We start from the raw sequence: 112,745 nt of genomic DNA, 5'->3' as shown, positions 1-112,745 counted from the left end.
AGCATTTACAGTTGGAATGCTTTTAATATAGAGTTCATGTACCACTGAACCCTCAGATACTAATCCTCCATGTTGCCCTCCTGTTTCTCCTCAAGGCTTTAGAGGGAGAAGTGTGCCGTCTCTCACAGTCTCTGGAGTCTTCTCTACTAGAAAAAGGAGAGATTGCCTCTCGTCTTAACTCCACACAAGAAGAGGTCCAGCAGATGAAGACTGGCATTGAAAAGCTCCAGGTCCGCATCGAGTCGGATGAGAGGAAGAAAAAGAAGATGGGAGAGCTGCTCAAAGGTGATTCTTAACATCCTTTGAAATGACGTAACCTCTTGAGTTTTTTGAATTGGTGTTGGCCTAATTGTGACTCTTCTACCTCTCTAGCTGCCCAGAGGAAGTCTGACTCACTGCAAGATCGCATTGATGCCCTGGAGCGAGAGAAGGAGGAGGAAGAGCAAAGTCTAGAGGAAGCTGTACTACAGGTATTCTGTTGTAAACATGTATATGTCTAAAAAAAAATAACCACTATGTCTGTCTTACATTGTAATGGCTCATTTTTACCATTGCTAGGATAAAATTCACACGTATGGTTGGATTGATCAAGGGTCAACATTTGTTTGTAATAAATGCAAATGTTTTATGCTCTTACACAGGCAGAAACAGCCAAAGCTGAGCTGGAGGAGGAAAGGGAAAAGGTGCATTCATATGTCTCTGTGTTTGGCTATCTGATGTCCTTTGCTGTGTATATGGGATGGTTTCTTTATGTTCAAATAGTAAAATACGATAGTTGTAAACCAAGCAATATATTAATCAGATTTCTCCTTCCTTTTTCTATCATGTTTCCTTTCTATCCTGATTTTCTCCTCCACCCTTGGCTTGTCTCCTTTCACAAACTGCTGTCAACCCTCACCACCTCCTGATCCTCAGGTGGAGGAGGAGAAACGAGAGCTCAGAGAGAAATTATCCGAGCTCTCAGCCACGCTGGACAACCTGAGATCTGAGAAAGAACGCATGGAGAGAGAGCTGAAGACAAAAAACAGAGAGATAGAAGAACTGAAGGCCGCCAAGGAGGAGCTGGAGAGAGGGTTGGAGAAGGCAGAGGTAGATAGAAGAGAGGAAGGGGAAAGACAGAAATGCAGGGTAGAAGAGCTGGAGAACGAAATGAGAGAGGAAGCGGAGAAGCAAACGAGACAAGTGGATGACCTCCAGGCACAGCTGGAAGCCTCTCGGCAGAGAGAGATCTCCCTTGAACAAAAGGGTGCAGAAACAGAAGGGGCGAAAGAGAGGATGCAGTCTCTGCTGGTAGAGATGGAGAAAGAGAAAACGTGTCTGCAGTCTTCTCTGGAGGAGTGGCAGACAGAAGGAGAGAGGCTCCGCTCTCAGGTAGAGGATTGGGAGAAAGAGAGAAACAACCTGAGGACCAGTATTGAGGCTTTGGAAGACGAAATTAAGGAGCTTAAAACACTCCTAAAAGCTAAAGAGGAAGAGAGAGAGATGCTGGAGAAGGAGGCAGATCAGGGACGCGCCTCAGTAAAATCCGTTTTGTCTCTAATGGCGGAGAAAGAACAGATAGAAGAAGAAAATAGAAGGCTGGCAGAGGAAAAAGAGAAACTGCACTCTACCCTGTTTTCAGTGGAACAAGAGAGAGGTAACCTGCGTGGCACGCTCACATCTGTAGAAGAAGAGAAAGGAAAACTGGAGCAAGCGAGGGGGCTGTTAGCTGATGAGAGAGAGAAGCTCCAGTCTAGCCTCTCCTTGATCGAAACGGAGAAACGTGACATGCAGCAAACTCTTCATTCATTAAAGGAAGAGAAGGAAAGAATAGAGGCGGAGAAACAGAAGTTTGAGGTGGATAAACAAGAATTGCAGTCTTCCCTCTCTTCGATTGAAGTTGAAAGAAATAATCTGGCTTCAGCCCTTTCTTCACTGGAACAAGAGAAGCAAAGAGCAGAAGAAGAGAAAGAGAAACTCACAGAAGAACAAGAGACCCTTCAGTCTACAGTTGCCTCTATGGAGAAGGAGTTGGAAACATCCAAGTTGTCTGCTTCACAGCTTAATGAGCAGGTACACACATATGCACTCTGAAATAATCCATTTCACCATGCTTCACCAGCGTTAAAGGATAATCAGCAGTTTACTTTTACTTTGTGTCGCCTTTAATCCTATTTAAAAAAAAAAAAAAAAAGAAGCTTTAATCCAGCTATTTCTCTGCCACAGTCAGTCAGTCAGCAAAACGGGTTCAAAATGTCAGTGAAACCAAGCTGTTCTTAAATCATTCTATAAACAACGGCAGCCTTGAGTGAGATTATACATTCACAGGCGTTCATTTGGAAAGTAAAATAAAACTACACTGGCGTCCTTTAAGCAGGGCTTGTGTGGGCCTAGTTGACTGTCCAAATTGCCAACCACTCAGCATGTATCCAAAAAAACTAATGCATTTTAGAATTATCACATGACATACAGTATTTTCACATGGCTAAAAATCTTACCACTTTCTGTCTACCCATATCAGGTGTCGGAGCTAACATCTCAGGCTGCTCGTCTGTCTAAAGAGAGGGACTCTGCCCTGAGCAAGATGAGTCTTTGGATGAAGACCTGCAAACAGCTGGAGCACGAGAAGCAAGAGATGTTAAACCGCTCAGGTGTGGAAACACATTTACACATAATTCTAACCGACTAGAATTCTCAATGGATACAGACATCCGTGTGTGTTTTTAAATAAAAATCCAAATTAATCCAAGATCTGAATAATTCCAGATAAAGGCTAATACTATGAAAAGTATAGACAATGAGATAATTATGCTATATATATTTCATGCTACTTCTGATTTGAAATAGGAGAGCTATGAAAGAATTGGTCTCAGTGCTAACATGCAGTAATCATTCATCAAAATGACTTGAAAAGCATAATGAATAAAAACATGTCTGACAAAGTGGACACAGAACAAAGAGTCATTGGAGAGGAACTCGGGGCTGTCTGTTGTAAACGGTCAAACATGGCAATTAAATTAAAGAAGGAAGGTGCAGCTAAGTAATGTTACCATGGGCCACGTTTTTGTTACAGGTGACAGAAAGAGCAGCGAGGCAGTGCAGACTGAGGTGAACCAGCTGAAGGTGGAGGCAGAGAAGAGAAAGAAGGAAGTGGAAGACCTGGAGACTGCCTTGCAGCAGAAGAGGGTGGAGGCAGAGGAAAAAACTAAGGAGGTGGAAGAACTTGAGGCTGCCCTCGATGGAAGGAAGAAGGAGTTAGAAGAGAGAAACGGAGAGCTGGAGGCGATGAAGAGCGAGTTGGATGAACTAAACAAACTCCTGGAGGAGAAAAGCAGCGAGGCAGATGAGAGCATCGAGAAATACTGCAGCCTGATGGTTAAAGTCCACAAACTGGAAGAGACCAACGATGCACTGACGACCCGGCTGGAGCAGCTCACTGCTAGCCAACATGCTAACGAAACTAACATCCACTCTAGCAGCACTGACGGTACTCACCGTCGGCGCTCGGGAAGGAAGTCCTCTTCCAAACTTCAGGAAGAAAAACTGGATGACAACACTGAGAACATGGCTCCTTCAACACCACAGAGGTCACCTCAGGGGTCTTCTTCAGTGAAACGGGCTCACCGTGACATCAGTAATAAGGACAGTGCCCAGGAGGCCCTGCACAACCTGACAAAGAAGATCAAAGCCAGCACAGCGACTACACCCAAACCAAGAACTGAACAGGAAGAGGAGGAGTTCAGACCAGAAGGACTTCCTGAGCTGGTGCAGAGGGGTACGTGTTGGCTGGTAATCTAATGGAGCCACAATTGTAGTTCACCAACATTGAGGGGGGGGAAAAAAGCACCTGTAGTTTGTGTTCTGTGCCGATGTATTCGTGTGAGTCCTAGTTTAGCAGGCTGGCCTCTTACGTTAGTGGGATACTGTGTGATTAGCTTGTAACTTAGATGGAAAATGTAATGCAGTTGCACAGAAATGATAAATCACTGGATGGAATACTAGTTGGCAGAACAAAGCAATCATTTAAAAATGAGTTTCATTCTCCATAGCTTAAAAAAAAAAAAAAAAATGAAGTCATCGTTTTGTACTCTCATAGGTTTTGCTGATATACCTCTGGGGGAGGCCAGTCCGTTCATCGTGAGGAGAACGACAGTGAAGCGCTGCAGTCCTCGACTGGCTGCCAGACAGACTGTATCTGCATCTGACGCCAAGGTGAGCAGCACCGACCATCTCACACACACACACTAGAGTGCGGATCGGGCCACATTTTTCTGTCCGATCCTGGCCCGCGTCCGACAGAGCAGTAACCGAGCCCGTCACAATTAAAATCTCATTTTTTTTGACACATGACACATACGGTTGTTTGTGTGGAAATCCCGCTTTTATTAAGCAACTGTAGGAAGGCATTTGGAAATGTCAACAGATGAGCACATCCGCTCACTCGGGGCAACAAGTGCGCGTTAACACAGGCGCGCACCTACATAATAAGCTTTTTTAAATTTAAAATGTTGAATGCCTTATCGCGCTGATGTGGCTGAGCCTGACCCGAACAACATGTGCCATCAATCTCTGACAGCCAGGAAATGGGGAATCATGTTGCTGTGTTATACAATATACTCTTTGCACAGTATAAAGCAGAGTATTGTGAACAATGTCTGCCTCCAGGCGTAGTACAGAAAATGAGGACAGAGATGAATAGATCTGAATGCGAGCTGCCAGTATCGCTGTAGCAGGGTGTCTTCCTGACTCCCACATTTGCTTCAGTCGGCTTAACCGGTCAAAAAAAAAGTTTGTTTTTCTTCGTCACTGTTGTATGACTGTCTTTACATGTGTTTAATTCCCAAATTCACTTCCTACTTTGTTGTGTTTTTCTCTTTCATTTTGTCATCTGTCTTTTCTTGCTCTTCCTCCACAGGCTTTGGGCTCCATACCTTTCCAGAGTCCCTCTGCAGAGAGCTTCAACAGGAAGTGTCTCTCCCTGAGTAGTGAGGAGAAACCTATGCATGGTTCACCGAGTTCACACACGATTTCAGAGCAGAAAGAGAAACAACAAGAAGACAACTGTCACGTCCAGTAGATTGATGTGTGTGTACACACACACACACACACATGCAGTCTTGCACCTGTGATTTATTGGTAGAAATATGCACATGGACACTCATAGATACACAAAATATTAACACTCCACTTTATTTTTTCTTTTAAAGACACTTAACGTTAGAGTAAGGGAAAAAAGTAAACACTTAAGATGCACCCTTTCTTTTTGGTGGTTTGTGTGTGTGTGTGTGTGTGTGTGTGTGTGTCATTTTCTTCCAGGTAGCTTAAACTCATGAGAAATAAAATCAATCACTAACCCAAATAAGATGATGAGGCAGGTTAAAGACTTTTCTTTCATTGCACTATTTTTCATCATGCTCTTCTGTTTTGTAAGCGATTAATGATGAAACGTTCTCTTGTATCTGAATTTGTAGTAAACCACGATTGTTTCGTGAGGCCTCTGAATGTAAACCAGCTATGTTTTCTTCATGTATTCACTTTGTAACAGTATGTGTCTTCACCACTGACTCACTGGTTGTACTTATTTTCTTTTGTAGTGGTGTGTGTGTGTGTGTGTGTGTGTGTGTGTGTGTGTGTGTGTGTGTGTGTGTGTGTGTGTGTGTGTGTGTGTGTGTGTGTGTGTGTGTGTGTGTGTGTGTGTGTGTGTGTGTGTGTGTGTGTGTGGTGTGTGTGTGTGTGTGTGTGTGTGTGTGTGTGTGTGTGTGTGTGTGTGTGTGTGTGTGTGTGTGTGTGTGTGTGTGTGTGTGTGTGTGTGTGTGTGTGTGTGTGTGTGTGTGTGTGTGTGTGTGTGTGTGTGTGTGTGTGTGTGTGTGTGTGTGTGTGTGTGTGTGTGTGTGTGTGTGTGTGTGTTCTTCAACTTTGTACATAGACGATGATATATAACCGCTATGGGTCATCCATCTATTAGTCCTGTAACATGTCTAATGGCAGCTGAGATTTTGTAGATTTTTTGCTCTGCCTGTTTTGTATTTTCTAGATATTTTTCATGAAAACTTTTTTCTTTCCTACTAGTCTTTGCAGCAAATGTTGAAAGCAGATCTAAATTTTTTAAGTTTCTGTTTTTTATTTAGGTATAGTTAAATGTTATTGATCATTGTAAATAGTTAATGATGCCAAATAGTTCATTGCCCTTTTTATACTAAACCTTAACAGCTTCGTAGCTTGTGTGGTCTCTTTGTTGCATATACATGGGTGTCTTGTCTTTGCTATTATTTGATAACTTTTGATAATATATAGGAAATTACATGAAGCACGAGTATAGATAGACTTTTATTGATCCCAAAAAAAATGGGAAATTCCAGTGTTGCAGCAGCAAAAATATCAGACACACATCACACATACAGAATATACATGAAGTAAAAGGATACAATATACATGAAATAATAATAGGATAGAATATAAGAACAAATAGTTTAAAATATCTATAAGTTGGGAATAAAAACTGTACAACTGTTTAAATAGTATTTATAAAGCTGTAGGTAAACAAACCTACTGTGCAAGTTGCAATTAGTGCAGTTTTGTTGTCTATGAGTCTTATCTGTCACTCAGTGAAGAAGTGTTAAATAATTTGATTGCCTGCGGCAGGAATGATTTCTTGTATCGGTCCGTGCGACATCAAAGCTGTCGGAGCCTCTTAGAGAAGGTGCTCCTCTGTTGGACCAGTGTGGGGTGGAGAGGGTGGTCGGGGTTATCTATGATAAGATAACAGTTTGTTCAGTGACCTCCTCTCCACCACAGCTTCAAAAGTGTCCTGTTTGCAGCCAATAACGGAGCCAGCCTTCCTGATGAGTTTGTTAGTCTCTGTCGCTGGCTCCGATGCTATGTCCGATGTATGTATGCAGCTGTAATGCAAGTACACAGTACACTCTGCCACCACAGGGTGGAGAACCTGAGCCATATGGAGAAAAGATGTTGGGTATGAGTGTACAGTAGTGTGCAGCGCTAATATTTTTTATCAGTGTGACTGTCAGTGCAGGATACACTTCAGGCTGGTGGAGGAAAATATCTAATGAGGCAATTGTATATAATTCCTCTGATTAGAAACTAGAATATAGTTAGACACTGATTTAAAAGTGTAACGCATAAATTCAGCTCAAGCACCTGTATATAATGTATGAAACATTGGGGTTTATTAGTGTTTTAAGCCCCCAACGTCTCCTTCCAGACAGCGCTGCCTGGAAGGCACTAGGATTAGGCTAGGGTTAGGTGCCTAGAAGTCGTTGGGGGCTTAAAACACCATCGGGCGACATTGGGCCAAAATGAGCTTCCAGTTCACTAAATCACCAAAAGGTGGTGTTGGTGAGGATATACCAGCTGCTCTCAGCCCTTTATTTGTCAGACACCAAATTTCAAAACGCACCTTATTAGAATTTCCTTTTCAAATAGACCCACGTTTTCTCGCTGCACAGGACGGCCATCCATTGGTGAATGTAACATTTCTAATTCAGGATTACATTTCAAAGATAATGTTTCTATAGCACAAAAACAACGGAAGTGTCCCACAGCTTATGCCATTAAGTGTCCTTCATGCTGACTGGCTGTGACAATACAAACACATGGGAGCTGTGGTTGATGTGAAATGTCAGAAATGATGAGTGCGAGTTTCTCTGGGTAAACCTTTACGATGCGTCTGAGGGACACTGCTTTGGATCAATAACATTGATCTTCTCCTCTGGTGCATAGAGCATGGCATTAGAGTTATTAATGTGCCGACCTTTTGACCTCTTGTTTTACTGTGGCTGTGTAAGGACACATTAAGATGGGGACACAATAGATGCTAATCAGTTTCTTCTTGGAGCATCACTGAGGTTTTTACATTCACCTGGTTTGTTCATTTGCTCTCATATATTCCTCTTTCTTTACTGACTGGCAGTGAGTGAGGGGGCAGCAGGGCGAGCTGGGTTATGGGAACAGAGAGGAGACGACACAGTCACACACCTCAGAGCGGATACTGTCCTGCTCTGATGTCTCTGGCTGGAGCTGTTAGCGGAAGCTGCAGTGCCAGAACCAACTCTGGACGAGGACACGGGAAATGAGGGGATGGGTTCGCTGAGCTGTGTTATCACTGGCACTCGGACTAGAGAGTGTATGTTTGTGTATGCGTGTGGGTGTGTGTCTGTCTATAAAACTGACAGACTGACTGACCGTCGATCCCCCTGCTGTATGCATGATTTGTCCCATTCTTCACCCGGCAACACTGTGTAAGCAGCAGTTTTCAGGGCCAGAGGAGAGTCACTGACAGGAAGTGTCGACCAGTTTGTATGAACAGGACAGAGGGGAAGAAACAAAAAAGAGGAGTTTAACTGATGGTAGTGCATTTACAGGGGAAACTTTGGTATTTTTTAACCTGGACCCCATTTTTCCATGTTTATGTGATGTGATGACTAATGGGGTCAATAATTTGGGAAATTGGTCCAGTATTGAGCGAGAGCCCTGCAGTCAACAGCCACAAAACGGGCTGCAATTTAATCCTATGGGTTAATTACGCACCATCATTGTACACCCACTAAAAGTGCTGTGTTTGCCACTGATAGGTTCAGATTGTTATTATGTGTCTGACTACATTATAGAAAGGACACCACAGAGAGAAAATGTATTTCTTTCTTTTTCTAACTAAGTCTCCCTTACAGAGAAGTCTCTGTGCTGTCTTGCGGTGGTGACTTGACCCGCATTGTCGAAATCATCAAATATTCAGCCATGACATTGAACATCTTTTAGATAACACTGAGCTACACTTTCTGTACTCCAACACAACAAACTCTTCCCGAGACTCCTCAATCCAACTCTCATTCCTCTGTCTTACGGCAACAAGTCAGAACGAGCCTTCTCCACACACATTTGGTTAGACACAACTAGGGATGCACCGATCTGACTTTTTCTGTCCCGATACCGATGCCTGGGCTTTCTTTATCTGTCGATACCCGATACCGATCCGATGCCGTTGTTGAATTAATAATACACTGTATACCTTCCACCTTATACCTTCCTTCCACCATGTGGAAGAGACTAAAGGCACCACACTTTCCTAACTAAACATTACTTTCCTAACTAAGACAAAATAACATAGATGTAATGTATTGAATTCTTATTTATTTGTACACTCAACTCTTCCAGCATGCGACATACGTGCGAGAGGGAAAAAAACTAACAAAACTGGACAGGTATTTTGTCAATATCGGGACCGATACCCGATCTTAATATCGGATCGGTGCACCCCTAGACAAAACAACAAATGGACCGGATCAAGAGAAAGGTAAAGTAAAACATTTGTTTCTCTGTAGGGTCCTTTCCATAATCAGACATTTATAATAGAAATCTGAGCCTATCAGTGGAAAAAACAAGCTCTTTTAGTGGACCCACATTGACGGTGTGTAATTGCCCCATAGGATTTAATTGTAGCCCTATTCACGGCTGCAGGCCTGCTGGCCTCTTTAGGACAACCTGTGCCATCAGGATATGTATGCTGCAGGGATGTCACATGAATGTATAAATTGTTATATGACTATTAATACAAAAGAAAAAAACTTTTGGCTTTCGAAAATTGTTCTCCCAAGTCTTGGCAATTAGGGGAAACAAAAATAAACACAGTAACTAACACAAATAAAAAAACTATTTAGTTTTTTTTCTCCAGAAAAGTCCATAGGCTATCCAAAAAGTTAGTTGTGCCATCTCCAATGCATTTCCTGTCTGCTATTAGACATCAGGAGGCCAAATTACACTCATTTATACATCCAGGGCTGCCTGAATAACTTGCAGCTCTGCTCTGAGAATCTATTTATATCTAATGGTTACATTTACACTATTTTGGCTTGTTCGTTCCAGGTTGTAACAGCAAAGTAACGGCTGTGTAGCTGTGGCAGCAGCTGCCACATTGCGGATGAAAACACCAAAGAAGAAGAAGATAGTCAAGAAGACAGCCTTTGATTGGTCGACAACATTCTGGAGTCAAGATGGCCGAAATAACCATTCAGTTGTGGACTTATCCTTCTGGAATTATGTGCAAAGTTTCTGAAAAGACACTGCAGTTCCAGTTGACTTCTGGTCTTTTTGGCTTTGTTAGGTGTGCATGTGATGGGTCGGTATGCTTACAGCCAAACCAACACCTGGCATCTGTGGCAGGTTAAATGAAGCACATGTCCTGTTGAGGTGGTGAGAAAAGAAGACTGTGGGTCAGTTTGTGTTGTCTGGCTGCTGTCAGGGGGATGACCTGCCAACATGTCTGAGTCCTCTGTGAGAGGAGACAAAATGGCTGGAAACCAATGGAGAGAGGAAGAGAGAACAGAAAATGAGAAAGGATTGCAGATTGAAAAATAATTGATAAATTACTAGATTGAAGAATTCTTACATATGCATATTTTTAGATACAAATGAAGAGAAAACCTGCCTGACCATGTTGGCTTGACTTCACACTAAGCTACAGCATACAGGATTGCCTCCCTGCACACGCCTCCTCTTAGATGGAAATATAATGTTCAATTACATACAGAGTATAAGCTATTTTTAATAACCGGTGTCCCCAGGCTGCTTTTTTACAGCACCTCTCTAGCAAAGAATGGCCTCCATATGCACAGAGCTAAAAACAAAACCCATTAAAATAAAACCAACATAAAAGCCACTAGACGCTTCAGTTCATCTGACTTCTGTATTTAAAAATGTTTTCAAACATTAACTCACCCCAGGGAAATTACTTTCAAAAATGTGTGGTGAAAATATAAAGCTGCATGTGGCAAAAAGGCAAAAAAGCTAAATAGCAGTGCTCTCTACTCCACGAAGCTGCTTGTGAGCTTCCTGTGTAGTTAAGTTATAGGGGCATTTACTTGACAAAACTAAGGATTTGCAAATCATCAGCTGGTTTTTAGATCTTATAATAACAGAAGAACTCAGGAATTTTACTGTTACACTCGCAATAAATTATGGGTGAAGTAACTTTTACAGTGACTATTCTAAAAGATGGGCAAAAATAATGGGTAGCCTGAATTTCAGAAACTGTTGAATCCAATATTTTGATGTGGCAGGATGGACTGGGGGTCAGTGAGTGTAGTGTAGTTGCTCCTTAAAGGGGCAATTCAGTCTGATTTTAAGATCTCAGCTGCTGATACTTATTTATTCATGGTGTTCAATGCAAAATGACATCACCAGCAACATGTCTTTTCAAATACAATGTCTGGATTACTGTGGATTATCCACTGGCCTCACTGATAACAGTTTTAGAAGTGAGAAAATAGTGTAGTTAATACTAAAAACTGCCAATGCTTTTTGTTTTGTTTTTGTAATTTGGGTAAAGTGACCCCTGAAGGTGTCCTGTCCTAGAATAGAATACTGAGCATGTGATGCGGCCCAGTAGGGCAACCTCCCAAAAGCCCACACATAAGACCAGAGGATGGACAAGGTACCTGGGCAAGCAGCTACTTAGTGGCATAAATGAAGAAAATGCAAAGGTGTTTGCATGTCACATGTACTGTATATAGAAGCATGTGCCTTTCTTGAATTTTAATTTATTTCTGTTTGACTGCAACAAGGTACTCATTTTTACTTTACTACTACTTTTCAACCCCTCCAGACATGCAGTAGTTCAAGATTTTAGGAATTTTAAATATTCTTATTTTATTTCTTGCCAAGAGATAAGAATATCAACGCTACTCTCATGTCTGTACGGTAAATATGAAGCTACAACAAGCAGCTAGTTAGCTTAGCATAAATATGTGCTCTATCAATGGAGAAAATATCATGGTGCAATGAGCCAGTGTACTGTATCTGTCTGTGGATTCTGGTATGTACTTCCTGCTTTGATAACTTTACCTCATGCATCATAAGACCTGCTACCACTGGCCAGTCACACTCATCAGACCACTCTATCATTCAGGAAGTTTAAACTCTAAAAATTCCTCTATGGTTCACTGGCTGTGAACTGTGTGAGAGAAGAGAAGACACTGACCAATGTGCTTCCAAATAGTGGTGAGAATGAGTTGGTCATTGCATGTCTTTAAAGCCCCTGAAAACTGGACTAAATGTTACAGAATATTTCTCTCTACCTTTACATAGTCATAAGGGACATAAGGGAAGGGAAAGTTTGAAAAAACATCATTGGTTATTATTTAATAAAAAATTAAAAACACTCAGCTTATCTACTCCATCAGGACTGTGTGGGTGTGGTTTGGTCAGATTTGATTGACAGTGACTGAGATGTTAATTCATATGCTGATAAATTGGTGTGACAGAGTACACTTCTGACCACAGTCATCAGTTATGCTGGATGGGGTCAGAGTTACAACATAATTTAAACTTTTAACCAGACAGGGTAGTGAAACACTGCTTTTCAGTTATTCTTTACGTGTTGCTAATATTAGCATTTAATCTGCAGCATTTACACACAATGCTGCAGTATTTAAGTGTTTTATATCACTGCTGAAGTATGATGTAATTCAACAATTTTGTGTAATGGAGATGGAAGCGCTCAAGCTCTTTCTTCTTTTGTTGTCTGGGATTTTCTGTGAGGTCGGCAGCAATTACTGTACTAAAATGTTCATAATATGCATATTCTCTTTTGGATATACAGAACCAACAGCAAAGGTTGAGCACTTTTAAATAAGACAGCAAACAGAAAAATAATTGACATCTCGTATATTTTCAAGTCAGAAATCATACAAAAATCTTTGTTACATTGTGTTTAGATTAGCTCTATAGACAGTATTATTACAATGTGTTCTCCCAAACTCCCATCAGTGTAGAAACACTCTACAAGTAAAAACATACAGTTTAGAAAAATACAGTTTTCATAATCATAAAAAGCATTACCTATCCAGCACATTAGCAGAAAATGAAAAAGTCTTTGCGTTAATTTAATTTTAGCACAGCTAAAAAGTATGATTGCGTAACAATGTCAGATGTTTGCTAACAAGATGAAGGCAAAGGCAGGCCAACCAGCCACTACACGGTGTAACGCCACTGCTGTTTTCATTCAATATTAGTACTGAACCATACAGACTGCTATGGTCTGCTATAGTGAGAGTCAAAACATCTTTAGGACTTTCCTGATGCTCCCTCACTCTTTCTATCAGTTCAATTAGGATGTCTAGGGGGACACATTGAAGACTCGCTAGAACGTCCAGTATAAGTAAAACAATAATTTCTCACATATACAAGTCAATTGGAACTGGAAAGATCAAATAATTGTAATTGTACTGGATTCTTGTAGCAAGTTTTCTGATTCATTAGGATTTGTACCTGCTGTTCTCAGTGTATAACTGGGACCATATAAAACTACAAGCTGCACCACAGACTTATTTCTAGTTTTCTCTGTCAATACATCATTACAGTTGTCAACCTAATCTAGCCGTCAGCTATAAAATGGTTTCATACTCCTTTTGTATGTCGGTAATAATCTAAGGGTTAAATTGTCTTGCTTGGATTGTTCACACTGCTCTCTCTCAGCCCTGGGTTAAGTGTCAGTTAGACATGTACCTAATGTTACCTAATGTTAGCCCCGTTTCACACTGGCAACTTTTAGCCCAAGGCTTAGTAGTTTTTCAGGGGATTACCCCACAAACTCGGGGTTAACCCTGCTCTAGAGCATGGCCAGCTAAGTTCAGTGTGAAAAAGACTTTTGTGTGTCACTGTTAACCCTGTAGTTGTTGTTACAGTAATGCCACATAACTAAATCAAAGCCTTCTGATTGGATGGAATGGATAGCATGTTGTTACATTCAAAGGCTGTTAAATCAAAGTGCATTTTCAACGGCAGGTGTACACACATGGGCATTAAAACTGAATTTATTCTTGTACTACATTGGAACTTTCATGGTCTGTCAATGTGCAAATCCACATCTGTGAATCAAAAATCAACAATGTAAACACAAATTATTTGATTTTTCCACTCTTACTCTTAAACATGTCCACAGCAAATTGATTAAAGTAGAGATACAATGTTCTCCAAGACATCAAATGTACATATGACAACTGACAATGACAGATAGAGATCAGATACATGTCTTTGTAATTCCAGAGTTGTTGCAAGACATTTTGTATACCATAACCACACATTTGGTAGCACCACTCGGAGAAGGAATTCACTGTGTTATATTATAGCAGCTTTAAGTTAGTCAGCAGAGAGTAAACTGAAGCATTTGCTGGAAGAGTAGTAACAAAATGTATTAGAGGTTATATGATACTTCCCAGAATATGTGAACACGTTCTGCTTCCAGACATTAAAACAGATAAAACAGTCAAGCCTGTAACAGTCTTTTTCTTAATCCGCTGAGCCATATACATGATATTATTATAGGAAACACAAAGTATTGGATGCATTTGGCCACATTTGGATCCAGGCCAGTAGAACATCATGAGTGTGAGCAACTGTTTTGTTGGACTGGATAAACACCAACAGCATTGGGCTTATAAAACACCTCATTTTCTTCAGTTGAAGTATACACAATTGTTACTGATAACACATGAATAAGTAGGAACATTTGTTAAATCAGTTATCCACCACACAGTGTGTTGTGCTTTGACTTGGTTTGGCAATATAAAGAGTTTAAGGCACAGCAATGGTTCGACAAATCTCCTCAGTGCTCTAATTTCTTTTTAAACTACATGCAGAATCAGAGAGACACAATTTCAACCATATCCACCTTCTTATTCTTCACAACTACGAAATGCCTGTTATCAAAACCAAAATGTTGAGGTGACAACATTATAAAGAGATCTAAAGTAAAAGTAAAGACTTACTACGATACAAACAACAGGACTGTAGGTCTAACGTGGCAGCCACTGGAAACCACTGTGGTCAAACTTGTTTGCTTATTGGCTCTGATTTAAAGCTACACAGCCTCCAGTTTAAGGCCAAGATAGAGACATAACTCTCTACTGTTTGAAGGGTGGCACAAAGTTGTACTTTGAAATTACTGATTTGTTTTTTAAACACAACTGTGAAAAGTTTGAAGGAAAAATGCGCTAAAAGTAAATCAAAGTATGTACTGTATGTGTAACAGTACTGCTTTTAAATATTACAGTGGTTTCTGATAGTGATTATAAGTTACTCTATAAAATGGGCATAGTGAAAACAGAGAAAAAGCTTTATATTCTAAAACATATTCAGTTAAAGCAACACCAAAGATTCTTTTGTACCTTAAAGTAATGTTTCCAAAATCGTTTCAGTGGTTCATCAACTCGCAACAGGGTCACCGGCACTTCTGCATTCGCTTTGCGGCCCTCTATCGGCTATTACTGCACTATGCAAGTTTGCCAGATCGGGTAGCGGATCTGTAGTTCAAATGAGATATTACGACAGTGGTAATGGACAATTCCACTTCCAACCTGTAGGGGGACCGAAGAGGAAAAGTGCTTAGAACTTTTCCCGCTTCGGTCCCCCTACAGTTTGCCAGATCGGGTAGCGGATCTGTAGTTCGAATGAACTGGACAATGTAATGTAATGGACAATTCAGCTTCCAACCTGTAGGGGGACCGAAGCGGGAAAAGTTCTCTAGTGTTGCTTTAAGTCCACCAATGATGGTGAAAGTTAAATACAGAAAGCATGTCCATTTTAAACTGCACATGCTCTTTAGTTTCATACTTCAGTCTTGGTTCAGGACTGCCATATTTTTTTAGAACAGCAATTTTTTAACTTTTCCCAGGGAGAAATCAGATACATACAGCTCTAATATGAGCTCAAACAGAGATTCTCTGTACTCTCTGTAGTTCAATACAGCTGTCTGTAGTCCAAACAATATCATTTCCCATCCTCTCACAATCTTTACATTCTATAGTCATTTAGTACAAAATCAGCCTCTCTCCATCAGAGTCCTCCATCTTTATAGTTCACCATCTTCTGTAACTTTTACATTTCCGATATCACATCCCACCATATAAGTAACGTCTCTTACATATTATTTATTGTTTCAGTTACAGCCTACTGTGATTGTCTGTGTCATTCTGCATTCATATGGCAGACAGCGACGTCCTTAAAAACTTGGTCCCTCCTTCTCTATCTTTCTCCCCATGTTTTCTGTCTGCATCTATACTATCAACCGTCCAATAAAGAAAGAAAATGCAAAAAACAACAACTAAATTGTTTATAAGTTCTGCTGCAAACACAGACAGGCACCATGGACATATTAGGTCACCAAATACTGTAGTTTTATGTTATGTTGGAAATGTTAGATTTCTTTGTCCCTTTAGAGAAGGGTTAACTGGGCTACTTTGCTTTATCCCAAGACCTGAGTGAGATTTAGATTACAGACACCCAGTAAATGCAATTTTTCAACAAGATCAACACATGTTCTGTTTTCTTCTTGCTCTTTGTTTCACTGGGTGGTGAAAATGTTCTGTTGTCAAAGATCCACTGAATGACTATTCTTAAGCAAGGCTTACATCACCGCAGAGAGGTGAAGATGTCCCTGCTCAGGTCACAAAGTACCACATTCTCATTTTTTCTTGCTTTGAAAATAAAAAAAACATGTCATTCTCAGCACTGATAACACCAATGTTCACAAATGGAAAAAGATTTAAAAGGTGTTGACCGTTCCCTTTCTACTTGAGGTGTTCAATGACTGAGATATCTCCTCTCTCTGGGTCCAAACCGTTCATGAACAAACTGCCGTTTCTAGCCATAGGTGTGGTCAGGCCCATCAGCTCGGCCTCCCTCTCGTTTCTGTCCCGTTCTTCGCTGAAATTGACCGACACGGTCCTCTTGGGCAGAGTGAACTCAGGGCCAGAGCTGAATCCCAGCTCCGAGGACAGTTTACGTTTAATTGAGGCGGCGCGCTGGAACTTATCATAGATATCAACGCTAACACGTCGGCGTGTTTCTTTGAACTCTGCTGAGACGTTAGCCGTCCACTCTGCGGCATGAGCTCGGATCTCTCCTACCTGTAGGAAGAGAAAGAGAGAGTGAAGTAAGTAGAAAGTACAGAGGGATGCACATGGATGGCAGGTTTACTTCTTAAAATGTTGAGCAGAGCAAACAATTCCTGTTTTGATGACAGTGCAGTTAAACGACTTAAATATAAAATGAAAATCTCTTGAACTTTTGACAAAGTTCCTGCATGTTATCTCCATGTGTTTATGCAACTTCATTCAAACTGTGACTGCTCTGAAAATGTTTTACCCATGGACACTAAGACATCCAAGACTCGTATGATGTCCATGTTTGACTGTTTTTATTTAATCTTTTGTCCCTTAGTATGATTTGTTTAGATAAATACAATGGCTATAGCATATATATCCATGGTATGGTCTTTTACTTATCTAGAGTACTAGAGTTAGAAACAGTCAGAAGCAACATGTTTGTGTTTTGTCTTCAGCCTTTTAAAGAGAAAATACAGAACGAGAAAGAAACGGGGAGTGACGATGTCACAGGAAGTCAAATTAATAACATTAAAACAATCTGCAACTAGATAAGTGCACAATGAATTAATCAGCCATGGAAAATGTGACACACAGCTGAGTACACCTTAACATAACAAAATGTGTTATATGTATATTATGAACAGAGCCTGATGTTACAGCATAGACATGCATTATGTTTCAGAGAGTACAATTCTTTTTAATCTGACTTCCAAAACTAAAGCATTTGAATATGAAAAATGAGTCTAAAAAAAGTCTTTTACTCAATATACCAACTGTCAAGGGCCTAGCACAAAATGTTGGACTCTGTACATAGGTATTCTTTATGGGCCCTTCCCTGCTTCCACCGCTATTCATTCTAGTATCTTTGCGGGCCCTCCTCACAAGAGGGCCCTGTATACACAGTCCCCTTTTTCATGCCAGTCCGACGCCCCTGCCAACTGTGACACAAGGCCATGAAATGCCTCAATAAAAATGGAGCAAAACACTAATATTAAAGTTAAGTCACCACCATGAAAGCACAGAACTGTATGTTCTGTACTGTACTTTTTATTCAAATGTTTCGAGCATAGTATAATGACACTTAATGGCATGACAGGCCAATTACTACTAATGAATACAGCCAGGTTTTCCAGTGTTGCTTCTGTTTTCATTCACAAATGAAATACAGTATTGTACAGAAATATCTCCTAAAATCAGAAGGGCAGGCTGACAAAACACTGACAGATGAGCATTGAGACAACAAAAGAAAAGGCAGACTGACACACAAGAAGAAAGTAAAGTGAAGCAAAAAAAACCTTTGTTTAACCAGGATGTTTAAGTGCCTTAATAGGACACTAATATGCTTCAGTTTTGTCCTAATGTCTTAAAGGGGACTGGAGCCGTTTTGTTATCATTTCAGGGCAATAAAGGACATTACTGTAGTCAACACACTTCAAATACTGCCTCTAGTTCTGTGACTATATCACAGTGAATAACACAGAGACATTTTACAGGCCAGTAAGATTATAACATATCACAGCAGGACTTTAGCAAAAGAACCCATTGGGAGCATTAGTGAACACACCCACACATACACAAGCACACACGCACAGGATGCATCATACTTCACCACTTGTATCATTCAACTAATCATGTTTAACTAATGGGTACAACATGTCATGTCAGCATGTTCTTATTGAAGATACAAGTATTGTTCCCTGAAACTCTTCTATGACAATATGTTCGTTAGTTAAGAACTGGCTTTGGTAGAACTTCCAGCTTACAAACTCATGCTGTGTAAGTTGAGACAGTGGTACCCCATGTCTCATTCAGGTCAGTGTCCAACATAACTAAAACTCATACACACAGAAACTGCAGTAGTGACGCACACATAGATGGATAAGATGTTCTTTGACCCAGATGGTCACAGATGAATGTGCTGCATGTGATCTGGGGTACCTACAATGTGACTTGTTATGTAGATAAGAATAGTTGTTGTCAATGATCCAAAAGCATCTTCAGTAAAGAAGGACTTTTTTTCTCTAGTCTTGTCCAGCATGAATTTAAATACTCCTTCAGGAAGACAGGATCTTTAGAGTTGGATTGGCACTACATGACACTGCACTGTGGTTGAACTGTACTGCTTAATCTTAATTCTCCTCCATCAAGATTCATTAAATGCTTCTGTGTAATTCATCAAAGTCTCCCAAATCTTCTTGACGTATCCAAAGTCAAGCTGCTCCTGATTTTAACCTAACACTGGCTAAAATGTATGACCAAATCTTTATTCACACTCACCTCTCACTACAAGCCAAACACCAATGAAATCTAATTACAACAAAGGTATTGTCTTTTTCATTCTCCAGCTTTTTCAGGCTACATCTACACTACTACTTTTCACACACATTTTGAGACAAAAACGATCTACGTCCACACAACAGTTTTAGCTTCATAGCAGAACTAATCTACGTCAATATTAATACATCTGACAATGCATATCACATGACCATTTGCATACACTAGGCACGCGCATGCCGGTGTAAACAGGAAGCAGAGAGTCTAACGTTACTCTGTGGTTGAAAATCGTGGATGTATAAGTTGAAAATACAGAAAAGTAAGACCAGGATTCATTTGCTTGGATCGACAATGAGGTGGAACATTTCCTGCAATGTATGTAAGCCTACCTAACCTATAAGACGGACTGATGTGCATCATTGTTTCCAAAGGTCTCCGTTTGGGCCCGTCCAGACTACAAAGCAATCCCAGAGTTTCATACCAGCAGTGTTTCCAAAATGTCTAAGTTTAATGGGGTCGGACTTGCTGTTGTATTGTGGACGTGATGCGTAAACTTAGCAAAAATATTAGTTTTTAAACCAAAACGTAGTAGTGTAGATATAGCCTCAATTAAGGGCCCTGTAAAAATGTTTGATGTTTGTTTTATTAGGAAACAATCAACTGTATTTGCATAACCTGTGTTATATTTAGAGCACACACAGTTTGATTGGATACATTTTCTGATCATCACACATCATCACACATTGTCCAAATTACCTCTCTCTGGAGATGCTCACGGTAATGGCATATGACTGCGTTTATGTGTTTGGATGGCAGACAGTGGATTGGATTAGAAAACAGTCTTATCATTGAAATGAGGTTAAGCAGAGGGCAAAAGTTGAGGGCGGGGACATGGCACTGTAACGTGAATAGCACAAATAACATGTGTGTCACTGTACTGAAAGAGGCAAAGTGGGTGTAAACATGTACACTGACAGATAAACAGGTATGTAGAGAGAAAATGGTGTTTGAAAGATTGAGGAAAAGTCAATGAATGAAGGAGTAAACGAAACCAGCAGTCTCATACCTCTTCTTTCGTCCTCTTGGAGATGACTCTGAGCCAGTCTCCTATCATGCTGAGGATGGCAGCAAAGTAGGCTAGTCCCACCAGAATCCAGAACCATACAACTGGTTTATAGTAATCTAAGTACTCTATGTCTGAACCACCTAGACATGGAGACAAGGGCAGACAGAGACAATGACTGTGACATATCCAGTAGAATCCACCTGGTGAGATGAACAGGCATGATGCAGAGAGACAGATAGCTTTGTATGTCTCTCTGTGTCTGTCTATGTTGATATTCAATAATTTGCTTTGTGTTTGTACCTGCCACAAAGTCTCCAAATCCTATGGTAGTCAAGGTGATGACCACAAAGTAAAGGGATTCCAGCGCAGACCAACCCTCAATGTGTTTAAAGATGGCTGCTGGGAGCGCCACAAACAGTAGGCAGCCAAACAGCACAAACAGCAAGGTGGAGATGACCCGGATCTTTGTCTGACTGATGTCCCAGTGCTGCAGGAGAGAGAGGCAGAGAAAATCAGCAATATGATGCAACAGGTACCTTCACGACTTCTAGGGATCTGGTCTGTTTGGGATCACTGCAAACATACATGAAGTTTCGATGCTCAGTGTTCATCGTTTGTTAAAGGTCTTTGGAAGTAAGTGGGAAAAAAGTTGAGGAAAGCTGTATTCTCAACCCTGCATGCTAACATTTGCTAATTGGCACTAAACACAAAGTATAGCTGGGAATTATGTGAATAGTATGAGTTTCGCAGGTATTTGGTCACAAACCAAAATATTTGATGAAATGAAATCTTGACCTGATGATGCTGATGGCGCTAAACGAAAAGTCAGAGGGTCGGCAAAGTGATTACAATTCAATTGATCCCAAGTTGGTGTGCACTGAATTTCATGGCAATCCATCTAATATTTGTTGAGACATTTCACTCAAAACCAAATGTCACACTCATAGAGGAAAAGCCAGAGGATCGCCAAAGTCAGTAGAAATCATCCTCTGGAAAGCATGAATGTTTGTCCAAGATTTCTGAGTAATCCATCCAACAGTTGTTGAGATATTTCAGTCCGGACCAAAGAAGAGGACTGACTGAACACTTTTTTTTTTTTTTAGATACATTTTTTATTAGGGGTCCAAGCCCGAGTCTGCAAGATTCGTTCGTACAGCAGGGGTGTGGAACCCTATTGTTTTTGTAAGGATTAATCATTATTCTTCTCCGCCTACAACTCCGACTACAGCCTAAACCATATATGGTGGGGGGGTGCCATTTTCAGGACTGGTCCAAAACTCCGCAAGGACCTCAGACAAAAAAACTTCCACCACTAGGTGGTGCTATAGCAGAGATACACGTTTGGCCCTATAACTCCCAAACCGTACATCACACATTAAAAATATATATATCCACACGAATCTCCTGATATAGGCCACGCCCATTTCCGCCTAGACTTTTATGCATGAAAAATCGCAATTTCTCTAAAACCTACTTTTTCGATCTCCTCCTAGACCGTGCGACCGATTGGCACGAAATTTGGCAGGTAGCATCTCCAGATGGGCCTGACAAAAAGTTAATAGAAAGAATTTTGATAGGATATAAATTGCGCATTTTACGCACAAACAAATTTGTGTAGCTAACTATGAAAACACCAACTTTGCCATATCTCGGCCAAAATAAATGCTATCAACGCCAAACTTTAGATTTTTGTTTGCCATGACCCTCTGGAGGTCCCCCACGCGTTTTACGAAAATCGGTCACTAGGGGGGCGCTACAAGTACAAAACTTATTTTACTCACTACAACTACAACTTTACAACTTTTTTTTTTTTTTTTTTTAAAGGGAGTGCGCCTGTGAGCACCCACGGAGGAAAACATAAATCGGCGCCTATGACGCCATTTGCAACAACTTAACCACCTCCCCTGCTCCTTCAACCACCACACCTACCTCCCCCCCTCCACCCACTCGTCACTCTCTCATTTCTCTTTGCTGTCCCCGCCAGGCTTCAGGTTCCGCTTTCGCGCACTCCCCGGGGCGTCAGGGGCGACTGCCGTGGGTGGCTTGGGCCCCGTCATAACTGCTTGCAGTTCTAGTTATTTTTATATTTTTGAATATACAGAACAGACAAACACAATTGAACAAGAACAAAAACCCTCTCCCACCCCCACCCTCTGTGGTCTCAAGGAAAACAAAAACAAACAAATAAGCAAAAACAAAAATAGAAATCACACCTTGCCTAGACGCTCTCCTCTAATTCTTGTGATGCTGAGGTCATTAGGACTGATACTTGCTGCGTTTTTCCATAGATCTATAGTCGATGATTTGGCTTTGTTAATCCTTGCTGTAGAGAGCTCAAGCATAACTATGTCTAGAAAATACCCCAACCACTGTTTTATACAACGCGAGTGGGGGGGTTGTAGTGGATCTGTTGGTGATTTGGGTTCTTGGAACAATGGAAAATGTTGTCCCAAACTATCTCCCAATTAATTGCATTCCCCTCAGGGCTCAGCTCTTGCTCCCATTTCCTTGCTATTGGAGTTCTCCTATGGATACTTGCATCAGTTTAGCATAGATCTTGGATGCTAATCCTCTATTGAACACTGTTTTTGAAGTGAAATGGTAAAACAGCCAGATGCTTTAAGCAGTAATAGCATTATTTCATAAATTGGTCCCCAGGGTGCAGTAGAAAAGAAAAGCCATCCACAGTATTCACTGAGGATAATGCTGCAGTCTCACAGAGCAAAATGGCTTTGACAAACACACACAAACACTCCCTTACACAATGAACTTTTGTCCTCTGTCCTTAGCCTTAATCACAATATTCATTACTGAGTCCCCTGGGTGCCCTGAGAGCAGCAGAAAGAGCTAATCGTTCTAAATTACACACTTCTAGCTCACCTAGTAGAGCGTGCGCCTATATACAGAGGCTCAGTCCTCAACGCAGTCAGCTGCTTAAAGAAGACCTATTGTAGCTTTTAATCAAAACTAGCAATTATTAGTAGTTTAAAGCTTGAATCAAGCCCTTCCACACATAAATCCTCTCAGTATGTCACTCAGATGGACATTTGTTTCATCCAAGTGTAAATTCAGGTCAAAGGGTTGGTTCGCCCTGCATTTAAAGTGGACCTCTCACACACACACACACACACACACACACACTGTAAGCTCTCCGATGCATTAAACATTGTAGAATTTTACTTTTTGTGGAAAAATGTTTTTTTTCAATAATTACAATATCGTGTCATCAAATAATTACATATACTATGATATAGAATTCCAACCATCTCGCCCAATGGATCAATACATAGCATGGTAGTTAAAGCAGATGTCAGCCTTTTGTAAATATTATCTAAATGCTAGTGTCGGTGAGGAAATTGTTGCAAGACCTTTGATGTAAATTATTCAGGTTAGCCTATACAGACTTAACCTCTGCAGACAATACACTTATGTGAATTATCCTGTGAAATACAGTGTCTGTAAACCCTACGTGTTTGTATGTTACCCCAGACTCACCACAAACATTTTCTCCACTCTGGCGATGCCCTTGCCGAATATGGTGCCGAGCTGATCTCCTACACCAGCCAAAAGGAAGCCAAACAGAGGTATCCCTAGCAACGCATAGACAATGCAGAAGATCTTTCCACCTTCTGTGTGGGGAGAGATGTTCCCAAAACCTGTAGAGAGGACAGAAAGAAACAAAAGACTGAGAATATACATCACCATTTCATGCTTCCCACAACAGTGAAAACACTTATCGTGATAAGTGAAACTACCAAGTAATGCAGTATCCATTTAGCAAGCTAAACCATGTCATCAGATGGTCTGATATAACAAAGCAACAGGTGAGATGAATCCTTAATTGTCTACTTGTGTTTGTACATGTGTTAGATCATTTTGTTGGGTCAAAATGTCTATCTTGTTCGTTTAGATTGTACCCTCTTAACCTCTGAAGTAACAGATTCAATGGTACCTTCTACAAGTAGGTGTGAGTAAGTGATAAAAGAAGAAAATGGAAAAAATAAGGGTCATAAGAGGAGTGTGTATGTAAACGGCAGTACTAGTTTGATTAAGTCCAGGAAGCACACATAGAATCAGTGACCCCTCCACTTCTCACAGCAGTAAGACGGATTACATAAGTGACCATAACAGCTTTATTCTGATGAGTTTGCACATAAATGCAAACAAGACACGTTTGCTCACTTGAAAGGACATTTAAATAATTTGAATTCATACCGAATTCATACTTAAGTGGGTAACACATCAGACATTCACACCAGAAAATCTACTACGTGAGGTAGTCCTTAATCAGTCTGAACCAATGGTGGTCTAAATAAACACAGAGATGGTGTATGTCCCTCATGTGTGTGTGCGTGTGTGTGTCCTACCGATGGTTGTGATCACAGTTCCAGCAAAGAAGAAGGCAGAGCTCAGGTCCCACAGGCTGCTGTGGTTGGTCAGTGTCCCTGCAGGGTTCACTCCTGAACGGATAGCAGACACAACTTGCTGGAGGGGAGAGAGAGAGTGAGAGGGAGAGAGAGAGAGAGAGAGAGAGAGAGAGCGAGAGAGAGATTTGTGTTCAAATGTATGTTTAAGTTCAAAGATTATCAAACAGTTGACATTGGACTGGGCTAAACTCTCTGTGGCTCCACATTTCTTCCTCCTACTCCTGTGAAACTGTATGAGCTGTCCATGGTGCTGAAACTACTGCAGCTGTGATGAATTACAACTGTGTACAACACATACAAAACTTAAGTATTTGCAGTAAAAGAGGTCAGTGTCACCTTAACCAGCTCCTCTAGTTGGCTCTGGTTGACACAGGAGTGTCTGGACAGGAACTCCAGCTTCTGGGACAGGATGGCCAAACGCTGGGCACTAGGAGAGAGAGGAAGAATGTGAGGCTTAAAAATATTTGTAATTATGTTTTCATATTTTATTATAAGAGACTCCCCTTCCTCAACATCCTTGTTTTGAATTAGTGTACATCTAGTGTCAATGATTAATAACTGTACAGCAATTTCTCCTTAATTAAAAAGTGCTGATTTAGTTTAAACTGTAAAAAAAACTTTTGTTAGTTAATACTGTATTTTGGCTCTCAGCCATTCAGTGAAAAGCAAACTAGCAGCAGCACTTTGAACTCTGTTACTAAAGGAAGTGTAAAGACTTCTGATAAGGATATGTGCTCAGTAACCTACATCTATTCTGCAGTTATCTAGTAGAGCACTAGGACTAATATTTTTCATTATCTTTAGTATTTAGACAAACATCAATTATCAGAGGGGTTTCAGTTTTTGTGGAAAATTGCAATTAAAAATAAACGTACATTTAAACAGTTGATAACTATAAAGACAACATTTATTTTCACAATAAAAGAAAGATATAAAATGGGTCATTAATGATATGGTATTAATGCATGCGCATTGCACTTTGCAGGCTCAATACATGCATTGAAAAAGAAGAAGAAGAAGAAGAAGAAGACATTTTTTAGTAGACAGAATGTCAATAACAGGGGTATGATTGGTAAAGTGATGGACGGATGAATAGATAATGAATAGAGGGGTGATGGCTTTCCTGGAAGTGAGTCAGACAGACAGGTAGATATATATTTAACCTGCCTACCTCTCATGAGGCTGCTCCAGGGATCTGAAGACTGCTGCTCCCACCACCAGGTACAGAACCACCAAAAGAAAGATGGCTGTCACCGTCTTCCATTTCATCACTGTGGCAACCACCTACAACCCACATACATACAGGAGGTCTCCTGAAATAAACCTTTTTTAAAAGAAGAAAAAAACATCCCCCGCCCCCCCTCTGCGGAATAAGCACCTTGTGAAAAAAAAAGAATTACTTTTAAAATCTGGTTGTGTAACTTCTCTCTTTTGTCTCTCACCTCACTCTCCTCCTGGGGAGTCAGTGTGATTGGCTTTGTGGAGAAGGAGAGGCGGGGCTTGGTGTTGTGAGTGGCGGATTTAGGGTCCAATAAGTCTGGAGCTGCCACTGTCAGGGGAAATTAGAAAATAGCATTGAGATTTGTCTCTGCTCTCTTACTCTGGTCAAACACTTTTAGCTGTGCATCTTTACTGTAATGTAAGTGGATGGATGTGGTTTGAAAGATAGAAAAATGACAAAGCAAGGATAAATAAGGATTACAGAGTTTGTTGATCTGTCTGGTGAGACAGAAAGGGATAGAGAAAGAGGGTGCTGAAGTGTGTGTAGTTGGTGAATGAACTGCTTTAATGTTTATATTCCTTTGATGCAGGTGAGTGTAAGAGGTGTGCTGTGGTTTTTGTTTAATCATGCAACTTCTGTTTACCAGGCCAGGTGACTAAACTATGGTAGTTATTATTAAATATATTTTGCAGTTGTTGTTCAATTCTGATGTAATCTGTGTGACTGTGTCCAGTCAAAGAGAGGAAATGAGAGATAGTTTAGAGGAAATAGTTTCCTCAGTTTCTCCAATCAGCTTAAATGTTGATTGTCTTGACTCTTGACTCACTTTTATGTACTTAATTATTTTGGGAATATTGTGTAACACATCCTTGCCAATAAAGCTTGTTAAATTGGAATCAGACTGACATTACTGTAAGTTTGGAGAGGAGAGAGACGGAGAATGTATATCAGGGCTGGACAATATACTGAGACATGCAGTATATTGATAAGTAATCATACAATCACAAATAAGAATGGTACTTGAATAGCATACATAATGAGAGAATGAGAGATATTCTCACATTAACGTGATCCCAAATGTAAAGGCAAAACAGTATCAGAGACAATTACAGTACTTTGGAAATAAGAAAATATGTTATGATATAAGACATTTGTCATTATTGCTCCAGAACAATTGTCTCAGTAAGGTTAAGTTCCCAGGGATGTCCCTGTTCATACAGTTTTATGCCCATCTGCAGTGGATCGTGTCAAGTGTTCCACAACAATCAGAGGGATTGCAAATATCATGCATCTTCTAATAAAATATAAATGTCTGGGCCAATAACAGTAATAAAACAGCTAAACATATTAGTTTTAATACTTGAGCTGCTTGTTTTATGAAAACAAGACAACCACCTATTACGTTTGAGTCTGGTAGAGGGAGCACTAAATGGCCAATCCGATTCTGGGGGGTGTGTGTGTCTGTGACACCCTGGACACCCTGGTGGCCCCGCCTCTGCCTATTGTGTAGAGTAGACCAGAGTATGATAGTGTGTGTGTGTGTGTGTGTGTGTGTGTGTGTGTGTGTGTGTGTGTGTGTGTGTGTGTGTGAGAGAGAGAGAGATGGTTGGAGAGAGGGATGAGGGGAGGAGTAGAGAAAAAAGAGCAGCAGCCGGGAGGGGAGGATCACTCAGACAGAGGCGGAGAGAAGTGAAGTTTTGATCCAAAAAAATTTAATAAATGAAAATTGATGCTACAATTGGGCAGAGGTGACATCATTTCGAAAACCCAAAACTGTTAAGGCCAAAGGAACATCTTAACAACAGACATCAATCAAATTATATTGTATAACTGTGCTTTTTTTCTTGATTAAAATAAACTACACAACATAATACTAACCCAAATGAACATTTGCATTTTAGTCCACAATATATTCCCTTTGCAGGTCACGGGTGACACTATGTGACAAACTGAGATAACAAGCACTGATTTATTGTAAGCCTTTTTCTTTGAAAGAGTCAGTATTTATATTTTATATTGAATATTCCAAATTCTATCAGGATGAGAATAACAAAAAAGGTCAAAAGCACTCAAGTTGATTACCTCCCACATAAAGATTTGACCAAAACATATACAGTATGAAATAATCTTTCATCAGGGTCACCTTAGAAGCACTCTCTTTTGCACAACACACACCTCAGTGGTCTAATGGGAACTGAGATTAGGTGGTTTTAGTAAAAAGGAAAAAGGATACTGAGTTTCAGAAATAATTTAAAAGTATATCAGAATAATAGAATAAGTGAGTGTAACAACTGAGACTCCATATGTTTAGGTGCTTTTGAGAAGTCGAAATATTTTAGCAGAATATATATTTAATGGATTAATACAAACATGTGCGGCTGTGCAGAAAGCTGAGCTGCTGAGTCAAACCCAATCACTCACACACACCTTCATCTCTCACGGTGGAGAAGTAAGACAAGTGAAACAACTTGCATGAACTACATGTTATTTTTACTGAAATATGTATTTTTAATATTGTATTAAAAATATCTTAGATGGGATGGAAAACATTTTTTTTTTTAAATAATGCAGCCAGTTTGAAGAATGAGCAGCGATGAAACAACTGCACCAGATTATGAATAAGTTTGAGAACAACTTCTCTCTCTGTGTAGCCTACTTACTCCTTGTTGTTTCCTATCCGATGCCCTCCGCTCTCCTCTTCTCCTCATCCGACGCTCTCACTGCGTTTAGGGGAATCTTTCCTCCTCTGCGTGTCTCCTCCCTGCGGTGCTGAAGCGGGGGGACGAACAGGCGCTCCGTTTTACCGCTGATCGGACACTGATGCTGCGCTAGCAAGGTGCTGTTATTTCACCCACATTTCACTGCAAAAAGCTTTCTCTGCTCGTTCTTTTTCAGTTCTCTACTAGCAACCTCTCCGCTCCGTCTGCGCTCTCGCTTTTGAGCGCACCGGTGCAGTGTTGGGATAACACCGAGAGGGGTGGAGAGAGGAGGGAACAGGGAAGGGTGGAGGAGCGGGACACAGGGAGGTGGTTCCCAAACCGAGAGGGATGTCATTTTACAGAGTTTCAGTCCCCATCTACATCTATTGTGACTTTACTGCATGTTATGTCACTAGAGGAATTTTACTATTTAAGTGATCATTTGGCCATGCACACAGAATATAACGCCAGACCAGAGAACAACACAGAGGACGCTAGTGATACAGTTAGAGGCCCAGGTGGTTCTGCTGTACTTTTAGTCTTATAGTGACAGTTTAGACCTTCCTGGTTTCCAACCTTTTTGGCTTGTGACGCCTAATAATGAGCCAGCGTCTTCTGGACCCATGGTCACAAATTGCATATATTGCTTATGGTGTGAACAGCTCCACCAAAAAGTGATGTATTTCAGAACTTGTTTAATCTGAATAATTGTTGGAGGTCAGAATAGGTCAAACTATAAAACTTGTAGAACAGTTTCTACAGAGAAGACAGGGAGTAATGTGAGAAGGGATTGAAACAGATGGTCACCCACTGAGGTGATCAAATATGAAAAATCAGATGGTCATGTTACTTAAATTTAATTGGAGACTATAAATAAAAGCTTGCTGTCTTAAAATAAGTTCCAACACTGACAAGTGTGCTGGATAATCTGCAGGCAACCTGTTTGGCCTTCACCCTCTGATTGAAACCAAAGTTGGCAACTTACCGGTGTGTTGGTGATCGAAACAGTCAAATGGTTGAATCAGTCTGCTGTTCAGACTAATGAATACCCTGGAGGTGTAGAGGCAGAATTGAAATGAGGGTGTACATGGTGTTCAATAGTAGAATAAAGTGTTTGTATAAATACTTAGAGTGTAATTCTCCTCCATGCCTCAGCATGTATTGCAGTTTTTGTATCGAACACCAAAACTACCTGTATTCTGTCCATTTGTTTAAATGTGTGTTAATACAGTATTTTCAGCTGCTTTCTGGGATCATCTGTCAAGTTTCCACATTAACTAAAAAACAATGTTGCTTTTAATGAGTGCACAATCAAAAATGATCACTAAAAGTAATAATAATGAACACCGATATGGTATCATCCATCTCTCATGCTCCACTGGTCTCGCTCTCTTTCTTTTTCTTTCCATCCCTCTTCCCTCCCTCTGTCTCTCGGCCCCTGACGAGAAATTAATAGCAGTTTAAATGTTCATGTTTCCACCTCATGACTCCAACATCTAAACATTAATTACACGCCTATTTATACAGCTAAAGATAGACACTGTGTGTGGCTGACTGAGTGTGTGGGGGTAGTTGGTGTATTTGCGTGTAAGTTGCATGGTAAGTAATTAGTTTTTGTGTATATAAGTGTGTGTGTGTGTGTGTGTGTGTGTGTGTGTGTGTGTGTGTGTGTGTGTGTGTGTGTGTGTGTGTGTGTGTATGCATAATAAGAATTATCTTATTCTTGCCTCACCTGTCTAAATTTGTAGACAGGCAGACATACAGACCAGATTTGTCCTGCTCTCTTACATTGTGCAGAATCTGCAGATCAGTAATGCATTTTGCATCCTGAACATTGTATTATATATTATATTGTAGTCTGTATCATATTAAAGCATGTTTTTCTACAGTACTGTAAGAGCCACAGTAACAAGCATAAGGCTGGTGAGCTATTACACTTTTTTTAACTTTTATTTATTCAGGGAAGGTTCTCTGAAATGAAGCCTCTTTCTTGCAGGAACACCCTGATCACATTCACAAAGTTACACACATTCACACCTAGAAGCAGCCCAGTACAACCACAGTCTGATCTGCTGGCCACTGAGCAGCTCCAATGGAGTGGTTGGGGTTAAGGGCCTTGCTCAAGGGCTCAAGGGGAATGAGGGAGAGGCAGGTGCTGCTCTTTCACTTTCCCCACCCAGATTAATCCTGTCGGTCTGGGTTACCTCCCGACACCTCCCGGTCACAGGCTAGGCCACAACTGCCCGGAGATTTGCAATGATTTTGCTGGCTAGTTTCGTACTTAACTGAACAACTTGGACGAGCAACAGACTGATCGAGCTACTGAACTGAGAACAGTCTGCATCAGCGCTGAACATCAGGTTGTGCGAACTTACTGTTGTAAAGTGCATTTGAACAGTGCAGTGACCGCTTAGCTTACAAAAAAGTGAACCAACTGCAGTCAGTGACTACAACTAAACAAAGTGAATCAAATCAGCAAAGTGTTTCATGATTTCCACCTCTGCTATGCTGTAGGCACAATGCTGATTTAAACCAATATGGCTAATTACGCCTTTGGACTAATGCTGACATGCTTCTTCTTCCATCTTCCCCCTCTTCAGATTCATGGTGTGTTCCGGTAGTGGTTTAACAAGCGCTTGTTGACTTCCTGTCAGACTATAGCTCGTCATGTAATCCATTCCAATAAACACTGAGTAATTGGACATTACCTTGAGATGATCAATGATGGTCACTCAAGATGCACGTTACCCAGAATTCATTGTGATCTTTATTACGTCCTAAGCACAACAGAACAGAAAATCAAGCAATAAGTGCAAACAAACACAAAGACGTTATTTATCAGATTAACTGTACAATAACATAGTTAAAGGGAAACACTGAATGCAATACCAATGGTAAAACGTTACCTGTCTGCTCAGCTGTTCTTCATTCATTCATTGGCCTGCAAGTTTACATAAAGAACAGTTTTCACAACCGGTTTGCCATTGTTTATCAACTTCTAATTTAAAGTAAACTTGTAAATTTAGATCTCATGTCCTGATACTCTTCTCTCATGTGAACTCACTGGCTGGATTAGTACATTGTTACATACTTTTAGTCTTCAAATTGTTTAGTTAAAATTAATTAAGTACCAATTCAAATTAATCCAGTATGAACACATTTCCATATTTTCTATTTGTCTACTTCACACAGGGTGGTCCTCTGACATAAAAAAAAAAACTGATGACTAACGCTTAACAGAAATATTATTTCAGTTGTGTTTTACGTGCCTGCGTGTCTGTACATCTTTGTGTCTCGTGCTGCAGCTAATTTAGAAATTGATTGCTTAATACACTCAGTCTGGTGTGTGATAATCAGTGATGCTTATACTTAGTCACAGTCAATTTACACAGCAGTGACTAAATATAGAAGTCTCATTTCAGCTTATTTTCCATAATTTGTTATCAGTGTTATGCAGTCTATCTGAAGGGTAAAAAAAATACAATTGTTCTGCTGCTATGGAATGAAACCTTGTTTCAATAAAAATTAATTTAACAATTTGTGCTCCACTGAAAACAAGATAGCGTAAAGAGGTTTATATTAGTTTTACAATTATGGGGATCATGAACCTGAGGTATCGTGTAGACCTTTAATTATGAAATGAACACAGCAAAACAACAGCTGACCTATGCTTTCATGCAACAGTGGTGATTTTTAATTGTCTGCGGCTGTATATTCATTTATCAGGCATTACTGTCTCATTCATACAGAAACAGACAGCACTCTATATTTACCCAGAATACCCCAAAATACCTCTTACTGTAATTAGAAAAGTTGACTTATAACATCCACTCATTAAATTGAATGTGATTCATAGTTCATAATATTTTCATAGACTGAGAATGTTTTTATGTAGCAGTATACTGTAAGTTCAGGTAGAGCTTTGACATGTGAGCTCCTCTTATGTGCTCATAACATGTTTTCAGATATTTAAAGCAGGAAAAGGCAGAGTGAACTGATGGAGGAAATTATTAAGTGCATCTTTTGGTGACTTTGTATGTGCGTGCGTGCGTGCGTGTGTTTGTGTGTGCAAGCATTCTACAACACAGTACATGTGTGAACATATATACGGCACATGCAGTAAATGTGTACATACAGTAGGTGTATTTGAGCAGCAGAGATGCTCCTCGTTCGGGTTATTGGTCCTGACAGCGTGGTGACCCCTCCGATGCCTGTGGATAAATGACCCTGGGTCCTCGTATCCTGGTTGGACACAAGCAATTAGACATCCATGTGCGATGAACTGCCCTCCCTCTGTGCTGTGCTTTGTGTGTGTGTGTGTGTGTGTGTGTGTGTGTGTGTGTGTGTGTGTGTGTGTGTGTGTGTGAAGCCACTGTAACAGAATTAGTGTTTCCTCTGGTTTTCCAGTGGTAATGACCCCAGAGGAATTAGCTTGTGGAATGTGACAGCAACTATTTCAAACAAACTCATAGTATGTAACTGTGTGTGTGTGTGTGTGTGTGTGTGTGTGTGTGTGTGTGTGTGTGTGTGTGTGTGTGTGTGTGTGTGTGTGTGTGTGAAGCCACTGTAACAGAATTAGTGTTTCCTCTGGTTTTCCAGTGGTAATGACCCCAGAGGAATTAGCTTGTGGAATGTGACAGCAACTATTTCAAACAAACTCATAGTATGTAACTGTGTGTGTGTGTGTGTGTGTGTGTGTGTGTGTGTGTGTGTGTGTGTGTGTGTGTGTGTGTACGTTGCAAAACCTTTGGCTCATAGGACCCATACATTTTGCTGAACAAACAATCTTTTTTTGTGTGTGTTTTGTTTTCTATATCCATCCAACAAACATCTCTCACTTACATGTACAATGCACGAGTGACACTCCACTACTTCTCAACACTTTCTACTGTTCAGCAGGCTAGTGTTGATTGATTACTGTGACACGACTTAGCAACAAGATTCACCTCCAATAAGTAAAAACAGACTCACTGATGGTCTTAAAATAGTTCCAGATCCAAAGCTTGGAGTTGCGGCCTCAGATGTGTCAATGAAGTGACAATGGCTGTTGGTGTTATAACGGGAGGCCCATGCACTGGATATCAATGTTAGGAGGACATGTCTACATGAGCAGCAATGACCGTTAATATTGCCATCATTACGTTAAGCGTCTGTTGATATTATATTGGGGTCCAGGGTTAAAAATAGCTTGTGTAGTTTTGACTGTTGGGGCCAGGAAATAGTGGAACCTAATCCTTGTTACGTAACTGAATGGAGGGCTTCTGTCTGGGACCTGTGTGTGTGTGTGGGGGTGGGGTGGGTGGGGGGGGGGAGGTCCGCCAGTGTACAGGCTTGTGTGAGTATACATGTGAATGCACTTGGGCTATGCTAAAGACAAACAAAGCCATGGATTTGCGTGACTTGGTGCTGGGAAGCGGGAACAGCCATTGGAAAACACCATTTGTAGTGATTAGTTAGTGATTATTAGATAGTGGTGATTTTGTCAAATTTTAGAATTTTAGGGAATGTACACCCAACAATATTTTACATGTTCCTGCTGCTTTTGTGGTGCTGTTGCCTGGTCTGTGTATAGTATGTACTGAGGTAATGGTGCATCTCCACAGTAATTCCCCCAACTGGTCTCATAGGGTGCAGAATCTCTAGCAGTAAAAGGCTATAAATTATGAGAAGCCGTCTAGGCCAAAATGTTATTCTTGACTTGCATATTGAGTATGTCTATACTGTATGTGCTTAGAATGCATGTATATGCAAGTGTTTAGTACCGGTATATACAGTATATACGTGCAAGTCATACCTCATCAACATCACAGACAATTTTCTCCCTGGCCAATACTGTAAATACTGTGTAGGTAGGGATATAGTTCCCCATCTCATACATATAATATAGTTTCTATTTACAGTACTCCAGCCTCCCTGATTGTTAGACCATGGTCAACCAAAGTGGCCCGTATCTCATCAGAGATTATAGCTTTCCTTGCTCTTGCTATTGCTCGTCCTCTTGCTAGTTGTCCTCGTCCTCTCACTCCACTTGCTATGCCTCTCTCACCTGTTGGCATCCATTGCTTCAAAACAGAAGAGCTCACCTATAGCCCTATTATTGCTAAAGCTCTGATTGCTAATTGAACAATTGTGGAACATGTGTTTGCCCATGTGAGGAGTCAGGGTGGATAGTAGGACATATGTTGCCTGAAACGTTACTGTAAGGAGGCAGTGCTCTACCTGTGACAATACAAAACTATTGACATGCCTTTACAGTGTATACATTTTTTACCTTCTGATTAAAAATGTATCGTCTTTCTTCATCCATTCCTGTCGCTATTCTTACAACTGTGTTTGTTTACCTCAGATGTAGATCATAATTCTCCCTTTGACCCTTATTTTCCCCTCTGCTTCCCTCTCCATCTTCATCCAGGTGAGTTTGTAATTTTTTGTGGTTCTGTAATGAACAATGAAACATGCCTCACTGAGAAAAAAAAAATTCTTAATGAAATTCAATTTGAAGAGTTTGAGTTGAGAGAGAACAGAGGAGGGCAGTCAAGTGTTATAGTAAGTCTAGGACGAGGAGATGTGAGCATTCAAGAGAGGTGAGTGAAGGGATTTGAGGACATCGAGGACATCGAGGAGGAGAAAGAGGGTCAGAAAATGATGTGTTGCTCCTGATGCTGTCAGGCTCCGGCTACCTTCTATCATATGTTCTGGGCTTGCCCAAAGTTGATACAATTTGGTCTTTCATTTTTTATACTTTTTCTTGCATCTGTGACAGAGAGATAAGCCCTGCTCCTGAAATCGCAATATTTGGTGTGACCCTTGCTGGGATGGCGATATCTGGTGCACAATCAGACGCCATTGCATTTTCATCTCTATTGGCGAGACGTCGTATTTTGTATAATTGGAAGTCAGATATGCCTCCCACACACAGGCACTGGGTTGAGGATGTAATGGCACACTTGGAACTTGAGAAGTTGAAACACACGATCAGGGGTTCAACCCAGAGATTTTATAAGGTCTGGCAGCCATTTCTGGATTATTTTAATTTACAATTTCCTGCTGGAAACACTGGGACATAATTGATTCACAGGCTCTGTAACTCTGTAACATGTCTTTTTTTGTGTGTGTTATTGTTGTCATTTTATTATTGTGTATGTTGGGATGCTGTTTGGGGACTTGTTAATTGTTTTATAAGTGTTTACAATTCAAAACCCAATAAAAACATTTGAATAATAAGAAAATTATGTGTTGGCACCTGCACTGACAGGAACGATGATCACAGTAGATCCCACAAGAGAAACAAAAGTGTTAAAAATAGAGCAGCAAAAGCCAGCTGCATCTAGTTCGGAGGACAGAAGAGGTCAGATACCTGTGATCTGTTTGGAGGACAGAGAACAGAGATAAGTATACTCTGTATAAGTGTACTCTGTATAAGTGTGGAGCAATATACAGACTGGTGACACACTCTGGATACACCCACACAGGTGCTTTCACTTATATGAAACTGAAGCAGCCATCATTAACTTGATTATATACACCTGCTTTTACTACTGTGACATGTCTTCTGTGAAAAAGGCCTATGCCCAGTATAGCTCCACCCTACATCACCTGTGTAGTTAGTAATAGTTAGATCTGAATTTAAATCTATGGGAAAGAATACGTTCAGATAGCACTTGCTTGCATTTGATGAGTGTGCTGTTAAATCCTCCCATGCATCAAGTCAACTACAAACCAAATTGTACTCACAAAACATGCAACTACATTTCAGCTTTACTTAGTAGTAATGGGCTTTGAAATTATGTCAGTTGAAGCTCTGTTATCCTACATCCTGCTTCTCAAGCTTATTGCCTGCGGTACGTCATACTGGAGGGGGCAAAGCATCTCTGTGGATTTAAATCGTCAGTATTCTGCAGTGATATAGTGACCCTGACAATTGTTTGCAAAATGTTTGAAGTGTCCCCTTCTCTAATTAATGCTGTTGCAAAGACAAAAAAAATCCACTTTAAACTATCCGTGCATTAGCTGTTTTGGATCACAAGAACAGAATGTGACCGTGGACTTATTGCCTTTGACAGAACACCAGGATCTGTGACTGGAAGCCACATCATCCCACAGCACCGTCAGCCTAATTATGCTAGTTACTCTGGTGTTCCTATTCAACCAAAGCACAAACACAGTCGGGGGAGCAGGAGACTCGTGTTAACAATAACAGCACATTCTGTGTGGTGTGATCTGTAAGTCGCAGCCTGACGAGGTCCAATTTTCTGCATCATGTCTCCATCTCTCTGTTTGCCTGCAGTGCGTGAGAATGAAAAGTGTTTTCTAAATGAAAACACACACACACACACACACACACACACACACACACACACACACAAAGACACACCCCACGAATATAGTTAAACCACACACACACACACACACACACACACACACACACACACACACACACACACACACAGAGATACTCAGCAGCAACTCATGTTAACAATTACAAGGTAATCTCTCTTCCTGTAAGTGAGTGTCAGTAGGATGTTTGTGTACCAACCAGCTGTGAAATAATGAGCCACAACAGTGCTAAGCCACACAGTAAGTCACGCATGGTTTGTGTGAATTTGTGTGCTCGTATGACTGTACCCGGTTCATGTGTTGTTATAAAGGTGCGACTGGTCTTTCCCATTAACAGATTTGAGTATCAGAATGATCAGTGGAAGGCCAAACACAAGTGTGTTTTTGTTTGTGTCGGAAGATTTCTTTCCTCTCTATGCATGTGTGAGGTCACTGCTCCTAGTAGAATATTACTTCAGAAACGAGTAACTTCTAAATGCAAAATGGATACATCTATAAAGAAATATTGTATAAGAAAGTCTAACATAACATCAAATAATGCCAGAAAACTGTTATGAGTTCAACTGAAGTGAGGCAGTAAAGACTGGTCTGAACCTCCACTGCTGAGGCGCCTTGTACAGTGAGTTAAAGGAGAACTCCAGGCAATTTTACGTTAATCTTGAACGCTATAAGTATGTGAGTACTGTCGATAGCAAAAAAAAACGAGCCGAATCGGTGCTAGCAATATGGAGCTGCTGCAGCTAATGCCGAGAGCTCCCACTTAGCTAAAACAGCAGTTTTGGGGCCATAAAAAATGCAATTAAAATGTCTGTGCAACATGAACAGGGCCCTTACATGACGACAAGATGCGTTTTCAACTCAGACATTGTTTAAATTCACCTACCCTGTTAGCTGCGAGCTGCCGTCTTGGATGAGTGAGTGTGTTCAGCCAGGCTTCGGTAATAATCATCAAGCAGCAGTTCCCTGTGTATTTGTAGCATATACATCCATTTTGTGTGTGATCCATCTGCCGTTGGTGAATAGTAGCCTCTGCAGTGGCGAACTGTGTGTTAGTTGCCTTAGCCAGGCTAGCAGGCCAGACCGGCATCCTTCTAATTCCTCCCCGCCTTCCTCACCTGCCGCGGCCGACAACAATCCACGGGCGCCCGCTGGTCTGGTGGATGTCCTCCAGAGGACAGTTCATGCTTTTGCGGCGAAAAAAGTTTATTTCCCCCTCAAAAATAGGTAATTGAGCACTGTAGTGGTTATGATCATATCAGTGACTATGTAACTACATAGAAACGGGCCAAATGATGCCTGTTTCTTGTAAAGTAACAGCATTACAGGAGGCTGGCTGTAGTCTTGCGCTGAAGTCCCGCAGGAAATCAGTTGTAGCAGGAAAAGGTAAACAGCAGTGTGCAGATGGGAGCGTAATGTGTGGAGTGAAGAGCGGAGCTGTTCACAAGGGAAGAAGCTTGGAGTAACGTAACTATGGAGCTAGAGCTAGCCTTCAGTAACGCTATTACTCTACAAGAAACAGGCATCATTTGGCCCGTTTCCATGTAGTTACATAGTCACTGATATGATCATAACCACTACAGTGGTACAACAGTTTGCCCTTTAACTGATAATTAAAAATCTTAAAAACGTGTAATTTTTATTCTCTCCAAAAAATATAAGTTGGTAGTTTAATATGGTCTTGCTCTCCAACATGCACTCAAATACTTAGGACCAATGTTGAATTGCTGGAACTCAAATGCATGCAACTGAATACTTTGAGACAATGTTTCAAATTAACCTAAGGGGCACTTTTGACTACAGTCAGTGGAAACCACAATGTAAAAATGAAAATACTGGCCACTAAACTGGCTGAGGTTTCACAGTAATGTGAGGTGATGGAAGGAGGTTGTTAGTAGAGATACTGTCCTTCAAACACACGACGCAAGCATAAAAAAGATGGATTCCTCCCTTGTGATCAACAAATATCCCAAAATGATGAGATCAGGAATGACACTGGTATGATGTTTTGAACTAACCTTCTGTCACGCTCAACTCATAAAGATTAGTGTGTGTGTGTGTGTGTGTGTGTGTGTGTGTGTGTTTAGTTCTGGTAATAGTCTAATCATCTGGTTGAGTAAACTACAACTCAAACACATCTGTACAAACACACACATGCGCATGCGTATATACACACACACAGATTGCATTGTGTTGTGAACAAATCAATTGTTATTCCAAACTATGTGATGTCATTGATGTCAATGTACTTCCATTGATCCAGACAGACTTGTGTGTGTTATTACTTCAGATGGTGGGAGAGACATAGACATGAGAGGTAAACGGCAGATGAGAGGTGGTGAGAGAAGGATGAAGGAATGAAATCTCAGTGAAAGAGTAAAATGGGAAAAAAGGATTTATTATTTGATGTTTTAACAGTATGGATGTTATGTTATTATTCCTGAGTTTGAGTTTGAAACCTAACATAATGAGTTTTATTTTGAGGCATGCAATCTGGGTTTAATTTGGATGTTGAATTTTACTGTAAGTTCCTTAGTTTTCATTTACATTAAGATGGGAGATCCACGAATGTAATCTGTGTAGAAAAAGGCAGTCTTTGCAGTGACTTAATTGATGATGCAAAGCATAGTGAGTATGTCTGTGCTTGAGTTCTTTTTTTGAATTGTATGCCAGAAAAAATAACAATCCATCCAAACATCCATTGATTTAATACTGAAACTAAGATTCATTAAATGTGCCTTCAGTTTTAAATGCTAAGAACCTCATAGATTCAATAACTAGCTCAATAACTCAGTCACTCACAGAAGGATCTATCTGCCTCCTAGTGGCTGTTTAGAGGCACAGTGATGTCTGCTGAAGACACTGAACGCTGCTAAACTTTGTATGACGCTGCACATTTTAAACCCCAGTCAAAATATTACCCTGGCATGTTTATAGAATCCCTATATGAAACTCCATGATGATATTTTCTTTTAAGATACACATTTGTTAAGATGCAGATTAGTTTAGATTAGAACGAAGGTGAGATGAGAACAGAAAAATCAAACTGCCAAAACCCATCTGCAGGATTGAAAAAATATAGTAAAAATGTTGAAAATGTATCTTTTTGTCTCTAGATAACCCAATCTTTGATAAGAACCTGAATTTTCTGCTTTTTCAGTGTTTGGAGACGGCAGCACGGTGTGTTCAATTAAAATGTCCCTTGGGGCCATGAAAAGATCTGAAATTTGTCAAATAAACATTCATCAGTGCTATGTGATTTACAGAGAGAGCCAGTGGAAGATTACAGCTACGATGATACTGGGTAACTCACGTTGACCTGTCTATTTATGTCTATGTATGTGTGAGTGTGTGTGTTTACACTGGCACAATGGTATATTATTCACAATATTTATAAAAACATTTCTTTAATTGAGAAAACCACTGCTTCTCAATGGTGTACTTTACAATGCACTATAACTGAAATCATGAACCCTGAAACTGTAGCCTACTGTAATAATAATAATAATAATAATAATAATAATAATAATGATAAAAAAATAAAATAAATAATAATAATAATAATAATAATAATAAATAATAATAATATAAAACACACATTTTACACATTTTAAAGGAGGTCCCTGTATCTCACTACTATCAACACTATGCCTATGATGTAGCTAACTAGAAGCTCACTGAGACTGAATATGAAATACCATTGTGAGCAGATTAAAGCTCCTCCCGCACTACCGGAATCTGTCAGTCGTTGAGGACGTGGCGTGGCGAAAACCCCGGAGAGAGGAGCACAAAGAGAGGCAGCCTGTGCAAACTCGCTGACACGACAGCGGCTCTGTTCTTCCACGTGGACCCTGTCATTGACCAAAACACTCCGGTCTCCGTGACAGCCGTGGAGCGCGCCTGCCACCGCCGTTGCGCAGTGCAGACTGGGAGGCGCGACCAGGGCGGTGCGGGGCAGAGGTGTTCTCCAGATGTGAACCTTAAAAAAATTTAAAGCTTTTTACTGTCCACACATCAACTATGCAGACAGGTAGGTTCATATCACTGAGTAGAGATCTAGAGTATATATTTAACCAGCTGCTAAACTCAGTGAGAGTTTAGTGTGCAGCATATACTGTACTTCAGTTCACATACATATTTAATCTAACGTTACATCTTAATAAATGCGTAGTCAGTAGGCTAAACAAGGCGACTCTCTCACGCCACAACTAGTCATCCTTTCATTTCTTTTTGTTCTAATATAGGACTGTAATGTAAAAGCAGGAAGAAAATTTAAGTTTATCAGAAACCATCTGTGTTTAGAATGCATACGTGCTCCGGTCCAGGCTGTAACAACGCTGCAGTGAGTTGTGTGACTGTGTGAGCCTCGGTGTTAGCATCGCTGCTACTCCACATGGGAAAGCTGCAGTAACGTTAGCTTACGTTAGTTTGTTATTCTGTGTAATGGGGATAATAAAGCAACGAACTGGACACACCCTAAGCCAGTATTCCAATATGTATGAAACATCTGAATTTAACATTTTAGACACATTAACATATTCACTGACTGCGCTATAAATAGATGTAGAGGGTTTTAATTGATTTTGCTATAATGGCCCATAAGGTCCACCGTCTTATAACGTTAAAGGCTACAGGATTGCAGCAGCAGTTATATTTACACAATGATTGATTTCTGTTTGTAGGGAGGTGTTACATGTAGATAGACTATTTGACACAGCTAATAACACAAATGACTACCAGGTTATAGTATATAGATGTACTGGCAGATACTCTGAAGTAGTAGCAGTGGAATTCAGAGTATTTGTATATTTCAATGTTATTTTATTATTTTCCAACCATCAAAAGATACATGCTGGCCACAATTTGTTAGTAGTCTGACATTTGGGCAGATACATTCATGATGGCATCCTATCACACAATTCTGTGCAGATGTGATGTGAGGTTACAACATGGCTGTTTGCTTGTAGGTGTGTTCACGGATTCTCACCTGGGGAGGTCGGTCCCATGTGTCCTGTACCTGTTTATACACTTGTGCCAGGCTGCACCAGGTCTACCTGGGACACAAAGGTAACTTCACCTCCCTACTCCCAAGTATCACTCTCTCTCTCTTCTTTTTCATACATACCAAGACATTTTTAAGTTTTTCAAGTTAATATGCTGTAAGCTTTTTTCGGGAATAACTAATACCTTGTTATAGTCATAAATAATTAATTTTCACAATGAAAATGTCACCAAGGGCTGCGATATCAGAATGGATTTACATATAACAAGCCAACCTTTTGCAAAACATGGCAAAGGAAGGGTACAGTTCTGTTGTTATTGCCAGCAAAAACATTTAAACATTCTTTCACCTCTGTTGTATTGGCTCATTAGAAGAAAGAAAAGAAATATTGAAAAAAAACATATTATTTTTTCATTTCCATCCTGATTTGTTTATCTTTTAGGGAGGAATCAGTTGATGTCCGCCCCGCTGTAGTAGCGCTAGCCAATCCCTTCGGCACCGGAGAAGAGGACCGCAGGTGAGTGACACATAATGACAATGTGCTGCTGTTACACGTGCAGCTCATTTTAAACTATATGTTGGCTCTTAATTGGATTGATGTATTTTAGTAGAAAGTAGAAAGCTAGTCTGTCTTTTACCACACTCAATGCAGCATACAATTCTAATCCTTTTCTCAGATGATGATAAAATATGTATAACATAGAATAAAGGTATTTACTGTCATGCATTGTTTTGTCAATCTACCCTGTGACTCAGTAGTACTGGTCCAGATGTGTTTAACCTGCAGTCCGTTTTAGTGGACTAAGTAGCTGCTGTCTGGTCACTCTGTGGACTTTGGCTGCTGTGTTGTGCTAATGATGTGGCTTGCACAAAAGACAGATAAGATTACAAGTGCAATAACACTGTTGTATGTTGCAATTATGAAATATTTTTCCTTTATGGACAGAGTGAAAGTATAGGTTATCCTTACCTCACACATATTGCAGTTACAATGGCTCACCATTGGGATCTCAGCTCACATCTCTTTTACTGTACAGTAGTGTGAACTGGCCCATAATTAATCCCAGTTTTTATTTTATTCAGGGAACAACATGAGAGACACAACCACTTTGTGGACTTAGAGTATGTTGTTGGTGACAATGTTGCTGCAGCTTCTTTCCCCTAGCTTATAAAATAAACGGATGAGTACAATACTCTATCATTGTGTAAGCTTAAGTATATTGAGTGTATGATGACCACAAAAATGTTAGTCGACTATGTAGAGTAACAGTTGATGGGACCTGCCCCTCCCTACGCAAACAATGCACTTTGATACAGAGTAGGCCGAGGTGCAGACTGGATGAAAACAAAGTGCATTCTTGGGTACAAATGTAAACTTTTTTAATTGTAAAATGTAGTAGTGTTGTACATGGGGCTAAAAATGCATTTCAAGATCAAGTCAGACAGACTGTGAAGGACAAGACTGATACCCCCTGAAAAGCTCCTGATATAAACTTTGGTCAACAAGGGTGTCTTCTTTCCATCTGCTTTATGTAAGATGTGATATGTTCCAGTTTTCCAAAACAATTAAGCAAACATGAAAAAAACAGCAAATACAGGGATAACCTGCTTTCTTTGCAAATGTTTTTTGATGAGGTGGCAACTCTTCCTGGAGTCATGTGTTTAGACTTATTGTGAGTAGCCACAAATCCTGCCCTCTTGTGGATAAAAATAATACAGAATCACTACTGTACTACTTTGGGTTACCAGATGTCTAGTCTCGCTTTGCCAGACTCTCCTCCAAAGCGCGCTGATGGATGGTCTGGCTACTCCACATAGCATTCGGGGATGGGAGGAAAACGTGCTCTGGTTTTTTGGTATTTCTTTAAACTGATCACAATCGTCTTGGGCGTTACCCTGCAGAGATCTGAGAAAAGGTTAACCATAGTCCTCATATATTGACCGGAGTTTAAAATGCCAACACAAAGGCCCAAGGCAACGGATATCCGGACTAAATGAGTGAAATACGGCGGATTTTCCGGCAACAACGGAGCAATCCCGGAAGTGGAACATCAAGGATATAGACTACCGGTTGTCTAGTGCTGGGATAAAGCCTGACATTGCGCTGGATCTATTTGGGGCTTAGTGCTGCCCAAGACGATTGTGATTGGTTTAAAGAAATACAAACAACCCAGAGCGTTTGTAAATTATGTAAAGTAAAGTAATGTTTCCCAAAATGAATATCGGTGTAGCCAGACCATACTCACTGACAGCACTGTGGAGATAGGTCTGGCAATGCAAGACTACTACTGTACCTACAGGGCAAGTCAGCCTGCTTAGAAATCAAGAGTAATAATAGAGAAAGATAGCAAAGGGAGATTTACAAAAAGAAAAATTATATTTTGATCCTAGTTTTGTCTTCCTCTTTTGCTTCTGTCTGATTGTAGTGGCAAGCAACCGTAAAAATATAACTAAGTTGCTCCAGGGTTGAACACATCTGACCCCCTCTGTGTTAATTCTTGGCTCTAACTGTTTAACTGATAAATTGATATCTACTCTGTGCCGTGTATACCACAGATTGCTGCAAAGTTACATCCAATCCAGTCTGAAGGATGGCCAAGGAGGACCAGAAATTAGCACCTGGGAGCAAGGTAGACATCTCCACCTACTGGTGTAACACATAAGTTCTGACATGGGCCGTCCCTTTGATCATCATTAGCAAATACATACTCTGATTATACAGACAGCTGTTTACTGAAATGCTGAACAATGTCTCAGGTTCTAATGAAGTAATTGTCTATGACTTTGGCATGACAAATCAAAATTCTTGATTCCCCTTAGTGTCCCATTAATGTTACTGTAACATTAGTGCCATTGTGTTTGTGTGTAAACAGTACAGGAGTTTCATTCTGTGCAGTCCCTGCAGTTATTCTACAGCAGTATATCAAATGTGTTTTGATTAAACATGTCAGTCTTCTCCTGCTTTTTGTCAGAGGTGTTCTTCCTGTTTCGTCTTTATGATTACGATCGCAGTGGGCTCCTGGATGGCTTGGAGATGATGAAGCTACTTTCAGACTATAACTCCCATCATACACCTGGAGCACAGGCCAATGAGCCGGTGAGGAGGAGTGGCAGTCTACTTGTACATACCTAGTCTCGCATTGCCAGACCTAGCTCCACTGCGCTATGGAGTAAGGTCTGGTTGCACCACTGACACATTCTAGGACAGGAGAAAAAAACGCTCTTCAAACCAATCACAATCAACATGTAACATAACTTATTCTGGTCGAACATTTGCACCCCGCAAAAAAAAAAAAAAGATACCTAAAATATTAAATTAAAGGGGTGGTTCAGAATTTTGGACATAGGACCTCATTTCCAAGTTAGCCAGTGTGTTATTTATCAGTGGAGACAGTTTTCAACACTTTTCATCCAGTCCTTCCAGTTGCAGGGTTCGCTGGGGCTAGGCTAGCACATTGATCCAGACTAGTACATACCTAACACTTTCATACTTTTTGGGCTGTTTATCTGACCTGAAGTGTGTGTGTGTGTGTGTGTGTGTGTGTGTGTGTGTGTGTGTGTGTGTGTGTGTGTGTGTGTGTGTGTGTGTGTGTGTGGTGTTTTCTGAGTCCAGGTGGTGTCTATGGTAGATTTTTTACTCCAGACTCAGGATCTAAACCAGGATGGCCTTTTGGCCCCATCCGAGCTGCTGTCTCCTTCATTACCTCACACACAGGTACTGTACATTTAAAAAATCTATTAAAAGTATTAAATTAAAAAATCTTCATGTGGTCTTCAGGAAATTTACAATGTTTTGATATATAAATACAATAAAATAAAAAATGTTTATTTTGAACATGAAAGTTTATTCTTGATCTTGGAAATAGTAATCCCAACTCAAAGTCCACTTTCTAGATTTTTTTTAAATGTATGAAAACAATACAAAATGTTAATGTATCAAATATATTATATAAACAAAATAGTAAATGCACCTTAAGTTTGCAATTGTTTTGTTATATTTTAACAGGATACATGATGATAGGATTAGTTTTGATGTTTTACCACCAATTAACATGTAGACAGAGATAGTTTTACATTTTAAATGTAATTTTATTTTGGTTTACTGAGCTGTACCTAGTTTTATTTTCAGCTTCATGTGTGGTTAATTGACTGCATTAACTCACCTTCTCCACCATAGGACTCCAGCAACAACAATGCACCTCACCAGAAGCAGGAGGTGGCAGCTGAGGAAAAGCTGTCAAATCCAAGCACTGACGAGGGCAAGGCAGGAGCAGCAGAGCACAGAGAGGAGGGTCATGAGAAGGTGCAGCCTCATGATGAAGAGCAACCTCAACAGGAAGTAAAGACAGAAGAAGAAGAGGTCATAAATCAAGTAGACGAACAGCATGGACAACAAATCCCAGAAGCCCCAGCAGCAGAACAGGGACAGGACCACAAAGTGCCTGTTCATCAGGGGCAACCAGAGATGTGAATGAACACACACACACACACACACACACACACACACACACACACACACACACACACCCACACACACACACACACACACACACACACACAGGTCCACATAATAATTTCTAAATAATGATCAAGTTAAAAAAAATACCACTAATGATCTTTCTCTTGATTACATTTCTGAAATTCTACTATCCATTTAATTTGACTGATAAACACATAGATGGCTGAGTAATGATGAAGATGAATGTATTGAAAGTATTTCTCTCGCTATATTTGAAAACCTTTTCTACAACCAGCTGGTTTTAGTTATGTTATGCAAAGATTCCAAGAGCTGTTAAAGGGACAAAAGCCCTGAATTCAAAACGCAATATTATTCATATTAGTAAAACGGAAGCCATCCTTAATAGGGATTGAATATTTTTTTCTGTTCCCAGCAAATTGTATACAAAAGTTGTTAATCTAATTTTAAATCATTTGAAAGGTGTAACATTTGTATTTTATTTGCTTTAATGTATTGCACATTCCTTATGTATTTGTGTTTTCATGTACACACTGATTGGCCTTATTGTGTCTGACCCACTCTAGGATTAGGATTTCCACCTAGTACTTATGCATCAGGACTGTTATGTAGTTATGTCCTTTACAGACAGCATTCATTTAGCCATGAAATTACATTTGGTCTTCCTTGAGTATTTCCTCAGCATTCTGAATGACTTAATTAATTTACTAAATAAAATAAGGTTAATCAGAAAAAAACACATTTATTATTATGCAGTATTGACTAAGTCTTTATTTATTTTGATGTACTTGTATTCGATCCAATAATCACTAAATTTTGATGAGGATTTTGTTGTGCCTGAATGAGGTACCATGAATCACTTATTCCACCAGTCTTTAGGCTACAGGCCAAAACATTTTCATCTTCAAAATTAATTACTTTAAGGAAGGCCCCATTGAAATAATATTAGATGTAATGTAATACTGAATCCAGGTATTATCTGCAAACTTGAAATGTGTTTACAGTATGAAAGGGTTTTGTTGTAATTTTTTTGTTTACCTTCTTCAACCATTTATACAGCTGGAGAAAATAAAACAAACATGTCTTGTCCCTCTGTATTTCTTTATGTTTCCTGTTTCTTAAGATTTGTTGGATTTGTCAGATATTAAATTACATAAAATAAAGCCTATAAGACACAAACACAATACATAAAACACAATGTATATTTTATTGAAAATAAAATAGGCAAATATTTGCTAATGGTTTGCATACTTTATTTCTGTGTATTGTGAAAACAAAGGTTTTTCATCATACAACTTATAATGCAAGAGACTTCATGAAAGGTAGCAAACACCCAGCTGCAGACTTACAGCATTTAGCCGAGCCTTTTCTGTAGTAGCCCCCAAACTCTGGAATTCCCTCCCACCCCATGTCAAATCCCCATTCTTTGTTGTTTTGTTTCCTGCTTGACAGCAGGAGTCACTAGGACACAGAATTTGGAGAACAGAATTTGGATTTAATGCAGCGGGAGTATGGTGTGCATGAAATAAGAACCAGCCTTGGGAAGGTTCTGAGGCAAATAAGCAATGGGAATGTGTGACTTTTTTCTAGTGCTGCATTTAAATGTTAGTAAACTTTTTTTTTCTATTGTTGTTTTTATTCTATGTTATATTAAGGCCCTATTGAAACTGAAGGAATTATTATTACACCGAATGAATTGCCTGTTTGAGGGGCTTAACATATTCAAAAACTCATCAAAATTGGCGGGCACATCAAGTCTGGTGAAAATTTACGTATTTTAAGGGTTTCAGGAATAGGCGCACAAAAATGGCTCGCTAGCGCCCCCTACAAATTTAAAGAAATTGAGCCCCTGCAGTGCGTTTAACGTAGACTCACGAAAGTTGGTACACAGATGTAACATATCAAGATGTACAAAAAACGTCATTGGAAACCCAACAGGAAGTCCGCCATTTTGATTTCAAAGTTTGAAATTAGTGCGATTTTGGCCATTTCCACATATCGTACTTTAACGAACTCCTCCTAGAGATTTCATCCGATCAACTTCAAATTCGGTCTGTGCCATCTTAAGACATTAAAGATGAAAAGTTGTTAAAAGAAAAACTTTTCGTCATAGGGCGTGGCCGTGGCGGGGCGGCCATTTTGTGCGTTTCGCCATCAAAACAGGAAGTGGCTGTAACTTGAGTGTACATTGTCCAATTGGCTCGAAACTTTTCAGGATTCATAAGAGTCCAACCCTGAGGACAAATAAAGGCCGATATTTACTTAAAGTCATAGCGCCCCCTAGTGGCAACAGGAAGTAGGCCTAAAAATCAAGGTCCTATACTTTAACGAACTCCTCCTAGAGATTTCATCCGGCGGACATCAAATTTGGTCTATACCATCTCAACACCTTACAGATGAAAAGTTATTAAAAGAAAAACTTTTCGTCAAACGGTGTGGGCGTGGCGTGGTGGCCATTTTGAGTGTTTAGCGATTAACAGAGAAGTTGTTGTAACTTGAGTGTACGTTGTCGTATCTGCCCGAAAGTTCTCACGATTGAGAGTCCAGGCCTGAGGACATACACAGGCTAAAATTTACTTTTGGTCATAGCGCCCCCCGCTGGCAACAGGAAATGCGCCTTATATGACAAACATCATCTGATTTACATGAAACTTATAATGTGTGGTTGACATGTGATACTGAGCCGTCCCCTATAATTTAACCACGCCTACTTACTCAGGCCACGCCCCCTTTCATAACATTTGAACCGTTTAAGGTAGAGTCTTTTGTGAGGTATCATTGAACTCAGCAGAGACTTCCTTCTTCATTGGTGATGGTTTGGCCCACCCCCTATGTTTAAGCCACGCCCCCTTTCATAAATGCTAACCCATCTAAGGTAGAGTCTTGTGTGAGGTATCATTGAAATCAGAACAGAGTTCCTTTTTAATTGGTGATGGTTTGATCCGCCCCCTATAATTTAGCCATGCCCCTTTTCACAGTTAATGAATTGTATGACGTAGAGTCTTGTGTGAGGTATTGTTGAACTCAGCAGGGAGTTCCCTTTTCATTGGTGAGATTTGCAGTGTCTGAGTGCTGCGCAAATGTACGGTCGCCAGTAACCCCGACACGCGCAGAGGTGCGAGGGCCCGTCCATCGCTGCTTACAGCTTTAATATTTGACTTTACCTTTGCCTAATTATAGTCATGGAGTCTTGCACACTTCATTATGTATCTTCAAGGCATACTGTTTCTGCCTTCCCTGCTCTACCTGTAAAGCACTTTGGGACAACTGTTGTTTGTTTAAATATGCTATACAAATTAAATGACTTGACTTGACTGGTGAATATAGAATTTTCCCATAAATGACATGGAGGACAAACAAAATAGGGCCTATTGAACAGAACAATTATTACAACAATTCTCTCCTATTTTGGACTTTGGACTTATTTTTTATCTCATTCAGCTTTTTATCTTATCACATAGTTTTGACTATTTATTTCATAATTTAAACTTTTATTTCATAATTCTGACTTTTTATCTTATCTCATAATTTTGATTTATCTCATAATTTCGATTTTTTTTAATCTCATTGTTAGAAAGGTGTTGAGAATGACTAACACCTAATCTTAAACTTAGGGTACTTAATTTACTACGACCCGATCAGAGGTTGGGACGTTCAGTCAAAATCAAGCATGTCACCTTCAAACGGGATCTCCGTTTGCAGGATTCAGGCTGGACCCTCCCGGTGATCATGCTGCTCTGGGGGACCGGCTGTACAGTGAGAAGCCGCTGCTGACGGGCGCAGAGCTCTGCCGGAACTCCGACTGCTGTCTGTCCGCTCGGCCGTCTGACGGCATCAGTATTAAATTGAGACAGTTTCATTAGCGGTTAAAAACGTCTCGTTATCGCGTTAAATAGTAGTCTAATTCGGTACAGTTGGTTTTAACGCCTGATGCGAAGTGTAGGCCTATAGGAGTACACACGAAAACCCTGAACAAGCAGCGTCGCTCTGCTCCGTCTTTCTGCAGTGCCCTATTCACGGTTCACATGTATGTATGAACTGTAGGCTATATTCAATAGAGGTCGACCTATAGTGGATTTTACCGATACCGATAGTATAGTATAGTATAGTATTTATAACTTATACAGTTGACAAAATACATACATTGTTTCAAAAAAAGTCCAGACGCTTTTGCCAATAATCAAAATAATAATGTCATATTTATTGATATTACACCCACAGCAATGCTACACAAGCATGTGTGTTGTCTAAAACAGTTCTCCTACATATTTGGAGTCATCCAGTGCAAAAATAAACATATATATATATATATATATATATATATATATATATATATATATATATATATATACAGAGAACAAATATATATATATATATATATATATATATATATATATATTTGTTCTCGCTTGGATGCCCATATAAGGCGTAATGTGTGACGGACCTGCCTTCCCATTGGTTGAAAACATAAACAAAGGCATCATGGGAGATCCCCTTGTCGGTAACACCTACTGTCTATGGGTAGCATGGAGTTAGCGGCAGAAATGACCGAAAACGTGATGAATTATGGACATCAAGTGGATAAATCTTGGATGTAACAGTTTGGATTTAATGCTCAACAACCCCGAAAAAAGGCACAAGTTCCAGGCTGGATAGAAAATCACCTGTAAAGGCTAGAAAGACACCAAAGACACCCCCGTGACGGCTAACTCGTTAGCTTTTAGCTGCAGCAATCAGTAAGTCTCTACGTTTAACTGTTATTAAATGATCTAAATATGAATCAGAGGTGCCGTTTGGGATCGTGGACGAGCCTTTAGGGTTCTGATTCTGACATTTGGGTCGGACTTGCGTTTATTTTTGTCAGTGTTTTAACCGCTTGAGGTAAGTTAGCCTACTACTAATGTTCAGCGTCATCTCAGTCGAAAGCAAACAAATATACTATTGTGCTGTTCTTTCTCTACTAATGTAGCATCTATTCAACAAATTAATATGTACTGTATACATACCTTTTTGCTGTCGATGCTTTAAACGAGCATCTGATGTCAGCCTTCTCCGCACAGCATGTGCTCTCCATGCAGCGCGCAGTAACACGTGTCGAAAATAAACAACACCAGGCATCAGTGATAGTTTTTATTTCGCCTCTAGAGGCCGCTATTGTAATGCATGATGCCAGCAGACCCTTCTCAGCTCTCGCGTACTGTGTAATGAATGACAGCGCGCGCCGCTACAGCAACGGACGCAACCATCGGTATGGATTTTTGCCGATAACGATAGTTCCACCAATCAACTATCGGTGCCGATTAATCGGCAAAACCGATGAATCGGTCGACCTCTAATATTCAACATCACTGATTAAGTCGCCTAAGTCAATCCTACAAACAACTGGACTTTAGGGTCAAGTGTTGTTGTATCTGGCCCATGTCCTGGATGTGAAAGCCTCCTTACTGGACTACTGAATATAATAATATTCCATTATATTTTGTATTTTGAATTGTTACCTGCCACCAGAATTTTGTGATTTCCTTGCAATAAATATTGACATTTTTACCAAAAATTGGTGCCTAAAAATGTATCAGAATGCAGGAATCTTTTACCCTCAAAATTTCCTGGGGGAGGACCCCCAGACCCCCTCCCCCCCCTGCTTTGTGTGTTCCCACAAAGACAAATTCTGAGCAAGGAAAAACCCTGAAGTATAATCACAGACAGCCATAAAAAACATTTAAATTGCAGAGTTAGAGTTAAAACGGATGAAAAGATGGAGAACCAGACAGACAATATGTATAGCGTCAACAGAGAGAAACACGGACAATCGAACAGACAGTGACAACATACATACTACATACCTACATACTGTAGAGAATGACAGTAACGGCATACAAATGACATAAATAAAAAATTGTTATAAACGTGTGCTCTTTAAAAAGTAGAAAGCATTGTTTTCCAGTTACATTAAATGTTTAAAAATCTGTTACATAAGGTACTGCTTATATTATTTCACCATCTGTACACAAATGTAATTAGTGAATGCACGTGTCCGTGGGTGGGGCTGCATGGGCGTGGTAATGTGGGCTGCTGTGGCTACAGTGCCAGGGCTGTGTGGGTGTGGGTGTGGTAGTAAGGAGAGAGAATGGGAGAAGGAAGTTTGTGTGAGGTGAACCTGGTCACCACAGACCCAAATCTTCTCAGCTGTTGCTACTGTCATATGCTGCACTGTCTCTTCATGTGGCACATTATTTATATTATAACAAGGTAATGCAATGTGTAATCAAGTGATGACTGATTAACAGTAATGTAAAAGCTAAATGCCCTAATACCTTTTGATACTACAACAATGCAAAGTATAGGCTCTTAACCTTGCAGTTTTGCACATATCATGTAAGACTCAATTTCTCCATTTCTTTGCACAAAACTCTCCAGAAAGTGCCATTTAGTGGTGAAAAAAAATGGAGGGGGGGGGGGGGGGGGGCTGTCGCAGCTTCATGGGTGCGGCGTATATTTTCCTGCTTTTTTGTCCTTTGCCAATCACACCTATGATATATGAGTTATGCAACAATACTGACTGTACCTGGATATCATTGTATTAAATTTACCATCATCAATTGCATTTAGTGTTTTTTGTTTTAGCGCAAATGAATATTACCATCAGCTTGAAATTGCAACTACTTAGTGTACAGTGATATTATGATCTGTTTTGTTAGAAAATTCTCAGGTTGTTGTTAAAAGGCCAAAACTCAGCAGCCTTGTTCTGTTTAACCAGGTTGAAGAGGACCACACAGGATATATTCATTTGGACAAGTTCCTCCCAGCCATGACCAAAGTGCTGCTGGATCACAAGTAAGACAGCTCTATTATCACCAATATATACACTTCTTGACTGTTGCCATGTCATGCTGTTTTGTGTATCTAACTGAATTTATATAAATGTATAAAAGTGGTTCTACCATACTATAGGCAACAGATACAAATACCAATGGTGTGTGTGTGTGTGTGTGTGTGTGTGTGTGTGTGTGTGTGTGTGTGTGTGTGTGTGTGTGTGTGTGTGTGTGTGTTAGGTTCCCGTCTATCCCTGAGGACCTTCTGCTTCAGACCTTTGAGGTGAGATCAGCTTCTGTTTTCTCATATTCTCCATTGTTGCAGTACTAAATACTTCACAGTATCTAAATTAAGTAGGAGTTTAAACATCTGTGAATATCATACTGTCAACAGTGATACTAACATCATAGTGTTAGCAGTCTCGCATTGCCAGACACTGTTAGTTGCTGATATTTGTTAAAGCATAAAGGCAAAAACACTGTTTCCAAGTTTTGGACAAAGAAAAGAAAGGGTACCTAGAGCCTGAGGAGCTGACAAAGTACATGACACAGGAAGGTAAAGCAGAAGCTTTCAGTTTTAACTTTGTGATGTAAAGCAGATCGTCTCATAGATATTTTTTGTGTGTCAAACATTCCCTTACTTTCACAAAACAACCTACTGTACAAAGTGTTTTTGTTGCGTTTGTTCATGGTTGTGTTTAAACCAGGTGAGGTCTTCACTCAGGAGGAGATGGATGAGATGCTGACAGCACTCGCTGACCATGAGAAGAACCTTGTCTATTACAAAGACTTAATCAGTCAGCTGACCATTGACCCTGACATGTAAACAGTGTCACAGTGTGTGTGTCTGCATAATTGTTGAGAAATATTAGACGCAAACAAGTCTGTGTGTTTGGTGTTTGTGTCCATGTCTACATGTCTTAATGTAAGTTGGTAGTTCCAATATGATATAATAAACAAATGTACATATCTCCTGCTGACTTTGTGTTTCGAAAATTGTCTTTCAATTCAGATGAAATTTGATTTGCTCAAATTGGCAGATTTGGGATATGTATCAATGCAGGAGCAGTCCATTGTTTTTGGCATAACATGTCTTCTTTACATATTGTGCAACCTCACTTTCATTATGTCCAAGTCTTTCACAATCACATTAAAAGTACATGTACAGTATAATTCGATTGGAATAGTGCAGGTTTTAACACTTTGTACATGTAACATAAGTCAGAAATCAGTATCACCACACAACACTGTGATTTACTCAGATTTGTTATATAGCTAATGCAAAATTGCTTGTATTTGTATTGTTTGTATTTAAGAGAGTTTTCTGCTGTCCCAAACCCAGGACCTGGGTTCAAAATAGAGGCTAAGGCACTGGGTCTTAAAAAAGAAAATTAAAATAAACCGCAGTGTATTATTGTGCAGGTGAAGCTAGATTTCTCAAAGGGCTTACACTCACCTAAAGGATTATTAGGAACACCTGTTAAATTTCTCGTTAATGCAATTATCTAATCAACCAATCACATGGCAGCTGCTTCAATGCATTTAGGGGTGTGGTCCAGGTCTAGACAATCTCCTGAACTCCAAACTGAATGTCAGAATGGGAAAGAAAGGTGATCTAAGCAACTTTGAGCGTGGCATGGTTGTTGGTGCCAGACGGGCTGGTCTGAGTATTTCACAATCTGCTCAGTTACTGGGATTATCATGCACAACCATTTCTAGGGTTTACAAAGAATGGTCTGAAAAAGGAAAAACATCCAGTATCCAGTCCTGTGGGCAAAAATGCCTTGTTGATGCTAGAGGTCAGAGGAGAATGGGCCGACTACTTTGACTCAAATAACCACTCGTTACAATCGAGGTATGCAGCCAAGCATTTGTGAAGCCACAACACGCACAACCTTGAGGCGGATGGGCTACACCAGCAGAAGACCCCACCGGGTACCATTCATCTCCACTAAAAATAGGAAAATGAGGGTACAATTTGCACAAGCTCACCAAAATTAGACAGTAGAAGACTGGAAAAATGTTGCCTAGTCTGATGAGTCTCGATTTCTGTTGAGACATTCAGATGGTAGAGTCAGAATTTGGCGTAAACAGAATGAGAACATGGATCCATCATGCCTTGTTACCACTGGGCAGGCTGGTGGTGGTGGTATAATGGTGTGGGGGATGCTATCCTATCAATATGGGCCAACATTTCTAAAGAATGCTTCCAGCACCTTGTTGAATCAATGCCACAAAGAATTAAGGCAGTTCTGAAGGCGAAAGGGGGTCAAACACGGTATTAGTATGGTGTTCCTAATAATCCTTTAGGCGAGTGTATTTCTTACTAAAATCTCTAAGAATGGGGCGATTGTGTACAAATGGACAACATGTAGCAGTAATAAAATAAGGTCTTTATGTAATTCTTAATTCTAATTCTTCTCAAAGTGTTGGCCGAAGCCCTCATCAAGCTGCAGGGTACAAGCCTGCCAATACAAAATCTCAGACAGACAGGATCAAAATAGAAACTTTCTGTAACTCTACTGAGAAGATTCCTTGTTCGGTGATTATATCTGGGCCCAGTGGTGGTATCATAAACAGGAGGTAGTCTGGTTATCCATTTGACAAGATGATTAGACAGTACGTGCAGCCAATGAACAAACGGGAAATGAAATGTATTCAATGTTGGGAGCTTGAAGAAAGGCCTTCATCACGGTGTGTTATGATGTTGTGACAAAGAAGCCATGGCGTGACTATCCCATAGTAATCGTCTAGAAGACAAAATCGAGTGCTTACTTGTCCAAAGTATGAGCTTAAACAACTGCAGGTTGCAGCCATGATGGCCTGATCAATAAATGATCCCAAGTATGAGAAAATAAACAAAGCAATGACAGCTTTAGCAGCATAGCATTTTATCTTAGGTGATTCTGAATTGAATATTTAACATGCACAAAACAGTTGAACACAGCTTTGGAACATAGGTGACCACTAATGACCTTTCTCTTGATTACAGTTCTGAGATTCTACTATCCATTTAATTTGACTGATAAACACATAGATGGCTGAGTAATGATGAAGATGAATGTATTGAAAGTATTTCTCTCGCTATATTTGAAAACTTTTTCTACAACCAGCTGGTTTTAGTTATGTTATGCAAAGATTCCAAGAGCTGTTAAAGGGACAAAAGCCCTGAATTCAAAACGCAATATTATTCATATTAGTAAAACGGAAGCCATCCTTAATAGGGATTGAATATTTTTTTCTGTTCCCAGCAAATTGTATACAAAAGTTGTTAATCTAATTTTAAATCATTTGAAAGGTGTAAAATTTGTATTTTATTTTCTTTAATGTATTGCATATTCCTTATGTATTTGTGTTTTCATGTACACACTGATTGGCCTTATTGTGTCTGACCCACTCTAGGATTAGGATTTCCACCTAGTACTTATGCATCAGGACTGTTATGTAGTTATGTCCTTTACAGACAGCTTCATTTAGCCATGAAATTACATTTGGTCTTCCTTGAGTATTTCCTCAGCATTCTGAATGACTTAATTAATTTACTAAATAAAATAAGGTTAATCAGAAAAAAACACATTTATTATTATGCAGTATTGACTAAGTCTTTATTTATTTTGATGTACTTGTATTCGATCCAATAATCACTAAATTTTGATGAGGATTTTGTTGTGCCTGAATGAGGTACCATGAATCACTTATTCCACCAGTCTTTAGGCTACAGGCCAAAACATTTTCATCTTCAAAATTAATTACTTTAAGGAAGGCCCCATTGAAATAATATTAGATGTAATGTAATACTGAATCCAGGTATTATCTGCAAACTTGAAATGTGTTTACAGTATGAAAGGGTTTTGTTGTAATTTTTTTGTTTACCTTCTTCAACCATTTATACAGCTGGAGAAAATAAAACAAACATGTCTTGTCCCTCTGTATTTCTTTATGTTTCCTGTTTCTTAAGATTTGTTGGATTTGTCAGATATTAAATTACATAAAATAAAGCCTATAAGACACAAACACAATACATAAAACACAATGTATATTTTATTGAAAATAAAATAGGCAAATATTTGCTAATGGTTTGCATACTTTATTTCTGTGTATTGTGAAAACAAAGGTTTTTCATCATACAACTTATAATGCAAGAGACTTCATGAAAGGTAGCAAACACCCAGCTGCAGACTTACAGCATTTAGCCGAGCCTTTTCTGTAGTAGCCCCCAAACTCTGGAATTCCCTCCCACCCCATGTCAAATCCTGTAACACAATTGCCAGTTTTACTTCAAACCTGAAGACGCACTTTTACTCTCTTGCTTTTAATTCCCTTTAATTCCTTTATTTATATATATATATATATATATATATTCATTCTTTGTTGTTTTTTTGAGTCACTAGGACACAGAATTTGGATTTCATGTGGCGGAAGTATGGTGTGCATGAAATAAGCACCAGCCTTTTTTCTAGTGTTGCATTTAAATGTTAGTAAACTTTTTTTCTATTGTTGTTTTATTCTATGTTATATTATTTGACTTTACCTTTGCCTAATTATATTCATGGAGTCTTGCACACTTGATTATGTATCTTCAAGGCATACTGTTTCTGCCTTCCCTGCTCTACCTGTAAAGCACTTTGGGACAACTGTTGTTTAAATATGCTATACAAATTAAATGACTTGACTTGACTGGTGAATATAGAATTTTCCCATAAATGACATGGAGGACAAACAAAATAGGGCCTATTGAGCGGAACAATTATTACAACAATTCTCTCCTATTTTGGACTTTGGACTTTTTTTTTTTTCTCATTCAGCTTTTTATCTTATCACATAGTTTTTACTATTTATTTCATAATTTCAACTTTTATTTCATAATTCTGACTTTTTATCTCATCTCATAATTTTGATTTATCTCGTAATTTCGATTTTTTTTAATCTCATAATTTCTACGTTTTATCCATAGACTGTATAAACAGTCTATGGTTTTATCTCAAAAAGTTGACTTGTTTATCTCTTAACATTAATTTTGACTTTTTATCTCATGGTGCTGATTTTTTAAATTCCATTATTGTGATGATTTATCTCAAATTTGGAATTTAAATCTCATATGACTTTTTACCTTTCGACTTTTTATCATACAATTATGACTTTGTATCTAAAAATTGTGACATGAGAATTTTTTTATTATTGTAAAGTCTGTTACTCACAAGAGCTTAGCTAGCTGCTAGCTAGCTGCTCCTTTGACAAAAACAGTAGGTTGCTAGGCAACAGATAAACAACCGGGCAAGGATGGCGGACAGCACACAAAGTGCAGGTTTGTAGTTAAGTAGTTAGCTAGCTAACGTTAGTTATATAACATTACCGTCTATCTACTAACATTAGTTTAAAATGATCATGTTCAGACAACAGTAAAAGCGCCATAATCATTTTGATGGTTCGGTAGTTGAAAGTTATTATTGCTTCAGTAACGTTAATAAGCGTAATAAGCTAGCTAACTCGTGTCTCTGTTCCTGTTTTTTCTCCTATCTTCTGTCTGTCAGAGGCCATAGTGTCAGATGTCCACAAGAAGATCAAAGCAGCTTTTGAAGCGTTTGACTATGAGTCTAACAACACAGTGGATGTCAGGTGAGTGAGGCAGTGATGGCTCTGAGATTGTTCTAATGTAAAAAACCTAAAACACTCTGAGCCCTTTAGGTCACAACTCATAACTTCAAACGCAGTGAATGTGAAGATGGAATGCATAAGTTAGCAATATTATAAGTCTATTCAACAAAACAAGTTAACTGGACCATTGTATTGGCCTGAAGGCTCTAACTGTAAGTCATTTTTTACATCAGATCCTGTCAAGTCTAAATATATTTGGATAATGTATACACTCTTTCCCATATGCTGGGTTTGAACCTCATAATTTCACACCATCAAGGACAGCAGAGTATAGACAGTTAATTAAATATATGTATTTTATGAGTGGAAACACCCATCTGGCCCTGTAGTTTTTTTTCTTTTTTTAAATGAAACTGAAATACCTTATTTGGGCTCTGGTAGAGCTAGGGGAATAAAACATTACACTCAGTCTTTGCATCTAGTTAAATAGTGTGGTGGTCTAACATGGAGTTTGTTTTCCAGGGAGATTGGCACCATCATCTATTCCCTGGGTTGCTTCCCCACTCAGGCAAACCTACATGACTTAATAGCTGAGGTCAGAACAGTGTTCACTTAGCTATATTTTCACTGATATTTTGGATGAATAAAACAACTGGTCAAACTAATCAGTCATAACTAGGGATATTCACTTTACATATATGAGTTATGCAACAATACTGACTGTACCTGGATATCATTGTATTAAATTTACCATCATCAATTGCACTTATTGTTTTTTGTTTTAGCACAAATGAATATTACCATCAGCTTGAAATTGCAACTACTTAGTGTACAGTGATATTATGATTTGTTTTGTTAGAAAATTCTCAGGTTGTTGTTAAAAGGCCAAAACTCAGCAGCCTTGTTCTGTTTAACCAGGTTGAAGAGGACCACACAGGATATATTCATTTGGACAAGTTCCTCCCAGCCATGACCAAAGTGCTGCTGGATCACAAGTAAGACAGCTCTATTATCACCAATATATACACTTCTTGACTGTTGCCATGTCATGCTGTTTTGTGTATCTAACTGAATTTATATAAATGTATAAAAGTGGTTCTACCATACTATAGGCAACAGAAATACCAATGGTGTGTGTGTGTGTGTGTGTGTGTGTGTGTGTGTGTGTGTGTGTGGTAGGTTCCCGTCTATCCCTGAGGACCTTCTGCTTCAGGCCTTTGAGGTGAGATCAGCTTCTGTTTTCTCATATTCTCCATTGTTGCAGTACTAAATACTTCACAGTATCTAAATTAAGTAGGAGTTTAAACATCTGTGAATATCATACTGTCAACAGTGATACTAACATCATAGTGTTAGCAGTCTCGCATTGCCAGACACTGTTAGTTGCTGATATTTGTTAAAGCATAAAGGCAAAAACACTGTTTCCAGGTTTTGGACAAAGAAAAGAAAGGGTACCTAGAGCCTGAGGAGCTGACAAAGTACATGACACAGGAAGGTAAAGCAGAAGCTTTCAGTTTTAACTTTGTGATGTAAAGCAGATCGTCTCATAGATATTTTTTTGTGTGTCAAACATTCCCTTACTTTCACAAAACAACCTACTGTACAAAGTGTTTTTGTTGCGTTTGTTCATGGTTGTGTTTAAACCAGGTGAGGTCTTCACTCAGGAGGAGATGGATGAGATGCTGACAGCACTCGCTGACCATGAGAAGAACCTTGTCTATTACAAAGACTTAATCAGTCAGCTGACCATTGACCCTGACATGTAAACAGTGTCACAGTGTGTGTGTCTGCATAATTGTTGAGAAATATTAGACGCAAACAAGTCTGTGTGTTTGGTGTTTGTGTCCATGTCTACATGTCTTAATGTGAGTTGGTAGTTCCAATATGATATAATAAACAAATGTACATATCTCCTGCTGACTTTGTGTTTTGAAAATTGTCTTTCAATTCAGATGAAATGTGATTTGCTCAAATAGGCAGATTTGGGATATGTATCAATGCAGGAGCAGTCCATTGTTTTTGGCATAACATGTCTTCTTTACATATTGTGATTTGTTATATAGCTAATGCAAAATTGCTTGTTTTTGTATTGTTTGTATTTAAGAGAGTTTTCTGCTGTCCCAAACCCAGGACCTGGGTTCAAAATAGAGGCTAAGGCATAGTACTGGGTCTTAAAAAAGAAAATTAAAATAAACCGCAGTGTATTATTGTGCAGGTGAAGCTAGATTTCTCAAAGGGCTTACACTCACCTGAAGGATTATTAGGAACACCTGTTAAATTTCTCGTTAATGCAATTATCTAATCAACCAATCACATGGCAGCTGCTTCAATGCATTTAGGGGTGTGGTCCTGGTCTAGACAATCTCCTGAACTCCAAACTTAATGTCAGAATGGGAAAGAAAGGTAATCTAAGCAACTTTAAGCGTGGCATGGTTGTTGGTGCCAGACGGGCTGGTCTGAGTATTTCACAATCTGCTCAGTTACTGGGATTATCATGCACAACCATTTCTAGGGTTTACAAAGAATGGTCTGAAAAAGGAAAAACATCTAGTATCCAGTCCTGTGGGCAAAAATGCCTTGTTGATGTTAGAGGTCAGAGGAGAATGGGCCGACTACTTTGACTCAAATAACCACTCGTTACAATCGAGGTATGCAGCCAAGCATTTGTGAAGCCACAACACGCACAACCTTGAGGCGGATGGGCTACACCAGCAGAAGACCCCACCGGGTACCATTCATCTCCACTAAAAATAGGAAAATGAGGCTACAATTTGCACAAGCTCACCAAAATTAGACAGTAGAAGACTGGAAAAATGTTGCCTAGTCTGATGAGTCTCGATTTCTGTTGAGACATTCAGATGGTAGAGTCAGAATTTGGCGTAAACAGAATGAGAACATGGATCCATCATGCCTTGTTACCACTGGGCAGGCTGGTGGTGGTGGTGTAATGGTGTGGGGGATGCTATCCTATCAATATGGGCCAACATTTCTAAAGAATGCTTCCAGCACCTTGTTGAATCAATGCCACAAAGAATTAAGGCAGTTCTGAAGGCGAAAGGGGGTCAAACACGGTATTAGTATGGTGTTCCTAATAATCCTTTAGGCGAGTGTATTTCTTACTAAAATCTCTAAGAATGGGGCGATTGTGTACAAATGGACAACATGTAGCAGTAATAAAATAAGGTCTTTATGTAATTCTTAATTCTAATTCTTCTCAAAGTGTTGGCCGAAGCCCTCATCAAGCTGCAGGGTACAAGCCTGCCAATACAAAATCTCAGACAGACAGGATCAAAATAGAAACTTTCTGTAACTCTACTGAGAAGATTCCTTGTTCGGTGATTATATCTGGGCCCAGTGGTGGTATCATAAACAGGAGGTAGTCTGGTTATCCATTTGACAAGATGATTAGACAGTACGTGCAGCCAATGAACAAACGGGAAATGAAATGTATTCAATGTTGGGAGCTTGAAGAAAGGCCTTCATCACGGTGTGTTATGATGTTGTGACAAAGAAGCCATGGCGTGACTATCCCATAGTAATCGTCTAGAAGACAAAATCGAGTGCTTACTTGTCCAAAGTATGAGCTTAAACAACTGCAGGTTGCAGCCATGATGGCCTGATCAATAAATGATCCCAAGTATGAGAAAATAAACAAAGCAATGACAGCTTTAGCAGCATAGCATTTTATCTTAGGTGATTCTGAATTGAATATTTAACATGCACAAAACAGTTGAACACAGCTTTGGAACATAGGTGACATGAATCTTATCTAAAGCTTAGATAAGTATATGATATGGTAGCAAACACAAGCACTTCTCTATCCGAACATGAAAGCATGCTGAGGTTTCATTTCACAGTAAAAACATGACCCGTTACTCTTGTCTTCCAATTACCGTGTAAGAAAATAATACATACACCTATAGTAATAGAAAAGGTCTGTATTAAAAATCCCTTTTCGACTAAACACCAAAAGTCAAAACAGAATAAGGCTTATTTACCATCAGCACAATCAAACAACAGCATCAAATCAGTACAGTCTTAACACAAAGAGGAAAGATTTAAAGGGATTTCTTTAGCTCATACTTGTCGCATTGTAACATGAATAAATGCGTTCCTCGCTGAAGGGGTTTTGACAAGCATGTTTGAAGAAACTAATTTAATTGTGTAATCAAGAAAAAAAGAAGCTCTACTTGCATGTTGAAGCGTAAACATGCTGTATAAAGAAAATAAAAAGCTGGGTCAGTGGTGGAATGTTTGATTTGTACATAGAAAGAAAAAAGGCTTAATTCCCATTCAAGTCCAGTCGCATAAAGTTTCAGATAAAAGCGATTTCAACCCTGAAAAAAGTGAAATGGGAGTTGTGTGGCCAATTAGAGGCAGGGCCCCATTTTCACTTAAAGATGATCTCATTAGGGGAGTGTTATTCCGCTTCTAATCCTACTACAAGTAGGATGAAGACTAAAATATTATGTTTACTGTGTGTTCCAATATTCCACAGATTTAGGGGATTCATGGTGACACCATTCAAGCTAGCAAGTCAAGCTTACAATTTCATATTGCTAACCCCCTCTTTCTTAAAGAAATAACCTAAAACTAGAGATGAGATTGTTCCACTGTATGCAGACATATTAGATGAGAACATGAGAACTGGCTGCCAGTAACTTCTCCTTCACAGCAATGTTATCAGGGGCAGTCCACACTGGTTATTTTGGTCCTTAATAATAAGAGATGTGACATATAATAGAAAAGTTTTTAAAAAAGTGACAGAAAAGAGTAATCGGAAAAGGGGAGAAACTAAAATAGCATGGAGGTAGAGAGGTTTTCGACATCATATCCAGCTACCAACAGTGGTCTCTTTACATTGTTTTTGCATTATTGCACTGCAACCTACACACAGAAGAATGACAATCTTAAAACAAATCAAACACACCCAAACCAATATGCACAATTTTTCACATGTATTAGGAAGAACAGGAGGCAATAACCTCACTAGCTTTCTACTATAAATCTTTCTTTGCCTTTGAGAATGCGATAGGAGAGGGAAGAGGCAGGACAGAGCCTTCTCATAAAAAATAAAACAAAAAAAGAGTTTAGATGTGATCTTTTAAAAGTGACATCATGTTAACTTTTAAACCTTAAGTTGAAACTGCATATGCTGCAAGGCAGGGGTAGGCAAAGCCCCATTTACTGGATGGAACTGTAGATTTTAAGTAGGTGACACCTGATAAACCTGCTCCCAAGAAACAGAAGATTCAGCTATTTCAGCATTTAAACAACTCTGGAAGAGGTTGCTGCATAGTGGAGTTACAGGTTTAAAGAGAATTTATCCTGCAGCTTTGTCAGCTACAACAAAACTTCATCCCTCTTTATCTAATCCTGGATGAAGGCCCAAGTCTTATTAGGCCTTGGAGAAGTAGAGTAGGACAGGAGTCAGATGACGGGCAACAATGACTTGGGGATTGACTTTACTCAATTCAAAACTTGAAAAAAACTTGAGCAAGTTTTAACTGCACCTGATTATTAACTACTGCATCCCATCATCTGACCCCTATGAATGATAATCCGTTTCCCTTATGGTCCACCTAGGCCATGAGCTGCCAAGGTGACAGCATTAGCCTGATACATTTCACTATCCGTACCCATGTTTGCCGGCTACTTTGCATCACACCTAGATCACGTTTCCAGAGTCACATTGTTTGCCAATGTGTAGTTAGCACTACACACAGATAGACCATATAGTGTCCTTCTACTAGATCTGCAGCACCAGGCCAGCGGCTGAGATGTTGTCCCCTCCGCCTGCAGTTTGGTAAACCTCAGTGCACACCAGCACCGGTGCTACGCAGATCTCATAGTCCTCCTCATCCCAGCAGCTGACGGGTCTGGTCTCCTGAAGAGGGATACGCTGGCTGCCCTCCTGCCGGCTAACAGAGAAGGAGTCGTCCATGATGAGCCTCGCCTTGCTGGGGTCAATGTCGTTAGAGCCACAGACATGGCGGTTCGCTGTGAGAGAGGCCTTGGCGGTGGCGGACATGGTGTTCTTCCACTGGGAGCCGCGTGTCACAATCATGGCCTGAAAGGCCAGCGTGTGGACGTGGAGCCGAGTCAGTGGCTTAGCTTTTGCACCGTTTGTGTCACTTTCTGCACTGGCATCTTTGGAGCGCTGGTTTATGATGCGATAGACCTCCCTCATTTGGTCGAGGACAGTAGCTACACGAGGGTTTGGGTCTGACAACACTGTGATGTTGGAGCCTTTAAGCAGACTGAGCAGGTTGGGAAGTTCCTGTTCATTCATCCCTAAAGAGTCCGCCTAAGAAAGCAGAATCAGGATGAGTGATTGAACCTAAACTAAGATCATCCTTTAACTGAACTGTGCATCTTCATGAAAACAAACAGAAGCCATAACGCTGCACTGAGACATTTTCTTTCATAGTGATCAACATGTCACGTGTCATTTAATCTAAATCTAAAAAACTCAATTAGTGGCTATAATGTGATCTCTAAACATAGTTCTGTGAATACTATGTCAGGTACTGTAGATGTCATACTCAGGTATGCACTCCTGTGTTGTCTGTTATTTTGCAGAGCTGAGAGGAATTCTACACTCACTGTGTTGACTGCAATCAAGGCAACAGTTTTTAGAAGTTTCTGTATATGTTAGCTATATCAGGATGTGACTACACAGACAATACTTTGGAATTATTAATGACTATTGATAAAATGGGCCAGAACGATAACATTTACTACTAAATCATTTTTTATTTTAATAGTTTTAGGGAGTGGCCAGAACATACTGTATTTTTTTTAAATACAGCAATACAATAAGCAAAACTAATATAAACATGTAAATACAAAAAGGATGTAAAAAAGGAAACTATACAAATACAGGAAGGCAAATACAAATTTAACTAAGCAAATCTAGTTTCAAACTACCTGGCATTATTTGCCAGACATCTTGTACCTTTTAAGCTCACTATATTTTTTTTGTGATGAACTTTCTTTGTGTAATTGTTCTAGTCTCCTTCCATATGAATTAATGTGTTGATTAATTCAACTGTTCAACAGTTTACATACATAGGGGATGACATAGTGGAGTAGGTCTTCCATTATACTCTCTTCTACAAAACTGGCCATCTCAAAATGGACTCCAATCTGTGGAGACGAGGAGGACAGGAGGTCGGCCAGGCGGGACAGGAGAGCGTCCCGCTCACCTGGAATAATGAAAGGAATAGGTGGAAAGAGAAGAAAACAAATTCAGACAAAAGGAAGCCAGACAATAAGGAGTAAAAGGAAACAAAGAGGAGAGAAGATGGAGTCATGTGGAACAAGCACTCCTTTCACTTGTCTGTATTAAACTCACAGATTTCAAATTAGTACAAGGCCTTGTGTCACCTTTAAGTGCAACTCAGAATAAACAAGTTCCTTTAACGTAAAGTGAAATCCACGAATTTCTAAAACATACCTTTTATTTCAGCAAACTCACACAGGGTTAAGTGAAAAACTAACTGACATCCGACAAACGTTTAGCACTATTCCATTTCAGTTGTGCGAAACAAAGCAGCGGACACAACTGCTGCATGTTCAACAATTAATAACCTCTTACCTGACTGGAAGGGGAAGTTATCCATCATTTGCAGCCCACCCACTACCAGAAGATCTGGGTCGAAGTCTTTGAGTTTCTTAGCAAACTCCGCCATGGAGTCCAGGTAGGGGTTATGGTCATCGCTGTGGACGATATATCTACAGAGACAAACACGGTCCGCTTCAAATACCGTAGAGGCTTACATTCATAAATATGTATGTGCACACACAGAACACTTGGTTCTGTTACTCCCAACATTCATTTAATTCAGCCTACTGTACTGTGCATGGTGGAGAAATGTGTCTCTGGGCTTAAACACTCACATATACAGGTCACCTGAGTGATCCTTGAAGATACTCAAAATATCAAATGCTCAACTAACACATACCTGTTGGCTCTACGTGAGGTATAGTTACCCCAGCTAGCACCAGATGGATACTCCAGGATCAGATGAATGTCTGGCTCTTCTACTATGTTACCTGCCACTGGAAAGACAAAGGTAGGTTAGAACAGGCATGGAAGTATAGAAGACAGAGGTGGGAAGAAAATATAGAAGGCAGAGGAAGTAGAGGTAGGTGTACAAGTATGTATCGGTGTACCTGTTATGTGCTGGGACAGGACATCAATAAAATCGGGGCTAAAACTCCCCCCTAGCAATAAATCACATCCTTCAGTTGCCATGCGACCAGCCATCACCGGGGCATTGCCGCCTACTGCCCATCTGTTTCCAGGTAAGTCACGGGACGCTTCGACCAGCTCACTGAATAGGGTATCATTTAGCATAAAACGCCTGCAAGACAAACGAAAAGCAGAACAATAGTGCAACAATGTTGAAACTTGAAAGTACCAACATCATTTCCTCTGAACATCTCTTCTTTTTTGTCTTATTTACTTATTTGTCCCGGTTTACACTTTGCAGAGACACCCAATCATCTTTTCTGTTCTTTGCACATATCACTTAGCTGTTAAGTTTTCATCATTTTTGGCTAAAGTGCTTCCAAATTATGGTCTTTACAATCCCAAATTCCACAAGAAACCAGGCAAGAAAGAAGCAAGAGAAATAACTCTAAATGCTAAGCTGAAAAAGACCTGGTTTCTATATCTAATTGAGATTTTTAGACAAAATCCGTTATTCTTTTTATGTACCTTACGAATTATCCCTAAAACATTCTTGGAGGAATGCGAATGGGTTTGTGAAAGAGCATGTGAGGGAAACAGAATGAGTCAGGAGCACAGCAGCCTGAGGAGTGCAACAAATAAGCTATTTTAAATTTGCTCTAGGATGGTCTTAAGCCTTACCAAGTATTTATTTACTTTAAGTTACCCCTCATTCTTATTTGATTACAAAAACAGACAGACACACCTTTTATATAAAAAATAAATAATTCAGATAACCAGTCATAGACTAAACTATTCAAATAGTTGTATGGGCACTTGTTCATGTACATTTATATTACAATACTGTGAATTAAGGATTAATTAACTAGACCACAACTAGGCTATTTAACTGCCAACACTTACTCTGCAGCAGCTCCTGGTGCAAAGAAGTAGGCAAAGCTCTGAGCCAGCTGCACTTCATTTTCTATGTAGTCATGATGTAGGGGCTGGTCTGTGGGAGGGAGGCCAATCTTATTAAGCAACGATACCCCGTCTACTATCAGGTCAACACAACCTCCAAAACCTGTGGATGAGGGAGAGGGGCATAGAAAGAAAGACAAAGAGAGATAAATATGTGATAAAAACCATGGCCAGAAGCAGGTATATGACTTAAAATCTGGAGCCAAGAAGGATAAGGAGATGAAGAGATGGCCTCCTTTTCAACACTTCAGTCAAACTGAACAGTACAAATAGAGCAAAGAGAAGGATAATGCCATTGTGCAGCTTTAGTAAACTGAGCAGAGAGACATCCACACAAGGTGCCACCTCTTGCTCACCCAGTAGAGCGTGCTCACCATGAAGGGTGAGTCCTTGGCAGCGGCCTGGGTTTGAATTCGACCAATGGCCCCTTTGGTGTGTGTCACCCCCTCTCTAACCCCACCACACACACACACACTTTGGTTGAAAGTCAACAGGCCAGTAGGCCTATTTGTCATTATTTTGTAGTCCAATTCACCATCTGAAGCACCTAATAGCAATACAAAAGGATTAGATCAAACTAATCTGGGATGTGTGACAAGGCTGATATTTCTTAACTGGTCTGACTGCGTGGCTGAGCCTGTTGTTGAACTGGTTAAAGGTTGGACAGATATGGTGATTGCCTTTGTTGGGGGTTTGTAACAAGGCTCAAAGGACAAGATTTGAGGATTAGATCATGACAATCAAGACATGGGTCATTATGCTATTTGCTGAAACTGTCTGACATAGTTTGTCAGGTAAGGCAGTTAATACTGCTAACCCACTTTGTGCTCACAGTTAATTTGCATTAATTACATTACAAGGCAAGACAGACACCACAGACTGCCGTGCGTTTCACTTGTGGCACATTAGCTATCCCAGGCGTTTGTTTAAGGTGCAGGTACGAGACCACGGAGCTGTTAACTTGCTGTCAACTTGTTGTCAACATGCGTAAGCCATATCCAGGGCCGGAAACCTACAAGATTGTTTTAACTACAGCCACAGTGGTTAGTGCATCCCTACAATTCACCACCTGCTTTCACTATTTAACTAGTATATTTTGTATTAGACATTGATAATCATTAGACATTGATAATAGACACTGAGGCTACCATCTGTACAAGTGACAGAAGGCAGACTTGTGTTACTATAGCTTCGTTCAGCCACATTTATGGTACAAATATTGGCACCACCTGCCAGGGTTCAAAATTAGCACCATTTACCAGCCAAATGCTGGTAAAATGTGCAAGTGGCTGGTAGATTTGCTTCACTCAACAGGCAAAACAACAATGACAATCTATTGAGAGGCTGGTAAAAATGTAACATTCACTAGCCATTTGGCTGGTGGACGGAAAAGTTCATTTTGAACCCATATATCTCCATACAATTGTGTTTGCCCCTCATCAGTTCTCTGTGGTGTCCTGTTGGTTGATGGACGGTCCCTGTTCAGAACTGAACTCTATAAACTGAGATCACTGGTGATTATGCAAATCATTCATGGTCAACTCCCTGTGACCTCCATCTTTTCATTCACCAAACTACACTCCACTGTTTGTCTGGCTTCAACATTAGTTCAGATCTCCTTGCTTTCACTTGCTCAGTCATTTGCTGACGAAGCGCCTAAATATTCACGGGAAAAAAGGAAATGTATAGCTAGGAAACTTGGCTAACGTTAATGCATTCAAAGTTATTTCATTAGGAGCAGCTTTTAAACTAATGCCAGCTATTATGGATCCCATTCATTTTTAAAATAATCGACTATTAACCCAGAAACTCTAAAACCCCTAAATTAGGCTAGATAACGCTAGCTAGCTCAGACCACTTGCACTCACCAACAGCCACTTTCGGTCTGGCGACGTTATTCACCCCGACTTTGCCTTCAGCCCGGAGAAGAGAGGACAGCACGGTGTCCAGCCTATCGTCCAGTACTGCATTCTGGGGTGACCGGAACCAGAAGGCCAAGAGAACCACAAACAGGGACACAACAGGCCCATATTTCATCCACGAAACCCGGCCTCCTGCCTCCATCGCTCGCTGTCTCACTAGCTACGGTGGTTCCCCTACCAATGATGAACAAGCACTTTCGACCAGCTCGACCTAGGGAGCCGTGCGTTGGGTTGCCTGTTTGTTTTGGGAACCGGAGTGTCCCGGACGTACCGCACGAATACTAAGCAGAATCCTGAAAACGTCACCGGTCACTTCAACTGTGTTTCAGTCTGTGTAAACCATGGAGCTGTAACCAACTACGTCCAATATAATTTTATAAATGAGGCTTCTTTAGCGTGTTTTGTACCCAAGCCTCGCTTTCCGGTTGGATAATGGGTAGACGCCTGTATACAAAACAAACAACTCTATTATGAAGGGGGAGTGTTTGTTTTTGCCTACAGACAACAAAGCGGAAGTGGCAGTGCTTAAGAAACATCCTGATCTTCTCAAAAAGTTTAACTTCAGGAGTGTTTTTGCATCCGTTATATTTACTCTATCGACTATAATTTGCAGCTTTGCTTTCCCATTATTATTGGCCCAGAAAGTAGATAAGTTTTTTAGTTGGTCATGCTCACACAGAGAGAGATAGATATAGATAACACACATATACATATATACATATATATATATACACATTATATATATATATATATATATATATATATATATATATATATATATATATATATATATATATATACACACACACATACATATATACATACATACACATATATATATATATACACATATATATATACACACATACATATATACATACATACATATATACATATACATACATATATACATACATATATATATAGATACATATATACATACATATATATATATATAGATACATATATGTATCTATATATATATATATATATATATATATATATATATATATACACACACACACACACACACACACATATATATACCCATTTTATATATATACACATACATATATATATATAATGCTCACATTACATAAAAAAATAGGTGCTTCAGAATGAATGTTTGTCACAAAACCACCACCCATTACTGTAAGTCAGAGTCTTTTTATTACACTTTTTTGGATTAAAAGTCAGAAACAGCAGACACCTACAACATTTATCAACTACCATCATAATAGTTTTGACTCACATCTGCTTATCCATTTATCGATTGTATCTCGGCCCACATTTTCTTGGTCATTTAAATTTTTCTGTGAGTCAATTCCATCAGGCGAGCAAACCATCAAAACATTTATTTCAAATGCCAGCATGATATTCAAGAGTAACAACACCACATTGGGAACCAAATATTGTTTTATTTAATTCAGAACATAACAGTTCATGTGCCAATATATTGATCAACACAGGCAGACAATAAAAACACCTCAATAACCACCATATAAAAAAGTTCAAATTTCTCATCTGATACTAAATTAGAAAAAATAAAAACGATAACAGGCACCATTCACAATGAGTACCTAACATTATGGAGTGGCATTTGTGGCACCGAGAAGTAATATTGAATAAAAATATCAAATATGAAAGCTGTGATCATTAAAAATTAAAAACATTAAAAACAAACTGATCTCTGCTGCATTGGGCAGAGTCTTGAGATGCTCCACACTTTCCAAGAGCAGAATAGGGACAAGAGGGGGAAAAAAATGAAATTCTACAACAGTGACAGTCTGCTTTGAATCACCTGAGATCAAATGAAATGCTCATATGCATCTTAAAAAACGATTTCCTCTTGTGCAAATTTTTTGATTGACCTTGCCTTAAAGACATTACAACAGCTCAGTCCCAAAAAACATTCAATTCAAAAACAGTGATACATCTGCTAATCCACCTAAATGATTTTTTTCCGGTCTGCTTTAAAAAACAACAACAACCACATGCCATGTGTGCAAGGTGATCAGTGGGCCTTAACTAAAAAGTCTAAAAGCTGTAAAACAAGTTCTTTCTAGAGCAGGCAAGTTGAGCGTGTCGTCCTCTATTGAATATGTAATGGGCACCTCGGCTCAAAACCTGCAAGAGAAAAAAAAAACAACATAAGAGGCAGTAAGTCACATACTTCAAGTCATATCCATAACCTTTGTTGAGGATTTCACAAAGACAATAGCCTCTCAGACTTGAAATGGGAGCTACTGGGGTGGTATAGGGTTAACAGTCATTTTAGAGCTAAGAGGCTTGCGCACAAATATAAATCCATGCACTCCAGTTTGGTTTATGACATTAAATTAGGGAGGTTGCAACAAAATGGCAGAGTTGTACTGTATAGGTAAACAGTAAACACAGGTTTGTTTGAGGCCGGTACAATATATTGCCATTACATGTTGTTTTGTTGTCTTACCATAGAATTTATTTGGGAATCCCCGCCACAATCTCAGACTCAATACCGCAGTGATCCGTTCCACGCAGGAACTTAAAGAATCCTGAAGACCAGAAACAGACCAGTTTACATAAAAAAAGGGTATCTTTTACGCAACACCATCAATTGCATGTTTGTAAGTATAAAATATCTCGCTATCTTAAGTGTGAGAACATATGGTATGTGCATTTGTGTCTCATATTCAGAAGGGCTGCCAGGTATATACACAGTACAAGGAGTTTTACATTGCAACGTATTATACAATTGTTGATTTACTGATATTTAACCTGTTGCAGACAAGTATTCATATCATGTTACTTAAACGTAGCAATACTGTACCACTATGCAAAAAATAGTATCAGCTGTACATGGGCATCTAAGTTTTGGATGGGAATGAAAAGTTGTGTGAAACTTTCAGGATGTTGATTCAATAATGTGTTCAGTTGAGAGCAGTTGGGGCATTAGAATATTCCCTTCCCACATGTAAATAGGAGGGCTACCATTTATAATCTAGAGTGATTATCGCGTGAATGTTATGTATGTATACTATGCATGTAATATGTGTCTCTGCTCACCGTTATCACCCCAGTCAGTGTTCCAGGAGTTAGCACAGAGCCAGTAGGGGACACCATTCTCCTCTCCCCAGCCCAGGATCTTGATGGCATGGCCACCCACAGCAGACCCAGTCACGTGCTGATACACACCTGGATATGCGAGCACAGCGTTTACCCTGTGCTCAACAGGTTGTGAGCATACAAGGACTTTGTGGCCATGAGTTTTTGCCACATTTGTCTGTTAATGGTGCTCATGTTCTTACCGGACTTGTACTGCACAAAGTCTTCATAGACGGTGAAGGCTCCCTCTACTGGGCCATTCTTGTATATCTCACTCTGAATCTGCTCCTCATCTGACAGCACGCTGTAAGAAGTTTTACCTGCAACACACTTTGAGTTAGGATCCTCCGCTCTGTGTGTGCGTGTGTGTAGCTTTGTTCACCAACAGGAGGGTTAGGCCCATTTTACATCATAAACATACTGCTTGTGGCACATACAAGAGATTACAAAATATACAAGATTAATGGGGCATGATTGGATATGTAGATCAACTGGTTCTGTTGTCCTTATCAAAGATCTAATACCATTCATGTCTAAACTAGTCAGTGTAAATGTATGCCCGTTAGTGATAGATTAATAACAGTATTTTGTAAATTGATTCTATATTTAATGATACCCATTACAAAAATAGTTGAGTAGAATTGCCAATGAAATTAATTGATTAATTCAAAAATATTTATCTATGCACTACGGTGTTACATATTTCAACATAATAAATCATGCTTCAACCGAGTCTGTTTACTATTCAAAAACTTGCTATTTTGTTTTTTATACTGCATTTATCAACAGAGCAACATCAAATCACTTCCAAGTATTACAGTTAAATATAATATAACCAACTAAAGTGAGAAACATGTTTCCTAGAAAATCACAGAACACAGAGACAATGTTAGCATGCTTAACTTTAATATCTCCCTTATTTATGGAAGTATTTTCTTTCTTACCAAAGTGCTTGTCCGCTTGGTAGCCGGGTGTGTATCCAGCTTCACACTTCTGGACGCACTGGGGTGTGTCTCCACCCTCCCCAGTGCAGGGGGGTCTGCTGCCATTCACATGGTGTTCACAGGGGGGGATGGTGTAGGGCCGACAACCTGTAGACACAAAAAGAGCAAGGACACAAATATCAGAACTGTAGACACCACACCTGTGTACCATTGTGGGGAGTCTCGCACACAAAACTCACCAATGTGAGAGTCATAGAGACCTCCAGAAACCAGCCCTTCATTGGTCCAGAAGTCCCAGGCATTTGAAGGGTAGCCACCATTACATCTAAAAAGAGAGAGAGAAGAAAAAAAAAAAAAAAATGTATAAAACAAAATCCACTTTTACAGACAACCACTATGTACTCCCTGCCTCCAACTCCAAATGTTGTACAATATCAGGGAAGCACCGACCCAACCTTTCCCTAACAAAATAGAGATTCGGAATCCTACCTATTCCTACGGTATTTGCTGATACCAAGAACTGATTTATTAACGGTGCTCACTTTAAAATATGTATATGTCATTGTGTGGATCTCAGTAGAATCATCTTTATGTAAGGTTACAATGAGGCTAGTGGTTGCTGTGGCTCTAGAAACAAAGTCAACAGCCTACCATAAATGAATGCATGAAACTGAAAGTAAATGCATTCCTATACAATTTTGGACTTCTATCTTCTTATCAGATCATTCACTGGAGAGCCTGTATTGAGTTAATTCATTCTTTTCTCCCATTAAATACCCAGTAATTCAAATTCCACATCATGTGGTTTGCTAATGAGCTCTGGATTAATGGTGAACATAATGTAGGTCACTGCAAGCATCTACTGGGGACATTTGCAGACAAATAGTAGTGAAACTTTTCACACATTACTGCCTCTCACCCCATGCCACAGCTGTCGCAGCAGGTCAGCAGATCCTCTGAGGAGATCTCCACGCTAACCTTGGCATTGCTGTGGATACACACACGGTCAGAGATGGCCTCTGCAGCGCCAAACGCCTGTGGGCAGAACAACCAACACATGTCACAGACATACAAATGCAATTGGTGATTTGGGGCTGTATACAGTGTAAATAAAAATGACTGCACTATCAGTTGTAAAAGTGAATGTCAACAATTTAGCATAGGTGTTTGTGTGACTCAACACATTACTAACCACAAATCGAAGTGATAAACAAAATTCCCTGGATAATATGTTACTTCAAAAAAATAAAAACCTAAAATCCTCATCCCAGTTAAATGTGGTCACATCTTTTGAGCAGTGAGATTTTATCTTACCCAGCAGGATCCACAGGAGCCCTGGTCTCGGATCTCCTTCAGAGTGGGACAGTTGGGCCACTGCTCTCTGGAGTCAAAGTTCTTAGGCAGCTTCAGGTCTCCAGCATACTGAACCCTGCAGAGGGAAACCGAGTTATAGAGGTAAGTATTACTGTGCGCTACCACAACTTATGACTACAGTGTAAGCAAACTTGATGTACTTTTCCCATTTTGTATTGGGCAGGTGGGGTATAGAGTTCTGGTCCATGACACTGCTTGTTTTTGTACAGATGTATGTATAATTAGTGTACAACACAGCAAATGATGACTCAGTGATATGTAAGCATAATGGGATACGAATCTGTTCCTTTCCTGTGTTTCACAAGTGAGACTCACATGACTGGCAGTTTAGGTCCCTTCAGCATCGTACCGCAGAGTCTCCTGACATAACTGTAGTCAACATTATGGAAGTTGTGACCAGCCTGCAGGAGTGCAAGTAGATTTAGTCAAATAAAACTGCTACCAAGGTAAGAAAAACAAGATAGAGAAAAAAAAAAAAATACCGTGCAATATTTATGCTCGTTACAAATGCAATATCCCCCATAGTTGTATCCTCCAGTTACAGTGTTCATAATTAATTATATTCTTTGCACTTTTTTGTATAGTATCTAAGTTTTTTTTGTCTTACTTTATTTTAATATATTTACCTTGTATAATCTTTTTCTATTTTAGTTGGTATGCTTTTTTTGCCCTTTACTCTTTGTACTTGACTCAAAGAGCCTGCCCAACAATTCCAATGTGCCTGAACTGTTCAAAAGATTAAAAAAAATCTTGAATCTTGAAAACAAAAAACACACCTTCCAGGTAGTGTTGATCTTATTGATGTAGTTAACCATCTCACTGGATAGTGGTTGGAGGTGGGGTCTGGCCAGGCTCACTGACAAGCTGGCAGCCAATAAGAGGAAGGCGGCACGCCACATTTTGCCTGAAAAATACAAAATGGAGAGGAAATGTTTATTCATTATTCATGTTACAAATTATACTTGAGCCATGGTAATTTTATTGTATAAATTCTGATTCAATCATTAAACCTTACCAAGACTGAAGGGATAACAACTATAGAAAAGAAAGCTACAAGAAGAAGACTTTACATAAAAAAGGTATTCTAGGTCAGAAAAACCTACTGAAAACAGAAAAAAACAGTGAAAGAGGGTATATCAGTAGGATAATGGAGCAGTTTAGGGAAATTGTAGACTGTCTTTTTTATTTTTTTATTATTATAATATATAATATATAATAATAATATATATATAATAAAAATAAAAGTCTGAGACAACGCAATGACATGCTTAAAACACTTACATACTTGAATCCTGAAACTAGGCTGATAACAAAATTCACAGCCGACTAGACATCGTCACTCTGGTTGCAGCTACGAGTGGAACATGCAAACACAATGTACATAGAAGCACAGGGAAAACCTCTTATCCTCAGTCATGCTCATCAGAGATCTTTAAAGTGGTTAAACACGCTGCATCAGCAGGCACACATGTACAATAAACATTTCCACGATTTACCCTCAAGACTTTTCATACCAAGATAGAGTGAGTTTCAGTTCCCACTTAAAAAGCAACGCCCCCACAAGCGAGAGCAAGCCCCAAATGGTCTGAGTTTGAAATCAAATGGTAGACATGGGACCACATTATTAGAGGGAAAATGCATGGGTAAGAGTTGAGATCAGCTCCAGACAAAAGCCTATTAGTGTTACTAATGTAGCCTATTAAATAGAGGCATGGAGTGTGCTCAGGATAAACAGGATGCTCCAAGTCCAGCAAAATCAATAGCAGTGCAGACACTGTGCTTCTTTATAAACATGAGATTAACTAACATGCAGCTTCAAACCCTTATAAAAAAGGACAACAGATGACGCATTAAGACCCAAACAGCAGGAGTGGAGAACAAAAGCCTTTAGACAAACAAAACAAGACACAGAAAACGTTGACTTTTTTTTTTTTTTTTTTTTTTAGCATTCAGAGATTGTATTGTATTTTACCAACCTGTGTGTTCCAAGCAAGATTAGCAAACAACATTTGCAGTGTGTGTTGCCCAACACAATTTTACATGGGCTTGTATGGGAGCTTAATCACTCATAGGCCCCTCTGTGCTTTCATTGGCACACTGCCACATAGGATTTTCTCTAGAGAACAAGAGCCTGTCTTGTTAGTCGTCTGTTAAAAATCAGCACACCTGCTTAGGCATGACCTGTTTCTTTTACAGAGAAAGCAGAAGAGAATCTAGTGAAAAGACCCTAGGTCTGTGAGAGAGTGACAGAGAAAATATGAATTCCAGTGAAACCGGTTGGATATCACATGACTGGGCCACAAGACAGACACACACACACACACACACACACACACACACACACACACACACACACACACACACACACACACACACACACACACACACACGAAACTAATCAATCTCATGTCAATTAGTTTCAACACAATTATCATAGCAAGGATCACAAAAGGTTACAATAACTGAGGCCTTTCTTTGGCAGTACTCTTGCATGTCCAAAATATCTAACTATTTGAGATAAAAAAAAAAACAACCCCCACTTTTTAGCTTGATGACTAACTGATGCTAACCAACAGATTTTTAAAAGGCCAAGGGGTTGTGAAATCATTCCCCTTTGTGGGAGATTTAAACTCAAGACATGGATGAGTCAGCACCAAAGCCACAGAGACAACACATTTAAGTTCCTCATCACCACCTTTATAATGATTTTCACATTATAAGTCCTACAGCTTTAGGTTGAGTTCAGCTGGAGGAGATCTTGAAATATTGTGTTCATCTACTCTCTTCCCTTTAGTGTATTTGTGTTAAACAATAAGAATATGAACAGGACAATGCTGATTAGTATAGGTACCTCTGAAAAGAAAGACTTTGAACTCGTTTGGATGTCAAAACTACAGGAATAAGGGTTTAAAAAAATAAAAAATAAAAAAATACTGTACTGTAGGTGGAACAACGCAATGCTCTGTAATGTTCCTTCTCATGCTATAAAATTCATCTTTAGGTCTCCAGCACAAATACCTGGAAGTACTGTAGCGTCAAGCTACTGTACAAGTACAAGCATTTCTTAAAACATGAAAAGTTACACACATATCTTTCATCTTACATGCACATATAGATTAAAAAGGCAACACAGACTGTAAATCTGTAATATTTAACTATAATGCCAAATGGTGTTGTGTGTTCTCCGTTAGTCTGCGGCCTGACAGGAAGGAAGTCCAATGCTGGATTTACTCATTATTTAAAAAATGGATCATGTCAGGTTTGCTTATGGTTCCAAATGTGCACACTTCACTTTTCATTCATGTCTCCTTTTTCTTTTAGACTGGAAATTGAGTTGTAGTTGTCTATGGTCATTTTACACAAAAGGTCGATCTATTCCAGTTTATTATGGCTGCCTCCAGCTCTCATAAAAACCTAGTTTCACTTTCCATTTCCCTGTTGCATCAATGCACCTGACGGTTCAGTATTATGTATCATATTTATTTTAACTTCAGGTTTCAAGTTCTTTTCTTTCTTTCTTTATTTGGAGGTGCTGCCAGATTTCACTAATCATTAATTCATGAGGTTACACCGTGTGTTTGGACAACCCCATATCTTATCACCTCCTCTGTTCTGACCATACGCCTAATGGGCCAGGGAGTCGAAAACAACACCATTTAAAGCCTTGAGAATAAACTGGAATTGAACTGTTTTTTTGTATTAAATTAGTCCGTCCAAAACTATTAATTGAACATACCGTTCGTTATGTGTTCTCCACTAGTTTATGTAAAGTGTAACGGATTTAGCTAGGTTAGCTGTTAACTGCTAACTCACCGTGTAAACAATCTGTAACGTCTAATAACCGGAAACTAGCTAAGGTAAGGAGCAGAGAACAAAGCAACAAACATAAATAATTTACCTGTAGCTCTTCGGTCAGCTGTAGGTGTGTACTTCAGATCTTCAGGTTCCCCTCTATCATGTACCTGTCTGTCACTATAAACACAAACTCTGTGAAATGAAATAGTCCTCCTCTTCTCTTTATATCTTAGGAACCACGTGAACCGGCGGTCACATGAATGCAGCTCATGTGATCGGTAACGTAACGGCAACACACACACACTCTTGCTTTTTGGTTCCGATCTGTGGTTTGTCTTTGGTTTGTGGGATCAGTAATGTTTTATTTACAGACACACATCTGATTCTGGATCCAACCGGTAACCAGTAAAAACACACTTTAACGACGAGAGAGTTTGGTGCAGTGGGACCATAGAGTGGGACGCAGTAGCTCTGCACTCCTTTAATCTGACCGCTAGGTGGTGCTCAAAGTGACCTTCTATGAAATTCACCACTTTACCCTCAATGCTTAAATACTATCTGTGAGATCTATTGAAAACAACTTTAAATATTTATTTTGAATGACAATCCTGCAATTTAAGTATCTGTTTTTTATTATTTACTTGTTCCTCAATAGTATTATAGTTTTTATATGATCATCATTGAAATGTATGTATTGTAGTGTATTTCATTAATTCATATCAAAGTCTGTTGTCTTTGTTGTGAAATCTGTTACATTCCATTCTGTTAAAACTCTGAACCTCGCTTTCTTGTCTCATAATTTGTATCGCCTATTAACTCCCTGGCACAATTTATCTGTGTGAACCAAACCTCAAACCATCCTCCTTTCCTCTGGTGCCCCTTTCTCATCTATCAACTCTTACGTCATCAAAATGACTGGAGCAATATGTTACTTACAATATTTACTCTTGTGTTTTATTAAATGTTTAGAACATTGTTGAATTGAATACTGCTTCGTGTGATCTAATTGCTTCACAGCAGTCTGTATTGCTGCTTTGTCTTTCTTTTTATTCTCATCATAATCAGTGCCACACCAATTCTCAAGTAAGAGTGATGCAATCAAAATTGTAAAAATGAAATGTAATTGTTGCAGCAAACCTGCAGGTACAGGCTCATAAAAGTCCCCCCTATTTTTCTACCAGTTGTATTTTGTGAGAAAATTTGGAATATATATATATATATATAATAATAAAAAATGTCAGATCAGATTTGGTATTGGCAAATACTATATATCATAAAATAAATAAAATACTCTCTCTCTCTCTCTCTCTCTCTCTCTCTCTCTCTCTCTCTCTCTCTCTTTCTCTCTCTCTCTGATCAGGAGCAAAATAGCGTTATCAGAAAATGGTATAGGTCACTCCAAACAGAGCCATTGACTTCAGTGACCCCTTGGGCCCCTGGTTCTGAGACCAGTAGGCCTGTTTAGTAATGACAGTCTACGACAAAATTGAAATGGAATTTGAGAAATCTGCCTCTACCTTTATATAAGCAAGAAACGGTTATCATCCCATCTTAGTTATGGATAATATTCTATTGTCAGTAAAAAAGTGCTTCAAATTTTTTTCTGGGCTATAATGTCTCTCAAATACCTCGACACAACTCAAGCCCAACGGGTGTTCTAATGATATCTCTGACATAAAGTTGAACATGTAAACTGACTGAAGAGATTTTTTAGTGACATGAGCCATAATGCTGAGGACTTGTTGATACTGCATGGACAGCAATGTACGTGTATGGTGGTATTTGACCCTTTTTAGTTTATCCGTGACCTTAATTTCTATAATTTTTTTTTAAGTAACTTGTGATTTCTAAGTGCTGGCGACAAGGTTTTTTTTCGCTGTTTAAGCCGTATTGTGCTGTGGATCACTGACCACAGAAAACATGCTGATTGACTAGTTGCTTTCTCTTCCTTTTATGAGTCTGTCATCTGACTTTCTAAATGATGAGATGGGGAAAATACTGTAAGCACAGCATACCAACATTAATCATTGTTTTACAAAGCAAGTTTAATATGAGCATATCCTTCTTTTAAAGTAAAGCATGAGTGACCAACAACACTTTCTTATTTAACCAGGCAAACTAACATAAATTACATTATTCTTTCAATTCAATGAAACTATTATTTCACTGTTGGTTCACTGCAATAATTGGTTTGTATGAATGTGCCTGGGGAATGTACTTTGCTTGTAATACTGGAGTACTGCAGTTTAATTCAATCAAGTATTATCAAAACAATCAATACAACACAGCACTCTGAGCTTTGATCATGACTAATGACTTTATTTTGTCACATCAACATAGCACAGTTAATGACTCATTACCAATGACCACAGCTGCTCTATGGAAATCCTTGACGAGATGAGGTGATGCATGTTGGTAAATGGAGGCTGTCTAGTGACTAAGTGACGTTACACTCAATCAGTAAACTCATTTCAGTCTGTCAATGGAAACAATACTGTCTCTAAACAATTTCACATGTGAAACTTCAGCACAAAACCTTGAAATACTGCACCGTGGCTGTAAAACATTTCATAAAAGTAAATATGACCGAATATAAAAGAAGGAAATTAAAAAAAATACAAAATGAGACAAATTAGAAACCAAGCAAAGATTATCAAACACATCAGGCACACAAAGCAAAGCATATTATTGTAGTATAAAGCAATACAAAACTTTAAGACAAGCATGGCAGCGAAAGCTGTCTCTCTACAAGGCAAAGCGCTGATTCATGATGATCAAGCCAAGGCATTGTTGCAGTCTAAAGCGTGTGGGTAGATATTTTTTTAATTAGTGCACTAAGATACATTTCATTAGCTAGCTTATTGCTCTTGCATACACATACATTCTAGCATGTGATAACTACTGTAATGTGTGGTTGTGTGTGTGTGTGTGTGTGTGTGTGTGTGTGTGTGTGTAGTTACAGTGAGTGCTTTATTTCTCTAAAGGAATAGATACAATTCCCTGGATGAACACGTAACATGCAGTGACTCCTTTATATATCAGCAGGTATATGGATTATAGTTGATAAAGCATGTTTTTCTCTGTACTTTGTTCCATAAACCCCAAATTATATTCTCAAAGTGCTGCCAATGTTTCATCACCAACCATGTATCTGCTCAGTACATATATAGAGCTTACTTTATAGTTATTATATGTTTAGAAAGAAAGAAAGTAAAATACAGTAATATAGCATAGTAAAAGAAAAACTGAAAAATAGAAGGCAAATATACATGGAAGACTGATCACACTTCACAAATTGAAATAAATAATATTCATAACATTGTATAATACTGGCATTGGACAAACTTGAATCTCATAGCAGCACATTATACCCAGGATTTACCTTTATGCAACATTTCTATGCCTTGTTTCCCTCCTGGTAGCTACATTATCAAAAATGATTTATACCGTTAAACAAAGGTATGTTCAGTCATACAGTGAGCAATACATGTCATTGCGACAAAAAAAAGATAATAAAATCCATTTTGTCACTTGGAAATTCAGTTTTACTGAGGTAGGAGGTTCAACTGAAGGATAGGCGGAAGGACAATGCATATTTGTGAGTATAGTGGGCTTCAAAAGAGAATACGTTATAGCTGAGATGGATTGTCTGCATCTGAGGAAGTTGTTTCTTGTTTAATACAAAACTGATTTTTTTTATCAAACAACATTTTGCTCTTCAGGAAGTAAAAGTACAGTTTCTACATGTGCCAACAACAGCTTACTTTCTGTGTGCTCTTCAATAAAACCATCGTGAGTAAATGGATGCCAACAATCCAAAATAATGCTCATAATTAGAGTAGCAAAAATGCAGTAAAACGTTTTACCAATCAATATGTAGGCGGTGAAGAAGAATAAATCCCTCAGGAAATTAAAATCACTTTGGGAGCACAGGAATTTGGGGCACAAGCTTATAAATGTAATGCTAGTCAAAGAAAAGTAGAGTAGATAAGAGTAGTGAACTACCATCCCAGCACATACATGTATGTTGCCATAGCAACAGTACACAGAACTGATGCTACCGCAGTTCATTATCATTTATCATACATTGTATCTTTTCATCATTCGTACACTTCCCTTCTTTCATTCAATTCAAAACACAATGTGATTGTCAGGGGTGTTCGTAAGAGTTACCTCCTCTCTGTTAGAACACACACTTATTCATTTTGTCCTGCAGAAATTGTGTGTGTGTGTGTGTGTGTGTGTGTGTGTGTGTGTGTGTGTGTGTGTGTGTGTGTGTGTGTGTGTGTGTGTGCGTGTGTGTGTGTTGTACTTTATTTTCTTTGTCACTAAAATGACCAGTTTAATTTCTTTGAAATGGCCAGTTGGGGGAATTGTCTAAATTATGTAAACATTGTTTGTTTACTTGTGTATTTATTTAGATATTTAAAGCATTTCTGCAGGTCATAAACAAAGTCATAACAAACACATAAAAGATTTGTTTTGATATCAAATATATGATCATTAAAATAGACAAACAAGACATAAACAAATTCAAAAATTAAATGCATGTAACAATAGAAACATCATCTAATAGTCCTTTAATATTCTATACTGCTTAATTTCCCTTTGACGTATTTTCTTAGTGTAGTCTAGAATATCATGCTACTTTAGCTGTACCTTTTCTGTTGTAAAGTGCAGACTGAAATTATTGCAGTTACAATTAGCAAAGGAAAGCAGAGCATATAATTTATAAAATGATTTTCCCTCAAACCTTTGCCTTTTGTCAATTGTTTATCTGATAATTTCAAGAACATAAAGACATCAATGCAGATTTGATTATTTTACTGATTGTAAAAGGAGTTATGTTTCTTTGTATGTGTCAGTAATGTGTGTAATTTAATGTACTGTACACACAGTGAGTAAATGACACTGTGAAAACTGGACGGGTTGTTCAACATCATCTATAGGTTTTGTAAAAAAGAATAAGAAGCATTTGCAAGCATAATAACACCTTTGAAAGTTTGCTTGGATTTGCATAAAGTCTGCATTATTGATATATTTCATAACGCATCATTGGTTTCATTGTATCAGACTCCCCAATGTAAAAAAAAAACTGACTAGCATTGGCGAGTGGCGCTACAAGAGATTCAGCATGATTGGTGTTTGTAAACTAGTTTAATTTATTTTTTCAATAAGATCCAACTTCCATTTAAGTAGGTTTGCCTTGATTCACATGATTGCTTTATAATTTCATCACAGCTCATAATCGCAATAGCATCATAATAATTGTGATTACTTTAACAATTAGTTTACTCCTAAATTTCACCAGAGGTAATCCCAGCTGACTCCACTGCCTGAATAAGCCTTAACTGCATTTGTTTTTTTGTGGTTTGTTTCCAATGATTAAAAAATTACCATCTAAATAAATGAAAGTGATGCCTCACATTCATTAGCACCTGTGAATTTGTATCTGTGTTTTCTTTTGATGAGTAACACAGATGCAAACTTCTGTAAATAGTGATCTATGTTGTATAGTGAATTTTTTTCATCAAATGGTTTTAAAGAACTGAAAAAATAACTCATCGGTAGGAAGCAGAGAACCATGTTCCTCGCCTTAAACACATGAATTTGCCAGATGCTTCCCTTTTGCCCTTTTCACAGTAGCATGCGATGAGGTTCATACTATCCCACCCTCCTCCCTGCAGGCACTCCAACCAACCAGGAGTTGCTAGTGCAGCAACAAGGGCCTGGCCCATCACTGACTTCCCTCCCATAAACACTGCTAAATGCATTAATTAGAACGTACAGCATGGCCAGAGGAACCACTATTACTGTAAGAATTGAGCCAATGTCCCCGCGGTTGGCAAGTGTGCTATCTATGCATCCTAATGTTCTGCAAACAGTTGTATCTGCATGTCAGGGGAAACACATAAATACTAATTACTGTATATCCTTCCATGACTGATTCAAATGAACTAAGCTAAAAAGGACTCTTAACTCCCCACCAAGCCTTCCCCAAGTTAGTTAATGCATGAATTTGTATATCCTTAACTGCTAAACTAAAAAATTCATCACTGCCCACCCAGTTGTTATTCCCCTTTACCCCCCATCCTACTTACACCATTCTCTCTCTACTGCCCACAAACTGGACCATCTGTTTGCGAGCGTGGGAGATGACTGGAGTGAGTGGAATGATTGCAGTAGAGGGTGTGGTAGCACCAGGAGTTGAAGCAACAGGTGTTGAAGCTCCAGGAGTTGAAGCAGCAGGTGTTGAAGCTCCAGGAGTTGAAGCAGCAGGTGTTGAAGCTCCAGGAGTTGAAGCAGCAGGTGTTGAAGCTCCAGGTGTTGATGCAGTAGGGGTCGACGCACTAGGGGTTCCACCTGGGGTGGGGCCTGGTGTTGTACCAGGAGTAGCAGGGATGACAATAACAGGGGACGGACTTTCAGCTCGAGGTTCCAGGCGTGGGGTGGATGTGATAAAACGAGCCTCCCTGATCCGGTAGGGACTTCTGTAGGTAGAGATGGGCGACAACTCGGAGCCCCAGCCAAGATAGCTCCCACTGGAGGGAGACTGTGCATCCGCGCTGAAGTACAGCGTGGTGCTGGACTCTCCAGGGAGCGATGGTTTTTTCTCCGGGGAACTAATCAGGAGAGGGGAGCGTCGCTCAGGTGACCAACCGGGAGTCTTGATGTCCAGGGAACCTACGGAGGACGAGGCTTCGGTCAGGGACGCAGTGTTGCTGTCGATGTGGCCGAGGCTGCCTGGTTGCCACGGAGATGAAGGTGTTGGTGAGCCGTAAGCAGCACTCTGAAACTCCTCATCACCTTTGAAAATGAAATCACATTGAATTAAACGGTAAAACGTGTTTAAAACAGTACACATCTCATACAGATAATACCATACATGAGGTACAGTGACTACAAATGATTTGTATTATAACATTCAAAAATAAAAAGGACAAAAATACATGTGTTTTAATGCTTACCACAAATCTATACACACTTTACTTTAGCAAAGACATTACCATCCATGGCACTTCATAACTTCATAGTTAAGATTAAAAGATTAGGTAAAATAGCAATGTGTGTGTGTGTGTGTGTGTGTGTGTGTGTGTGTGTGTGTGTGTGTGTGTGTGTGTGTGTGTGCGCATGTGTGTGCGTGTGTGTGTGCACTCAGTGACTAGAAAGTGCATACTTGTACTACACTTTGCATGTGAATAAAGTTCTAAAATTTCCAAAATTAAAGCGGCTATCAATATTTTGACATTAACAATGGATCATGAATACTTGTGAAAGTATGAAAGGTAGTGCTGATAATAATGAGCCCACAGAAGATTATCACCTGACTCTGCAGTTCCTCCCAGCTCTACAGAGCTTTACAATTCTTTCAGCTCATTGTTTATCTGTCTGCCCTACAACTTTACTGTTGTGTTTCACTCTCATCGCTCTCATAGAGTCATTTTCAGCTAAAGCGGGCAGCTGTTTTCATTGAAAAAGCTCCTAAAACCCACTGTAGACACAGCAGAAAAGACACAGTTAGCAACCAGCTAGTGAACGTAGTGGAGCATTTAGCAGCTAAAGAGCCAGAAATTGGTGAAAGAGAGTGGATATTGGACTCACATTCATCAGATGAATACTACTGTATATATACTGTATTTGCTGGATGTGTAAATAGGTAAATGTTGAAATAAACAAGTTCGCCATATCAACTTTATAAAGCAATGCTATGTCAATGTTGTGTTCACAGCTTGTTTCTGCTGCCCAAAAGTGGCAAAACAAATTTCATGGTTGTGTAATCTTACAGACAGTACCATCATAAATACCAGGAAAGCAAGTTGTGCTGTTTAGGTATTCAAACAAAGCCAGGTCAAAGATCAACAATGAATGCAGTGGAACAACTCATCAAAAATCTTCACTCTATGTTATCTCCCTTAGTAGATAAAATTGGGAAATAATTAATATCCTCTTTGCTGGTCTGCAATAAGGCAGTCGGCATTTATGGACACACAATCTGTCGTATTGACATTGTAACAAACCTTTTCTGTGGTCACTGAGTGTATGTTTTTGGGTGTGTGCACCAGCAGGGTGTTTATTTAGACATCCAACCTTTTTCTGATGGTGGAGCGCTGGACTCTTCTTCTGCAGTCTCTTCAAAAATGACCTCTTGGACCGGGATGATCTCTGGAAACCTTTTCATATCCTGGATTGTTGTGGGTGGAGCTTTTCTCACTGGTCGGGCTATTACACTGGAGGGAGCTGGCTTTGGTGGCTGGACCACCTCTCTCACCTGGGGACGAGACAGACAGCTTAGCCTCAGACTGCAGACAGACCAACTGAAAGTATTAGTAGCTAACATGGTGGCTGAGCATTCACTTTACACATGAACAAGATTCTTAAAGCCACTGTGTACAATTGTTAGGTGATTATAATAGCATTGTAATAGTCTAATGGCATACATTTTTGTTTGTAGAAAAATGTGCCAAACAGAAAATGTATTTAGTCTATGTGTTGCTTACAGCTTATCCGTCTCCATGTTCAAATCCTACACATAATGGCTTTCAGTATGAATCTACTTTGTTTATATTATTGGTTATAAGGGATACATTAAACAAAGATCTTGCCTGTGGAGCCTGGGTCACCTGTGGTGGAGCTGGTTGAGAAATCTGAGGCTGAACAAGTGGAACCTGACAAATCACAGCACAGATAAGAATAAGTAACCTTTTCATGTAATATAACTGTAAAATACATCACACATAAGGCTGCATGCCGGGAAGTACAGGTTTAGGAAGCAAACATGTAATCTCTCCACTGAAACTAATTAAAATGAATGAAATTCATACTTTTTTACTGTAAAAATATCAGGAGGAAGTCTCTCTACTAAAACCAATAGCTCTTCTATACAGGACATTCAACAACAGGAACACAACAGACCCGAGGGACATGAGGTTCATCAGGGAAGTGAACTTCTTCAGACAGACCCATCAGTCCGGCCAGCCCTCCCTCGCCATACGACGACCAGATCCTAGTGACATCTCCCGTCTTCATGGCCAAGCGAATCAGCAGCCAGTGGTGATGTTTCCAGCCCTCCCATTGGATAGGGAGATCCATTAGGGTCCCACCTCCTGATTAGATTACAGTAACAACAATAGTCATTCTGTCTATCCATTCATCCATCCATTCATCCATTCATTCATCCAGACAGACAGACAGACAGACAGACAGACAGACAGATAGATAGATAGATAGATAGATAGATAGATAGATAGATCTTTAACAAGATAGATAGATAGATCTTTAACAAACCGGACAGTGTTGCATGGCGATGGAAAGTGGGTGTGACTTTCTCCTCCAATGACAGTGTAGATCCACGTTCCGTGCAGGGTCCACCTATCCCCCTGTGGCGAATACTCTGGAAAATCTCGAAGGACTTAGGGTGGAGGAAACGATAGTACAGCACTAACGCTATCACTCCTGGAGAAATTTTTTTTTTAAATAGAAAACAGGGAGGACTTAAAATGGAGGCGTGCACGTGTGTATTAACATTTATGGATCTTGTAAGAAAAGAAGGAAAATAACATACAGGAGTGGATATGGATATTAATTAAGAGAGAATGTGTTTGCAGTTGTGCGTCTTGTTATACAGTGTAGCTGTGTGTCTCACCAATGAGGAAGCTACAGAAAACTGCAGCTGGGATTCCCACAGTATCCCAGGACACCATGCTAAACAACCATGAAGAGGCCAGAAGAAGAAAAGCGTTCTCTAAGAATATGGCCTGAAGAAGAATGAACAGAAACAAGAGGAAGATGGTTACCTTTTTCCACATTTGAAATCAATATTTGTCTCACATTTAACTTTTACATTTATTATTGTAGTTTTTTATTCAGCTAACTGTATATCCGACCGTTATTCAACTATTGTGTTCAAGATTACATTGATTCAACTGGTGCATTATCAGCATGGTGGTGTGGACATTTTTATACAATATACATGTTTTCAGTGCTTGTATTGGCTCATACTTAACTCATGTCTGTAATGTGACTCATAGTTTCTCAAATTTACATTTTCTGCAAATCAAATTCACTTGCAGAAGAGATCGGTCTCCAATGCAATTCAACGGTTAGACTGTATACATATTTACCTCATAACTTGACGTTTTATCCAATACAGTGTTTTTTTTCCCATTTTAGGGTCTTACATGTTGTGTGTCTGTATTTCTGTTTTTGTCAATGGCTCTGCTCAAAAAGTCTGGCACACAGGCATGAACTGACCACAAACACACACACATACCAGGTAGAACCCAGCCATGCGGTATCTGGATTGACCGAACTTCACATTGAGGAAAAGGAAGATGTGAATAGCTCCCAGAACAAGGTTGAAGAGTCTCCATCGACTAGTTGAACGTATGATGTCGGTCTGCTGAGACACCATCCAGAAAGTTGCACCCAGCCAGTGCACGCCTGACACACACACACACACACACACACACACACACACACACACACACACACACACACACACACACACAAACAGCCAATTAAATATTCAACCTTTAACTTTAATACATAAACACACTAATTCAGACAACCTGAGAAGATGAGGTGAACCATAAAAGTGTGTCCTCACCAAGACTCACCCAACAATAGTTAAATATCTTTGGCTAAAACAAGCCACACCGCTCACATCCTTTTCCAGCAGAAAATTGAATTGTCAGGTTAAAAAAATACGAGCTTGGAGATAAAGCCTGGGCATCCATACTTACCAATGACTCCCAGGATCCATTGTTTGAAGATACGTGTAAAGAGCATGAGAATGGCAAATCGGGATCCCAACATACTGACCTGCAGACAGAGAAATATATAGCTGTCACACAAACAAAGCCAAACACATATAAATATGCCGCTCATTATGTAAGTTGAGACTGTTACACGGAGGGTGTATGTTGTGCATATTGGCTTTCGGTTGTATAAATATGCCCACCCTCCACAGAAGTCGACAGAGAATGGCAGCGGGGGTCATTTGTAGGTGTCCTGGTCTGATGAGTGAACAGGCTCTGGCGTAGAGGACTAAGGCCCAGGCCAGAGATAACAAACACACCACAAAACACACCGAGGCTGAAGGAGAGAGGGAGGAGGAAGAGAGGAGAGGAAATGTGAATACTTGATACATTGTAATGCTATAAAGGCTACATACTTTTCATGAGATACAAGTCTGCTGCACATGCACACTGGGAATAGATGGTAGAGAAATTGGTTAAAGCTGCACTAATTGTTTTGGGAAGGGTTTTGGCCACTTGGGGGCAGCAAAACAATATGAAAAGAAAACATCTGACATATTATCACCTTATAAAGTTGCTATGGCAAACGTGTTAGCAAAAAGTTGCTTGCATCAAGCAGACACAGAGCAACATTCATTTGGAGTCATGTTTCTGGTCACCTGACAAATGTAAGTGCAATATTCACTCTCTTCCAGCTCTGTTTTGGTCTCTACCAACTCCTGAGGAAAATATCTGGTACTATGTTCTAGGGTTGGGTACCGAAACCCGAAACGGTAGTATTCGGACCGGATTAGAACGCAAATTTCGGTTCCTCATTTCGGTTCCGTCTGAAATATTTTCCCTCTGTCGCTCCAGACAGCTGCAGACTCTTTTTTCTTTCTCCCTTTTCTGCCGAGTGGCGCACGTGCCCGCTCGCGGTGTGAAGCGCGTGTCCGCGCTATTCTCGGACATGCAATCACTGCTGATAGACGGCTTTTTGTACACGCTCCGAAACGGACGTAAAAATATCACACTTTCTCTGTAGTCTACCGTTAGCTAGCTATCGTAAATGTAGGCTACTTTTAAAATGCCATATGTTCCCTCTGGGCTCACCAAAACGGACGTAAAGGCATATTAACCATTCACTGCACGTGATCGCTAGTAAACATATTACACTTGCTCTGCCGACCCTGTAACTTGGTGGTGGGGGAGGTGGGACAGCCTCCCGAAATTATCTGCCCTTTCAAACTCATACCGGTGTGTCCAGCCCTCTTGGACACCACCTGAGAGAGTTTTCTCCTGTGCAGGACATGCCATAAGTCAGGAGAGGTGTAGTATCTTGCCAGAGAAGGCAAATATGGTCTTTTTTTTTTCTTTCAAGTTTGAAGCTGGTTGGCATACGAACTCAACAACATTTATTTTTTTGTTACTTGTTAATAGTGTAACTGTTATTTGTTAAATTATTGTAGTTTTGTGTTAGGTGACTTAGGTTTACTTATAATATATTTAAGTACTTTAAAACATTAATATATTGTTGAATTGAAATAATTTTCAATTTTAAAAAAAACTCCATAAAAGAGTTCTTTGATGTCATTTTTCAAGAATCGGTTTAGGAATCGGAATCGTTTTAAAAGTACCGGTTCGGCATCGGAATCGTAAAAATCCAAACGGTACCCAACCCTACTATGTTCAGCAGGTAGCCTTAATTTTGTCTACCGTTTATGAGCAGTGAGACTGAACTAAAACAATGAAGTTGTAGGCTGTTGAACTAAAACGATCAGAGAAGTTGAACTGTTCTTTATTATTGAGGGAAGCTGCAGAGATAGTGATAATTTTCTGCAGCTTTGTCACTACGAGCGACACCTTTCACACTAAACAGTTATTTGATCGTCATTGTTTGAGTAACACTATATTTTTACATTTGATCTGCCTATGCTGAAGGAACAACTCGCTCCTGATAAAAAAATCCTTGGCACGGGCCGGCAAATGATATTTGCACAGTTGACTTGAAGTCTCGAGTTGCAGTAAAACAATACAGACCATTAGAGAAGTCGACTCTCTCAGGCCTTCAATATTACATTCAACTAGATGTTATGCAGTCCAGTTCCAGTCCCTGTAACTTTAATCCTGATAGGAATATCTGAACTCTGAGCTCATATGTCCATACAGTACCAGTTATGAACCTTTTAAAAAACAACTGAATATAGGTATAACTCAACATTGCTATAAGTACAGCTGATATTATTCAAACAAATAACAGATCCTAATCTGGTGTGTGAGGAACACCAGGGGACACTATGCAGCAGTGAAAGTGAACCAAAACAGTAAAATTATGGACTGGGCAGCTAAAAAATGAGCTGATACTCTCTACAAAGCTTTGTAAAGCGGAAGGGAGCGTACCTGGAGATTTGATTCCTATATCAGTGCAGATGAGCACATAGGTCTGCAGGAGTGTCTGAGGGAGCGTGACCACCAAGGCCTCAAACAGACGTAAAGCAGATGCATCAGCCTGCTGCATGATCTCACCATACACATCCTCGTCTTGCAGACACATGCACTCCCACAGTCTGGAGGCCAGAGATGGATGAAGGGGAGTCAAATTGGGAGAAAGATTGAAAGAGAAAGAAACAGAGAGAAAATGCCACCATAAAAAATCCATCAAATGCACATAAAAATGCACACGCGCAAGGTTGGCCCACCTTTTGAAGATACCCAGATGCAGTATGTGTGTCCAAGTGAGAGACTTCCTGCGGATGCGTCCATCTGACAGGTACCACAGATAACTGAGCCACTGAGGCCCCCAACCTGGAAAACACAGAATGAAACCAATATAAATAAAATCTATCTATCTATCTATCTATCTATCTATCTATCTATCCATCCATCTATCTGTATCGGCCTGTTCCTTGTTGATGATCAAGAATCTACCATTTCTCAGTATTCTCTCTTGAGGACCCCCACTTAAATATTTCTGTTGTAAATATAGATTGATATGTTGTTGTTGTTGTTGTTGCTGCTGTTATCTCACCTGGCAGCAGGAACAGTGCAGTGAAGCCAGCAAGATGGGCATAGCAGTAGTTGTGACCCACCCACAGATAGTACACAAAGCAATAGATCACTGGGGAAAGAGGGGGGGGAAACAAATAAGAAATGCTTAAGTCTACTGGCCAGACTGGATTGCTACAATCCAAAATCATAAAAACTCACACCAATGGTTAATACTTATAATAGGTCAGATACACTTGTGTGGTTCTTATATTTGTGATTGTGATGTAAGCTGTTACTGTTGCTGTCAGCTGAGTCTGCTGCTGATGCTACAGAAAATTGTAATTAAATGATAAAAACAGACAGATTAACAGGTAAATCACATACACATATTTGGACAAACTTCGCCTGCACACGCAATCACAGGACAATAGACATCAACTTCATAAATCACATGCACAATACTATAATAAAGCATCTCTAATATAATAGCTGTCTATTTACACTATTACTAATCTATTTGTGTAACCAAGTGTATTTAACAGATTAGCAGTATTTTGTAAGATGCTGTTTATGTTGCAGTGTTTACATCAGGGCAACAGCATTTCATCTGTGTGCCAGAACTAAGAGCATTTTGTGTTTTGTGAGTGCCACCACATTTTGATATGACCTCTGTCCTGCATCTAATCTAAGGTTTATTGACAACAAGAGAGCTGCCTCCTCTCCTCACTTACAGACAGGCTCCTCCACATCACACTGGCTTTGCTGAGCTCTGCAGCTCTGCCTGCCTCCATCCACACATGTAATCTGAACCGTTTTAAGTGCCAAACAGGCGGGCTGTCCCGACAAACTAGGCCGCATCGTGGGGTACGCCCATCCCCTCGTCCATTCATGCACCTCCAAAAAAAAGGGCGCTGAAATATGACAACATGGCTCCGTTTTGTTTTTATTCAGGAGAGATCTCTTAGAAGCTGAAATGACACCGCTGTTTAAAATATGTGTACAAATAACTGTGGAAAACTCTGGCATGAGTCTGCAGTTTTGTTGCATACAGGATTTCATATGCCGTGTATAAAAATAGGAAAGAGGCGCACTGGTGCAGACTGCAGACTCTGACTCTATTATTTATGACCGCACAAGAGCCGCTGAAGTGAAAACAAATGTCCAACTTTGTATGTTGGATTATTGTAGACTTTGTAAAAAAGACCAACATGACATCCCAAATCCGTCAACTACAATATGCGAGCATCTCTCTTCCAGTAGCTGCAGCCCTCACACACTGTAGCCTACATCCTTCACTGTGGCCAAAAAGTCACGCATGCACCCACATGTATGCGTACGCCAATTAAGTCAAATAATACACAACAGGGATGAGCGTGGGCACATGCTACCACATAACGATCAATCAACATACGGGTAGTGATAGTTTATTATTTGTGCGCAGGGCGTGTACGTTTAAGTGTGTGTGCGCTTGTCCCAGGTAAATGACTCACGCGCCGTCCTCTCTGCAACGATGAGAAATGCGGTAAAGGCGAAGACGCAAACTTGGCAGCACGGCATACAGGCGCCTCCGTGGCTCGGAGTCGCTGAGTAGTCTCTCATGGCGGATTATGAACCTGAACTCTCAGGTTTACGGTGATAATAGTGTGGTAGTCTGTAGGCCGGTGTTGTTCTGGTCCCGGGCAGGAGTCGGTCCAGCTGCAGTAGGCTGCTCTGTCTGCTGCGTGTCCCCGTCCAAATAACGTCACCGCCCGTCCCGTTAAAGCCATAGCGCCGGTAGAGTAGATAAGAGAGTACCAGACAAGATAAGCACCGGAAAGATGTTATGTTAGGCCTCATTTGTTTAGGCTACATTTACAGTAAGTTGATTCAACATTATCAGCTTGGTCATATAATACATATACAAACCTCTGACTCACACCACAGTGTTCTGGTTACAGTGTTTGGTTTGTAGTGTCTTAAAAATCATATCCAGGGCTTTTTATTAGTTTATGCCGGTATGCCTTGTACCTACATGTAGTGTAATAAGAACAGAATGGGTCATAATAAGACTTTACTCACTTAATTAAAGTAATAGAAAATATAGGCCTAGTCCTATTTAAACTCGAGTCTGGACAGAAAGGAAAACTCCACGTTTGAAATGTTGAATTGCATCAGTTTGCCACAAATCTGACTTAATTTGTCTACAATCCCATTTCCTAGCAGTCATTTTATTTAGTGGATATGTGACATGCCACCTTGAGAACATTAGAGGGCAGGAGGAACCTTTTTTTCTGCCCTCTGCAGAACACTAGTTGAACTAAAACCCTGAAGATTAAAGTGACCAAACTGATTTTTTTAGGGAAATATGGGAGTTCACAGATGAGAAAAAGTGCTGAGCTTCAGCTTCTCCTTGATGAGGATGAAGTTAATGATTACAATGTGGTTAACGGTGTTGCATAAGACGATTCATTTGGAGGTTTAATTAATGAGTGCCACATTTTTATTATTATATAAGCTATGTTTCTGAGTCTCCACAAATATTATTTTGACTAAAAGATTGCTTTAATTTGGGCTATTACACTCTTCTATTTACTTATTCATCCATTCATTTTAATTGTAATTATGTAATTGAAAGTAGTTATAATTTCATTGTCCTCTCTCCCTATTGCCTCTGCTCTTTTCCATTTAGCTTTTTAAAGCTGTAAATCTTGAGATGTGGTCTACAGAGTGGAGGCCTGCTCTGGGGAGCAGGGGCACATTATGAACACCAGGGGGAGTCTGACTCCAACAAGCGATCATTCTCACAGCATATAAATGATATACTTTTTTTGTCCATAAGATAGATAGATAGTTTATTACAGCTTTGTGTTCAACAAACACAAATGGTCATGTTCGTGTGTGTGTGTGTGTGTGTGTGTGTGTGTGTGTGTGTGTCTGTGTGTGTGTGTGTGTGTGTGTGTGTGTGTGTGTGTGTGTGTGTGTGTGTGTGTGTGTGTAAAAGTGAGCACTAGTAACTGTGACTGGTTGGTAAGGGCAACTGCATAGTGGTGATATTGGGGGCGAAACGTTTGGCACAATTTCTCATTGTTATTCTGAGATGCTTGATAAATATGTCCCCATTGATATAACGACCAAACAAACAAGACCCAGCCCAACCTCCAACCCTATGATGTAATAATATATGTTTATGTCCATCCTAATGCTTTCCATTAAGTGTTACTCACCCTTGGGTCACTAGTGTGGCTGCTGTTGCTGGGACTCTCATTATACTCCCAAGTGATGTTCTGTGCTTCTTGCAGAGTCACTGTGGCTCAGAGGTGAGGGTTAAAGCTTTATTATTGCTATATATTCTTATAAAGACGTGCTCAATGAAGGTGAATAGAATAAGAAACTTGTGACAGATTGAAGCTGCCATCTGCCACGGTACCTTGTCTACTTTGGGCTGTACTGTAGGCCTTTCCTCGGGTTTAAGGTGGATTTTTGGGGCAACATTGGAAAGGGACTGTGTATGTATGTACACCACTGACCTGGACTAGAGATACCTTGTTATTGCAAGGTTATAATTGGTAAAAATTCAATATTAATTTTTAATGCTGTCAACAAGATCATTCTCTGGACATAGCATCTGTTCTGGACTCCTACCAGATGAGATACATGTACAACATACATACATACAGTACCCAAAGACACTTAAAAACTGTTGATGGAATGTGAGCCACAATATTAACTTTAAGTTATAATTTTACTCAATATGTACAGAAAACAGCTTCAAAAATTGGAATTAAAATTTATAAATTTTTTTCAGCTCATTACCAAATGAGCCAAAGAAATAAAGGCAGCATGATCTTCTCAAACATGATGACCTGCTGTCCTACGTATGTCCTTGTGCAACAATACCTGTAGCTGATAAGCCTCAAGCCTCCAGATGCAACCAACAGACTTATCAGGTTATACCTTTCATATTTTATCAACCCACCACAGCCATTGAGTGTCCTTCCTATAAGTATTCTCTTTATCTGGGGATTTATAGCAGTACAAGCACCAGTATGTGTAAATGTAGCTTCGCATTGAGCTAACGTCTCTCCCGCTGTTTTTTAAAAGTTAAAAATTTGTGTTAAAAAATTGAAAAGTTATAAAATCTCTTTTACAGTTTTCACCAACAGCAGTTACATATCGCAGTGTGTTCTCTGTAGATCCTTTGTGTCATACTTGTCGGCTTTTCGGGGCACAAGGACATTCTTCTTTCAAACATTATATACAGTGTCATCCTGTATTGGAGGACTGAGCCATCATAACTCATATGTTTTCCTTTTTTGAGTGGAGGGGACTGCTCCCGGCAGTACTGTCACTAATAGTTTGATCTGTAAGAGTCTCTTTGGTGCAGTGCAGACAGCACTCCCAACCTGATGGTTTGTGTTCATTTTATTCATATTTTCTTTTTTCCTATGCAGCGCTGTGGAGATAGGTCTGGCAATGCAAGACTAATTCACAGTTTATCCATCTGCTTTTCTGTCTATCTTCATGTCTTTCTAACTACTGACACATATTTGATTACGTGTCAGTAATATCTGTTGAGGCTTTGAGTGACTGTACTGATGTCTGGTTGTCCGTTCATCCAGATCTCTCGGAGAATCCGCTCTCGCTCTTCCAGCCTCTGGGCCCGGTCCAGCTCTGATGATACACACACACACACACACACACACACACACACACACACACACACACACACACACACACACACACACACAGATTAAAGCACGCCCATACACTGTCCATTCACATAACAATCAAATTTCACATCACTGTTGAAAGTATAAACGTGTGTGTGTGTGTGTGTGTGTGTGTGTGTGTGTGTGTGTGTGTGTGTGTATGGCTCACAGAGATGTACCGATGAACAGTCTGTGAGTGAGTGTGTATAAATGTGCATTGACACATTATTAGGCAAAAATTCCAAAACAAATAAATATTTCTTCAAAACTGCTTCTCCCAATAAGTCTATTTCATCTTTTAAATGCTTGTATAAAACATTTTTACACAAATATTTAAAACAAATGTATTATTTTACTCACGTATCAGTGTTAACCGTTCTGCAATGTTTGGCTCTGCTTATCTACTGTTTTCTAATCCATTTCGGACTTTGAGGACTTTATCAAATATGTAAAAGTACTGCATTTCTGTAATAGGTAGGTAGGGCGAGATAGGACATGTCTTGGCGGAGGTCTGCGCTTTCCAAATGCCGTTCTAGTTATTACTGTTTTTAATTCATAAATTGTAGGAACCGACAGAATTAGATTTTACTGGAATTGTATTTTATATGATTTCACATGACAAATAAATTGATTGATTCATTGTTTGATTCACTGAGTAGTTTCTAAATTTCCATCACTGCATTTGTCATTCATTGAGTGCATTTAGTCATGTAATGTACTGCCAACATTTTGCAAGACTATGACTGTGTGAGAAAACAGTTGGCTGTTTGGATTCCTGGGGCATCATAGCTGGAAAAACGACACCTTGCTGTTGAGTCTTTTAAGTCTCATTTATCCTCTGTGCTACCTGGGCACTCTATGAGATATACTAAATTGGATTAAATGGTCTTGATATGAGGCATGGCTCATCCTATGTGTGTGTCTGTGTGAGAGATACCCTCAGCTGATGTGAACATGGTGGCGTGCAGCAGAGCTCTCTCAAAGCGTCTGCGTCTCCGTGAAGACATGTCAGAGGTGTCATCCCAGTCCTCTGATTCGCTATCCCCAGCAGGCGCAGTCCCTCCAGAGGCAACAACAGCAGTGTTGTCTGGATTACTGTCAATGGGCTGATGGAGGGGACAGCCATGATGGCGACGGTGATGATGCCTGTTCCTGTGGCGATGGTGCTTGCTGTTGCCATAGTGACAGTCTGCTCGACAGTGTATCTGGAAGACGATGGCGCAGAGTGTGACAAGAAGGCCAACACAGACACCGCCCAGAAACACCAAGGCTGTCCTCTCGGGTTGGTCTAAGAGAAACAGAAAGAAAATATGAAAAGTTTTCAACAAAGAACGTTGAACTTATTGCAGATCTGCTACATTCTAGTTTATAAGATAATTTGATGATTTATTCCATTCAGGAATCAATATTTCAATTGATCGTCTAAGTTTTATCTTTTAAACAGAGAGCGTTAGTTAAAATGAGAAATGCATTCAATAGGGATCCATATTAGAATCATTGGAAGACCTTGTTCATAAAGTGTGGTCCAGGGGTCCTTTAGGAAATCCATGGCATCACCAGAATGGCCAACAACGCTGTTCCTTAACTTCCTTGATCTTATACAGTAGCACAACAAGAGTATATTGATGACTACAGACAGTCACACATGGCAATTCTGCTGATTGGACCTACCTGCAATGAAGGTGTAAGCTGCCAGTATGTTGCTAAGCAATGCCATCTCCTGGGAGACCACTTTCACCTCCATATTTGGGGTTCCTGACGTGGGAGCGCTCATGATTTCACAGCCAGTTCAGCTTATTGTATTCTCCTGCAGCGGTCAGTGGAGTTCATACTTCATCCCTCCCCTAGATTGTAGGTTTGAGGGGTGGAGGAGAGGACAGAAGTAAGACATGATAGAGGGTTAGAAACAAGAAGAAGGGAAGGGAGAGGAGGGTCAGAGGGACAACAAGGACTAAGCACAAGGGACAGTTAATGAATAACGTACAGATACATGCAGAGAGTCTAAAAGGATGCATCTCACTCCTCATCTACCTGTAGATCACCACCCAAAAAAAGAATTGATATGCATTAACAGTGAATTATGGCAACTTACCCTGTTTATATGACCTTACAGCAGTAACTAACCACACTCATTAAAATGATCCTGACTGTGTTGACATTTTGTGTTTTAAGAAATATATTCTTGTAGAAAAAGTATCACCAATCATTTCTATTTATCCAGAACTGAGTTCATTGTAATATAATTATAGTATTTTGGAAACTTGGACACCTTGCACCTTAATCTATATGTCGTTTCTCACTTTCCCCCTGGTTATAAACATGCCTAAGCTGTTCGCCTGCAGGGTTTAGGAGAAAAGGAAACCAAGAAACTAAGAGGCTTTTCCCCCTCAGTCATATGCCAATATTTAAATTTAAGATTACACGCATACAGAAAGTAATAAAGCCCGTATTCACACGCAAACACATACTTTAATGCACTCATGTATGATACATTCAAAGGTTTTGTATCAGTAGAACAAATACAACGATGAAAACACAAAAGAGCATTCTTGAAATAAAGGGAAATGAAAATGGAGGGGACCAAACAACATTGCAAAATGAGCTGTGAAGTACTTTTCACACAGAACAGTAAAATACTCCAGAAAGAGTGAAGAATTAAGATAAAGACAGATGTCTGACACAAGATTATTTTGCAAGACTTTTTATTTATTGACGCATCTAGCATGCATTGATACCTCCTCTGGACTGTTCACACACACCGTGCCTTCAAAAGAGATACATATCATACTTGGATAAATTTAATAAGATTTGAAAACTTTGTAGCCTTAAATCCAGTTGTAGACGTTTTCCTCCTACACACACTTTGCAGTTCTTGCACTGTGGGATGTTAACATATAGACTCAAATCCCATTGTGCTAGAGGTATACAGGTACGGGTATATCATTATTTGTTTTGTACAAAGGATTTAAACAAAAGCCAGTCTCTACATTATAAGTAGCCCTACCCAAACAGTGACACATTGTGTTCTCCTATTACCGTATGGTTTTGTAACCTTGGTTCTCTAAATGAAAAGACTTTCTCCACTCTATTGCACATTACGGAGCTGGAGAGATAGTCTTGATACGATAGAGAACTACTGAATATACAAAACAACCACATGTAGTTAGAACAGACCCTGAACTGTCCACACATGCAAATTACTTTACTTAGGATAAATAGTTACTAGTAAATGACTCAAGTATAGGTAAAGTAGTTGGTCACCAGTCTGTCTCTGGAGAGAACCACTAGGTGGCAACGAACAGCAGTCAGTCAACTTGCTCTTTGTAGGTTGGAAATAGAATCACTCAGATTAAGATGTAGATGACCTTGCTGGTGGACACAAACACACTCACAGAGGCACATCATAGATGTCATGGACTGAGCAAGTCAAATATCTTACTGGAGAACTTGAAAAAGCAGCACACTGTTCAGGGGTTTCAAAAGAATCCCACTTAAGGCATTGGATTGTTTTTCATTGTTTGGATGTTGATTTCAAATGAAAAATTCTATAAGCTTAAACTGCAGTGTTCCCACTCATACGGGACGTACAGCGTAGGACTTGTAGGCATTCTCATCTTGGGGGATGTGTATGAAAAGGATTACAATACAGAAAAAAACTAATTTTGAGGTCAGTACCTTAAAATATCAAGATACATATTTTTGCCATTTTGCCGAGCTCTCATTCAGCCGTATTGAGCTGAAAATGAGACATGGATGTAATATGCAAACATTTGCCATTGGCCTGGACGTGTTATGTGATTGTTCCAGGGACAAGTATAGAGTATCAATCAGTGCCACATACCACATTGTTTATTGCCCACAGTAGTTTGCAACACCCAGGTTAAATGTAGAGCAGAGATATAGACAAATAGTTCTATACAGTATTGTGTCTAGACATGTAGCCCCACACCCAGACTGGAACTCCCCTTATACACATTCAGAGACACCTTGTGTGTGTGTGTGTGTGTGTGTGTGTGTGTGTGTGTGTGTGTGTGTGTGTGTGTGTGTGTGTGTGTGTGTGTGTGTGTGTGTGTGTGTGTGTGTGTGTGTGTGTGTGTGCGTGTGTGTGTGTGTGTTTGTGTGGGATTATTGATGGCTTTGATACTAAATATACAGTATCATTTATTTCTCAGGAAATCAGGATGTCAGAGGGGGACTGGGTATAAAGAGCATAACAGAGCTGAGAGGGTCCAGGAAGGTCCTTCATCCTCTGAAAGGAGAGGAGAATTGAGGGAATCAAGACGAACAAGGGAAGAGAGGAGACTCCACTGTTTGCTTTTCTTTCTTAACTTCTTTCTAACCTGATCTGCTCAGATTAGGGCTCCACAGTCTATCTGATTGTGTTTTTATCCTGTTTAACGCTTCCCTGAGCTTTTCTTTATGCTTCAACTTGCATGAGTTTAAATATTTTTTTAATTCATCATGTTTTGAGGAGTTTGGCTCAATGGTCAGCTGATATCTTATGTGATAACAAAAAATGAACTAATATTTTTACATCTGATTTTTTCCATTGTCGTATATTTAAAACTTTCAGATTGAACAATCTGATGTAAAATAAAAAAAAACTGTCTTTGCTTGAACTGCTCACAGTTGCAAACTTTGACAAAGTTTTGGAAGTTGACTTTGCATAATGTGGTTTGACTGACTGACTGAGTTGTCGTCCAAAGCATCTTCCAAATAAAATGAAGCTCTGTATATATGAGTAGTAATCCTGTTATGAAAGTACAAACAGAGTGCAGCAGGGTAAAAAGGACATGGACATTGAGCTTTTTTAATTTCATGAAAGTGTTATGATTTTCCCAGCTGACAGCTTTAAACACATCTCATTACATACGAATGTGTTCTCATTGGGTGTTTATGAGCTTTCCCCCCATTAAACCTTTTATTAATGATTGCAAACAGGCCTAATCACGTTATGAAGACAGACCAGACTTCATGACAAACAACTGTAATCTTGTAAAAAAAAAAAGAACAGCAAAGTCTTAAAACTGAGCAGAATTATAAAGAAGCCAAAAGCTGCGTGTAGTACTCTCATGCTGTGAGGCTGTAAAAACCTGGCAGAAGCTTAAACTTGAACAAATGAAAAATGGATGATGCTCTCAGAGAAGATCAACTGGATGTTTTCTGCTGTAAATACTCTGAAACAGAAGGTGCAGCACTCTTGATATGTTAGTAAAAACTGAGATAACACTAAAGAACAAATCTGCATTTTGCCTGTCACATTTGTGAAAACATGGCTCAGTAAAACACATTCTGATGTCTCAACCTCACATACTCATTAGCATAAAAACCCACCTCAGGCCTATAATTATGTTACAGAATAATGAAACAGTCAAAAAGCAATGCATTAACACAGCAAGTGCAAGAGGAAACAACACAACAACAGATCACATGATATTACGGTGAAATATAACACAACCAAACACAACACAACCCAACCTCCAAGCAATTCTAAATCCATTGGCTGTCAGAGTCATTTTATGATATTGTGTGTAAATGCTGCCGGACGCAACTGCCCTTCTCTCTCCTGTTTTTGCTCTTACTCTCTCTTTCTGTCTTTTGGATTTGTCAATTTGGGTTACTGTTTGTTACAGCAAAATGCATGTCTTTCACACATAATTAACACAAGTAACTCATAGTTTATTATATTAGGCTACCAGGATAATATTTTACTTAACATTTCATAAATCATGCTTTGTTTAAAAAAAGAAAAACTGCTTTGTTTCATGAAGTAACTGCATCTATACAACATTTACGAACAAGTACGAGCAGAACACTCATGAAAAGAAAAGAAATGAGTATCTCAGCAGGTAAGTGTAGTGGAAACTCATGCCATAATTTACTATCAGGCAGCTGAACATCACAGTTATGTGAAGACATAAGTATGAGACACTTGGCCTGCAGCCAGCTCATTACAGCCACTGTGCCCAACAGTATGGGGTTCCATTTGTGCCAAGATTATGCCGCATGTGCACTGTCTATGTCGACTGAACATGTGACAAAACATTTGTCTGTATCTATTCAACTTTGAAGTGTACTTTAGTTGAGGCAAAACTATTTCGACACCGATTGGCTATGTTGTTTGATCATCTGACAACATATCTGTCATAATTCCAGTTAGAACTGTTCTTTTTTTTTTAATGAGAAGAGAGGGTTAGAAAGTTAGATGAGAAGATAGATATCACTGTCGTGTCTGTACGGTAAATATGTAGTACTAACTCCCTGCACAAATAGCGAATACACATATTTTTCAAAATGTGGAGCTATTCTTTTAAACATGGTTTAAACTACACGGAAGTACGGTGGCCGACAGGGGCAAACACACTGCAATTTAATGAAACACACGCAAATAGACAAAACACAAGCAAATTAAGAAAACATCTTCATTATTTGACAACACATGTGCAGCATTTAGCAAACACGCTGCAAATACACACAACACAACCAAATACAGAAACGCGCTGCAGAGAGAGAGAGAGCGCCGGGGAATGTTCAATTTCAGAACGGTGTGCACCGTTGTGATATAGTGTGCAACTGCTTTGAGATCATAGACTGTAAATATTAAGTCTATGTTTGAGATATGTTTTCTCTCGTTTGGTGGATGTGTCTCTAGTTTATTGGCTCAGGTCACAGGTGATACTCAATCAGCAGAGACGTGTCTGTAAACTCGTGGTAATAAAAAGGCAAAGCGCTCTCTCCCCGTGGGGTAAAAAATCAAGCTGTTCCATTTAGCGCTCCCCCTAGAGGCCTGGAGATCTTCCGTTGTGTAATCTGGATGCAGCGTTTTTTTGTTGTTGCATTTGTTTTCGGGGATTGTGTGCTTTTCTTTTTGCATCGTTTCTGTTTTCGGAGTTTGGATGCTTTTCTTTTTTGCATCGTTTCTGTATTTGCAGGGCGTTTGCTAAATGCTGCGCATGTGTTGTCAAATTTATAAAGATATTTTCTTAATTTGCTTGTGTTTTGTCTATTTGCGTATGTTTCATTAAGTTGCAGTGCATTTGCCCCTGTCAGCCACCATACAAGCACTGACTAAATGCATTAGGTTTATCACATCAGGGCAATTCAGACAGTTAAAGAAGTTTTCAGCCACAGAATTAAGCCACAGATAAATTGACATTCAAGCAGCTTTCTTGGTGCGTATTTTATCATCAAATGTGTTTCTACTACATGACCAAAGTCTAGATCCAACATGCCAACAGGAAGTGCAAGATCTTTGTCTCTCTCCTCTTTTTATAGACACTGATCTTCCTCTTACTTTTCCTCTCTGTGTCTGTGCAGTCTGGCCAAATTGTTATGGGGCACAAAAGGTCTTTGTTTTTCTCCATGTGGTTAAGAAGACTGTATGGTTCTTACGCCTGCTTCTGAGCTCTCGCTGTACACCAGCACACACCACACCACACCACACCACACCACACACACACACACACACACACACACACACACACACACACACAAGAAATAAATTGTATTTCTATGAGATACACAGAAACTCTGCAGACACATTGTCCACGTGCGCTCATCACACTTAAAGCGTATTTCTCTCTCTGTGCGTGTGTAATGCTAATGCAAAGTGACACTGGCCTTTCCTTCAGCTGCTGCACTGTTACTATCTAAACATGACCTGCAGAGAGAGTAGAGACATATACAGAGACACTGTGTGTACACATAATTAGAAAAGATAAAATAAGAGACAGAGAGAATCAAAGCAGGAGAAGAGGGAAAAAGAGTAATATGTGAAGGATAAGAAAGGAATCTCGTTAATACAACATACTACACTTGACATTATCAACATCATTGACAAAGACAACAACAATAACATTATCAGCAGCAGCATCAATATGTGCAATTCTCACCTCATGCACATGCAAAAACACTGTTTATACTTACATTTCATTATTGCCAAGATCCCATCGAGAGTGTGTATACTCCTCTCCCCTCCTCTCCTCTCCATTCCTCTCCTCCTCTTGTGTATCCTCTTCCCCTCTCTGTCCTCCTCCTCTCTTTCCTCCTCTCTGGTCCTCTCCTCTCTCTGCTCTGTACTCTACTCTCTGCTCTCTCCTCTCTCCTCCCCTTTCCTCTACTCTCCTATTATCTCCTCTCTGCTCTTTGCCTTTCCCTCAAAGAAGAAAAAAACAAGAAGAGTATAATTATATGAATAAATCTTCTGCGTCCTCCCCTAGTTGTCAGATAATTCCACGTACACGAGCCCTCCTCTCCTCTTCACTTTCTTCGTTGATACAAATAAAACATTTCAGTCATTCTTCCCTTCAGTTCTTCTTTTTTCTTTGATGCAGAGGCAGCAGGAGGGATGTTGTTCCGCTGACTGTTTTGCAGAGTGGAGTTTTCTGATATTCCATTTTAATTTTCCAGGTTATTGTCCAGAGAGACAGAGGTCAGGTCCTCAGGGCAGAAATGTGACATGAAAGACCCCGACAAGTCGGCCAAATCCCTCTCTTCTCTGCCAAGCGTCTGCCTCCCTTTCTCTCTCGCTTTCTCACTCACACACACACACACACACATTGGTAACAACACATACACAGTCACATTCATGCACATAGTTGTAAATGCAGAATCCCTGCCTCTGCCTTCCTGGTTTCTCCCTCTTTCTTTCCTACAGAACACTCAGCAGCAGGAGAAGAGAGAAAAGAGTGAGGTGAGGAGAGAGGGAGGGGCAGAGTGATATAATGCCTTACAACAACAAAAAATGTGAAAATCAGATTTTGAAATCTAAAAATGAAAATATATTTCAGTGTTATGCTGAAAAACCACATAAGTAAATGTACCGCATGTAAAATATCTGAAAATCACATTTGCCTATACCATGTGAATTTATCAATTTATCACATAAGAACTGGTGTTCAACATGTCATAAACATGTAGTAATAATAATGTTTATTTAAATAGCATTTTTCAAAAACAGTGTTACAGTGCTTTACAAGCATCACATATTAAAAACAAAGATACAGGAATAAAATCAAAATTTCATAAACTAGTAAAACTTATTAAAAATAATATTTAAAATGTGCAGCATTTGCACCTTTTTGTATGAATAAACACAGGTGACAACGAATGGCAACAAACCAGAAAAAAAAAAAATATTGTTATGAGAATGGAGATTTTATTCAGCTGTTTCACGCCTGCTGCTGTGTGCGTGCATCACCTGTCAATACAATGAAAGCAACTGGGTGAACACCTTTTGACTGAATCGACAAATCAATATTGTGCTTTTGTAGAGGTTAATAGAGCATGAAACGCTTATATAATATTTAATATTACTTAAAAGAATTGTGATACGGCATGTGCTTCAGTCAGTCTGAAATCTCAGCACATTTTAGCCCACTTCTCGTAATAACTGGAGGGAGAACATTACAGTAATTCATTCATGGTTGGCTTATTATTATGCTTTATGGGCAAAAGACAAAGGTAGAAAACAGACTAGACTAAAATAGTTCCCTGAATCCATCTGCAAATTTTCCATCTTCTTCCTCAGTCCTCTCCTCATCTTACTCACTTCCATTTCACTCTTCATTTTCATCATCTACACTAGTTTTAATCTTTGTCTCTATCACATTGTAGGTCTTTCTGATATCTTGTCCAAACCTATATACAAACATGAGGGGTCACAATATATCATGAACATTTCTCAAACGCAATACAAGGCCACCACTAAATTAGAGTTGAATGAAACTGAACATCATAGGATGTATTTTGATGTATTATACTTTATTTGATAAACTGAAGAAGAGAAAAGGAGAGAGTGACCAAGCAAGAGTAAATCTGGTACTGGCTTTTAGTCGTTGGCGATAGAAGATAGACAACGAGCTGGCCATCTTGCTGTCGGGCTTGTTATTTCTTGTTTTGTTGCACTTGCTTGATATTTGGCTGTGTTAGCAAAGTTGTCGACTGGCTAGCTTTTGATCAAAAGTAATGTAACCATAACAAATGCACACCTACAGCTGTCTGTCTATATGTATGACAGCAGTGTAGAAGTGAACTGCACTCTAAAACTGTATAGGGCGCCAAATTGCAAAAGAATCCAATGAAGATGAAGTAAACAATGTTGCTTTAAAACTGAAAATATCCTTTCAGATGAATGTTATTAGAAAACCAAATAATTCCTTATTTACTTTGTGGTTGCACCCAATATGGGAACCCCAGTCTCCTGGGTAAAAGTCCTGTATTTGACATATTTATCCCCTCATTTACACCATCCCAACTCCCAACAACAACATCTGGGATTTGGGGTGTTATGTTGTGTCTCTGGTGTTTCCACACACATACAAACTTTGAAAAAAATCCATCCATGCTGTTTAGAGTGAGATACGGTTTCTGAATGTGTCCTGCCTTCAGTCTCTGGGTGAGCTGTTCAAAAACGGCACGGCTTGTGACGTCACAAGCCGAAACGAGCAGGCTAACCGCAACCATCAGCTCGTAGCGTTAGCATGCTAATGCTAACGCTAGCATGCTAACGCTAGCATGCTACCTCGTTCTCAATAGCAAAGCACTGCTACAACACACACAAGTTCACCATAATCTACAAAAGAACTACTTACATGTGCGCCCTCATTTAGAAGTCTCCCAGCTAATCCTGCCTTGTAACTGACCGAAGTTGTAGAAACAGCCTCTTTTACTGTCTATGGAGCTAGCTAGCTGACATGATCTACATCTGAGCTACTGCGCATGTGCAAGTGTAATCAAAGATAGTACAGAAGAAGAAGAAGAAAAGAGGTCTCACTCTGTAGCTAAAACAGAGACCAGCTGAAAAGAGGATCTGTAGCAGTGAGAGAGAGCACTGCAGTACAACACAAATATGGTGTTTTTTGAAAATGAAACCATGTAAACCTATTCTGGTACAACCTTAAAATACAATTATGAACCTGAAAATGAGCATAATATGGCTGCTTTAACCTTATTCTACATACAGAATGCACAACTCATGCAGCACTTAACATTCATAATGCATTCATTTCTGCACCTCCTGCTCAGTGTGATGAAATATTAACACTCTTAACTCTGTGCAGTGTGTTCTGTGAGGAATTGTTGTCAGTCATCTCTGAAATAGCATGAGACAGGAGTTGTGAGTTTCAGATGCTGGTAGGAACACTGGACTGAGTAACAGTACATTCTTTGCTCCACTGGTTCACTTCATTATTCAGGAACCTTCAGGTCAGTGTGGGCAGTCTCCGTTCAAGTCAAAAAAAAAAAAAAATAAAACAGCGTCAGCTTCATCTAAACCTAGTGGGGGAAATAAGTGTATAAATGCATTTACTGTGCAGTACTGATAGGGTATATTCTATACTTTTATTTAAATTTAAATAATTAATTAATTAATTAATAGTTAATTTCTCAATTACAATAATTTACTGACTTGAACACCTGAAGACACTAATCTTTCAAGCGGCTATAATCAATATTTCTATGATAACGATGATACAACAATGCATCAAATGACTGAATATGAAAGGGGTTGCTTGTAGTGATGAACCTCCAGAAAATGATCAGCTGAATCTGCAGCTCCCCTCGTTAATCTGTCTGACCTGCAACTATTTGGTTCACTCTTACTGCTCTCATAGTGTTTTTAGCTGCAGCATGCAGCTGTTTTGAGTGAAAAAGCTCTAAGACTCCACTGTACACTACCTGCTCACAGTTAGCAACTAGCTTACTATGCACAGTGGAGCATTTAGCAGCTAAAGAGCTAATTATTATTATTATTATCATCCTGATATTTACACCAGGAGATGGTGGAGACCAAAAACAGAGCTAAAAGAGAGTGAACTTACATTATGAAGGTGGCCAGAAACATGACAATAATTATTGCAGGTTTTAATTCTTATATGTCAACAGCTAAGTCAAATGTTCATGGAATGGTATGTTTTTCCTCTGAGATCACCAGCACCTGGTCAAAATGGGAGAAAAGTGGCTTTGTCACAGCTACCAACTAAAACTAATTAGTATTTTGTACTAAAGAGATTTGAGTTAGATTTGCTTTTCTCTTTTAACATTTTATTAATGTACTTTTTATAACTTTTATGTAAAAATAAACCATGACTCATAAATCACCATCCTATAGCATTTTCCTTATAAATAAAGGTACTGTAAGTTTAGAGACAAAAGACAGAAATAGCAAAAGACAGGGCAAAGAGGGTTACAGGTAGAGAGAGCTATGAGTGAGTTAAATATAAAAGAAAAGTGCAGTAAAGCAGAAGGAGAGAGTAGTTTAGAGGCAGAAGGAGAAAAACAGAGACAGAAGGGAATAAACACATATGGAGACAGAGAAAGAGAGAGAGAAAGAGACAGAGAGAGAGACATGTGCATGGAGGATGAGTCTGAGAGGCCCTCAGTTCCACTTGACTCAGTCATGGGAATGATTTGATCATCACCACATGAACAGCTGTCTTATGTAACACACACACACACACACACACACACACACACACACACACACACACACACACACACACACAGAGAGAGAGCTCAAAAATAATGAAGGTCTGTCTTCTGGCCAAATACCTACACTGAGCAAAGGTGGCCTGTAGCAACAGAGAAGCAGAGAGAATCCTCATCAAAGGGAACTCACAGACACATCATCTTTTCCTATTGTCACAAAAAAAAAAATACTTAAATACGTAAAATGTACTTTGGTTTCTACATCTAGCAGTTAGAACAATTCATATTGAGGATATGAAAAATTAAATAGCTCTCATTGGCACTAGTTTGAGCAGTGGTGGAAGTGTTGAGATTCTACTCAAAGGTGCACTGTAGAGTTTTCTTGTAAACAAACAAACAAACTTGGAGTCGTGGAAAAATCTGGCTGTTTAGCTGCTAAATGTTCCACTTTCTTCACAAGCTAGCTGCCAACTGTGTCTGCTTGCTGTTCAGGGCTGTGCAGGTAGTGTACAGTTGGTTAATTAGCATTATTTCTGAAAACAACCGCCTGCTGTTTCCCAAAAACGTCTAGCCCAAAGGAGAAACAGTTGCTGCACAAAAAGAAAAACAATGCCCTGAAAGATGTTAAAAGCTCTGTAGAGCTGAGGAGAACTGCAGTTTGGTGAGAACTATTTGGGTGTGTTGCTACAAGCGACTCCTTTCAGATACAAGTAGTCATGTTTATATAATAATATTTATCATAGCGGTTTTAAGATCACTGAGAAGACAACATGTTTATAACCAACCAACACTTTCTTTGTGCTGCAGGGGTGTTTGGCTGATTCTGGATGTGAAGTCTGTTTTACTATATTGACTAAATGGCAATAGCCTGCAATTGGTTTATGTACCTTATTTACTTAATATACCCTGATAATGATTAAAATATGACCTCAGGTTGGATACAACAGGTTCTTCTCAAATCAGTCAACTTAAAATCTGAAATAGCGATATTTCTTCCATTCATGGATTGCAATTATTTAAAATATTTGGTTATGAGAGCTTTGGCACGTTAAAAGCTTTTCAGTATGTTAATTAAAAATGAAGTCCACTTTACTTAATGTAAATGTTTGATGCTCATCATAATTTTGTTTGTCCAGAGTTTGTTTCTTGGCAAATTGAACTTCTATTATGAATAATGAAAACTAAGAGGGGGTAGGACTAGAAAAGTTCTCAACTTCTTCCTAACCCTTTTGAACATGAACAATATTATTTGAGTTGCTTACTTGTTGCTTAGGATCTCGTTTGTTTTTAGTTTTTGTGGCTTATAAGTTTTACTTTGTGTTTGTATTTTTTTAACATGTTCAGTAAATTGACTAAATAAAAACACATGTATATTGTCTCCTGAAGGACTGCCAGCTGCACACATACACACAGTATATGCTTACAGGCGTACATGACCTTTACACTGACTACATGCAGATAACACAGGTATGCAGACATTGAGCCAGGCGACTTTTTTTTCCAGCTGTCTGCCTGTATTTATCTCTTTACACGTCCAATTTTAGCTTACCACTTGTAGACAAAAGGAAATTAATGCAACACACAAACACACAACCTCTTATCTCAACTGAATCAAACTTGATATCCTTTCACACTCTCATATTAAAAGACACATTCTACCTTTTCACTGGCAGTGTTTCTAAGAGTGGTGCAGTATAATATATCCATGCCACATGTATCCTCTTATACAGTGCGTTTACAGTGAGATGGTAACATTTACTAAAAAATGTACTTTTTACACTTTACTCTTGCAATCAGTCTTCTGCATGGCAATATAACTTATTTGTATATTTTTTCATTAGAAATTTGTTGGCATCTAAAATTGAAAAAAAAATAAAAGTATTTTACATTACAGACTCGTGCCTTGTACAGTATCATTGCTGATTATAATTTGGAGCCATAATTTCAAATTGCGTAAAATTAAAAACTTTAAAGTCATTGTTCCCTTATGATCAAGAGAAATGTTGGGTCGGATTATGTGGTTCATCTACGTCTGTGACACATTAGTTTCTAATCAAGCGTAAAATTACGTGGTGATATAAAATTACGTGGTGATATAAAGGCTGGTAATTAGTTACCAGCCTTTATATCACCACAGGCCCACTGCATTAAATCCATTACTCCCACTGTAGCACTCTGCCACAGGAGGTTGAGTTCAGCTGACTTTGTCGACTCAGTTTGGCAGCTGTGTGTGTTGCAGCCAGCCCCTCGCAGAGCCACTCAGTGTGGTTACATAATGACTGTTGCTCCTTTGGACCCAGAGCCAGTGAAGGGCGAAGAAGGACTTAATGAGGTCTATTGGTGCACACGGACAACTCCACACTGAACTTCACTGACTCTGTGGCTGGACACCAACAGAAACCAATGAAATAAAATAAAATCCTTACATCACGTTTTTTCATGTCTCAAATCTTTAATTCCTCGTTCCTCAACAAAATATTGACTATTTTACTAAATAACAATATTGTCAAACATTTTAACATTTATTATTATTTAAACAAAAGTAGTGATCATTTATTTCAGGAAGAAGCAGGTTGATCACTAGCCACTGTACATTAAAGGGGATAGAGTGGAGAGAGCCTCCAGTTTTAGGTCCCTGGGCACTCACATTTCAGAGGATCTCACATGGACAACAAACACAAAATCACTGGTTAAAAAAGCACAACAGCGGGCACCTGGGTAGCTCACCTGGTAGAGTGTGCACCCATATGCAGAGAATCAGTCCTCAGCTGCGGGTTCAGTTCCGACCTGCAGCCCTTTGCTGCATGTCGTTCCCCCTCTCTCTTCCCTTTCATGTCTAAGCTGCC

At 39.5% G+C, this 112,745-nt stretch overlaps 8 protein-coding genes and 1 long non-coding RNA gene across 16 annotated transcripts in view; 4 read left to right on the top strand and 5 right to left on the bottom strand.

The window, feature by feature from the left end:
• The window catches only part of cenpf (centromere protein F), a 37,206-nt gene extending 13,845 nt beyond the window's left edge, over positions 1-23,361 (top strand). For 3 of the 4 annotated variants that reach the window (XM_035999387.1, XM_035999388.1, XM_031314256.2), the window contains exons 31-38: positions 96-285; positions 373-470; positions 642-683; positions 916-2,052; positions 2,501-2,630; positions 3,053-3,754; positions 4,076-4,191; positions 4,895-5,206. In XM_035999387.1, the coding sequence (XP_035855280.1) occupies positions 96-285; positions 373-470; positions 642-683; positions 916-2,052; positions 2,501-2,630; positions 3,053-3,754; positions 4,076-4,191; positions 4,895-5,056 (2,577 nt within the window). In that variant the 3' untranslated portion in view covers positions 5,057-5,206. Of the gene's footprint in view, positions 1-95; positions 286-372; positions 471-641; positions 684-915; positions 2,053-2,500; positions 2,631-3,052; positions 3,755-4,075; positions 4,192-4,894; positions 5,207-23,332 lie in introns of those variants that run through there. The other variant, XM_031314257.2, reaches the window with a different exon arrangement.
• Positions 16,106-28,828, bottom strand: kcnk2a (potassium channel, subfamily K, member 2a). 2 transcript variants are annotated; one of them, XM_035999389.1, is made up of 9 exons: positions 28,527-28,828; positions 26,045-26,193; positions 25,816-25,928; positions 24,981-25,071; positions 24,585-24,702; positions 23,713-23,873; positions 20,518-20,704; positions 20,218-20,357; positions 16,106-16,898 (listed from the first exon to the last, which is right to left on the bottom strand). In XM_035999389.1, coding segments are annotated over exons 1-9 (1,299 nt in total). In that variant the 5' UTR covers positions 28,528-28,828; the 3' UTR covers positions 16,106-16,559. The 2 variants fall into 2 exon arrangements, with proteins under 2 accessions (XP_035855282.1, XP_031170118.1); XM_031314258.2 differs by having other exon boundaries at positions 26,087-26,193.
• An 11,806-nt stretch (positions 28,829-40,634) lies between these two features.
• Positions 40,635-47,467, top strand: cgref1 (cell growth regulator with EF-hand domain 1). 2 transcript variants are annotated; one of them, XM_031314189.2, is made up of 8 exons: positions 40,635-40,929; positions 41,867-41,966; positions 42,344-42,418; positions 44,458-44,531; positions 44,874-44,998; positions 45,515-45,616; positions 46,079-46,375; positions 46,430-47,467. In XM_031314189.2, the coding sequence occupies exons 1-7, from the start codon at positions 40,920-40,922 to the stop codon at positions 46,370-46,372; spliced, it is 780 nt and encodes a 259-aa protein (XP_031170049.1). In that variant the 5' UTR covers positions 40,635-40,919; the 3' UTR covers positions 46,373-46,375; positions 46,430-47,467. The 2 variants fall into 2 exon arrangements, with proteins under 2 accessions (XP_031170049.1, XP_031170048.1); XM_031314188.2 differs by having other exon boundaries at positions 40,636-40,929; positions 46,079-46,413; positions 46,491-47,467.
• Positions 47,468-55,593: 8,126 nt separating this feature from the next.
• On the top strand, positions 55,594-63,115 carry LOC116060557. Its single transcript, XR_004107531.2, has 2 exons — positions 55,594-56,150; positions 62,539-63,115. It is a non-coding gene; the product is annotated as an uncharacterized LOC116060557 (long non-coding RNA).
• Positions 58,308-60,696, top strand: efcab2 (EF-hand calcium binding domain 2). Of its 2 annotated transcripts, XM_031314191.2 has the most exons (8): positions 58,308-58,495; positions 58,722-58,806; positions 59,308-59,380; positions 59,704-59,780; positions 59,965-60,007; positions 60,214-60,280; positions 60,433-60,572; positions 60,618-60,686. In XM_031314191.2, exons 1-7 carry the CDS (start codon positions 58,471-58,473, stop codon positions 60,549-60,551), a joined length of 489 nt encoding a protein of 162 aa, XP_031170051.1. In that variant the 5' UTR covers positions 58,308-58,470; the 3' UTR covers positions 60,552-60,572; positions 60,618-60,686. The 2 variants fall into 2 exon arrangements, with proteins under 2 accessions (XP_031170051.1, XP_031170050.1); XM_031314190.2 differs by having other exon boundaries at positions 58,310-58,495; positions 60,433-60,696.
• adpgk2 (ADP-dependent glucokinase 2) lies at positions 62,449-70,282 on the bottom strand. Its single transcript, XM_031314187.2, has 7 exons — positions 69,811-70,282; positions 67,886-68,045; positions 66,964-67,154; positions 66,753-66,849; positions 66,386-66,522; positions 65,857-65,993; positions 62,449-65,092 (listed from the first exon to the last, which is right to left on the bottom strand). The coding sequence occupies exons 1-7, from the start codon at positions 70,004-70,006 to the stop codon at positions 64,535-64,537; spliced, it is 1,476 nt and encodes a 491-aa protein (XP_031170047.1). The 5' UTR covers positions 70,007-70,282; the 3' UTR covers positions 62,449-64,534.
• A 980-nt stretch (positions 70,283-71,262) lies between these two features.
• Positions 71,263-79,303, bottom strand: ctsba (cathepsin Ba). Of its 2 annotated transcripts, none has more exons than XM_031314065.2 (11): positions 79,165-79,303; positions 76,043-76,170; positions 75,582-75,667; positions 75,207-75,321; positions 74,812-74,927; positions 74,132-74,217; positions 73,893-74,039; positions 73,152-73,268; positions 72,910-73,038; positions 72,317-72,398; positions 71,263-71,991 (listed from the first exon to the last, which is right to left on the bottom strand). In XM_031314065.2, exons 2-10 carry the CDS (start codon positions 76,163-76,165, stop codon positions 72,325-72,327), a joined length of 993 nt encoding a protein of 330 aa, XP_031169925.1. In that variant the 5' UTR covers positions 76,166-76,170; positions 79,165-79,303; the 3' UTR covers positions 71,263-71,991; positions 72,317-72,324. The 2 variants fall into 2 exon arrangements, with proteins under 2 accessions (XP_031169925.1, XP_035855279.1); XM_035999386.1 differs by having other exon boundaries at positions 76,043-76,180; positions 79,165-79,293.
• A 2,056-nt stretch (positions 79,304-81,359) lies between these two features.
• xkr5b (XK related 5b) lies at positions 81,360-94,607 on the bottom strand. The gene is made up of 13 exons (XM_031314056.2): positions 94,276-94,607; positions 92,826-92,915; positions 92,497-92,602; positions 92,198-92,364; positions 90,022-90,155; positions 89,804-89,882; positions 89,332-89,501; positions 88,705-88,816; positions 88,347-88,514; positions 87,975-88,165; positions 87,665-87,727; positions 87,150-87,330; positions 81,360-85,868 (listed from the first exon to the last, which is right to left on the bottom strand). The coding sequence occupies exons 1-13, from the start codon at positions 94,382-94,384 to the stop codon at positions 85,159-85,161; spliced, it is 2,280 nt and encodes a 759-aa protein (XP_031169916.1). The 5' UTR covers positions 94,385-94,607; the 3' UTR covers positions 81,360-85,158.
• A 1,236-nt stretch (positions 94,608-95,843) lies between these two features.
• Positions 95,844-106,136, bottom strand: eva1a (eva-1 homolog A (C. elegans)). The gene is made up of 4 exons (XM_031314066.2): positions 105,400-106,136; positions 99,145-99,317; positions 98,411-98,761; positions 95,844-97,435 (listed from the first exon to the last, which is right to left on the bottom strand). The coding sequence occupies exons 2-4, from the start codon at positions 99,245-99,247 to the stop codon at positions 97,323-97,325; spliced, it is 567 nt and encodes a 188-aa protein (XP_031169926.1). The 5' UTR covers positions 99,248-99,317; positions 105,400-106,136; the 3' UTR covers positions 95,844-97,322.
• Positions 106,137-112,745: the final 6,609 nt, after the last annotated feature.

The sequence above is a fragment of the Sander lucioperca genome, chromosome 3 (assembly GCF_008315115.2).
Source record: "Sander lucioperca isolate FBNREF2018 chromosome 3, SLUC_FBN_1.2, whole genome shotgun sequence".
NCBI classification, from domain to species: domain Eukaryota; kingdom Metazoa; phylum Chordata; class Actinopteri; order Perciformes; family Percidae; genus Sander; species Sander lucioperca.
The sequence above is the reverse complement of the archived record's forward strand: the minus strand, read 5'-3'. Positions and strand labels throughout refer to the sequence as shown.

Excerpts from the sequence above, each read along its gene's own strand:
- kcnk2a (XM_035999389.1), bottom strand. Across the intron at positions 25,072-25,815 it reads CTGGAGCAGCCTCATGAGAG|TGCCCAGCGTTTGGCCATCC; the intron begins GTAGGCAGGTTA and ends TCTCTCTCCTAG. Across the intron at positions 20,705-23,712 it reads GAGTGGAGAAAATGTTTGTG|CACTGGGACATCAGTCAGAC; the intron begins GTGAGTCTGGGG and ends TCTCTCCTGCAG.
- cgref1 (XM_031314189.2), top strand. Across the intron at positions 41,967-42,343 it reads GGTCTACCTGGGACACAAAG|GGAGGAATCAGTTGATGTCC; the intron begins GTAACTTCACCT and ends TTTATCTTTTAG. Across the intron at positions 44,532-44,873 it reads AATTAGCACCTGGGAGCAAG|AGGTGTTCTTCCTGTTTCGT; the intron begins GTAGACATCTCC and ends GCTTTTTGTCAG.
- efcab2 (XM_031314190.2), top strand. The coding sequence starts at position 58,471 with ATGGCGGACAGCACACAAAGTGCAG. Across the intron at positions 59,381-59,703 it reads TACATGACTTAATAGCTGAG|GTTGAAGAGGACCACACAGG; the intron begins GTCAGAACAGTG and ends CTGTTTAACCAG. Across the intron at positions 60,281-60,432 it reads AAAGTACATGACACAGGAAG|GTGAGGTCTTCACTCAGGAG; the intron begins GTAAAGCAGAAG and ends TGTTTAAACCAG.
- adpgk2 (XM_031314187.2), bottom strand. The coding sequence starts at position 70,006 with ATGGAGGCAGGAGGCCGGGTTTCGTGGATGAAATATGGGCCTGTTGTG. Across the intron at positions 68,046-69,810 it reads CAGACCGAAAGTGGCTGTTG|GTTTTGGAGGTTGTGTTGAC; the intron begins GTGAGTGCAAGT and ends CCTCATCCACAG. Across the intron at positions 66,523-66,752 it reads ACCTCACGTAGAGCCAACAG|ATATATCGTCCACAGCGATG; the intron begins GTATGTGTTAGT and ends TTGTCTCTGTAG.
- ctsba (XM_031314065.2), bottom strand. The coding sequence starts at position 76,165 with ATGTGGCGTGCCGCCTTCCTCTTATTGGCTGCCAGCTTGTCAGTGAGC. Across the intron at positions 75,668-76,042 it reads AGATCAACACTACCTGGAAG|GCTGGTCACAACTTCCATAA; the intron begins GTGTGTTTTTTG and ends GCACTCCTGCAG. Across the intron at positions 73,039-73,151 it reads CTTTGTGCAGTACAAGTCCG|GTGTGTATCAGCACGTGACT; the intron begins GTAAGAACATGA and ends TCGCATATCCAG.
- xkr5b (XM_031314056.2), bottom strand. The coding sequence starts at position 94,384 with ATGAGAGACTACTCAGCGACTCCGAGCCACGGAGGCGCCTGTATGCCG. Across the intron at positions 88,817-89,331 it reads GCATGGCTGGGTTCTACCTG|GCCATATTCTTAGAGAACGC; the intron begins GTATGTGTGTGT and ends ATTCTTCTTCAG. Across the intron at positions 88,166-88,346 it reads TCGCCATGCAACACTGTCCG|GAGGTGGGACCCTAATGGAT; the intron begins GTTTGTTAAAGA and ends TAATCTAATCAG.
- eva1a (XM_031314066.2), bottom strand. The coding sequence starts at position 99,247 with ATGAGCGCTCCCACGTCAGGAACCCCAAATATGGAGGTGAAAGTGGTC. Across the intron at positions 98,762-99,144 it reads AGCTTACACCTTCATTGCAG|ACCAACCCGAGAGGACAGCC; the intron begins GTAGGTCCAATC and ends TGTTTCTCTTAG. Across the intron at positions 97,436-98,410 it reads CATGTTCACATCAGCTGAGG|AGCTGGACCGGGCCCAGAGG; the intron begins GTATCTCTCACA and ends GTGTATCATCAG.